This window comes from Patella vulgata, chromosome 1 (genome assembly GCF_932274485.2).
Source record: "Patella vulgata chromosome 1, xgPatVulg1.2, whole genome shotgun sequence".
Taxonomy (NCBI): Eukaryota; Metazoa; Mollusca; class Gastropoda; family Patellidae; genus Patella; species Patella vulgata.
The window spans coordinates 31,167,381-31,311,559 of NC_065879.2; the positions used below are offsets into that span (position 1 = coordinate 31,167,381).

Below are 144,179 nucleotides of genomic sequence, written 5' to 3' on the forward strand. Positions count from 1 at the left end.
AATACAAAATGCTTAACCTCAATGTCAAGATGAATCCCATTCTAGAACTGAGAACGTAGTGCGCCCATTCTCTAAATTCTATCTGTGGGGGTTTCTTTTACGTGCACGCCAATATGTACAAGGGTAGACTAGGCATCACTTATCTTGTCTTTTTAGGAGAGGAGGGGTGGGGTGTCTTGCTTACTCTTCTTCTCAAAAACGGTATGGTAAAAATATAATTAACTGTTGATAAACATCTTGTTATTTCTTGGCTTAGCTAGTTTTAAATGAGCATAGACATAAAGCAATGAATGGATGAAGGGGGTGTGGATGCAAATTAAATCGCAATATTCTTTACACAGTTTACTTTTTTGTAGTATTTGAAATATCTTTAAGTACCCTTCCTTGTTGTTTTGGAAGTTATAAGATAACTATTGTTTTATTTTATTACCTTTAAAGGGCGTATGGCTCTATCTTGGTTCTAAAAGCACATTAATGTAATGTGAATATATGTAAAGGGATTTATATTCAATTTTTGAGAAAAAAAATATTGTAATTTCTAATCAATTATGTTCGGTGAAATCCGTGAACAGTTCAAATTGAACGGTAGTCGTTTACGCCTGGTTAGTGCATTCTACAGCTTTTTAAAAAAAAAAATATTATTTTGTCGTTTTGAATCAGCCTTTACCAATTACTTCCACATTGTGTTGTAGGGCATGTTTTTATTTGTTCATTACGTGTCTTAAATATTGGATATTTGGATATTGGGATTCTATACGGCAAGATAACAACATGGTTCAATTTTATTTCAATAATTCGCTTGCGCGTAGGGGTCTTTAGCAGTGGGAGGAAACCCGAAGACCCGGAGAAAACCCACGTGGCTGGACAGGCGACCCTACTCCTTGTCACGTACAACCGAGGAATCGAAACCATGTCAGATGACTCAATGACAGACCTTATGATACAGCGCACACGTGCTAACCATTCGGCCATTCAACCACCCGTGATATTGAATTATACTAGGGTTGTTTTTTTTTTTTTGAAGTAATTAAAAAATGGGTCATGACGCCCCACAATATACCGGCACACAGTTTTCGACCCCTGATCAATGTATATTTATCAGTAATGTGACATGTTACTTTTGGGTCCAATAAAAGTGTTGGATTCTGTTTTCTGGATTGTTATCTACCGAGATTTATCAGGTTAAAAAAAAGCAAGTGATAGCTAGTTGTATAATTTGAGTATTTCTAAGGCCAACTGCCCTCGTACTGCCCCCCCCCCCTCCCTCCTAGTGAAGTTAAAATAATCAATGTGCGGGGACATGATTGGTTTTTGTGGGGGGGGGGGGGGCGGACCCCATGCTAACCCGAGGGAGTGATCAAAGGCCATAACTCTGTCAGTAATTATCAGAAATTGTTGAAAATAAATAGGATTCTTCGTCTTATGACATTAAACACTGTGTATAAATTTAAAGTCAATCGGTCGGACATTAGCCTCTAGGTCGTGTCGTCTCATGACCTCAAACAATGTGATAACGGGCCATAACTCTCGCAGAAATTATCGGAAATCCGTGAAAATGAATAGGCTTCTTCGTCTCATCACCTTAAACACTGCGTATAAATTTAAAGTCAATTGGATATTAACTTTAGCCTCTAGAGCGTCCACAAGATTTTTTTTATATTTTCTGAAAAAATGCAAATAGCACAACTTTAATTTAAATAGTGGATTATGTCCCGTCTTCATTATCCTAGTTGATGCAGAAAAAAGGCCGTTAACGCTCATTTTATTCCATGTTTGATAATTACATCTGTTTATTTAAAGTAGCTAAGTTTCTAAATCAGTATCATCCAAAGTCTTCCATATTGAAAAGACGAATTATTTGTCAATTTAAATCAACATTGATGTTGTAGTCTTACAGGGAAAAGACAAAATAAACATTTAACCATTGGTACACGATTCGTGTACCATAATGCATTTCAGTGCCATTTGTAACAAGGGACTTGAAGAACGAGGCTAGACACATTCCACAAGTCATGTCAAACGGTGACGTCATATTCTTATCCGGAGAGCATGCATCATAAATAATACCGGTGTAGACTGGAGTACCCAGACGCTATCGATTGAGACTTCTGACGTATTTAGCCGAACATAACTGATTTGAAATTAGAGTAAAAACGGAAACGATTGAATGAAAATCAGTTTATATACATTCATATTAAATTATTATATGCATTGCGACCCATTTGTGTCCATGTCTAGGTCCCAGATATTAGCGATTTAGCTCCTTTAAACATTGTGTATAAATTTAAAGTCAATCGGATATTCACTTTAGCCTCTAGAGCGTCCACGAGCAATTGTGGACGCGGGACCGACGGGCGGACGGACTGGGGCGACAACAATATACGACCACATTTCAACGTGGGCGTATAGAAATTACATCGCCGTAGTTGAGATTTAGGGCACTTTTCGGTTGGTTTAGATACAAACTGACGTAAAACAAATGAAACTGGGTTTAACGACCTGCTTTTCTGCACCAACTAGACTAATGAAGATAGGTGGCATACGCCCATGAGCAAAAATTTGCCCGAATAGCGTTGTTTTCGCCTATTCCCCTCGATACCTCTGGTCGTTCCCGGTGTTGGCTGAGAAAGTTTTCCGACTTGGTATCCCATTGTCAATGGTGCAGGAAGGAGGGCCCGGCAAAAAACAGCATCGAGTCGTTCGGATGAGACGAACACTCAATGTCCCGTGTATATGTTGGCGTGCACATAAACTAGCGATTGGCGGTTGAAAATCAAAATAAGTGAGTTTGGCTACGTCACTGTGATAGATAATACAAAGTGCAGATAAGAAAAAAAATGAGAACTTGGTAGAAGCATAATGACACTGATGAATGATGAGGCGGCGTACGGTTTACTATTTTATGTGCCTTTCGGGGGCCCTTTTCTTTCAGTTTTATTCTTGGAGTTTTAAAAATATAATTCGAATCGGAGATGATAGTGTTTCTATGTTGAATTATGAAATTGGATGACGCGGTTGATTTCTATAGTAACCAACAGGGAGCTTATAATTTTATACATTTTGTAACACGTTGGTTAACTTTCGTGTTGTCAAAAGATACATAATTAATACTTATTGTTACAATAATTCTAGACAATACGCTTGAAGCATGATTCAGAACTATTTGGCGGTGGTCCTATTCTGGCTCTGTCTTAATAAGGCATCTATAGAAAGGGTCGATTTTATGGTCAATTGTCACAAAATATCAGAAATTTTTTTGATACATATAAAAAGAACGTCTGGTTTGTATAAGAATAACTCTGAAAAAATGTCGATTTATAAACTCAACCGGGCTTACGAAGACTGTGGTTGGAATAAGATAATTTCCAGAGTACCATTACACTAAAAACACATTGATTTTTGTTGGACCAGGCCTCATTGACGCTACAAGGAATACATAATCTTCAGTAAAACTTTGTTAACAATATTAAAGAGTCCACAAGTGCCTGTACTATATGTAGGATAAAGCACGAGACTGAGGTTATACCGGGGAAAGAAAGACTCAAGAAAATAACCCGAGAAACAGAAAACCGAGGTCGGTAGGCCGAGGTTTTTTTCTTCAGTCTTTCTTCCCCAGCATAACCGAAATCGAGGACTTTATCTTGCTTATAAACCGTCTATGTTTATGTTTAGATGTACGTAAAATGAGAATATCCCAGAATTCCCGTAAGAAAAACCTTATATCATGTTTTCTTATGGAAAAAAAACCCTACTCTGGAAGAATAACCCGATACAGGTTTAAAGAAAAACTTTCAGAAGAATAACCCCAAATTCCTCTCAGACAGCAGGTTATTCCGGGCATAGAATATACCCCAAACATTAAAGAGATTTACCGTTATAGGTTTATAAGTACAGTTATAAACCGTCGTTCAGTAGATAAGATAATACAATTTACTCATCTCGTTACTCCTTCAAGTTTTTTAAAGGGCCGTTGAGACTATTTATACGTCCACAATTTTAGTCCGATTTAGATGTAACTTAAAATGTGTTAAGGATCAAAGTTCGATTTTGGTACGCATAAGAACTTCAATTCTAGAGTTATAGTCCCGGCTTTTATTACGCAAAATGTGAAATATATATTTTGGAAATCCTCCGGAGGCCATAATTGTCTGATTCAGATGAAACTTAACAAATATTTTAAGGATCAAAATAATATCTTGAATGTGTTCGATTTTGCATCAAAACTCAACTTCTTGTTTAACTTTGAATTATTTAGGAATTCCACAGTAGACTGGAGAATATTAAGGTTTTATAATCAACATGTATATTTTGATCATTGGTCCCACTTTGGGCTAGTTCCCTAAAACTACATAATAGTCTTGAACAATTAGGACACTAAAAACTGAACCTTTTTCAGCATGTGTACTTGTATGACAGACTAAATTATAACGTTAAATCTTGAATCAGTTTTAACCGACTTGTTTTTGGACAAGTGAGATGAGCCCTGTTGATTTTCCCTGTTCTCTGTCCATCTCTTGCAAAATGTGGGCATATTTTGCATGGCAAACACTTGGATTTTTGTTGGTTTCTTGAGAGTAAACCCAAACTATTTCCCTTAAATAAGGCACTAATAAAAGATTATGAACAGAAATGGTTGCAAAGTAAAGTGAATACATGTATATAAACATATACAATCTAATTGCACATGCGGGATGCCTGATGTATCTGTATATCAATGTAAAGAAATATTGTTTACAAATGGCCCTTTAAATCTTCAGATTATATCAATAAACATTCCACACCAAGTTCATTAAGTGCTAGAGTGTACTACTGTCCACTCTACAATATAGGTCTAATCAGTAAGTCAATATTAGTCTATGGAACAATCTCAAAATAATTCTATCCAGAACTTTGACCTGTTCACAGCATTTCATAAATTCAGACCTACATGTATGGTTCTAATAACCTGATGAATACTTGTATCTGCTTTGAATCCATTGATAATGTACAATCTTCGCGACACCATGAATGAGGCCATGAGTGAAGGTTACGGCAACATGCATCCACATTAAATAAGGGCATTTAAAAATAACCAACACACTCATTTTTAATGCCCAGTTCCAATTTAGTCATCGATGGAATCCAAGAATTATATCTGGCAGTGGCTGCAGTGGCTCTGTCACAATTCATGTCCTTTTAACAACTGAACTTGTGTCCAATGCAATTTTAAAATGTTCAAACACAAAACAACTGCATAATGTCTAAAGCAATTTTTATATTTTGTTGGAATTCTTTATAACATGTACATGTTTATAAATAGTGTCAGGTATCACTATGGATACTATATCAAACAATAAATTATTATTATATGAATTTTTTTCTTTTTTTTAAATGCCTGCAGATTAATTATGTATTTTGGTTATATCTATAAATATTTAGATTTATTAACAGGATTAAGAAATCAGTTTCTACATCTTGACATATTAGAGGTTTATATATAGACTTATTATACAGTACACCTATGCAACTTTAGGTGTATATATTAATCAGTTTACAATTATCAAACTTATCATCCAAGTAATCTCCTGTTTGTAGTGTTTAAATATTAAACTTTATTAGAAAAATAATACATATTCCTAAAATGTTTAAATGTGCCATATGAATGAGAAGTGAAAAATAGGATATGTTTTAAATGAGATTATTTTATAATAAACATGTACATGTTCATATCATATCTTTACAATTGACTGGTGGAAACAAAAAATATACATTAAACATACATTATACAAGAGCTACATCTGCATATTGCAGGTCTTTTCTTAGGCCTGAAATGTTATACAAATATAACATACCAGTGCCCTGGTTACCATAATGTGCACATCTTGTCAAAACTACAAACAGTGATAACTTGGCTCAGAATGAAGTAATTTGAATGAAAAGTTCAATATTTTCATTTTATATTATCTATTTTTGAGCTATTATAGCAAGAATGGCCAGCTCTTTATCTACATGTAAATCTTACATAATGTATCTTTAACCTTGATAAATTCATTAATTAATACCATGTAGTTTCATCTGAGGTAAAAAGGTAGAGATTATTCTGTAGGTATTGGTAAAATAGTTAATCAAAGAATATGTTCCTTAAAGTCAATTAAAATCATAATATTGGATTACTTAATATTATTCAAAACAATATCATTAAGAATATGTAACAGTAAAATTTTCATTTATATCTATAAATTCTTGTTTAAAATTGTTATTTAAATAAAGATACAAATATTTTGTGTGTTTTCTTCTCCTCTGCATGTAAGGGGTTGGGTGGCTGAGTGGTTCAACAGATGTACTGAAGATCAAAAAGTGTGTACATACAAATAACGTGAATACAACCACCCACTTGTCAGTATTTGGTACATGTTATGGCCTTTCTCCCAGTACTCAGATTTCATCTAAAGACCCCTGCCTACAAGTGCTGAGTGGTGGTTATAAATATAAATCACTTCCTCCCACAAATATATATGTATGTACATCATATTCATTAATATCCACTGGGTTTTTTTATTACCAAAGAAATTTATTTCAATTAAAATTAGAATTGTTCATACTAGATATCATGATATCTATGTACAACCGTTTGAATTGAACACCCATTAACAAATATGCAAGATAAATTCCTCAATGTGAAGATGCAAGAAATGAAAACCACAGAGTAATAGAATTGAATCCCATCTATTTATACTGAAGGCACCAGCTTCTTTCTCCATTCAATACAAAGATAGAGCACCAACATGATTACAAACAAAAAACAATCATTCATAAAACACAAATTCCCTTTTAGGCATTGTTTAAGAAGTGGTTATTTTTACAATAAGAGTTATATACCATTTCCATATATTACACAGTGTTTATACATTTATAAATACAATGTATATATATATATTGGTATACTTATCACTGTAAACAATCCCAGTACGAATACCATACATAAAATATTGTCAGTTCCACCTATACACATATGTACAGGTTAATAAATAGGTTTTTTTACAGGTCCAATATAAAAATCACCACAATAATCCACTCACTAGAGTATGTTAATGCATATGTTTTGAGTATAGAAAAATAGATCTATCTTATATACAATATTATCCACTGGATAAGTTCCCACGTAGGTACATAATGTACAATTTATACACAGTTGATCCCACATATAAGGTCTGTTGTTTCTTAACACAGGGTAGATATTGGGTTTTTTTTCACAGCTGAGTAAAACACTATCACATTCCTGTGACAAATTTCTATGTGCTATGAAATAACCCAAAAGATATCTGCTACACAAAAGATTATCACATTTTATAAGTTTAAATTTGGTTACCATTAAACGACCATTAACCGTCCCTTGCAATATTTACATGGTAAAAAGTTCCGTTCCATAAATGATGCTTTTTCAACTAAGTTTGAATGTCCAATTTCTGACAATAAATGTAGAATTCTATGTGCTGTCTGATCTTCTTCTTGTGCTTTGTTGTTAGATTTATTAGATTGACTGTCAGATGTAGGAGTTGAAGGGGCGGGGCTAGGTTGTTGGGTGGGAGTGACATCACCGTTCTCAGCTCCTCCCACTATTTGTTCTACCTCGCTATCACTATCATCTTCAGAACTTGTATAATCAGGCCAATCAACTGAAAAAAATTTCATATAGATGTGTATAGGAAAAGTCAAGGATCAGTTTTTATAAATATAAATATAATTCTAAGCATGTCTTGTTTCTATTTAAAGCTATCCTATTTTTATTAAGATGTGCTTATATTTGTCATGATAGTTAGCCTGGAAAAATTATCTGACAGAGCATCATGATAGTTATCCTGGAAAAATTATCTGACAGAGCATCACTGCCCATAAACTTAGAGTAAAGTTGTTTTTTATAATCAAAATCATAAATATTTTATTTCTATTATTTAATCATTACATCTCTGTTTTAAGACAATAGAATATAGAACTGCTAAGTAAGAAACAAAACTAAAATGAACTGACCTCCTCCATCACCATTAGGTACTCCATTTTGATGATGATGATGATGGTGATGATGATGTTTATGAGCTAAATGTGGCTGTATATCATTTTCAGTAGATTTTTGTAATATAGATTCTTCATTATAACTGTGTAACATGTTACGTTCACCTAATAGTTGCATTACTAACGCTTGTAGTTGACCCAGTTTACCCTGTAAATAAAACAAAATGGCTGGCTATAGGTACGGTAATACATATTGAAATGGGGTTTAATGTCCTAATGTTCTGCTCCTACTGGGCTAATGAAGATGAGTATATGTCATGCAATGTGCTATGAGGGAAAATTTGCCCAGACAGCAGAGCTATGGTCTACTCTAATATCGAATTCCAACTGTCGAGGATTCTTTTAGATGCACGCCAATGTGTACACAGGTCCTCAGATTTTTCGTCGCATCCGAACGACTATACGTTATCCCATGCCAGACCCTTCATCCTACACCACTGACAAGGGGGGAAACTACGCCAGAAAATCCTGATAAACTTCCGTGGTCGATGCATGGATCGAACACGGGACCTCCAGGTTAGCGAGCCAACACCCTACCCACAGAGCCACCGTGGCTCCCATACAGTAATACAACAATATTGAATATACAACCGTAATGTTATAAATCAATAATCAAAATTCATTGAGAAAAACTATTTTCATGTCTCAACTATAGACCACAAGGATAGGATAACTGCTGCTAATTTATTATAAGAAATAATTACTGTTTGTGGTGACCATCAAAAGTAACATTTGGTAATGACTACAGATCTAATAACAGCTGAGTTTGATTTATATAAGGGTGGGTATAAAAAGCTAAGTGTTATTTACAACATATATAGATAATAAAATATAGTATACCTGTAATTCTTCTCTATCTCTAGCTAAATGTCCAATATAATCATTCTTCTGACTTTCTCTCTGTTGTAATAAAGCTCGTTGATGATGATATAATGATATATATTCACCTATAGTATCAGATTCACCTTGTAATTGTGTTACTAAATGTTCTAACTGATCAGCTTTATCAGATAAATCAGCTTTATCTTTCATTACTCTAGTATACTTATCCTGTAATAGCAAAAGATAATATAGTACATACATTAAGTTCCATTTTACAGTAAAACAACAATAGTTGTAATTGACTAATATTCAGAATTATATCCTTATTTCATTTAGTCATTACTGTCATTTTACTCAGCATAAGATTTAACATATTCAGAATAGCTACTGTTCGGTCAACTGCCTTAAGCTTATGACATAATCAGTTGACAATAAATGTATTGGCATCATTGGAGCAGTGGCATTTTCATTGGTTGTTAGCATTACACAACACTTGTAAACAGAAACTTACTTGAATCATGGTCATGGCAGTTTTTAACTGTTCAAACTCGACTCTACCAACTCGATTATTATCAGCATCGTCTTGATCTAAAAAAAATAATACACAAACGTTAAAATGTCTCCATTTCTTTGTTAAACTCGTTGGAAGAGGGGGAGGGGTGTGTGTGTGTGTGTGTGTGTGTGTGGGGGGGGGGGGGGGGAAAGGGACTATCCCAATTTGAACAGAGTCTCAATAATAAAAATCTGTGTACATATGAAATGAAATGAAATGCCAAAATATAGAGGAATGGTGTATTTACCTTGTCTCAAAATTTCAGCTCAAAATATCAAGTCGTTTGGATGTGAACGTCAAAACCGCTTATCCAGACCCGTAACCCTTTTAAGATTTCGGGTTAATTTTTCATTGGGTGTCCAGATAATCGACTGCCATTCTTTTAGAGATCTATACAATGCATGACCTATGTGCGTACTTAATAACGAAAGGTAAATTTCACCTGTAGCTTACATAGATGATAGAACTATGATCAGTAACACTCAACATAGGATATTATATAAAAGTTATAATTACTGTTGGATAGAACTTGTTCTTGTAAATCAGCTACTCTAACACTAAGTTTATCAGATAATTCTCTCTGTTCTTTAAGATTTGATACCAATATACCTCTCTCATCTTCTAGCTGTTTTATTGTAGTTGATAGAGATTCCAACTGTAGAAAAAAAAACAGTACAAAAATCAGTGTATTCACTACCATCATAAAGTCATACCAATGTTTTAATCTGGTAATAATGGAATAATGGTCAGTAATAGATACAAGAATCTCCCAACCAAATATAATACCTGCATTGCATGTGCAGTAAATAAATGTTTAAAGATTCTGAATCAATTGTTAAGATTGGCATTAAAATGGTTGGTGATCTAAACTTAAAGTAAACATTTCATTCTGCAAAGCTCACAGGAAATTTTTTTCATCTCCTAAAATCTGCACACTACTCTCTGGAATTCTTATACATACCACTTGATCTCTTTTATTCTCTGATTCCCCTTCATTATTATCATTGTTAGGTATTTCAGCAGCTTTAATTAACATAGCACGTAATTCACTACTCTGTGTTGTTAAAGCATCAACCATATCCTACAAAATATCATGTAATCATAAGCATTTAGTATTTATAACAAAGCCAATTTTTTTCGTTACATAATTTTAATTCTTTAACAAAGTTACATTTTAATAAATCTTCCATCAAATTTCGTTGGATCAATATGTATGAGATAAATACTGTCTGGATAGATCACTAACTGTTGTGGGACTGTTAACATACTGCCAGTGGTAAACACAGGACCATGATAGCATCCTTAAGCTATAACTGTACTAATAATTTATAAATGAGCTCGATTTCTATGTTGCAATGTTATAAGAGGTCATCAGGGTCTTTAATGTCATTTTCTTGTGACTTCTGATCAGGATCCAGAACTAATTAAAATTTGAGGAAATCTTTTTTTTATCAAGTTAAATATTTAACTTTTTCCTACCTGTGAAGCTCGTAATTCATTCTGTAATGTATCAACTAACTGTGCCTGAGCTTCATAATGTTGTAACCTGTCATTTATCTGTTCTTGTTGATATTCATCTATACGATTTGTTTTCGACATATTACGTAATTCATTCAATTCACTATCTTTACGTGCAACCTGTACACATTAAATAAATCATACTTATATATGAATAAGTTATCAGTATAAACATTAATTATGTACAAAATCAAATTATGAAAGGAAAGTAAAATAATGATACAAGAAACAAGAAAAGCTTGCTTGGCATTGCAATATACAGAATGTATCATTATTATCAAATTGACAAGTGGATATCTAAACTAATATTAGTGTGATGATTAAATTACGTATTGGAATTTTCTCAATTTCAAATTGAATGAAAGCTCTATTTTATAGTAGAACAATGTCCATGAATGACTACAGCTTACAGTATACTCCAGTCACATTTTTTTTAACGGTTATGTATATACACTGCTAGTTGTCAGACAAAATGACTGAATATTGCTTACCTGTTGTTTTATTTCTGTAAGTTCATCTTCTTGTCGACCTAATTTAGCCATTACATCTTGATGTTGATGTTCTCCAGACTGTAGTTTGGTTAATAATTCCATATTATCATTTGTCTAGAAAAACAAATATCAAGAAATTTGATAATTTAGAGAAAATTAATCCACAAGCAGGATTTTAGGGGACAAACCATAATCCTTTTTAACTCACTTATTCAATTACAGTAAAGCTCTTCTGCAGTACTTTGTAACTGGATGACAGCACAGTGGAATAGTAATAACATACCATTTTAACAAAACAGCTCTGTAATTCTGCCAGTTGATTTTTAAGGTCTTTATTCTGGGTTAAAGCTCGACTTAATGCAGTTTTATCACTTTGTATACTTTCCAATAATTGAGCTTTATCTCCAGCTTCTTCACCTAATGTATTAACTGTTGTCTCTAATTCATTTATTCTTTCTTCTTTCTCTTCTAAAAACCTACAATTAAAATCAATGAAAAACTTCAATAACCACTACAAAAATATTGAGAAAACCATCTGACCACTACTCCATGTATAGCATACACATAACCAAAAAACTACAACAAAGTTATGTAAACAATTCTAATTCAGAAATGGTATCATATCCTACCCCTGACACACACATGACACCCATTAGTGCTGGGAGTTACGGTAGCTCTACAACTATGTGACAGGGTCATGATTTGAATCCGGTGTTGGCAAAGAAAGTTGCCTGGTTTCTCCCCCGTCAGCGGTGAACGATGGCGGGCCTGGTAAGGAAAAGAGTCTGGTCATTTTGATGGGATCCAAAAATACACAAAGGAGGTGCAGTGTATATACTTAGCACTTTAATAATTCACTAACAGTTGAAAATCGAAACAAGTAGGCCATACGTGGTGTTTAGACCAAATTGTCATTATGGGACATGCCTGCCTTCATTAGCCTGACTGTAGTACAATAACCCTTATTTCAAATTAACCATTTCATTTTAGTTAGTAAAATATATAATAAGTCATTGATAGAGTTCTAGGCACTTACCGACTAAGCTGAGCATTATCACGTATCTGTGCTTCATGTCTAGATATCAATTCCTGGTATTCAGTTTTTAATCTAGATATTTCGTCTTTATATTCTGTATTATCTACTTCTGTATGGGTGGGTGGAACATCAATATTTTCTATAAAAATAAACATCAAACAAACTTTATACAGGATTAATTTCTGTTTCAAATTTACAGAACTCATCAAAGCATCTATTATTTCAACATGAAAATGAAGAGTTATTAAATGGGATAAGCTTATATGAATTTAAATTAAATGGGTTTTAATTTCTTAAAATAACTAGAGACCACTTTCATTTGTGCTAAAAATGAAATTGTTGAATTTATAGTCGACACAAGTAAACCAAAAATTCAACTAAAACTAGTAAAAAAATCTGTCACTAATTGATGTATCACATCTGATCAAACTAACTGAATACTTTATTTTGATATATGATGGGTATTATTTTATAAACAATGGTTTTGTAGAACAGTGACCCAGGTATCATTAAATCTGGTATATTTAGCCGTTATTTCTTTCAATATCAAATAAGACTCTTAAAAATCATCTAATATCGCCCCAAATCGTCTAATTTGTGCTTGCTTAAAGCTGACCGTTTAATTTGAACATTTTATTTCCCCGCACACTGTTTGAAAATAATGTCCTGATTAATCATTATACATCAATAATCAATTGGGTTGTTTATTTTTTAAAATTAGATGATTTTAGACAATTTTACAAATTATCAAACAAAGAGTTGATATTGAATGGATGTGGAATAAATTAGGGGCTAAATATGCAAAATTAAGTAATACCCAGGTTACAGTGAAGACTGCTGTTCTGTTTTGAAAACAGTGTGGATTTCAATTATTTACCTAATTTTTGTTGTAATTCATGTACAGCACATTCTAATTCATGTTGTCTGGCTAATAACTTATTTCTTTCTTCTGATAGACTTGTAACCTACAACAATAAATAAATCTATTTTTATGAAATAATGAAATTAACAACAGAAAATTGTATCAAACTAAAAAGGGTAAAATTTTTTGGGTTTCTTTTTTTTTTTTTGACATATCAATACAAAGTTAAGACAACATGCAGGGAATGCATTCACACTTTGCTATTCAAAAGATTTCCCAAAGACCAATTCAAAAGGTCACAGCAGCTAACAATTCACAACTAACTTCATTACAATGGAAGAACAAGAATGTGGGTATCTTTACGTGGACCAGTGACCATGAATAGACTAGTTAAAAGTAGTTTTTTGCAAGTTACCTGTTTATGCTGATCTTCAGCTTGTCTTTGAATTTGACTAACATATTGTTGATATTGATAAGATATCTGTTCTTTTTCTTCACTCATTTTCTGGAATGTTTCATCATACTGAAATCATAGATAAAAAAACATTTTTATAAAACTAAATCAATATATGCCAATAATAAAATATAGAATAATCAACTTTGAAGGACAATTTATTATAAGTCAAAGTCTATAAATACAAATTCATCTCTAGGTTTGACTTTAAAAAATACAGATCTAACCAGCTGTGACATACTGAACAACTGGTGTTTATATTAAACATACTTGTTGTATTTTCATTAATAGATCTCCTTTTTCCTGTTGTAACTCGGCTAAAATCTGTACAGTTTCTTCTGAATTTTCATTTTCATTGGAAAGCTGAAATAAATGTTAACATTAAACTTTCAGTATTTCATATAAACAATTAACAGTTGATAAATCTCATCATAAAAAATTATTTTCAAAATATTTCTATGTGTAGCTGTCGTACCTGTTTAGCATATAATTCAGCCATTTCTAACTTTTTCTTCAGATTGGATACAGACTGATCTAACCCGGAACACTCGGACACCTGGAATATATAAAGCAAGTAGGTACTTACTATGGTAATCTCGGCTATTACATCAAAACATTCACAGAGATACAATGATCACACCAAAAAAACATTTTCATCCATCATATATTAACACCTCAATATTCAAAACACAAAGGTCTTCAGTGATTTATAATATCACTGTGAACTATCAATTAGAGATATAACTAAAAAAATAACAAGAGTATAGCTGCTGGATCAGAGCTGATGCAGATTGAGAGAGTAGACTAGAATAGATAAATCAAAAATACCAGTTCAATAGTAGTACAAAACTGATTTTAAGTGAAATAGAACAGTGGTTTATTCCTAATGTTTTGGCCTATACAATCTTTTATCAAATGATAACAATTTATAACATAATATAAAATTAACAGAGAATCATTACCTTGGCTGTTAATTTTTCCTTTAATTCTGAGAGTTGCTCTTGATATTCTTCCTTTGATTTACTGTAAGGTAAAATAATATAGATAGACACTTTACTATTTTGTGTGTATATGATAGCCATAATTTAATTAAAAAGGAAAATGTTTATGGAAATACAATTTACATCCATTTGTAAACAATTTGTTATGCCATCCTATGTTTTATGTTATTGCAAGTAGCATGTCAAATTTTTGAAACAACAGACATCAGCCAATTAAAATACACAATCACATGGACTTATTGTAATGTACTTACTTAGCTTTGTAAAGTTCCAATTTTAATCGGTCTACTTCTTTAGCTGTTTCTCTACTTAACTATAAAATAAATCAATAAATATTATATTGTTTGACATGTAAATACCACTGGAACATATGTATCAAACTGTCTTTGTAGGGTATAAATGAAATTAAATGAAATGGGGTTTAACATCCTACTGTTCTGCTCCTATACTGGGCTAATGAAGACGGGCATACACCATACAGTGGGCTATGAGAGAAATCTTGCCTGGGCCGCGGCACTATGGCCTACTCTTATATCGAATTCCAACTGGAAAGGGATGTTTTACGTGCACACCAATGTATACAGCTGTCCTTATCAGGCCCTCCGTCCTGCACCACTGACAAGGGGAAACCACACTCTAAAATCCTGATGAACTTCCTCAGCAAAAGAAGGGATCGAAAACACGATTTCCAGGCTAGCGAGCCAGTGTCTTACCCACTGAGCCACCGTGGCTCCTTTGTAAGGTATAAGTAGAGTTATTATTATCTCCATAGGCTGTCATTTTGATAGACACTTTTCAAATCTTATTTTATTAGAACAATGACACAAATAAAGAGTTTTGAGAGAATAAAGAAACCCATTTGAAGAAAAACTATTTGTACAATTTTTGTTCTGAAATAAAAGATAAATTTGTCCTAGTGGGAATAATATAAATATTGAATACAATCCAACAACTGGACATGACCTAGCATTGCTGATCAAACTGTCCAGTCAAATATTTACTCTGTTTAAACATATTAACCAACCTTTTCATGCTGTTGACTAGACTGTGTTGACGAGTTGACATTTTTCTCTAAATCAGATACTCTTTGTCTAGAGGCTTTTAATCTTCCACTTATCTCTTCTAGTTCCTCTAAAGATAAAATATTTCAATATCAACAAGTGATGACTCCAATAATATAAGATAGTTGAGAGAAGAAAGGTGAGAGTTGAATAAATGGATGAATGAAATTGAGTTCTATGGGTCTGTTGGCAAAGGTGAGAGAAAAAAGGTGAGATGAATGAAATGGAGTTTTAAGACACAGTGGGCAAAGATGAGAGAGAAAGAAGGAAGGTGAGAGATGAATGAAATGGAGTTTTAGGACACTGTGGGCAAAGGTGAGAGAGAGATGAGAAAGGTGAGAGAAGATAGGAAATGGCAATTAATATCCACTCAAGTAACTCAACATAGTCATTTCCAGAAAAACTAATGAACTGACAACAGAACTAAGACCAACCCCTAAAAGCTACAATATTAACTAAGGCCAAGATGTTAAATAGATCTGTTATTTTCTGATCATCAGAGTACTTACGTAATCTTTGTTCCGAGATACGATGAGATTGACCAAGCTGAGATTGTAGTTCAGTTTTTTCAGCTACAAGTATACCTATTGTTTGTATATGAACCTACAAGTAAAAATAAACATGTTTAATTTAATTCAATGAAAGAAAATTATGTGGTATGTGTGCCTAAATATCATGATCTGTAATAGATTTTAAAAAAAAAACTTCTCAAAATTTGTGCAAACATACAGAATCATACATGTATGTTTATCTGTTTGGAAAAAAACAACCCTGCACTGACACAGACAAGTCAAGTTTGTCTCTTCTGGCTTTTAAGCATTAGGTAGCAACAGAAAGTTCATCACTTCAGAGGTAAGAATATGTCCAGAAACTATGGCGGTATATTAGATTCAAAATGCTAACTTCTATTCATGTAATTTCTAACTTTTTTTCATGTAATTTCTAAAACAAGACAATGTATAATCCAACTTCTTTATTTGTCCATTGTAAACTTTAATTCTATTTCATCTTATTTCTATTATTTAGCCGTAAAACATCTTCTTCATTGTACATGTAGCTTTACATGTTAATCAACAACGTCGAACAAATTTAGAATTTTGGTATTTCTACCCAGCAACCATCATTATGACGTTGTTTAGTGTCGCCAAACCATTCAACCTGACGAAGAGCGGGTCGTTTGTATTAACTTAATTGTCCCGATCATGTGCTTAATTGCCAAATTGAGCACATGGTGGTGACACTAAATGACGTCATAATGATGGTTGCTAGGTAAAGTATCAAAATTCTAAATTTGTTTGACGTTAAAAATTAAATGAACAGAATTTAAAAATTAGACGATAGCACGTTAGAATTTTGAATCTAATATACCGCCATAAGAAACGGCTGATGGGAGCCTAATAAAATTGTAAAAATTATCTTTCACTTAATGTTACTTCAAATCAAGTCACTTTTGAATCAAAACCTACCTGTAACTGTTCTCTAAGTGAACCCACATCTTTTTTATGTTTTTCATCAAAACCATTTCTCTCCTGATCTAGTTGATTTTGTATATTCTGCGCATATAATTTCTGTATTGGAAGAAAATTTTTTTTTAAATCATAAATAAAGTAATCAAAGTCTCAAGCATTTAAAATTATAGAGCAGTTTTAGTTTTTAAACAACATAAAACATCAGAATCTATCAATATTAACCAGGACTATTTTAATAATATGAATGGGCATGGATCTTGATATTTTGTTTACACAATAACATTGACCGAGCAAAATTCGAAGTCTTGAAAGGCTGTGCTTACGGTTTGTTGTAATTGTGTGTTTAATTGTTCATTAGCTTGGGAATGTTTTTCTAATAAAGCTGCTAATTCTTGATTTCTTTTCTGAAAAAAAAAGTTGTTAATTAAACACTATCTAGATAATACTTCAAGTTGTTGATCAACCTTTCAAACAATATCTTATATCAACTATAGATAATCTCCAGACTTCGATGACACACAAAAAGATCTTATCCAACACTCAGGTTGTGCTGGCTTATTTATATCATCTGCAGAATATGCTGAACATAGCAAGACTTTCAATTTGTCATATCTTTGAAGATACTTAACCGAACGAAACAATTACTACATCGATATTCATTGAACAATATTGTATTTTGCAAGCGATTCAAAATATCTTAAATGATGATCATCAGCTTTAATGTATGTGTGTATGTATATGTATATATGTATGTTCGCCCATCACACTTCGTTGCCGCACTCCATCCCCACATACATGTATGTGGTATTAAATTAACTAGCATGACCCTGTGAATGTTTTAGACAATCAAATTTTGTCCCAGGCGAATCACACTTCGTCGCCATGCTCCACTTCCACATATGTGGTATCAAATTAACCAGCATGATCCTGTGAACGTTTTGAATCTAGGAAAAAAAGTCACAGGTAAAAAAGTCACAGTAAAAAAAACACAGTAAAAAAAACACAGGTAAAAAAGTCACAACTTATATATATTGTATTGTAGGGTGAGTATATCTTTGATCTTTTAAGTTATTTGTCTTTGACAGTCGAGGCTGTCGTCGCCCAGGATGCCATCGGAAATCCACCTGTCAGGAAGGTCAAGAAGAAGTTTGTAAAGATGCAGACAAATGTGCTATAATGTATTAAAATGTCAGATGTGCTGATATGCCATATGTGCTAATATGTCAAATGTGCTATGATATCAAAATATGCTGATTTCTAAAGACTAAAACAGTCTGGTTACATCTGTGTAATGAACATATGTGTAATGAAAGGTTAAATATGTGTTATTGTTTATATTGTTATTGAATTTGAATTTGAGATGTAATAAAAAAAACTATGACTTTTTTTCCGGTGTTTTTTTTACCTAGGCAAATTTGTGACTTTTTTACTGTGACTTTTTTTCCTGTGACTTTTTTCCCGCGCACCAGGGTTTTAGGCCATTGAAGTTTGGCTCAGACGAATCATGTTTCGTCGCCGTGCTCGATTTCCACATATGTGGTATCAAATTAACAACCATGACCCTGTGAATGTTTAGGCCATTGAATTTGGGCCCCATTCGAAACCAGGTATCTTGCTAGTGAAAAATATACACTGGTTTTGCTCAGTTTTCATAACTCATCCTTCAACATGAATAACACATTCGTTAACAATTTATATCTACAGAGATATATTTATAAACTAAAGTAAAAGAATTACCTCCAGTTCAGCTATACTGGTATTATTTACATCATCACCATTCATATAAACCTGTGACTAATAAAAATATTCATAATTCTATTTATTCAATGCTATAAAACATGGCTTTAATCATAATGATGAAATTAATACAATAGGAGCAGCTCATAGATTTGATGTTCTCTTTTTATATTTAAAAATCAATGTATGTCTTTCACAGTTCTATTTTTAATGAGTGACATAAATTACTCCAAACAATTTCATGCTGTAAAAATTTCAACTTCAAAATTTTTTCCATTTATCTCCAGTATTGAATGATCACTTGGATCATTAATTACAGCTGTTGATCATCAACAACACCTAATTTTTCAATACCTAATCCATGAAAAATGTGTGAGAAATGGGGTTTAACATCCACTCTACACAAACTAGGTCTTTAGCAGCAGGAGGAAACCGAGAAACCCAGAGAAATCCCATGATGGTAGACAGACAATCCTACTTCTCGGCATGTACAAGTGTGGTATCGAAACAATGCCACTTGACTTAATGATAGAGCTTAAAGCGGAAATTGCAAATTTTTAAGTTATATTTTTAAAATTTATTAAAATAAGGCCTGAAAATAAATGGTTTCCATAAACAGTCCTACCTTGTTAAAGAATAATCCTATTAATTCTATAATTCACTATTGCCAGCTGAGAAATTGGCAAAAATATCATTTTCCTCTTCATTTTCAAACGTTTGAAAAAAGCTACTCCATGGTGGAGAATAGAAAACAAGGGAGGTAATTGTGTTATTATTTCCTGTGTAAATGGGTTTTAAGTGTGAGAATGACACCTATGATCGTATAATTGTGAGTTGACAACCTATTGAGGAAAAGACATAGAAATAATTACATTTTGACTTTCTTAGAAAATTTGCAATTTCCGCTTTAAGATCACTCAATCCCCCACCCCCATTCAAAGATTTAGTTAGGAAATAATGTACTCAATTAACAAGAAAACAATTAAAATATCCATGGTAGATAATCTCCTGGCTTAGATTGAATAATATTAAAAGAAGCATATGAATTCTTTTTTAGCTCACAGGTAAAATTGCTTGTTTATACTGGTTGAAGAAACAACCTTAAACCAAAACGGCCCAAAATGGTCAAAACAGAAAATAGCTTTGGTTAAAACTTCCCTAAATATTTTTTATGAATCCAATATATTTACAAAATCTTTTACACAATTTGAAGAAAGTCAATTTTGTACATTTTTGTTTGTTGGATTGACCATATCCTGTTTGTATCCTCTGCAAAATACTGTGAAATTTTCGCCATAACTTTGTAAATGGTGAACAGAATCAAACCATTATTCCACTGATAATTAATTTAAAGAATCAACATTCACATTATTGCAGTTTGTAACGGATACAAAACCTTGCAGTGGCATAAAAATGTATAAGACCTACCTCCGTTAACAAGCCATTAATTTGTTGAGAGAGCTGATGTAGACTCTCTGTTGAAGCAGTTGTTCTAAAATAAAATAATACCATAATAATATATCTATAAATTCTACACTTATTACACAAATGAAATAACAATAAATATGAATTTATTTGGTACTGCACATGTTTATATTCTGTTATCAAATTTGACATAATAATCAATAAAAGTATAATGAAAGTATATCTGATGAATAATTCATGCATACTACTTCATAATTCATGCATAATTAATCATGTACACGTATATACAATTTAAAAGGATAATTTTATCGTCTGAAACTGAATTTGGTCAATTATTAGAGTTTGAAGTTCTACAAGGTTTCTTGTTCTTATTTTCATAAATATTAAATTCTTTTAATAACTAAACAAAAATCAACCTAAAATAAATATTACTGCACACATCTCTATATCTACACAGCACAAATTGTTATATATTCTTCTGTTATTGGATTATGATAATGTTTTACAATTTATTCTATTTTCGTTTGTTCCGATTCACCTTTGGACTTGTGTGAAAAGTAATTACAGTGTACACGACAAATTCCATACACAAAACTAGCAGTTGTTTAATACTTAGCTATAAATAAGCATACACCATGATTGTTTGCCAGCTGGACAAAAATGCATTTTCACTGTATAGCAATCAAAGTTATTTCAGAATGCACACTTTTATAACAGAGATGTTTGTTTTGGGCTACATTTGTCATAGGCCACCAAGTTTAGAAAGTAAATCATGTCTAATCTTCACATATTGTAAACAAAATATATTATTCCCATTTACAGTTAATTGTATCCAAAAAAAAACCCAACATATGTTCGCATCAGATAAAACATTTAAGAACCCCACTTCTTAAATATTTTGTCTACTAAAACAGTGTTTGTTTACATTTAACAAAGGTTAAACAAAGGATATTATTTCAAAGTATTTAATGTAACAAAGCTTAATATATATCCTGATTTAGTATGATTAAGTGATGATTATTGACAACAAGTTACTCTGATAGACACAAGCTTATTCCCACTTTAAAGAAGTATAACTTTGTCAATATCAGGTCTTTGGATATTCACGATGACCTAACAATCTGACTGCAAAATAATCCTTTGTGTGCGTGCACTAACCTTAAAGGGGCATTATGGAAGATTAGATAAAGAGCTGACAGTTCTCACTATAATAGCTAACCAGCGGTTGCCAGGCGAGATACGCCCACAATTTTCCAAGCTTAAAACAAAAGTGTTTTTTCGTACAATCAGGGGCCATAATCCAGAAAGTTATGGTCTGAAGTGTGCAAATATTGAAAGCGACTGAGATCTTTGGGATATAAAGATATACTAAGTAGTAAGTTTCATCAAAATTGGATAAAAATTGTGACCTCTAGAGTGTCCACCTTTGTGTTTACATACTTTTACACAATTTGCATACAAGCGGCCATTTTGTCAGGCAGTTGAGTTTCAATTTTTCTGAAATTTGAATTCAACCTTCATTATGGTGTGTATATAAACGTTTTTTAAAATCGGAAAAAAATTGTGACCTCTAGAGAATCCACAAGCTAAATAACATGATTTTTCGTACAATCAGGGGCCATAATCCAGGCAGTTTTCGTCTGATATATGCAAATATCGAAAGGAACCAAGATCTTTGGGATATAAACATACATTTTGTCAGGCAGTTTTGGTCCGATTTTCACAAAATTCGAACTCAACCATCAATAACATGATTTTTCATACAATCAGGATCCATAATCCAGGCAGTTACAGTCTGCTATGCGCGAATATCGAAAGGAACCAAGATCTTTGGGATGTAAACATACATTTTGTCTGGCAGTTTTGGTCCGATTTTCACAAAATTCAAACTCAACCCATCAATAGGGTGTAATGGTGATAAGTTGAAACGTTTTTTTAAATCAGATAAACATTGTGACCTCTAGAGGGTCCACAAGTTAAAAATGCGATTTTTCCTACAATCAAGGGACATAATTAAGGGTGTTACAATCTGATATGCTCGAATATCAAAAGAAACCAAGTTTCATCAAAATTATATCAAAATTGTGACCTCTAGAGGGTCCACAACCTTGATATACTAAATTTTTACTGTCCGACAGTTTTGGTCCGATTTTCACCATATATTATGGTGATATAATCAAACGTTTTTATAAATAGGATAATAATTATGACCTCTAGAAGGACCACAAGCTAAAACCGCGATTTTTCGTACAATCAGGGGCCATAAGTCAGGAGGTTACAATCCGATATGAGCAAATATCGAAAGGATCCATGATCTTCGGGTTATTAACATGCATATCAAGTTTCATCAAAATCGGATGAAAATTGTGACATCTAGAGTGTCCACAAGCTAAAAATGTGATTTTTCATATAATCAGGGGGCCATAATCCATGAAGTTATGGTCCGATACATGCAAATATTGAAAGGATCGGAGATCTTTGGGAGATAGACCTATATTTCAAGTTTAGTCAAAATCAGATAAAAATTGTGACCTGTAGGGTGTCCACAAACAAATTGTGGACGGGCGGACGGACAGGGGTGACGACAATATACATCCACATAAAAATTCAAGAGTTCTACAGATGAAAATGATATCAATTTAGACTAGCAATCCGGTGACTAAAACACTGTTGATAACACATTGTGAACAACGCTTTACTCTATCTGTAAGGCAATGAGTGCATGAACATGCAAGCAAGAGTGCATATCTCATCATATCTCAAAGGGGGGGGGGGGGGACAGTATGCACTGACATACAAATTGCAAAATAGTGGTCGAATATATAAGAATCAATTTATCTATTGAGTTCTATTTGTCTACTCAATAGAAATACAAGCCGACTTTCACATAAATATACAATTTGTGAGTAATAGGCAACCTAATCATAATCAAGTGAAGTTTTCTATAAAGTATAACAAAGAGCCAAAATACTGAATTATAGGCAAAGATTAATTCTGTTGAAAAGTCAACATAATTAGCAAATAGAAGATCGATCATGAATGGAGTAACATGAAGAAAAACAATAAAAAGAAAAATAGCAACTACAACTGATTAGTAATCAACTAGCATTTAATACTCAACTAAATATAATAAACCTATACTATCAAACAGAAAATTATTGTGCTCAAAATAAAGATTTATATTTTGGAAACATTAGATCTTTTAACACTTAATTTCTACAAATTATCTGATCAAAATATTCAATATTACTTTGTGATGTTCGCATTTTCCATTAAATATTTAAGCAACTCTTCACAAATATTTCTATGCACAATATTTTTCATTTTGACAATAAAACGTGTGTCAATAGTGTGTACCTGGTTGGATCGAACCAATCAAACTGATTGGAGTCTGTGGATACACTATAAGCAAAACAAATAAATCTATGAACTGAGAATAGCAAAATAATTACATTCAACACACTGATAGCTTTATTGTAAGCAAGTTTTAATCTGAAACAAACTAGCATTTCTGAACAATTCAAAAACAGTTGCACGGCAATTTTACAATGGGAATGCGTTTGCTTAATAATAGGTCTGTAATAATCAACAGTGAGGATGTTAGAGTCAACCTAAAATACCATGAGTCTAAACCCTGATTTGGGTCAGATAGAGTACTGAGGATATTCAAGACTGGATTGTAAAACGTGAAAAAGTGTACAAATTGATAATATTATCTATCTATATATATATTTGTGACTGTCGTTTGTCTGTCTGTCTGTCCGTTCGGGGTTGGCGGCTACACTAGGTCTGCCCCGAGTCTGAAATTTGGGGTATAGGGGTAGCTCGGACCGGGAGTAACATAGGCCAGGTGGCGTTAGTCTACAACTTCTGGTTTCGGAGTTATGACCCCCGAGCGAAGCCGGGTATCCTGCTAGTTAATATATATAACAAGATCCCTTGCCACCTGAATTTAAAGAAATGTATTAGTCTTGAGGTAAAGTTCTAGCTCTCGAATTGATGCTATTGTAATTTGTCAATTGGATGACTAAAATACTTTACCTTGATAGATCTTTAACGCTAGTTGTGGATTGATTTATCTTTATTCCACTTGAATCAGGAAGTTTAGATTGGGCAGCTGTCTGACTCCTATTTTTCTTTAACAAAAATAAAAACATTTGATTTAATTAAACGATCATCATTGATTCTATTTACCATGTCTGATTGTTTGAAAATCAAAATATAGAATTGTTTAGAAGATGAAAAGCAATGAATTTATCAGTGACAATATACCTTAACCTGCTATTAACAATTCAACTATATTACGCCACTTTTTAGTGCAAGAATGTACAGCTTTTTTGCTCAATAATCATTAATCTTTGGCAAAAGTATTCAGAATAATTATTTAGGAATATTTGTCAATATTCATACAATCTGAAACCAGCCTACAGAAGAACCCAACACTTTTAAAAGGTCTGTTTAAAGTTTACAAATAAAACGTAAACCTACCTCCTCAGACTGCGCGTTCACTAGATCGGCTTTGGTATTTGATGTTCTGTTTTCTTTATTTGTTTTTTTTTCAGAACTGCTCTTCTGTTGGAATTGTTTTAACTGGAACAAATATAATACAAGTTACCTTCAAATGGTAATTTGAACTTGTTCTGTTTGAACATAGCCAAATTCTAATCGATATAAACCAATCAAAAATGTTAATCACTTTTATAATCTTGTCACAAAATCTGTCATTTAGTTTTTGTATTAATGAACAATGTACAATGGCTTTTAAACCTAACTTTTAGTGACTAAAGGAAGTGAAATCAAACTTAAACTCAAGCACATGCAGTCATTATAATAATACTATAAAATGAAATGGGGTTTAACGTCCTACTGTTCTGCTCCGACTGGGCTAATGAAGATGGGCATATGCCATACAGTGTACTAGGAGAGAAATTTTGCCCGGGCAGCGGCACTATGGCCTACTCTTAAATCGAATTCCAACTGCCAAGGGATCTTTTACGTGCATGCCAATGTATACACGGGGCCTCGGTTTTTCGTCCCACCTGAACAACTAGACAACTGTCCTTGCCAGTTCCTCCGTCCTGCACCACCGACAAGAGGACGGTAACCATATTTTCACACTATTTGCGTACCAGGGGCAGCCATTTTTTTAAACAACCGATTGGCGATGAGTAAAACTTATTTAATCCATACAATTAACGTGTGTACAAGTCAATTAGTCGCAGACAACAAAACCAGTAGGTGTGGACTACAGAACGAAAACCTTGTGGCTGACTTCACCAATGGTTTTGGACGACTTAACTGTGTCTGAGGACGTGTTTGCATATGGACGAGTTAACTATTCAACTGTACGAATGAGAGCAAACTTCTATGTCATGCCTTATCTTACAATGAACCATGAAAAATTGTGAAACTATCTTAAAATGTGAAACGTTGAAAATATGTCAAAAATGTTAAAATGTGAAAAAAAACATTAAAAAAAAATGTGAAAACCGACCAGGTGCACGAACATAACTCATGCTTAAAAGCCGCAAATGGCATGTTTATAATGTGAGATCAGAGCTTAGGATGATTCCATAATGAATGTTTTGTTAGTTTTATAATACGAATGTGCATAAAGCCTCAACCTTCTTCTTAGCTGCGGCTATTTTCTCCTTCTTCGTGCTGTCTGCCATTTTCGACCCATGACATGCGCACGCAACATGACACGCAAGCTAACAGAATCGGTACAAATCATCTAGCTGTATCTGATTGGATAAAAATATTAAAAAAAGTTGCACGGATCTGATATTCTGACATAAAATGGTGCAGATACAGTTTCAACTTAAAACTTGAGCGATACTTGCCTTAATATTCAGTAATACACCCCGAACTTAATTGGGGCAGGTTTATCAGATTGCGTTTTTATCGCTTATCTTCTAAAGACTGGATAGATCTAGACAAATTGTTTCTACTTGATTCGGACGAAGAAAAAACAAACCAGCGCGCCATCGACGCATGTAACTCGCCTTAAACATTAAAACAAGTGCCCACAAATAAATGGGGATTAACCATATATTCGGATCAAAGACACATAAAAGTAACTTGAAAACAAAACATGTTATAAAACAGTAGTGATTATCATTGATTTCATATGAATGCATTTTATTTCTAAAAACACAAGAAACCAAATTTTAACTTTAAGGCAAGATCATTAATTGAATGTAGCATATATAGCATAACCTAATCAAGTACGGCTCGTTAAATGGCGGGGGTTGTAAACAAACTGAATACTGATTTTTTAGTTATAAACTGAATTACATTCTTGTACCAGGTATATATACTGACAATAGTTTTAATATGTAACAGGCATTGCCTGATTATTGGTAAATTTAAAACCTTCATTCATAATTAATTTTCTCAAGTGATACAAAAAATATTAAATGATTTAGTTTTTATTGAGATCTAAATTTTATACATTAAATGATTAATTTTGTTTTTAAAAAAAGAACAAAAAAGTGTGAGAATTATTTTCATTGACGTAATAAATATGTGACGTCATTGATTAGACGCGTCATAGAAATAGTTCTATGAGGCACGTAATCTCGCTTGGGGGAGATTTGGTGGATAGAATTATTTTTGTTAGTTACGTGATCTCGCTTGGGCGAGATTTGGTAAGTTGACATGCGCATTGCCTGTTTTGCCCAGTGTATCCGGTTCCGGCTGAATTTTTTTTTAATCAACAGTTTGTGGGTGACATTTTCAATTACGCTCCTGTGTTACCGGAAAAGAGCTTTGCTCAAGCACCGCGCCTTGCGCGGTGCTTTAGAGCTTCGCTCTATATTACAGTCGGTAGACACACATAGGGGCCTACTCCGCAAGTGTTTCGTTTGATTAGACCTTATCCCACTCAAACACTGCTGTAACGAAAGCAAATTTCTGTTCCAAATTATGACTGGTCATGATCAGTAGTCCGATTAACATCCAATATCTAACTGCTTAACAGTATCATTCGAGTTAAAACTGAGCTCCAGATATGAATCCATGACCACTCAGACCAAAAATACCACTCGGATCAAGAATGCTCAGACGAATTGATAGACCACTCGGACCAAACAAAAAGAGCACTCGGACCAAACAGAAAGACTACTCGGACCAAGTGTTTTAATAGATAAATAATTGTGTTTGTTTTAATAAATTGTGTTTGTTTTAATATGACTACTCAGACCAATAATAAATTGTTGTTTTTTAATAAATTGTGTTTGTTTTAATATGACTACTCGGACCAATAATAAATTGTTGTTTTAATAAATTGTGTTTGTTTTAATATGAAAATTTTAAGTGTTATGTACTTATGTATTTTATTTCTTAAATGAATAAGTGAAGCTATATAATGAACCATGAAGCGGTCCTTTGGGTTGATCCAAGTAGCAAATATAAATATTGGTTCGAGTGGTTTTCCAACATAAATTGATTGGTCCAAGTGGTCTTCCAACATAAATTGATTGGTCCGAGTGGTCTTTTAGGTTGGTTCGAGTGGTCTCTGTTTTGGTCCGACTGGTCTTTTTTGTGGTCTTTGGTCCTAGTGGTCCGGGTACCATAGCAGAATATTGCAGAAAAACTAATTGCGTGACAAACGAGGCTATCAAAACAGCAAACAATGTAAAGAATACTGCTTGGAGACGGACGATACATTCACCGTTTTAGGGAAGACTCCAGATTAAACGAAGGACTTTCATATCATGTTGCTGTACTTATGAGAGATTTGATTGAACGGGAAGAATAGACACACCGATACACCTCATCAAAATCTCAAGTATCAGAGAAGTCAGTCCAGCTTCAGAAATATTGTAGTCACACAAAGACATATCATTCATGCCCAACTGACTTTAATGACATTTCTACGTCCAACTCACTACAAACGCTGACTCACTACGTCTACGAATGCACTCGTTGGTTGAGTCATCCACACAACATTGGTTGACTCGCTTATGTTAGGGATACAGATATACGTTGGTTGAGTCGTCCACATCACATTGTTTATGTTAGGGACACAGGTAGTAGTGCAAGTATATAGTATAGCAAGGTTGTGGACCCTCTAGAGTCCACAATTTTGAACTGTTTTGATTAAACTTTAAAGTTTTTACCCATTTTGATAAAACTTAAGATATATGTTTACATCCCAAAGATCTTCGTTCCTTTCTATATTCGTGCATATTAGACTGTAATTTCCTCATTATGGTCCCCGATTGTACGAAAAATCACGTTTTTAGCTTATGGTCCCTCCAGTGGTCAAAATTTTGATGCGATTATAAAAACAAATCAAATATATCCCCATTACACCCTAATGATGTGGGTGGGGTGGGGTGGGGTGGATGGCTGAATGCTTAGCACGTGCACGCTGTATCATAAGGTCTGTCCTTGGTTGTAAGTGACAAAGGATAGGGTCGCCTGTCCAACCTCGTGTGTTTTCTCCGTGCAAGCGAATTATTGAAATAAAATTAAACCATGTATTAGTCCCAAAATGACTTAGTTTCTGTTGAGTGGATGTTAAACCTCTCTCTCTCTCTCTCTCTCTCTCTCTCTCTCTCTCTCTCTCTCTCTCTCCCTCCGGTTTCCTCCCACTGCTAAAGACCCCTACGTGCAAGCGAATTATTGAAATAAAATTAAAAACCATGTTAGTCCCGAAATGACCTAGTTTGTGTCGAGTGGACTTAAACCCCATTTCTCTCTCTCTCTCTCTCTCTCTCTCTCTCTCTCTCTCTCTCTCTTTGATGAAACTTAAAATATGTGTTCATATCCCAAGGATCTTGGTTCCTTTCATTATTCGAGCGTACGAAAAAATTGGGTTTTAGCTTGTGAGCCCTCTAGAGATCACAATTTGTATCCGATTTAAAAAAAACGCTTATATATCTATATCACCGTTATACCATAATTTCGTGAAAATCTGATCGAAGCTGCCCGACAGAATGGATGTTCCACATACGCAAATAGTGTAAAAGTATGTAATACCAAAGTTGTGTTCCCTCTAGAGGTTACAATTTTTATCAGATTTTTATGAAACTTAAAATATGTTTATATCCCAAAGATCTGGGTTACTTTCACTACTTGCGTGTGGATTATGCCCTCCAATCGTTTTTTTGGCCTGTTTTTCATCCATGGCAACCGCTTGTTGCACTTTAAATGGTTATAACGTATTAAATGCAACATGACCATTAGCTGCTGTGGGTGCATGTTTAATTGCTTGGCAACCATGTTTCATAAAGAGATCACAATTTTTATAAATGATTTAAATCGTGATTTGAATGTTGTTAGTTCATCTTTATTTAGATACCCATGTTATTATCAATGTTTCTTTTATAGAAAAATGAGTGGCACTGATCTGTTCACATTCAACACTTTTGGAAAACGGCCAATGAAAGAGCAAGTAACACCTCACAAATTATCGGTATTAATTTTAGTGCATAAGTATCAAACACTAAGATTACCTACAATTTTACATGAGGGTTTAATGGATGATTCTTTAGAAGAGATAGTATTCACTGAAAATGAAAAGAGAGACTTTATGACCACCATTTTAGATTTATTACAGGTAATGTAAGAAAGAAAATGGTTTACACAATTACTTTTAGTCTATTGATAATGTGACATGTTAAACTTTGCATAAGTCGGATCTAAGTAGACTGACCAATTTTATCTGAGTTAAGTGAAGATCCAAGTTAGCGAAAGACCCAAATTCTATCTTAGCTCGATTGGAAATGAACTGCAAGAGCCGGATAATAATTGATTCAAAGGCACATTTCAAGCTTTTGTGCGTATGTGCGAGTAGATAATTTCCATTTTGGTGCGAGTAGATAAGTTCCGTTTTGGTGCGAGTAGACAACCGTGAGTTTCGAATTTTTCGTGAAAATTCTATTATGGCGTCGCGTCAAATAGGCTGATTTCAGTCAACATGATAGAGGAAAGTGTTTTAGGGCTCTGTGCATGGAATACCTAATCGCGTTTTAGACAAGTCAAAATCTGAAAATACTGCTGGTTCAACTTAAGCGAAGGAAAAAAGCCAGAATCAGATCAAATGGACCGAACATTTTGATCCAAGTTCAGCAAAGATCCGACTTACGCGCAGAAATGTAATAAGAAAAACGTTCAGGATCAAAGGGTCCAAACGATTTTATCCGAGTTGAGCGAAGAGATCTGACTTATACAAATCGGACTTAGGCGAGGTTTACTGTAATTCCCCTGTATGAGTAATTGAACATTTCAGAAGTAGTGAGTAGCATTAATTTCACATATCATGTAATAAAATGTTATATTATTATATTTCAATTACTTTTCAATTTCTTCTGTGTATACAAAATTAAAATTGACTATTTACCATTAAGATGAATCAGAGTAACCATATATAAGACTTCTACATGTACATTATATTACTTTGTGCCACTGAGCTCTGATCAAGATACTATACAAGTTTGTCTTGAGAAGACTACCATATTGAAATTGACAAACTTTTTGGATTAAGAAAAAAGTGAAACAAATTGAAATATTTAAGAAGAAACCAGTGGTGTCAATTTAACCCAGATTGATTGATTGGAAAAATTAGTAACAATTCTCTCTTAAAATCGAATAATTTATGTAAATTAGTTTGACGGGAGCCATGGTGGCTCAGTGCTCAAGACATTGGCTCTCTAACCTGTAGGTCCCGTGTTCAATCGCTGTGTTGACTGAGAAAGTTCATTGGGATTTTCCTGCTTGGTTTCCCCCTTGTCAGTAGTGCAGGACGGAAGGCCTGGGCTGGCAAGGGAAGTGTATAGTCATTCAGATGGGACAGAAAATACGAGTTGGCCGTAGGGCTGCTGTCCGGGCAAAATTTTCCTCATAGTACACTGCATGGCATAGGCAGCGTCCTCATTAGCCCAGTTGAAGCAGAACAAGACAGAGGGCTTGGTAAGGGACAAAATTTCCCTCATAGCACACTATAGGGTGAATGCCCATCTTCATTAGCTCAGTCGAAGCAGAACATTAAGATGTTAAACCCCATTTTCTTTCATTTCATATCAGTTTGACTGTAAGTTAACTGTAACCTTTTTCTCCTGTCTGAGGTCCGGTGTACATATTGGCGTGCACGTTAAAGATCCCTTGGCAGTTGGAATTCGATATAAGAGTAGGCCGTTGGGCCGCTGCCCGGGCAAAATTTCTGTCATAGCACACTGTATGGCGTATGCCCGTCTACATTAGCCCAGTTTAGAAGCAGAACAGTAGGACGTTAAACTCCATTTCATTTCATTTTTCTCCTGTAGTATTTGCACAATATATCATGTTATTTTCAGAGTTCAGATATTGAGTTAAAAGAACTTCGAGCAAAGTTACATGGTGTAGTAAAGCCGGTTGTTTTAGATTTTTTCTTTGATAAGTAAGTATTTTATTGTCATGTTATGTAGATATACAGTAACATACTATTTTTTTTTTAGTAATAATCAAATATTACATTCCATCTTTTAGAGGTCAGAATAAAAGATAACTCTAAAGCTTCATGTTTTTGAGATTTGTTTTTTAAAACCTGTTTTGATTGTTCAGCTGCCAGTAGTCATAATGATGAACTCTTACATACAATAGCACATTTGTTTTATGCAAAGTTATTTCCCCTGTCACATAAACCTTGTAAACTGAGACTCTCTGCAGTTCATAAGTTTTATTTATCCACCATTTTTCCTGATTGGTTATTTTTTCAGATTAAAAGAGATACATGATGATGGCTTACAACCCATAATGAAATTTTTTCATGATATAAATGGTTTAGTATATCAAGACTCAGAGAGCAAACCCTTTATTAGTAAATATAGTGTTTTAGGTAGGTTTTACTAAGATGTTTGATATAGTGTGAATGAAAATTACTTGCTTAAATTTGAGCAAATTTTTAGTCAATATTAGAAAATATTTATTTGTGGTATAACTAATGATAATATGTGTAGTTTTAGTATATGTATACACTATACACCGTTCTAGATTTAATAGTCTCTCTTAGGGCTTACATTGTCTGTGCTTTTGTCTTGTACCCGTGTTTGTCGTGTGGATGTTTTTATGTATGGTGTGGTCCTCCTGCCATGACTATTTAAGACTTGAACATTTAAAAATTTAAAACTTATATAGTTCTCTTATCTAATATTGTTATTCCTATTTGACAGGTTTTTTCTTTCGACGAATGATATTGGCTTTCAATAAACTTTCATTCAGTCAAGTGACAGAATTGTGGGCAAAGATTAAATATTATTATGAACTGTGTTTTCCTAATAATGAACCAGAAGCTGATTTAGGAAAATCTTTAACAGATTCTGTAATGAGTTTATCAGGAACAGGTGGTCCATTAACTAAAAGTTGTTTAGCTCAATCATTTGAAGGACTACAGATTAGTGAGTGAGTACATTTATAAAGAAGATTTATTTGTCAGGACAAAATTCTTTCCTCACATTTAACCTGTAACAATAGTAAATAGCTTTATGTTAGTCTTAAGAATCACCTAGATATTTAAAGCTTTGAAAGGTACTTGTCACAAGTTTTGGTTGGTTTATTTTGATTTATGGACATGTGTAAAGTGGTGTACCCCGATTTCCACAGGACGATTTATCCAATTATACCTCATACCACCAAGTACTAATTAAATATTATCAAATACCACCACATACTACCTGATTATTGTTGAATTATACCAAACAAATATGATGTTAATCTGTGAAATCACTCAAAATTTTACGATAAACTGGAAGAGTCTATAGTATCAGTACCTTGTAGCTCAAGTGTCTGAAAGACTAGACAAATATTACCAAAAATCTCCTAATTCTATCCCAGTAATACAAAATCCAACCGCAAATTACCTTACTGTTAACCAAAACTGATAGAATTCTTCAATATCAATGAGTTAATTCATTTTAAAAGTGTAAACATTTGAAATATCTATTTATAGTATCAGTGATAAATGGAACAGCTGAACATTGAATGGATAATTTATTTCCGCAAACAGACATATTTTTATCTCATTTGTTTTTGATATTAGCTCATTATTTTACAGAAATGGATTGATATTTGATAGTATGGGTTAATATTTGTAAGTATGGGGGGGGGGGGGATCAGTGGAGATAATTGGAATAGCAAGACAATGACAATCACATTAATTTGTTGTATATTATCTACATTTTTTGCCATGAATCAACTCAATTTTTTTTTTTATAAAATTGTAAGTTTTATGTTAGTTTTTCACAATATTGAGGTAGTATGTGGTAGTATTTAATTAGTATTGGGTAAATTGCCCCCCCCCTCCCCAATTGACTAAGAAAATCCCTCCGGGGGCCTGGCAAGGAACAAGATCCAGTTGTTTCTGTGCACATAAAAAATAACCCTTGGCAGTTGGAAGGGAATCTCAGATGTCCTGGCAAAATTTAAATATACCTAGCATGCCATTCTTCATTAGATTTAAACAATCCATGTAAAACATACAGATTTATGGTATACTTTTATAAACTTATGATCCCTAGTGTGAATTAAATTTTGAGTTTAATTTTTTATTTAAATAGGAATACAGTAGGTGGATTCTACTCCCAGAAACAAGCTGAATATTTTATAGCTCAACAGGTACATGTTTTTATTGATCTTACACAGATTATCAGTGGTTGCCAGTTTTAAATCCATCAACTAGCAGGCTGCTTTAAAAGAACATGAAACTACAAAAATACAAAATGATTTTTATACCAGTAAATACCTGTATCAGTAATACTAGGGCAAACAAAATAAATAGCACATTAAAGTTTAAATCTTAAGCAACTTTTGTGTATTGAAACTTCCGATAAGTAGCTTAGGCAGCTAATAAATTATTATTACTGAGTCTTATTTTCCTATAAGGGTGTGGCATTTAGAACTGACAAACTGATAAATTTCTCATTTTTGATACAAACAAGGAAATGATTATCGGTATAAAAATTATGAAGAAAGCAAAATAAATTGTTTTCCATTTTAAGGTCCCATGTTCATACTAAATACCACTTAAACAGTGCATAATCTGTTACAAAATTGGTGGTTTACCCTTGTCAGTGGTGCAGGACGGAGGGCCTGACAAGGACAGCTGTCTAGTCATTCGGATGGCACGGAAAACCGAGATCCTGTGTACACATGGGTGTGCACGTTAAAGATCCCTTGGCAGTTTGAATTCGATATTCAAGAAAGCCGTAGCGCCGCTGTCCAGACAAAATTTCCCTCAGCACACTGCATGGCGTATGCCCATCTTCATTAGCCCAGTCAGAGCAGAACAGTAGGACTTTAAAACCCTTTTCATTTCATTTCTTTTGTTATAAAATTGTGTTTATATATTTTGATTTATATTCAGGCATCCTTGCTTCATCATAATGAGAGTAAAGCTTTATCCCCAAGAAAATTACAAGATAAAATAACAGTTATATTAAAAGCGAATAAAGATCTGGCAGAAGCAGTAAGTTATACGTGTTCTATATTAAAAATATTTTATTTAATTAAATAGTAAACAAAATAAATCTATATTTCATTATTGAAAAAAAATATTCATTAAAGGAGCCGTTCCAGATATATATTAGCAAATAAAACTGGTTAATTGAGAGTGAAAGACACTTGTAAAACTGTATTCTGAAGATCTGATACTTTTTTATGGACATACATATTGTTATTTTCAATGTAGAATTGGTCATAAGTCCCCATATTCCACGATGTGTGAGTGCCTGGTTATCTGTCTAATTACTGAAATAGTGTTCTTATTTCAATAAAATTGTGAAGTCACTCATACAACTGAAGGATGAAATTTCTGAAATGAATTACATAGCCCTGTTATTCAGATCTAGCATCATTTTTGATCGACTCACTGTTTTCATTTGAAATTTTTGGACATGGTAAATAGACTTTAATGTCACATTTTGGCAGTAGTGTGGGCTGAAGGTCTGTTTTCAAATTACTGATATATTGCGAGGAAAGTGGTGTAGTATTATAGTGTACAATGTAACAATACTTTTTTTCAGCACTTCCTGAGTTATCTGAACAGTTTAAGAGTAAAAGAATATTGTACAGCTATACATAATTTATACCATTATTATGATCGTAATGCTAAAATATCATCAACAAGTACTACAGCTAAAGATAAAGAAGATTTAAGTATACGTTATGCAGCTCTTAATGTGGCTGCTTTACATTTTAGATTTGGTCATCAGTAAGTCCAAGTTTTTCTACTTATTTGTATTTACTTTTCTATGCTCTAGTTCTGTAAATCAAAACCTGCAATCTGTTTTACAGACCTAATGCGACATCCGTCTTTTATCTCTGTCCAAGATGACTGACCTTTAAAAGGTCAGACCGCTGTAGTTCTAAGGGTGACGTCACATCACAATGTTTACCAACAAAACAAGGTGGCATCGATAACGCCAAAAAAGATTACTTCTGTGGCTTGTTTTGTTGTTTTAAAACAAACACGAGCAGGTCAATCATATTAGACGGTAAAAAATGTACTACTGAAAGAATTCAGAGTAAACAAACAGAAAAAAACGTCAAATTGATGGTCACACGTGCGTTGTTTACATCAAACGTAGTAATATGAACTGGTACGGGCAGAATTATATCGTTTTACCCATTTTACGCCTCCGCGTACTATTTTCTGTACCTATTTACACTAAATATGGAATATTTTTTATCAAGATATAAATCAAACAACTTTATTTATTTTTCTAATACTAAAAAAAAAATGTTTCAGAATTTAATATGTCGAAAGAAAAAAGTTAATATTTTGTAGTCATTAAGTCGCATCGATGTCATCCTTATCAGTGATTGTAGCGGCCAAGCGAATATTCACTGCGGATCAGTGTGCAAAACCTGTAGTTCTATGAATAACCTATAGTTCTATAATTAATCTATAGTTATATAAATAAAAAAACACATAGGTAGTTCTAAATTGTTTCAATGGCATTTAGTAATTGAACTGGAATATACAGGTCACAATTACTGCTTATTACTGAGGTATGCTTGATAATGACTAAAGAAAACCTAGTCAAAACATCACTCAGTGATAAGCAGTAGGTAATTGTATTCCATAGAATTCGACCTGTATATTACAATCAAGACCTGTAGTTCTATAAATCAAGAATCAGGGTTCTATAAGTCAAGACCCTATTTTTGTCCCCGCCTTTCAAAGAAAGCAGGGAACTATTAAAATGGGTCTGTCTGTCTGTCCGTCACACTCCTTCAAACTTGGTGTAGGTGTTTATTAATAAGTAAATGCCTTAATGGAGTTTGAAGATGAACATTTTCTGCTTATGGTAAGCAGAGATAAGCAATTTGATTGGTTGAACCTTTGGGACACGATAACTTAAGTTCTAATTAAGTGAGAGTGATGAAACTTGGTGTATAGTTTCATTACATCAATACCTTGACTAAGTTTGATAATGAGCATTTTATGATCAGGGTAAGCATAGCGATAACCAGTTTGATTGGTCAAGACTTTGGAACATAACAACTCTGCTTTTAATTGAGTTACAATGTTTAAACTTGATGTATATGTTCATTAGGTGAATGTTTTGACTGAGTTCAATGATTAACATTTCCACCTAAAGCTAAGCAGAGCTAAGAAATTTCATTGGTTGATGCTTTGGGATAAGATAACTTTGATTCTAACTGATGGAGAGGGATGAAACTTGTGTATAGTTTCACTACCAGGTACTTTTATTGTGAGCATTTTATGCTTAGACTTAGTATAGATAATCTGTTTGATTGTTCAATACTGTGCAATTATTCAATATGTGTCATCTATTTATTTATGGATTTCGGTGGTGGACATCAGCCTCACTGTTGACTTGTTTCCTAATTGGTACAGCCATGAATCTTACTCATCTATCACGGTCACTCCAATGTAAGAACATGGTATGTTAATTTTGATTTATATGCAAATGAATATATATTCTTTGTTAAATAATAGTGCTTACACTATTCAAACAGATTTTTTTAGACATGAAAATGTGGACATATATTGTCATTGCCCTTGTCCGTCCATTTGTCTATCAGTCCGTCCGTCCACAATTTGTTTGTGGACACTACACAGGTCACAATTTTGATGAAACTTGAAATATAGGTTTATATCCCAAAGATCTCGGATCCTTTCGATATTGGCATGTATCAGACCATAACTTCATCATGGATTATGGCCCCTGATTGACACTATAGAGGTCACAATTTTTATCCGATTTTGATGGAACTTGATATGCATGTTTATAACCCAAAGATCTTGGTTCTTTTCAATATTTGGGCATAACAGATTGTAACTTCCTGGATTATGGCCCCTGATTGTTCGAAAAATCATATTTTTAGCTTGTAGACCCTCTAGAAGTCACAATTTTTATATCACTGTTACACCATAATTCCGTAAAAATCGGATTGAAACTGCCCGACAGAAGTATGTAATACCAAGTTGTGGTGTGGACCTCTAAGAGGTCACAATTTTTATCTGATTTTGATAAGACTTAAAATATGTTTATATTCCTGTAAATATGCACACATATCGAACTATAACTTCCTGTTCTCGTCCATCTCTGGCAAGAGGTGGGCACATCTTGCATGGCAACCGCTTGTTTATGGTTGACGGGGTTATCTATACAGCAGATCGATTAGGAATATTAATTCTTTTAGTATAAAGTCTTTGGGAATATGTATCTAATAGTGTTGTTGTTTTATCATTTTTTTCCCCCATTGTCTATTATTACAGTGGGGAAGCCATGGCATCTTTAATAGAATCGATACATAAAGCTCAAGAAGTTAATGACCACGTCTGCTTACAACATGCTCTGGTAAAGATTGAATTTATTTTCTTATATGTTCATTTATATATGTGGATTTAGACATGACCACATGTTTGTCTATACTCTGAATATATATTAGTTTATAATGGGTACAATGAAATAAAAACTTAATACAATCAAACTGTTGCTAATCACTGCTCTAGACCATGTGTTAGCCATTAGTGAAGCATATAGAGTGAACATATTTAGGATATGTGAAATTTAAGATACAAAAATATTTCACAGGCTGAGTAATTAATTTTAGTTAAAGAGTTTGTATGCTGTTAACAAAATGTATTCAGGTAACTTCTAGAAAATACAAAATATCCTCACAAAAAAAGACCTATAGTTAAAGGTGTGTCATGCCAAATCTTGGATTTTCACCTCCTAATAGATATGTCAATACTGATACCATTTCAAAGCCCTAAGCCAGGAAAATAAATGTGTGTCTGTCATATGAATTAACAAATAGAGCGAATGCTTAATAACTGGGTGACATAATAACTTTAAAGGTCTAACACCTCCTTCTACCATATATCCAGTAGACGTGGTACAAGGGTTAATCAGCGAACTGGATGTATGAGATGTGTTGTTGACGTTTGGGAAAGTAGGACGAGGGGAAATGTGTAGGGAGTGAAGTGCTGTAAAGGGATAGTTAGATGTATTATGAATGGTTAGAGTAACTGTGGTGTTACGGTGAAATACTATGCCGCCACCGTAACACCACAGCTTTATGATTTGTTAGACAGGAGTGATGTAATGGGTGTCAACAACTGGGTATGCTGGTACCGTCGCAACGTAGCCGTGAAATATATATTGTGGGGGGGAAGGGCGGAAACGGAAAAATATACAATGTTGACAGTATGTGCCAGGCATGAGGCTGCGCAGACCGAGCGGCAGCTCGATAGGGAGTGTGTGGGAGGGTCACCCTCATAAAATTTTTTTTTTTTAAATTTCAGTTTTCTGTAAGCAGTGAAAACACTATTTTGGCATTGTTTGCGGGGTTAAACCTAAAAATCACATTAATACACCTATTGCACGATATTGTGAAACTAGCTGACGAAGACAGCTCGGGCGGCGATTGTTCGACTCGGGGCTGCTCTGTCAGTATCTAACAAACGCATTTAGTTCGCGTACAACTTTTAAAAACCGAATGTCCGTATGGTATTTCTCACATAATTGGTTATCGCAAAACCAGAGTAAACTGAAAGCGAGTAATCTCGACTCAAACCTATAGTCTATAGCCTACTTACTACACTCGTCACTAGGCTTCCTATATTATTGTTTGTGGACGGTTTACTACTCAGTGATAAGCCTGCGCCGCAAAAAGAGGTCTCGCCTTTTATTATTAGTATAATGACTTCCTCATGTGCGGCAGGTTAGTTTGCTTCTAAAAACACTGTTTTCCGTTCCCAAAAATACAAAAGTAATTTTCTACCAGATGACCATGGTTCTTTTCACCGAGACTAGATAATTTCTCTCGGTGTAAGGATATAGCTATGGATAACTTCATACAAGGTCAATAAATCCGCGGTCACTTCGGGTCACACTGTTGAGAAAATAAACCGATGGGTTTGTTTAGTAGCAAATCGAGCGTGAATCAACTGAGTTTGTACTGAAAAATTTTTGAGTGATATGTATGAACTGTCTTCACACATTCGGTTTATAATTAGCGATACACAGGTACAGTGGCAAGTGTTGTACTTAACAGACTGTTTACCTCCGAACTACCTCCGCACGAAATCCCCGATTTGGGTACTTGTTAAAAGAAAAAGAAATAGTACCTGTGCGCATGCCAGTAAAAAAAAAACTAAGAGTTCGCGCATAAAAATGCCCGAACGTACCAGGCGCCAGGTCATCCAGCATAATGGTGGGATATCACTGCATAATGATTTACTGAATGTTACCCATATTAGCAAAATAAATTGACTATTGTTTCTTTAAGAAATAAATTATGACTAAGCAACTAGCCAATAAAGTAATCATTTGTATTGAATGTTTATTTATATAACAGGCATGGTTACAACGTTTTGGACAACAGGGTGTAGCTGCCATGGCACATTTAATAGAAAAATCTATCACCAGAAGTGAAGACTTGTCTCTACCGGTAAATATCAATCATTTATTCAAATTCACTTGGTTGTAGAACATTCTACCTGGAGTAAATAGTGAAACAGGTAAAAATTGTGGAAATCATATGATAAAAACTGAATAACTGAATGGTAACCGAATTGATATTGAATTTTAGGACTTTGATCGCAAACACTGATTAGAACTAATCATTTTTTTTATATTGTTGTCGCCCCTGTCCGTTCGGTCGTCCACAATTTGTTTGTGGACACTCTACAGGTCACAATTCTTATCCAATTTTGACGAAACTTGAAATATAGTTTATCTCCAAAAGATCTCTGTTGTTCCTTTCGATACTGGCATGCATCAGATCAAAATTTTATGGATTATTGCCCCTGATTTTACGAAAAATCAGGTTTTTAACTTGTTGACACTCTAAAAGTCACAATTTTCATCTGATTTTGATGAAACTTGAAATGCATGTTTATAACCCAAAGATCTTGGTTCCTTTCGATATTTGTGCATATCAGATCGTAACTCACTGAATTATGGCCCTTGATTGTCCGAAAAATCGCATTTTTAACTTGTGGTCCCTCTAGAGGTCACAATTTTTATCCGATTTTAAAAAACGTTTAAATATATCACTGTTACACCCTAATGACGGTTGAATTCGGATTTCGTGAAAATAGTGTAAAAGTATGTAAAACCAAGGTTGTGGATCCTCTAGATGTCACAATTTTTATCCGATTTTGATGAAACTTACAATGTATCTTTATATTCCAAATATCCCAGTCCATTTCGATATTCACGCATTTCAGACCATAACTTCCTGGATTATGGCCCCTGATTGTATGAAAAAATCTCTTTTTTTTTTTACCTTGTTCTCTATCCATCTCTTGTAAAATGTGGCCGTATCTTTCCTGGCAACCGCCGGTTTTAATAACTATTCATTATATGTTTTGTATTCTTCGAAGTTTAAATAGTTAGGCAACTTACTAATTAATGAGTATTTTAGGGTATTATACGAAAGTACTACATAAAGTCTTTGAAAATCTTGTAAAACGAAACTTTGAACTATAAAAACGAAACGAAATAGGATCTGTGTTTTAACCAGATTGTTCTAGACCAAACAGTCTACCAAAATTCTATGTCACAAAATCAGAGGAAATAATTATTAGTCTTAATCCTATACCATGCAAGTTGTGAGTTCCCTCCCCTAATTGTATACCTGGCAATAGGCAGCTTCTTATGCCTATCCTTGTGGATTTTTCCTGGAACAGTGACAATGGAGTAAATATTGAAATACTAGCAGGATACCCGGCTTCGCTCGGGGGTCATAACTCCGAAACCGGAAGTGGAAGACTAACACCACCTGGCCTATGTTACCGCCCGGTCCGAGCTACCCCTATACCCCAAATTTCAGACTCGGGGCAGTCCTAGTGTGTAGCCGCCAACCCCGAACAGATCCGGCTTCGCTCAGGGGTCATAACTCCGAAACCGGAAGTGGTAGACTAACGCCACCTGGCCTATGTTACTCCCCGGTCCGAGCTACCCGTATACCACAAATTTCAGACTCGGGGCAGACCTAGTGTAGCCGCCAACCCCGAACAGACAGACAGACAGACAAACGACAGTCACAAATATTAGTATATAGATTGGATAATTAAACATGCCCAAACTTAAAAAGGGAATATTTTCACTAACTGCCATAGCTGTAATCCTTGAGTGGCATTTAGCGATTGAGTACATTGAAAAACACAACACAATTTATATGGAAAACAATCACTGGTTTATAACAATATAGCACAATGTTTCGACAAGTATTCTCTTATCATTTTCAAGTACATAGCAGGGTTTGATTTCATCGCAGTTCAACTGATTCCATGTCACTTGATTGTCTTTCTGTGAAATCCAAATATTCCATTCTCACAATCAAGCAAATCTTACTGTATAGTTGTATAATAGAATTATTTATTTGCAGTATTTAACATCACTGGGTGTTCAAGTATTAGCAAGACATAATGCATTTGTCTTTGAAAAACCAGCAAGGTAAAGTGTTTATTTTATTGAATATTATTGATGTGTTAAATAATAAAAGTCATAAAAGACACCTAGTTTGTTTCTTTATGTTGCCGTTTATATTACAACAAGACTTTCAAGAATTTGATCCTAGCTTATAATTAGGTCCTATGTATGAATTCTGTAATACATGTAAAATCCCTTCTTCAAAGAGGAATAACCGGAAATGTTGCTGCCCTTCAGTCATCCTCAGTATCCCCAAAAGTCTCAGTCTGTTCCACTCCAATATACCCTGGACTAATCCGTAGGTTATTCATGTACTCAAATTATCTGCTCTGGCCTTGATCGTAGCTTGAGTCTGTGAACCAATTAAAAAACAGTTTACAAACCAGTCTTACAACGACTATTTAGCCTCATTATTTACTTTCACAACCACATGAGATTTACTTCCCTTCGCCAAATTCCTTTGCAATTAACGATTTATGTGATTGGTAAAAAGAAGTATCACAATCATCAAGGGCAGATAACTTGAATGTGTTCCCCACCCCCTACCCCCCATGGATTAACACCAAGGTATAGTGGAGTAGAACAGAATGAGACCACTTGGGAAACCGAGGATGGCCTTCAGTATTCTCTCCCTAGCACATACTGCATGTATAAATTTAGCAAATACAAATGACCATATGTTAGTGTCAAGACAACCAAAGTATTATATTGAGTAGTTGTTAAACCCTACCTGCTTTTTACACTTATATATTTCAGTGTATTTGAATATTTAGAATATAGTGATATACTCAACTGTCAGAATTTTTTAACTGGTATGATACAAGTTAGTTATACACAGAAATCAGCTTTATGGCATTTATTTGGAAAAAGGTAAATACATGTATAATTCATGATGAATTTTGTGACTATCTATCAAAAGATAATGATCATATGTATTGAAATTACACAATGTATGTTGCATAACTGTTAGCAAGCTAGGTCTGTAACTACACAGTCCCATGGTCAATCCTCATTTTAACTGTGTGCCTAATCCGTGTTTCCTTTAATAAGATGCTTTATGTAGTCCTGTCCACCCAGCAGTAAATGGATACTGATATGTAAATTTAATGTAGCAAGAAAAACACAGTCTGTTCTGTGACTAGGGTGATGAAATTTAAGTCATTGAATGACTGCAAGAGTGATGCGTAAGGCTTTAAAAATATTTTTTAATGTGGATTTTGCCTAATGTTGTAGATCATGTGTAATACTTGTATAATGTTTTATATTATAGTGAATTATCATCAATGTCAAGTTTATTGGTGTTAAATTTAGACACAATAGAAAGTGGTGTATCTGATAATACAGAACTTAGTTGTATAGCTTTATGTAATCTAGCAGAAAAACATGCTGAAAGGGTATGTATAGGTCTATAAATCATCAACCTAGCTCATTATAGTCACATATCTTTTTAATTATCAACAATTTTTTATTTTAACCTCAAAAGTTATTCCCCTTTGTTACAAAATTTTGGTTTCACCTTAGCGGCTTAAATTGTGATCTAATCTTTTTGAAATTTTTACAGTTGTTTAGCTCTTAAATGTTTATACGAGAAGTTGTCAGATAATAATATTTCTGGGGGTCGGCTTATTTAAAAAAAAAAACATTCTATCACAATTTGATACCTTAATTTTAGGGCCAGTATCAAATTGCTACAGATTTATTGAATCATGCTAAACTTCGTTTTCCCGTGGATTGTGTGGACAGTCATCATTGGATGAAGAGTGAACAACAAATTAATTTTGATAGAATGTTGAATAATAGGAAATGGAACTTGGTGGAGCAAGCGGTCATTAATCTTAGAGTAGTTGCAGAAGATGAGTCTAACCTTAGGTAAGGTAGACTTTACTGTATCAGCCATAATATTTACAAGTTATGAGAATTTTCTGACTTATTTTAAACTTTAAATTAGAAATTCTTTATTTATGTTATCTATATTTGAATCCATTACCGGTGTAATAAACATATGATAAATGTTCTGTTAAAAACTTTTAATACCAAATAAAGCTTGCAAAATAACACATTCAGAGATGTTCAAAGATAAAATTTATGCCTTTAATTATAGTCCCAGAAATATATTATTTTTAGGAATGCTATATATTTATGTGAGAAAGGAGAAGCAACCCCAGCTTTTAACCAACTACAAAAATTACTAGAGAATATGAAAGATACAACTGATGGAAAGGAATTAGATTTCCAGTGTAGGTCAGTATGTGTGTTTTTATAGCGGTCACCATCAGTCGTTTCTAATCCTTCAACATATTAAGAGTGTAAAATAACTTTAGTCAGATGCTTGTATCCATTTAAACACAAAAATAATGTGGTCTTGTCATAAGTATGCAACTATTATTGTGACTGTCATGCTTAAGGATTAGAATTTTTCACAGATATTAATTTTAAATAGTGTTTTATTCAGATCCATGTGTTTTATACTGTCACATGTGTGTGAAAGGAAACTCTCTATCTTTATTACTCAAAATGCTAGAAAAACTACAACATTAGGGAGACTACAGTGATATTCAATATACCAATACATGTATAATGACAATAGGATATTTTATTAAATCTTATTAATCTTTTATTTAATTTGTGTTGAATGTGTTTCAGGGTGTTATTAGCTATGTCTAGATTATATATTAATACTGGTAATCATACAACAGCTATAACACATGTATTAGATTGTATTAGTAAAGCTAGAAGTCATCACATGAATTATTTTATAGCTATAGCATCAGTACAGTTAGCTTTTATACAGGTTTGTTCTTTTGTTTATTAGTAATCAATACAGTTATATATAAATGACCATTAATAGACAATGTGATTCGATGTCCTTAATGATATATTGTTTATATCTGTCATACAACAGTTTATATTTCAGTATCATGAACAATTTATATTTTAGTATCAATTTATAGTTCGATATCATATGACCAATTTATATTTCAGTATCATAGCAATCTGTATTGCAGTATCATATGAACAATGTGTATTTCAGTATCATATGAACAATTTATATTTCAGTATCATATGAACAATTTGTATTTCATTATAACAATCTGTATTTCATTATCATATGAACAATTTGTATTTCAGTATCATATGAAGTTACCAGAACAAGCATTAGGTTTATTAGAGAGGAATATGTTACCTGTATTAACTAATGGTAGTATATATGATCAAGCTAGAACATTATATTGTTATGCAAGAGTACAGGTAGCCTGTGCTAGACAATCACAACAAGACAAGAAATCAGGTAATTACTATTTTTATTTAATCTGGGATTTTTATTAGAACCCCAAATTTTGAATTAAATGTATATTTTTATTTGCCTGCAATTTATAGTGTTGATTTGTATTCTTGCACCTAAAATGACAAACAGCAAAGTTAAGATGTTAAAATTACTTTGTTACCACTTGACCAGACCAATGATTATTGAGCCCGTCATTAGGATGGAAAACAAAATTTAGGTCCAGTTTACACCATGCAAGGAATCAATAAAAAAAACAGTATTATATAAAATTATATTTCTCAAAAATAACCAAGTCATTTTGACAAGTTATTTAACCCCATGCATTTCATTTATTAATTCATCAATAACAAATCAAAACTTTTAAAATATTACAACTGGTTTAATAACATTTAGAAAATCCTTGTTTATATTTGATAATTTCAGCTCTTCTATCAGCCGTTTCTGTGATGAATCTAGTTATAGAACTATTTAAAAAAGTGGAGGCTCATCATCGAGTGAAGGATGGTGTATATTATCAAGCTAGATTATATAATGATTTAGGTTATACAGCTGAACGTAATAAATGTGCTCACGAGTTTAAACAATTAGATCAACAACATCCTACATTAAATCAGACCTCAGTTAATGCATTTTAATACAATTATTAGTTGATTTGTGATCGGAGATATTCTGCACCATTTAAAGACCTTAACTCTGTAGGATAGAATTGTGTTCATATTGTACACACAAGTACAAAATGTTACCATGGATGGGTAACTCTAGCAGTTTAATACATCAACACAAACAGGATGTTTGGTACATGTATATGGCCACAGATCACTAATGATTTCCCCATTGACTTTAATGTTTATTAAAATTCTGGCTCTTAGACCGGCTCTGAGTTTTTTCCTTATTTTCATTGGGTAGAACGCTTTCTACCACAGATGAAGCACATGTGAGGTTAATCATGAAAACTTAAGATACACAAACTGGAAGTAAAGACCATTAAACATGCAATTTTCCTTCCTACATTTCAAACTAACCAACCTCTCGACTCTCGTATCCTTCCGCCTCAAAATCATGAATATTTACCAAAATCTGGCAGAAAATGTATTTTCCAACCCATTTCTTCGATTCCACACCAAAAAGTCAACAAACTTCGCCATGCAAAAGGGGGAAAAAGTGAAAGAGAGAGAAAAACTAAAAATAACTTTTGCCCTTCCTTCGTGGGTGAGGTTGACGTGGGTGAGGTTGACGGCTTAGGAATATTTGGTGAGCTGTGTCCATGTTACAGTTTGTGTATGCTTGACATATGAAGCCATCTTGAAAGTTGAGCCAGAGTAAAGTTTAAAGATAACTATGTTATTCAACAATAATACAGAGGTATGCCTGCTCTAATATGATGTAAACGTAAACTGTTCCTGCTGCATGCGTGAAGGACAATGCTAGAAAAGAATATGTTATCATTATATAGACATTAATATTAATGAAATGAAATTTGGTTTAATATCCTACTTTTCTGCACTGACTGAGCTAATGTTGACTAGTTAAGTCAAACTTGTTATTGTTATTGTTGAAAAATGTCAAGAGGACCTGCCGTGAAGTATAAGTGATGTATGAACAATTTGGTTGCTAGTGCTTTAATATAAAGATAAATAAAGATAAGACAAAACTAATTACTGTGTGAACTTCTCATATAATAAACACCAGGGCCCTGTTTCTCGAAATCTTAACTAAAGATAAAATCCAATTTTAGTAAATACTTCAATTTTGATTGGCTAAGCACTAAAATCAATCTAATATTATCCAAACAAATTGCTAAAATTTAGATTTTATCTTTGTTAAAATTTCATGAAACAGGCCCCAGGTGACATGATTAAAACCCCTCAGAATAGTCAACAGTTGATTTTTTATAATTTTTCCGACAATTACTGTCGGAGTTACTGTTAAAATAATCTGAGTACATATTAATGTGGATTAAGCTGTGAGAAATATTAATATTTTCCGAAAAATGCTAATTGTGCAACCTGGCCCCAGAGTTCACAAAACATTCTCAGACTTAAATTAATAATTTACTCAAAATTGTTCACCTTATTTTATCTAAAATATAGCCCTTTATAAAACCCTTGTTCTTTTAATGTATCAAATACAGCAATAAGAAACTATGTGCAAAGTTTTGTGTTTCTGGATCAAACATATTTCTCATAAACAGTGATTGGAAGTTGAGTAAATTCTCAAGTCTGAAAATGCTTTGTGAACTTGGGACCAGACTTTGAATTATTAATTGTGAAATAATGAAGTTGAGTACATTTTAGGGTGAATTAAGCCATGATAAGTTAGATATTGTTTGAAAAATGCATGATGAGGATCAACAACTTTACCTACTGGTTATCTGCAGTAAATATTTCTAGTTTTGACAATGAAAAGCTCATAAATTATAAACTGATCTTTCTTTAATAGAATAAAAGCAAAACCTGAAGTCAATGATCGTCATTTGCATTTTTCGGACAAAGTCTGCTCAGTCGAATATGAGAGAAATTTTGTCTCTTACCAGGCCTTCCTTCACCACTGACAAGCATAACCACCCCGGAAAACCCTGATGATTGATTCAAGGGGTGTGGTTTCAATTCCCCTGTTGTACGTAACAAGATTTCAAACAAAAAATACAAAGAAGGATGACCAGCATTGTTTGACCAGTTTATTTGAAATTGCTTCTGACGTGAATTGTACAATCTATACAATTATGATAAAAATTTTATTCTTTAAAAAAAATCTTTCACCAGTGAATAAAATGAGACATGACACTCCTCACTTGGACTGGACAATATTTTAGAAGAATAAGTATAAAAAGTGCAACAAAATATATTTATATCATGATTATGACCATAAGTCAAAAAAGGATATCTCCCGAAAAGATAATATCATTAGGGTAATTTTATGTCTGTGTCAACTTATAACATTTATTTAGCAAATATGACAAGTGAACTGAATGTGTCACAACAACAGATGTCAACAAATATGATTGTCAGAAGTTCATATTACAAACAAATTGAATCTGCATTGTTAGAATTCACCCCACAAAATGATATCATTTCTGTGAGTATGTTATTCACCAACAAAGTTGTCTTACCTTTCAGTTGGAATGCTGGATAGCAAGACTTGCATGGAAAAATAACACAACTTATTGGAGGCTGGTTTACAATACACTGCTAAATTAAAATTATACTTCAAAATGATCACATATTATCTTTTTGCAGTGTTTTTAAAATATTGTCCATTCCCAGTGGTTATTGTATTATTTACAATGACAGCATGACATAGATACAAACAAACAATGATAAAACATATTACAAGATCCTATTATTTTTTTGATCAACATTTACGACACACAGAATATTTTCAACAATGATTATAAATAACAACATTGAACGGTAATTATTATTACTATTTACTATATACATGTTTACATCATTCTTTGTTTATTTACATAATTACATTGTTTACTACAAAATCTTTTTATATATCTACAAGTGTTCAATATCTACAAGAAGTACACAGTGTTCAATATCTGTGACTATTATGTACAGAGGTATATTTTGATTTATAAGTAGCACTATACTTACATAAATATACCACTAAATTTCATATTCACCTAAATTTGGTTAAACATTACAATATTATTACATGTGCAGATAGGAGTCCAGTCCTCTACACTTCTTGCAAGACTGGCCATACAAACATATATTCTCACATGAGTGAAGATATAATATCCATACAAAGCTAATCTATATCTTCAGCATTTATAATATAATCAGGGCCAGATTAAGGCATAGGCTTTATGTCCACAATCAGCTGCTTTTCTTCCAGAGATGAAGTAAAATAAAAAAAATTATTTCATTTGTCAATGTTGAATAAAAGTATAAGTACTCTAATTTATCTATTTAATATATATATATATATATATATCTATATATATATATATATCTACAAGATAGATAGCAAGTATATTATGGCAAAAATAAACACTGTACACTATGCCAGGGGTGGTCAATGTGTATAAATATAGATTCGTAACACAAATGTCCTGGGAGACTATAAATTTAATTTGACTCTGTGTACAATTCTCTTAACTACTTAAAATTGGTGGTCATCATTAATGTTGTTGTATATAATGTTCATTCATTTTTTATAATTGCTTGATAAAGACCACAAATCCTAGGCGAAATGTGGCACAGTAATTGAATGCCATAGAATTGAGTCCTGTGTATTTCTGGCAATTACTAAATGCCACTGAAACAGTTTATCAAACATGAAGAGTAAAATGGTAAACACCATTTTACAAACCATAATTTTTTCTAGAAATACTGGCACTTAAGTTTTTAAGTATATAGGTCAAGTGAAATGTTAAAAATAAAATAATTTACAATCAGTACATGTTAGGAAATTGTCTATAATACATATATTTACATAATATAATAGTACTTTTTTTTAATATAGAAATATCAACACCTTTATTTGTAAAGGTTTTTATAAATGTACAAGGTTATGAGTAACTGAATATATTATTTCTAATATTTTTATGTCAAGACAAAAGCTGCACCAATGGTCATTGTCCAATATTTTAGTTTCTAAATTCTACTTCTCACAAAAAAATTCATATATTTACAACAAAACTACACAGTCAACAGCTGACTTGGTTTCTGTCAAATGAAAATATATGTATCCTCAATTCAATTAAATTATAATCTTTATAATATTTCAATTTGGTTGGCCTACACAACAAGAAGATGCACAATATTTTCCTACACAGGCAAGATGAACAGTTAGACCAGACTCGGAGGTGATCATGAAAAATATGTTGAAAATCAATAGGGTTCCTCTCTGCGATGAAAAAGACATACGGATTTTTGTAGCATGTGACTGAGAAACAGATAGACAGGGCTGATGACAATATACAAATACATTAAAATGTGGGTGTATAAAAATTAGACTTTTATGAGACTAATGTAATAACTTTGTTAAATAATTTTTGCCATCTCAATTTAGAAATTATATTCATACACGATTTTGAATTTAAAAGAATCATTTAAACAATAGGAATATTACCACCACACAAACATAATATCAATTAAAACACAAACATGACCGAGAGTTCAAATTTGGACTAGTGTTGAAAATTTAGGTTGTCAAATGACAAACTATTTTGAAAATGTTGGATTTATACTAGATAAAGGTTAAGAAAATAGGAAGTTAATATGAAAGACATTTTTTCCAAAGAAAACAACCTGCAGGTGACTAATGGCAGTTTTCATTTCTGCAGTGTTGTCTGTTTTGACACAGTAAACACAGTTAACCCTCTAAACCCTAGATTTAGGAATAACATATCCCTGGAACTCTTTAATTGTTTTATTTACGAAACATTACTTAAAGTGTAATTCATATGAACCTGACATTTAATGTTTGATACAGAAATGTGGCTACAATATATGTTTCCGCTTCCTTTTGGAGCAATTTTGAGACGAACAACTTCTGTTTGAAACCAAAAATTAAAGTAAAATATTAATGTTTAAAACCACTCAATTAAATCAAAATACATCATGAAATAAATGTACCTCGTCATTATTAATATTGTTTTCTTTTACAGTAGTTTCTATTTGGCATGTGTTCAATTTTGGCTTTAGCTACAACTGCATTGCAATTACTAAAGATACAAATTATTCAAGAAATACAAACATGGTACAATTTCAAAAATTGGGAGTTTATAAGAAAATATTGCAAAAAATCATTCTAGAATCAATCAACAAAAAATAATAACAATAACAAATTATCACAGTTGAAATATTATAGCTCATCTTTTTTATTCTCTGCTTCTTGAGAGCTTGGTGGATTTCTTGTGTAGTTTTCTGTTGGTGAAGAATCGGCTTTATTGTCTGCATAGTTGTTATTTTCTAAGTTGTCTTTATTTGAATACTCATTTACAACAATATTATCATTAGAATTGTCATTAAGAGGATTAAATACTTGAGCCGTTTCGGATTTTTCTTCAGATTGAAATTGTTCACTGGGATTTTCCTGAGATACTTGATTGGCTGGTTGAAGATTTAACTCTTTACCAAGCACACTTTCAACAAATTCGTCAATGGTTTTCTTTAACAGTGGGTCATTAATTAGTTTCCCATTTCTGACTAAATTGTCATCTAAAATTTTTAAAACACCATTTTCATCCACTATTGCTCCATGTTTTTTGCCTGACTCCTCATCTGGAGGAACAAGTTTCACGTAAGGTTTTTCTCCTTTATCACTTTTTGCCTGTGAATCAGAATCTTCCAGATTCTTTTTATCTAGATCATATTTTCCTGTCCTAATGGCTTCGATGTCTCTGGCTGTTTTTTGAAAAATCAATTCAGCGGCTAGTTTCTCAATCATTTCAGTTGCTTTTGAATCTACATGAGCAAAATTAAAATAGGCTGATTCCAGGAATCTGGCAATGGCTATGAGGTATTCAGGTTGATCGCTTAATTTGGGAAAGTTTGTTCTTTCTTGTAAGATTTGAACAAGGTCGACATATATTTGATTTAATTGTGGTTTGGATTTCTTTTCATCACTTGATTTCTTCTGGTTCAGATTAAAAGTGAGTTGTTTGGAACCATCAGGTAAAATATCTAACTGTAAGACACCATCATCTCGTTCTTTAGAATCTATAGTAGGCTCATTAGGACTAGTAGAAACGTGTACTTTCATATGAATTTTCTTGGACCCTGCAAAAAATAAATATAATATTTCACACAATTCACCTAATCCTTGTTTTTTTATTTTTTTATTTTGCTCTGCCATCTTGATATATGGATCATTGTGTTTACCATAATTTAAATTGATTACCAATTTCAGATATAATCATTTCTGAAACCAGTTTATTAAATTAAAATCAATTTAATTTTTGATAACTACACCTTCAGAGGATAATTTATATGTCTAAAAAGAGTAATAAAGATGGCAGTGTGAGAGGGAGGTCCAAACTTTGTCATGGTACAATTTTATTCAAGAATTCAATTCTGTGAAGCGGTCTTAAGCAGTGGGAGGAAACTGGAGAAAACCCACAAGGTTAGGTAGGTGACCCTCCTTTGAGTCATTGTTACATGCAAGTGTGGAATTGATACCAAAGTGCACACCCTAGACCATTTGGTCATCCAACCCAGCCTCCTTGACTGATGAAGCTTTAATTAATAACAAGAGTAAAATAACAATAAATGAAAATGGCCGATCAGATAATTTATGATTATGAATAACATGGTATAAAATAGTCTAATCCTCTACTAATTCCATATCAAACAATAAAAGAGCCAGACTTGACTTTGATTAACAATGCTTATCGATTATTTTATGTGAATAGAAATGAAACTCATCTCTGGGATTCAATCAACGAATTACATTTCTAGATAAAGTAAGAGATACTTCATTTTCTTTAGTAATACAACTGATTATATTACATTTGACCATATTGTATTATTACCTGTCTTTATAGAGAAGATATGTTGTTCATCTGAAGAATCAAGACCATCAGTTTTAATACTGGGATCAGATGGTACTGGTTGTCCAGTGTCAGCATCATACTGATGTGTAGGATCATAAACATTAGGAGTAACTGTGATAGATCCTGGTCCCTCAGGACTTTTTACATTTGTTTCTCCAGGCAAAAAGGAATCTATAATAAATTGTAACTATTAATTTCAAAACAATCCATATGTAAATGTTAGTATAGATGCATATAAGATTATAATCTTCTTTATGAAATATTTCCAGATGAAGGGAAAATATGATCGCAAAACATGTGTGCATGACCAACAAGACTATTCTAAAGAACATTTTTTTCAAGGAACCAGATTTACATGTACTTAGTGCTAAAGGATTAAAGAAACCTAATTGTCCCACCTGACTATAACAATAAATAATGTAATTAATCATTTATAAAGGTTACCTTGTGATTTTGGATATTTAGTAAGTAAAACTTGTAAATCAGGGAATGTTTGTAACGCTGTTAGGATATCATGACCTTCTTTATGAAATAAGAAGACCATTGGTATAGTTATATCTTCTCTGCCGTCACCAGACATAGCAAATAAAGCTTGTACTTCACCACTTGTACCTTCATTATGATCTATAATAAACGAAACAACTTGTGATAAAAATAAAAACAGTGCATAAAATGTCTTACTCAGTACTTTAACATTATGGGAGATTAGATAAAGAGCTGGCAGTTCTCACTATATAGTTAAAAACTAGATAATGTAAAGGCTATTTGCTAAAAATTTCAGTCAAATTGATCCACTCTGAACAAAGATCTTAGCGATTGAATTTTGGATCTAGCCTCGATCATCATTACTAAAGTCGGTACAATAAAAAATATAGTCTTGATTATCCATTGTTAGATTTAATTATCAATGAGCGTTAAGCAGCAGATATGATTCTAATCCAGAAATTATCACAGGCTAGCAATGACATTGAGAGTTGATTATGGTCTGGATAAATTAATTAATGTCTAATTAATAATTTAGATAACATTTCAGGCCTAAAGAAAGAGGTGCAATTGTTTAAGTTACCATTTCCCGATATTTTTGATTTTTTTAAATTCTCAATTTTTCCCCTAAGAAATAGGATTCAAAATTCAAATAAGCCTTATAAATTTTAGTTTCATTTTGTAATTTATGATTACTTTAAATACAATAAGTAGGCCTACGCCCTACAGCTATTTTAAGAAAACAGTACTTTTTGAAGTAATTTAAAAATTTTGCTGTATTCATCAATATACAATAATTTAACTCATAATAATTGTGTTACTTACCTAAAACTATTCCACCAATTGCACCAGCATGCATTAAATTCCTGGCTTTATCAACAAACATACAATCTCCTCTCTCTATTATAACAATTTTACCACCTAAATCATCTATATTATTAAATGCTGTACATGCTTTGATAGGATCAGCTACACCTAATTTACCTTGTACCTGTTGTATTACAATATAATATAAATCATAATATAAATGATCCTTACATGGTGGTCACTTATTTGGATATAGCACAAACACATGAAAGAAAAAAAAATCACTTAAAATTAACTTAAAAATCAAACCATGACCAACCATTTTCATGATTTTCAAATGTGAACTCACATTTACCAGTGTGTAATAAAAGAGACTGTGTAATATTCCTAGGAGAGGACGTACATCATACATTACATTGTCAATAAAAATAATAGTATATGACAGTCTCATAATTAATAGTATTTGACACGATAATTATGTCCTGTTTACTTTCATTTTATTCAACTTTTACTTTCACTTTGCCTCTTTGTATAGTTATATAGATCTAAATTTACTTACTGGAGGTAATGCTTTCAGATCATAACCAAACTGTGCTGGTCCAGCTTTATAATAAACACTACCATAATACGGTTGACTAACCATCTGTACATACATAGGATCATGTTGAGCTTCAGGTTTCTGTTTTTTAGACAATTCTATCATTTCCTGCATAAATCTCATACCATCTTCAGCATCCTCTGGTGTAGCAGCCTTTAAAAATATAATAAAATCAAAAGCATACCAGGATAAAATCTTTTCACCATTTAGCTAATATTGAAATAAAGCTTATATATCAAATGAAAGTAACAAGGGTGGTTTACTGACACAAAATACACTCAGTTGTGGTCCATCACAGAGGATAAAATATTCTCTCTTCATCGGAATTGAGCAAATAATATGGAATTTTTATAAATAAAAAAAGATTCGAAGAACAATGATAATAAACTAGAATTACTAAAAGATAAAGATTGTCAATAAAGATGATGATTACTATGCAGCAATTAATTTTAAAGATTCATTATTAACTTTTCTCACTAATGTGAATGGAACCCAGATTGAGGACATGGTAAGACTACAATTTCTAAAAATATTAAAATAAGGGTACATAAAAATATCAGACCTCAGATGCTGTATGTAATAATTGAACTCTACCATCACTCATAGTAGCTATTCTAATACCCATCTGATTTAACTGTTCCAACTGTTCTTTATTACCAGCTATAAACTCTATAGCTTTTAAACGCTGAGAATTTCTACAACATAAATAATCAATAAATAAATTCATATTACTGTATTTAACCTGCGATCCTGCATGGAAGTCAAGGAATATCAAGGTTCAAATTAGCATATAGTTTTTCTCAGTAAAATGTAACCACGTCATTCATATTTTTGGTTATTTCTGTTTGAAACAGAAAATACAGATATTTATAACATCAAAAGAAGGTAATTCCAACAGAGGAAGTAACTTAATGTTCAAGTTTTGTGCTCATTTGGCAATTTTTTTTTATTCGACCAAAGATTGACTTTTTAAAACTAAAGATTAAGATAATCCAATGAATCAGTCCCTGATATTGCTACAAAACCTTTGTGTACACAACATTTGAGCAAACAACAATTTGAGAGAAACAATAAACATTTCTTTAAAGTCGATTTATGTCCATCAGATGTTTAAACAATCATTAAAAATCACAAACCAAAATGTTATGAATTTAAGAAAAAACAAAAACAAATGTAATTTGTGACAAGTAAATCTATTTACCTATTAGGTTTGGGACTGACTCTATTGACTAAATCTTTCATAGGATGACGTAAATCATGAGCAAAGTTAGAACCACCGGCTGATGTAATGTGAAAATTAGGACAAGTATTGTGATCCTCTGCTTCTTCATCAAATGGTGTAGATTTATAACAGTCTGTTGTAGGATTAGACTGTATATCTTTTAATTTACTATAAGCTTCTCTATCAATCTAAAATAAACAATATTTTATTACAATAACATCAGATACTTACAAGTCAAGTGTTTAAAATTAAACCTAAGCAAATCAAGAAAATTAGATGTTGATTTCACTATGCTGCACACCATGTATAGATAAAAATGAAATCAAATATTGTCGAAATCATTTCTGTCTATTCTGTTTTTTAAAATGTGGTTGTATACAGCACTCGTATCACTATTGATGTTGAAAAAAACATAATAATAATCAGAGTTTTTATAACTGTTCAACTACTTGGACCGAGGATTTTCATCATTGGCTTGTTGCGGCCTCAGAAACTTGTGCCATAACCTTTTTCCGACATCGTTATGTTAACCGTTATCCTTTTTTCTCCTGAACAGCTAGATGGATTTCTACTGAGGTTTTAATTTTGCATCATGTAAGTCATGAAAAAACATCCGCCTTCCCCCATCATTTGAGTATGTTGTATATCTGTATACAATATTTTATGATATTATCTTACATGGTACAGAGAGATGACACCAACACAGAAGCTTGGTGAAGATTGAACAACTCAACGGATCAAACGCAATAAAATAAATGAATTTCTCATAGTAATAATAAACTTGCCTTTAATTGTACTTGTGAAGAATTGAATACTGATAATGTTAATGGTAGAATGTGAGCTTCTGTTGTAAATACATAATCATCAACTTCTAATACATGATCAGATTTCTCAGAGAATAGTAAATATAAATATTTAAATGTTTCAGCTAAAACATATGAGTCCATCCTGAAATAAAGATCAAATACATCTCAACATTTTATTTAACACATCATTTTAAAATAACACATTTTTCATCATCAAAATAAATCAAATTAGCCATTATTTTGAAAACAAATGTGTTCATGTTATATGTGGAGAAATATCTGTATAAAAGAGCATCAGAAATGTTTCCTTTTAGTTTTGAAACAAACTTAAAATAAACGAAACAAATTACATATACCGTAATGTATGACTTTATCTAATTCAAACAGGCAAACATTTGATATCTAATGATGATACTTTTTTGTACGAATAAAAACCTGGCAGACATATTTTAATAAACTTACTGATCTTCATGTGTGCCTGAGGTAACATCTTTTAAAGCAGCAAAACCACATGGTACTCTAGCATGTTCATTTAAATTCTCTATAACTTTTTTACCAGCTTCTAAATAATATGGATCACCTGTAGCCTATAGAGATAATTAATATGGATATATTAAATAAAGTTCTCTTCAATTGAACATATTACAATGTACAAGGCAATACCTAAAGCATGAGCAGATAGCTTGGAACTCTTATAAAGGACTGCAATCTGTTGTGTCAGATTGTTAAAAATTGAAGCTCTTAAATCTATCTAGTAGTCAAGATGAAGCATTATTTGGTCTGTTCAGCAGCTTTTCCAACCTACCTTTCTTCCAATTTCACTAAATCAGTTCTCCAGGCACATTGAAAAATTTCAAAATCAATTGCTTTAAATTAAAGTACTACAGATGATTAAAACAAAGTGGTGTCCATATTATTATTCATGGTAAATAGTTTTGCATACAGAAATGCCTTACCTTATATAAAAAATATGTTGATTCCACAAATTCAGGTCGTAATGGATGATGACCCCAATGTATTCTAAAATCTGTTGTGAAAGCCTGAAAAATGTGTTACAAGATATAAAATGACTTGGTTTTTGTAAGTCAATTAGTTGTTCTTGAAAACATTTACAAAAATAAAACAGTAACATTCCTGGTAATTTTCATGTATATCATTATTCAAACAAATGCAGAGACTGAGGGCAGTAATCACACAATGTCTATCTATTATAATTTTTATCTAGCATTCTAGAATGTAGAATCCCAAATATAACATACCTCTGGTAAGAAATTATGTCTTTGTACAATCTGGTATAACATTTCATGTGTTTCTACAGCTGGATCCAAATCACCTTTTAAGACTTGTAAACCTGGCCAGAATGCTAACAGAGCATCCATAAAGTTTTTAGATGGTGATTGTGGTTTATGCATGTGAACATCTACTAGTAAGGGACCTTGACTTATATATTTCATAACAGCTGTATAATGCTGAAAAATTGCATAATAAAAAAATTATAATATAATATGTGGGCAAATTAAATATTATCTTTAAATACTGACTTCAATACAAGGTATATTTTGTTAGCAGGAGTGCTTGACCTGTCCATGTCTTAAAAGTAAACATAAATTAACTACAAAGAATTTCTTTGTAACAAAAATCCCAAATAAACTGTGCTAATGTGTATATAAATGTTTAAAGGAAGATAACTCTTCCATTACCTATTATCTCCCCTTAGACCACAAAAGACATTTTGATAATCTGGCGGATAGTTGATCAAACAATCTGAAATTGAATTTCTTGCGGCGCCGCATGTGCCAATTGAATACTATCTCATCCATCCAATCACCACAGCTTGTGCCAATTGAATACTATCTCATTCAATCACCACAGCTTGTGCAAATTGAATACTATCTCATCCAATCACTACAGCTTAACCATTTTATTGTCTCACACTTCTGATCACCCCACATCTATTTTGGGGGCAGGCTGAACTGTGACAGGAATCAATTCTATATCGTTCAATTGCAATTCAGAACATTTTTACATCATGATCACAGCAGATTTATTATAAATGTACCAACTTTTCCTTTTACAAAATTAGTCACTTTGTTACCACTTAAGAAAGAGTATGTTTACAGCCAAAGGACTCAAGACTCACCTTATTAAATCTATCCAAATAACTTTCATCTCCTAATAATATATAAGCTTTTAATACATATTCATAGTAGGAATCTATCCCTGCACCAACACCACTCTCTGTTAAAAATAGAACAAGCTTTTTATAAAGATAGGTTGCCAGGCAACAAAACATACGCCCACAGCAGCTAAATCGTCCAAGCGGTCGTCAAGGGTTGTCGCATATTTATTCCTTTGTAGGTAATTGAGGGCCTTTACAAGACAGTTCCATACAGATGAGATTATAAATTTTGTCGTTTGAGGGTTTACAAGGTTCTACAAACTGAAACAAGGGTCTCAACTTGTTGAAATTTGACAGGCTTTTTCGTTTTACTAATTAAATAATGAATATAAATTTCATACAGATCACATTTGTCATTCAAACGTTCACAATCGCCATAACTCTAGAAATTATTGACGGAAATTGCTGAAATTCAATAGACCTGTTTCACAAATTTAAATGATGCATATGAATTTCATACATATCGGATGATAACTATCATCAATTGAGCATTAACAAGGTTTAACAAAATGAAACAAGAGCAATAACACTAGAAGTAATTATTGTAAATTGCTGAAATTCAATAGGCTTCTTCGTTTCAGTAACCTTAATAATGCAGAAAGATCGGATGACAACTTTTGATGTTAGAGCGTTCACAAGGATCAATAAAGTGAAACAAGGGCCATAACTCTAGAAGTAATAAACAGGAATTGCTGAAATTCAATAGGCTTCTCCGTTTCACTAATCTAAATAATGCATATAAATTTCACAAAGATCGAATGATAACTTTTGGCGTTGGAGCGTTCACGAGGATCAATAAAGTGAAACAAGGGCCATAACTCTAGACGTAATAAACGGGAATTGCTGAAATTCAATAGGTTTCTTCGTTTCAGCAATCTAAGTAATGCATATAAATTTCAGAAAGACCGGATGATAACTTTTGACGTGAGAGCGTTCTAAAGGATCAATAAAGTGAAACAAGGGCCATAACTCTAGATGTAATAAACGGAAATTGCTGAAATACAATAGGCTTCTTCGTTTCAGTAATCTAAATAATGCATATAAATTTCAGAAAGATCGGATGATAACTTTTGACATTAGAGCGTTCACAAGGATCAATAAAGTGAAACAAGGGCCATAACTCTAGACGTAATAAACGGAAATTGCCGAAATTCAATAGGCTTCTTCGTTTCAGTAATCTAAATGATGCATATAAATTTCACAAAGATCGAACGATAACTTTTGTCATTAGAGCGTTCACAAGGTTCAATAAAGTGAAACAAGGGCCATAACTCTAGACGTAATAAACGGAAATTGCTGAAATTCAATAGGCTTCTTCGTTTCACTAATTTAAATAATGCATGTAAATTTCAGAAAGATCGGATGATAACTTTTGGCGTTAGAGCGTTCACAAGAAATTGTGGACGACGGACCGACGGACGGACGGGGGCGACGGCAATATATGTCCACATTTCAATGTGGGCGTATAAAAAACTGAACAATCATAGCTTAATTTGTAATTAATTGTAAGTTTTGATGTGGATTATTTACATCCTGATATACTATGTAATTTCTGTGCTTAAACAACGTAAGTGCATTATGACAACCAAATATGGACTATTGTATACAAAAAACAGTTTGCATTTCTGAACAGCTATAGATTATAAAAATATATTTTAAAATACTGTTACATGATAAAACAGTCAAAATATGGATGATTACCTCTTCTGATCCAGTCACCATTGTGAATATTGATAACAGTACCCATTAAATCTGTACTTCTATGTCTTTGATGCCACAAATAATCCATAGCTTTTCGTGCCTTCTCCTGAAAAATTTACATAATTGTATTTAACAAAATGATTTTGATAGAAAACAATAGAGTAGATTTGTCCTAACCTACATCATTGTTAGATATAATTTCCAGGATCATGATTAGAACAGATTTTCAACACAATCATAGGAAAATTATCAAAACAGTCCTCTTGGCTTTTTCTCTTTCAAAAAACTTTGTTAAACAAAAAAAAACCAGGTTTGGTTCAGCACTAGAATAAAAGAAGATTTACCTCAAACTGTGGATCCCCAGTCAAACGACTTAAAGCAGCAAATTCTAATATCATAGTACCAGCACATGCTGTACATGTATCTTTGACATTTGCTGATAAATATGTAGTAATACCATGTTTTAAATTGATCTGCAATAAACAAAGTTCTCAATGTAATTAACTCATCAGTTAATTAATAACTGGTGGTTATCTTTATTAATGTTATTAATGTTCTAAACTAAATGTAAACAACTTGGTTAAACAAGTGGTTACCTTTTTTAATGTTCTAAATGTAAACAATTCGGTTAAAGTTACCATTTCATATTTTCTAAGAAAGTCAAAACATAATTATTTCTATGTCTTTTGCTCAATAAGTTGTCAACTCACTATTATACGATCATAGGTGTCATTCTCACACTTAAAACTCATTTACACAAGAAATAATAACACAATTACCTCCCAATTACCTCCCTTGTTTTCTATTCTCCACCATGGAGTAGCTATCCTCAAACGTTTGAATTTGAAGAGGAAAATGATATTTTTGCCAATTTCTCAACTGGCAATAGTGAATTATAGGATTAATAGGATTATTCTTTAACAAGGTAGGACTGTTTATAGATACCATCTATTTTAAGGCTTTATTTTAATAAATTTTAAAAATATAACGTAAAAATATGAAATTGCAACTTTAAACAAGCGATTATCTTTTCAATGTTCATTCAGTTAAACAAGTTGTTATCTTTATTAATGTTCTGAATGTAAAACAGCTCAGTTTATTAAGTGGTTATCTTTATTAATGCTCTAAATATAAACAAGTCAATTAAACAAGCGGTTATCTTTATTTTAGGACAAACATTCAAATTACAGGAGATGTTGCCTTAATTATGAGAAATCTAAAACTAAAATATGAGCAGTATTCTTATATCTTTGACTATATACTATCTATGGCTCATCAAATGGTCCCAGATAGAAGCAGGCTTATTGTGTCCCAAAGTCTCAACATAAAATTGTTTATCTCTGCTCGGTCTAACCAAGAAAATTCTGATCATTGAACCCGGTCAAAACATTCGCCAAGTTTGTACATTCTAGCTCAATTAGAATCAGAGTTATTGTGGCCTAAAGGGACAGACGGACGAACCTATTTTAATACTAAAAGTCCCATACTTTATTTTACACAAAAGACAAGGGAAAGTTAGAAATGATAAAGTTTTGTACACTACAAGAAACACTCAAATATAACTTATTCCCTCTAACTGAGATACATTGTTACTGGTTACTATAGTAATTCTATTAAAAGTTATTCTAACAATGGTATATATACATACCCTAGGATATGGCATACCCGTAGTTGTGTTAAATGCAGGAAGAAGTCTCAATCCTACTTCTCTTGCCATTTCTAATAATTCACCATCATACCACTCTACAGCTTTTTTACGTCGTTTAAATGATGTTGCAGCAACATGGCCACCTAATAAACCCCTGGCAAAAATACAAATATAATATAAAACCTCATTTAGATTATCAAAGAATAAGATCATATCTTGAAATCCAGAGAAAATTTCAGTGGTTGCCTATTTCTCAGTCTATTATTCCATAAACCGCTAAGGCATATAGGCCTATTTGCAATCTCACTTTATCATGATATTTCAAGTTTTCTCAGAACTATCTTTCTCTAGAAATGACATAATTATTGATCACCTACCCCAAAACTCTGATATTGGTTTCAAATACTGATACAATAACATCTGCATCAAATTTAGTATTAGCAATCACCAACTGCACAGCTTGTTCAAAATCTTCCAATTTTCCTAATATCTGAAATTGTACATTTTGAAAGCAGTTTAGAAATTTAAGTCTGACAAATCAATTATCATTATTTTTCGTTTATTTAATATAAATAGTTGTCTTCTTTTATTAGGTGTTTCAATAAATACTAATCCAATATTGTTTATAGAAGGGTTTAATAAATATTAATACAATATTGTTTCACAGAAAGGAGGGAAATGACACAGCAGTTAGCAAGCTAGATCAGTAACCACACAGTTACATATATGCCCAATCCTCCCTCTAGCTGGATGTTGAATAATTGTGTCCTTGAATAAGACACTACAGTCTACATCACTGTATTCCAAGTCAACATGTCATGTATCAACGAGTAAATAGGTTTCAGGAGGACAGCCCATGGTAAATTTAATGCAACAGAAATATTCTGCATGATACAAATAAATGAACTCTAAAGTATTTGTTGTTTCCAGAGATCAGGTGTATTGAAATGGAATGTATGTCACCAAGTAACTCCCTGATGAAGGCAACATGTAATATAGGTTGCTAGTAGTTCTATACTTTTGTCATTATTTTACTCTTGTCTGAATCAATGCTATTTCTGACTAAAGAATACCAATATCTAAAGTCTGTTCAATCAGTTCTTTATACTACAGTGTTCTGCAAAGTTGCCAGGAAAAATAAAACTAGACAGGAAGTAATTATTGACTTTTAATAGTTCAATAAGCATGACGTACAATCTTTCATGTCAAACAATTGTATATTTAAAGTATAAATACATGTAACTTACTGCTAAGGAATCTAAGCTGTCAATCAGAGAGAGGGTAAAACTGAAAAAATATATTTTAAAGATTTGTATAAAAATTAATTTATCAATCAGGCTGCTTTTTTTTCATTCATAAAATCTTTCATTCAAAATTTCAGTGGTGGAGCAAATTTTTAACCTGCGGTTGCCAGGCAAGAGATGGATATAGAACAAGCTAAAAACAAAAGCGATTTTGTACAACCAGGGGCCATAATCCAGCAAGTTATGGTCTGAAAGGCGCGAATATCGAAATGGACTGGGATATTTGGAATATAAAGATACATTTTAAGTTTCGTCAAAATCGGATAAAATTTTTACCTCTAGAGAGTCAACAACCTTCGTATTACATACTTTTACACAATTTACGTACAAAGAGCAGCCATTTTGATGGGCAGTTTCATTTCAATTTTCCCGAAATTCAAATGGTGATATATTTAAACGTTTTTTAAAATCAGATAATAATTTGTCACCTCTAGATAATCCACAAGCTAAAAATGCGATTTTTTGAACAATCAGGGGCCATAATCCAGGAAGTTCCATTTGGATCATTGTGATATAAACATAAATTTAAAGATTCATCAAAATCGGATAAAAATTGTGGATTCTAGAAGGTCCACAACCTCGATATACCATATTTTTACACTATTTACGTACGAGGGGCGGCCATTTTGTCTGGCAGTTTTGGTCCGATTTTCACGAAATTCGGACTCAATCAACCTTACAGTGTAATAGTGATATATTCGAACATTTTTCAAATTTTGTCAAATGGATAGCAATTGTGACCTGTGGATGGATGGATGGACAGGGGGCGACGGCATAATACGTTCACATGAAAATGTGGGCGTATGAAAACAAATTAATATCAAGGAAATAACATTGTGCTCACACTTTAACCTCAATTATAAAATTATGCAGTTATAAATTATACATGTAGTATTACACACCTATCATATATTAAAACTGTAATCATGATTTCATCTGTTAAAGATGTATTATGTAAAAGCTAATTCTGCCTATTGCAGGTCTTTATTTTGGCTTCAAATTCAAATGTTATATAAATTTTAATATTTAGACATTTATTCACATGACAAGCCTATAATCAACCCTCTAGACCATTGAATGGCGAGATTTAAAAATTTAATGATAAAATGCATAAGTACAATAGCTATAATAATAAACAATCTACACTAATAACTCATTAACTATTTGTGAACTATTGTAGCAAGAATGGCCAGCTCTTCATCCATCCAAATCATACATAATATATCTTTAACAGTATCTATCTATTCCCTGAAGCCAACTAGCAGATCAATATAAATCTGGGTTAATGGCAATTTTTATTGTACAATCAGAAAGCCTGAATTTAGTCAGGGCATTTAAGATTAAAGAATTGATCTCTTTTTATCTGGAATAAAATCAAATGGTACAACTTACTTTCCAAGGCTATCATCAACATCTCCTCGGTTTGGATGTGTGCCACGGAATCGACCTTTACAACTCAGGGGCATTAATTCATCAGCTGGAAATGCATAATTCTGAAGAAAGAAAAAATTTATTATTTAATTAGAATCTATTGTAGCTATTGTTTTGTTATTTTTGTGGGAAGAAATATTTGAATTTAAACTATTTCATCAACTGTCAACACATTAACCCTAAATAATGATGTTCAAAAAGAAACAACTCAATTGAGGACTCGGAATCTATTTTAATGTCTAAAGTCATTTGAATGATATACAAGTTTACACTTACCATATATGATTTGTATGCATGGTCAAACATTTCCAAAACCTGATTTCTGAAATAATAAAATCATGAAACATTAAAGTACTGGTAGCAATATTGTTTTTAATTCATAGAGAAACCAACACTACCCATTTCTTGTATACACTTAAAAAATATTATGGTCATATACAATTTTTTAAAGTCCCTATGAGTCATTTGCATTTTTCAGCTTCATTCCTGACAAGATGCACGATGAAAGAAAAACATGTGGATACGACTAAAAAGCATCACTCAGTACACTTAATTATAATTTATAATTAATATGAATACTATACTAATGTCGTGTGGACGATTTAACGAGCGTATTTTGATATTTGTGGACGACTTATCTAGACTGTTCTTGTAGACAATTAATATGTATCATTGTTTTCAATAAGTGACGTTATTATAGAGATAAACAAGATTATTATTCGATAATATTATAAAATGTATGTAAGTATCCTGAGCTTAAACTCCTAAATATTCAACAATTAGAATGATTAAATTTAATGGCTCATTTGTACTTGTCTTGTAGTGTGAAATAATCTAAATGGACTAAGTAATGTCTAATGTACATGTAATATAGGTCTGATCTAAACTAGTTACTTTAGTTACCTAAATTGTATCGACTCTGCTCGCTACTTTAACTAAATCTAAACTAACCATAATAAAATATAGTTCGCAGTCTATTAATTTGAGGCCTATGTACTAGGTGAGGTAAAATGTGTATACAGATCTAAAGCTGACCATAATGAAAGAACTGATCATATGCTATAGATCCTGTAGAGAAATATTGTAGACCCTAGCCTACTCACTTCAGTTCTCTTTTCTCGTATGCTGTCATCGCCACAGTGCTGTCAAAAATGACAACAACAACCACCAGCACAACAACAATTTCTGATACACGGTGAGAATCCATTTTAGAACTTAATCAGGTTTTCGTAAATGTATGCCTCAGCCCTGAATTATAATGGAAGACGGCTTGAATCCTGAACTTTTCTCTTGAAACTGATTGTTTTCTTTAAGATACTGCCATGTTGTCAAACCTGTATTCTCGCGAGATAGTACGTGGCATATGTATTCTCGATCAAAAGGTCATTTTTGATTGTATAAAATGTCGCACATTTTTAAATCAGTGAGGCTTGTGGATCTTGACGAAACCGCATGCTAGAAAGCTACTTCCTGTTTTCGTCAAAAGTAATTTTTGGCTTCGATTAACATAGTATGAATTAAAGGTTAACCTAGCAGAAAAATGTCCTTTCATTTACGCGTTTTCCAGCATAATTTTCGGAAATTTAGCCGATTACGATCTGTTGCATACAGTATAGAATGCGGTGGTAATAAATCAGACAGTGTCTCGAAAGAAACAGAGGCGCAGGTAAAGTTTATTTTCAACTTTGAGTTGACTTTGTCCTTTTAACCTGGCTGGTGCCGTCTTATAATATCATTGGACATTTATTAAATGTTTTTCTTTCTTGTCACCTCGGAGATCGCCATTGCCCTGAATGACAATTGATGATTTTTATTGTGACAGATATATCATACGTAAGCTATTCAGATTTGGGAGTGACATTAGAAACGCTGGCCTAGTACTAGTAGTACGTTGACCCGGCTACTTTTGAGGGTGCCAGTGAAGTCGTCCACAAGCAAAGTCGTCCACAGTGAAGTCGTCCACACCCATTGGTGGAGTCGTCCACAAGGCATTGGTGATGTCGTCCACAAGGCATTGGTGATGTCGTCCACAACTATTGGTGATGTCGTCCACAACTAAGAATAAGACTCGTACACAATTTACTCGTACTCAAAACGCTGATGTTATTGTTTGTTTTGTTAGTTTTTTGTTCACCGATGTTTTTGCAATGAAGTATACTACAGTCACGGAAAGGGGTGGTAACTATGTGCTTGGCCGTCACAAACCGGGTTTGTCCGGTCAGGGGATGACATCAAGCAGTTACCTCTGCTGTACTGCTTGATGTCTAAACGTCGGACACAGGATTATACAAAGGTAAATTACTTACTTACTAGTCAAATACTTCATATAGTCAAATATTGAATAATGATATTAAATAATTAGGGTTTCACACTGGGACATCGAAAATTGGTGTGTATTTTTATAACCAATTAGAACCAACAACGACGTCGAGGGATGGCATCGGAGAATCAACCACAAGGCCGCGAGAAATAACCTTCAATTTTATCTTCTAATCAAACTGTTACACGATGAATCTAAAACGGCAGAACTACAACAACGACTGGTTTTGGAGAATAAATTAAAGAGGCGACAAAGGAAGAAATTTGAGGGGAAAAAAGTATATCAGGGCTTTTAAAGGACGTGAGTCGTTTGGTAGCAGTATAGGAAGTCATTTGTGCATGGGGCTTGTTATATTAATGAAATTGTTATATTAATGAACTTGTTTATGAATTTGTTATTTATTGAATTTGTTATATTAATGAATATTTATTGAATTTGTTATTTATTGAATTTGTTATATTAATGAATATTTATTGAATTTGTTAAAAAAATTTATGAATATGTTATTTATTGAATAAAATGATTTACTTTGTTGTTTATTTGCCGGGAGAAAGGGTGACCACGCAGAAAAATTATACTAATTGAAAATACATTATGTGTCCCGAAAGTAAACTAAGTCGTGTGGACGACTCCATCAACGTATTACTATATCCAGAAATTATGCTAAGTCGTGTGGACGACTCCACCAACGTATTACTATATCCAGAAATTATAGTTTTGCATGGAGAAAGGGTGACCACGCAGAAAAACTATACTAATTAAAAATACATTATGTGTCCCGAAAGTCGTGTGGACGACTCCACCAACGTATTACTATATCCAGAAATTATACTAAGTCGTGTGGACGACTCCACCAACGAGTGTGGACGACTCCACCAACGGGTGTGGACGACTTAACCAGATTTTTCGTGTGGAGGACTTTGCTTGTGGACGACTTGACTGGCATTCACTTTTGACTTCCACTACTATACCTAACCCTAAGTAGCAGGATCAACGTACTGCGCCGAAACGCTAAGCGGGATGACCGAATGGTTAGCGCATAGGCACAATATCATAAGGCCTGTCATTGAGTCAACTGACATGGTTTTGATTCCCCAGTTGTACATGACAAAGAGTAGGGTCGCCTGTCCAGCTTCGTTGGTTTTCTCCAGGGCTCCAGTTTCCTCCCACTGCTAAAGACTGCTACGCACAAGCGAATTATTAAAATAAAATTGAAACATGTTAGTCCCAAAATGACCTAGTGTGTGTCAAATGGACGCTAAACTCCATTTCTCTCTCTCTCTATCTCTAGAAATGCTAGACTGAATAAACCTGGAATTTTGGAGGGGTAGTAATTCTCCTAAAATTCATAAAGTGTTTATAACACCAGGAAATTTTCTGCCAGATGTCAATTTTCACATGTAATTAATCACGTGACCAATGACCCCTAAGTCAACCGGTGTAGTGCACAAGCCGACAGCAGAGTCAAATGCTGGATAGCGAGACTTGTGTGGAGAATGATTAAACCCAGGGACCCCATTTTTCTGTCTCTTTGTAATCTGAAGATGAACATAAATTTTATCATCCAAAGATATGAATATTTTATTCTTTTTCAGGATGGATTGTCATGTAAGCTAGGAAAGATTTGGCCAGAGGAAAATTTAGCTGAAAATCTGCCAGTTATCCAGATTACCAAGCCTCAAACTAGTTTGGCTATTCAAACATTAACTGCCACCCAATCTTTACCAGGTCATTATAATGACCATACTAATGAGAAGTGTCTCGTTCCACTTAATAAATCGGATATAGAAAGGTTATTGCGTGGTGCTGTGTTATCTAATTCTGAAAAAATAGATAGTAAGCATCGTCTTCTTGATTGTATAAAACCTTACAGCTACACCACAGATGATATTTATATTGTATCTCCATCTACAAACTCTTCTGTTCATAAAGTAGATTACAACATGTTGAGTGATTCAATTATCACCAAAGAAAATATATCGGTAACATTTAAGGATCAAGACAATTTTTCTAAATATTTTGCTATGAACGATATCAAATCAGACAATTCGATTCTTTCAAATGATAATATACTGTTGTGTTCTGCTGGTCAAACAAAAGGTGAGAAGAATTTGAATGCGACAAAAGGTACATCTCTCCCAAGTGTTGAACAATTAGAAAAAATGAAAGAAGCATTAACTATAGAGGTAAGCTGTAGACCTGTTGAATAAAATGTTGGTTTTTTTCTTCAGATTTTGATGTTTCAAATGAAGTATGGACATTATGAACTGGTTGCAAGAAACAACCCTGCTGAGAACATACTTTGCCTACATTTTAATGAGTTAAGCCATACATTTAAATGTAGCTCTTCAATATATTATTGCTCCATACCAAATAACTGTATGTACATACATGTACCCAAGTTTTAATTTCTTGATTTTACTTGTTCAGGTACAAAACTTTTTTAAGCACAAACTTGACTATGGCCTATTACATCCAAATGTCATTCTGGAAAACAACTTTTGGGGAAAGGAAGAAATTTCTGAGTGAGTTTTGAAATACTATATCTACAAATTTATATTTGTGAAACATAGAAATATGTGATTTATGAATTAAAAATGGGATGTAAGGCTGTGTCATGTATACACATTTCTTATCCCATTATTTATATTAGAGTGTAGCAAAGAAACCCATTGACTCTCCCTGATGTTTTTTTCTCAAAAAGATGGATGAATTAACTAACATGGACATTGGACACCTATTATTGCCAAAGTAACTTAATTGGGGAACGACTTAATAAAATATTGAATAAGATAGTTTGTTTTCATTTTAAGTGAAGCCTGTATCACTACAGTACAGACCTGTACAGTGGAGTGGATGCTTACGGCTAGCCCCCATATCCATTGTCTTGTGTAATTGTTTTTGTAGTGGTGCAATCCCTCTGCACTTAATAATAATATAGTGTTACCCATTTTCAATTTCAGGGGAATCAATCGGTATGCTATCCAGATGTTAAAATTTAGGGGGATTTCCCACTGTGTATTTAATACAGTAGTTATGCAGGTTTTAAGCATAAGTTCTAATCGTGAGAATGGTACCATTACATTAAAATGGCGAGTTCGTGGTTTGCCTCAGTTATATATTTTCTATTTTTGGAGATATACTCCTTGGACTTATCGTAAAAATCTTGAAAATGATATGAGGTAAGTATATTGACCGTATATCAAATAATTAATAGGTTTAAGCTGAAAGTGTATTTGCTGATTGTGGCTGCTATGGCATCTTGCTTTGTTTCAGTAATTATGATGTATTTCAACTTCAAAACTAAATATCTCAGCCCGTTTGTAAAATTATTGCACAAGTCACATACATCAATTGACATACAATTTTTTAAGAATCATAAACTAGCAGAAAAATAGTTCCTTTCAATGTTTTATTTTTTTAGGTGGCATGATGGAATTTCGGTATTTACACTGAAGTCAGATGGTTTGATTCATAAACATAGAATTGACAGGGTGTGTAAATTATATATTTATGACATGTTTCCTAAATGTTACATGCTGATAGTGAGGATAACAGTGAAATCACCTCATTCCTATTCTTTTATTCTAAAACAACACTACACTAACCCTTGACGGATCAAATTTGATGAAGAGGCAGAAATGTTGCTGTCCTGGCAAAATTCTTCTCACTAGCATTGCACATGTGACCATAGAAAAAATAAATGTATGTTAATCTTAAAGTATGGTTTTGACCGGTACTGAATGTTACTCCCTAGTCCTACACACTTAATTGCCATATCAAGGCATAGTTTTTGTGTATGCTTGCATTCTATTAGCCATAAAGGTTTTTACTACTTTCTGTTTAATTAAATGCAATGACATCCTGTTGTAAGATCTCAGACCTATAGTCTGCTAATCTGATTTAAATGTTACAACCCATCACTCTATTTTCTTTTACAGGTACAAGTTGATGAAGAACCACTGGCAGTGAAAAAGAAATCATTAGCTACTAAACTAGCTCTTCTGGTTGGACTAGCTCCTAAACCAAGTGTAAATGATTTTACTTCTTTATTCATGAAAAAGTCCAATTTTAATCCAAAATAATATATTACCCTGACAAAAGAATATTAGTCTTACGTAGGAGTGCTATATATATATAGAAGGGGGCAGAAAATTGCTATTAAATTTTGGGGAAGTTGTGTGATGCAAATTGTTTAAGAGTAAGCCAAAATTTGATAAAATTATTTGGGGGGACACAGATCCCCTACCCCCTCACTATACCTACAATTACCTCAATGCTTTGAAGCTATGTAATATCCAGGTAGGCTAGATAATGTGAATGTGTGTTGAAGAAAGACTGATTATTCATTGTTATTCATCAAAATCATGATGTCATTCAAAAGATATGGGACTAATATGATACAAAAATAATCTGAAATTTAAAAATAAGGCTATTTGTGATAAACTTAATGATAAATCAGGGATTCAAGTTTATTTATTCAATAAAGAAATGTTGGGATCAAAGAAGATGTCTGTCTCCCACGTCCTGTCAATGTGGTCACACAATATCCTGATGAATCATATATTTGGTGACAACAATGACACAGCAGTAAGACACTCTATGTCTTGATTTGTATTCCAGTCTACACAATTGTATTTTAATTGAGTACCAAGTGGATATTACAGTTAATATAGTATACAAAAATCTAAAGTATGACTGTGTCAGAACTGGTCCCTGTGGGAAATTCAGAACATCGCAATACATTCTGTACCCTAAGTGCAGCACAGTACCAATGAAAAGTACATGTATAGAGCAATGCTCAGGGTTGGTATGAACAAGGTTAGAAATGATGTTAAAATTACATTACTTTTTATAACTCGTGCATCATTTAAAGAAAGTGGATTTAGATTGAAAATGATTCCAGAATTATCTATTACTGGTACTAATGGATGTTAAATTGATTTTTATTAAATTTATGCATAATTCTTTAAAATAACTCAGAAGTCAGGTTAGAATTTCGCCATAAATTTAAATTAATTATGTATGAAAGTTTTAAGACATTGATGTGGGCTTAAACTTAAAGTGAAATTAATTCTGTGACTAGTGTAAAAAAATATGTGCGATGGATAAAAAGATATTTGACTCATCACATCTCCGTGAAATAAGCATACATGTCTCTCAATATTTAAAATCCTTAAATATAACTATTAAAGATACATTATGGGAGAGTAGATAAAGTGCTGGCAGTTCCCACTATAATTGTTAAAAACTAGATAACGTTAAGGGAATTTGATGAAAATTTCAGTCAAATTGATCTCCTCTTAACCAAGATTTTAGCGACTGAATTTTTGGCCTTGCCTCGATCATCATTACTAAAGTCGGTACGATAAAAAACATAGTCTCGATTATCCACTTCATGATTAAATCATAAATGGAAGTCGAACAGCAAATCGGAACCTAATCCAATAAACATCGCAGGGTAGCGATGACATCGAGAGTTGATTATGGTCTGGATAAGTTAATTAATGTCTAAATAATAATTTAAATAACATTTCAGGCCTAAAGAAAGACCTGCAATAGGCAGATTTAGCTCTTGCATAATGTATGTTTAATTAAATGATGTTTGTAGATATATTGATATTATAATACAGCAATGATATTTACTTTAATATTATATTTTGAAACTGTTTAACTATTCTATCATCACCCATGTAAAGTTGGTGGATGGCAACATTGTCCTTTATGGAAGTTTAGTTTATTCAGGACACTTAATCATGAGAAAAAAAAACATTTGTTTAATACAGGGAAAGCTGATTTCTGAAGGTAAAATGATAGTCATAATTCTTGCACAGCAATAAATGAATAGGCTTAAAGGGATCTTTCATTAGTTTACAAATAACAGTTAAACCGACACGTTGCTAAAACTCAATTACGCTGGGTTTCCCTTTTCTAGATCTATTACATGCATTTAAAATAGATAAAATCATTTCTGAAAGGCATGCTGCCAAGCAATTTCTTTCGCAATTTGAAAATAAGCATTTAAATTATGTGAATTGTATAGTCTTTAATCTAGCTGTTCACCAGTTATAAAACAACCCAAAATACAATTGCATTATAAATGTGACGGGGGACAACAAGTCATTTGTATCCTTTTGCATTAAATATGAAAAGATTGAGTGATTTAAATCTCTTGATTACATTTGCTCATTGTTAATAAACTCTAATTATTGTATAATTATAGTTGTAATATATGCACTGTAGAAATTTCTGATTGCTGTGTACCATATCAAGATTATAATTATTATTAGTCCCCTACCAGGTGATTGTGAGATGGTGATCAAGGTTTGAAACTTTGTATTCAATATATATGTCTGTCTAAAACTGTCTGGACATCTTTCCCAATTGTGCAAAGATCTTGAGCTGAAATTTGATCCATAAATGAAGTTTGGGTGGATCTTTAGCTGCAATTTAAATTCATAGTAGGCCTGTTGGTGGAAATGTGTGACCTACTTTAATAGGTATTATGTCTTGCACCTTGTTAATAGTACCTTGTTTTAAAAATTTTATGGAGACCGGTAGGGGACATAAAGCAGAAATCTCAGATTGCTTGTTTCACAAACATATTATATAAACATTTTACTTTGTTAAGTAGATAGTGTACACTGTACAGTATATCCAGAATTTTGTTTTTGTATTTTGTCACACTTGACATAATAAAACATAGTGTTTTGATTTATTGTTTGTGGGGAGGGAGGGTGATGACCCATATAGCCTGTTGATCACAGATCTTTCATCTTTATAATTAGTGAGTTCAGTCTCTGAGAAGGAATTAGTCCCCCCTGTGTATCCTAGCGGGCATTCTATGTTCTCCAATTTCTTCCCACTGCTAAAAACTCCTGATAAGATTCTAAGGGGATATACCATATGTTTGTCACATGATTTAGTTGACAGTGAATTCATTTGAAATGAGCCTGTGGTGTAACCTGGGGTGGGGTAAATTCTCGGATATCTTCCAACTGCTAACAAACCCTGATATAAGGATATTTGTCACATGCATGGGCGTCACACATGGGGGGGTCGACCCCCCCCCCCCCAATTGTTTTTCTGGGGGATCTGAATATACTTGGACCCCCCCCCCCCCCCCAAAAAAAAATAATTTACATAGTAGGCCCTAACTCCTATTTATTTTTTACAACAATAATTAGGATTAGTTAAGATTCTATCTGTATAAAACCTGTACATATCCCAATATGGTTTATACTGCTAAAATAAAACACAGAGATAATCATCCTGGAAACATGTGTGAAGTGAAAAGTAACTGCATGTGTTCCATAAAATTGTCATTTGCGGCCCCCCCCAATATATATTTCACGGCTACGCCTCTGGTCACATGATCTAGTTTGCATCAAACGACAAACTGTTTGACCATGTCAGCTTCAAATTTAGGGCTATAACTTAATTGCTCTATTGTGATTGGTCTGAAAATCGCTCTTAATGCACATTGTCAAATTACAACAGAAAATATTAATTTAGCCCTGAAGGTGTTCAAACCGTATACCTGAACAGATTCTTGCTTGTTGCAGAACAAGCTGATGTGTTCAAAAACTTTTCCAGAGGAGTGTGACCCGAGAGGAGCTGCTTCTAGGTCTAATACTCTCACTGTAGATTATAAGGCCTGTATATGCAAGTCATGGGTTCAGTGCAGTGACAAAATTAACGGCATGCTTGCTTTGTGTAATGTTTTGGAAAAAAAAACCATTATGATTTCAAAGCGGTTTTCAACAATGTTGTCAGATTCTGATCTTCATAATCGTATAGCCTACTGTGCAACCACTGTCAAAGAAATGGAAGTGCAAAAGGAAAACACGAGTTATTCTTCTATAAACCTGACTGAAGTTATAGCTTGTTACTTCAGTCAGTTTTATAGAAGGATAACTCGTGTTTTTCTTTAGCTTTTTTCACTTCCATTTCTTGAAATCTTCGTTATGCATCTATCGTAGCAATGATCTCTGTTAAAATTACTTTGGGACCATACCCTATCAGATGAAAAAGGAATCAAAGTTGTCTCTCATATTTGAAATAAACATATGTCTATCAGGGTCACTAGGGGGTGTTCTGAAGTGCAAAAACCAGGTGATATTCTCTTCTGAGGGGTACTTTTTTATAGGTCAATTGTGGCACCATGCTCATGAACACAGAATTTTGTCCGCCATACTTGAAACAAATCAGTCTTCTACCGGGATTTCGTAATGTGTTCAGCTTGGAACCGTTTCTGGTGTAGGAACCCAGGGGATTTTTGGTTCTGAAGTGGTGTTTTATTTACTTTGGGGCCATACCCATCAGCTGAAACAGGAATCAAAGTTGTCTGTAAACATTTGAAATAAACATGTCTATTGGGGTCACTAGGGGGCGTTTTGAAGTACAGAAACCAGATGATATTCTCTTCTGGAGGGCATTTACTTTATATAAATATAGGTCAATTGTGGCACCATTCTCACGAAAGAAGAATTTTTTCCGCCATACTTGAAACAAATCGATCTTCTACTAGTTCTACCGGGATTTTGTGATGTGTTCAGCTTGGAACCTGTTCTGGAGTCAGGGAATTATTTGTTGTGTTGTTGTAAGTGTTTAACGTCCGCTTCCACCGAAGGTGATATCGCAGACAAGTTGTCTTTTTTTTTAATTTTCATTATCTTAGCGCACGCGCAGGGGTCTTTCCTGTGGGAGGAAACTGGAGTACCCGGAGTAAACCCACGAGGTTGAGAAGGCGCCCCTATCTCCAAGCCACATACGCTCACACCAGGGATCGAAACCACAACCGCAAGCCAGAGGTGACCGGCCAGCTAGAGGTCGAAGCGTGACACTCTAGACCACTAGGCCATCCTAACCCCCCGGGAATTATTTGTTCTGACGTTGTGTTTTATTTACTTTGGGACCATACCCTATTAGCTGAAAAAGGAATCTTAAAGTTGTCCGTCATATTATTTTGAAATAAACCTACGTACTCGGGTCACTGGGGGGCGTTCTGAAGCCAGAAGCCAGGGGATTTTTTTGTTCTGAAGGGCACTTTTCAAGTTTGAAAGTGAACATATTGTAGCAAAGATTAACTTTGTCCGCAAAAATTTGAATTACATCGACTTTTCCCGCGATTTCGGGGACGTAGGCTACAGCCCCTAACCCCAGCGGATGTGCAACTGAAGAATTCCCATTCTGATAGGCATAGTGCCAATTTTGTCCGCGAGTTTAGGAACAACGGTCAGCTAGCTCCCCTATTTTATACTAGCAAGGAGTAAACCAACAGACAGCCAACTACGTCGAACCTTATCATAAAACTGGTGGATCTAATAATATCTGACACGGCTAAACGGTCGAACACGCGCCATCCGAGAGATTAGGTCTTTAAACACTACTAGCTAATAATGGGAAGCCGATATAATCAGATACATTCACTGCTTTTAATTTTTAAATAGTTGATTAGAGCAGGTGATATAGGCTAATCAATCAAGCACATCGAATAAGTTTACCGTTGCTAAGTGATCATAACAACATGGCTGATTAAGCCAACACGTGTCATTGCTATTTTTGTCAACAATAATAGTAAGAGTTCATTTGGAGTTGAAAGGAGAGGTAGCCTATATTGTATAGAGCGATTTTCTACATTTACTTTACCTGTTTATGTTGGTGATAAAATAAGGTGAGTAATATGTTTCATGTAATTTGAAATATGTGTTTCTAACCACATCTATTAGCTAATCCTTGGATAAAATGTGAAAATTTAATATTTTGTTTACAGAATCAAATCTTATAAGGCTGTACATATCAAGCACTTTTTATTGTTGAGGATATTTCTGTTCAGTCTTGAGGCAGGGTATGCTTATGTTTTCTAAAACAACTTTATGCCACTTCTCAATTATTGAGTTCATTGAAATTTATGTCATTTTGTTTCTGTCTTGGTTTTAAGGTCTAGTTAAAGTCTAACAACTCAATATCATGCAAAGTCTTCGACATTGAAAACACGATTTATTTGTCAATTTAAATCAACATTAATTGATGTTGTGATCTTACCGGGAAAAGATGGGCTTCTGATATCCAATAACAAGAGACTCGAAGAACGAGGCTAGACCTATTCCACAGGCCATGTCGAACGGTGATGCAATATTCTTATCTGGAGAGGATGTGCAATAAATACTAGTTGTGTAGACAAGAATAACCAGACGCTAGAGATTGTCATTCAATTGTGATTTCTGGTGTATGTTGCCAAACATAACTGATTTGAAATAAAAATGGAAACGATTTTATAAATCAGTTTATATACATTCATGTTACATCATTATATGCGATGCGACCCATTTGTGTCAATTTCTAGGTCCCAAATATTAGCGATTTAGCTCCTTTAAGTTTCAATATCTGGCAATATCTTTTTAAGACCTGTTCAAGAAAATACCGATAACTGGGTAACCTACCTACTAAATGTGTTTTTTTTTTTAAATATTACTGAACAATCAGTGGTAGGCCTACATTTTAATTGTAATACACCGTTACTCTTAAATAGTATTATAATAGATCTATTAGTCATTATATACATGTATACTCAAGGATAGTCAAGAGGGCAGTACCGCCCTTATTTATTCTGTAGAGTTGCTGTATATATATATCTGTTGAATAATAGAGATGCAGTAAGCTCTGAAATATTTTAGAGAGATACTTAACAGTGAAGTAGTCTATGCAGAATTTCTGAAAGAGTGTACAACATTTTTAAATTAGGCTTCTGAAATTGGTATTAATTTGTTTTTGTGGTGTTAAATACTTCCAAATTAGCCACATAGTTTCTGTAATTGATTCATATTGTTTTGTTCTGGCTTTTCGCAAACATAACAAGTAGGACCTACAGACAACATATATAAGTTTAAACATGTCTTGCAGTCACTAAAACACAAGCCCACCAACAGCATTACAAGTGAGGGGTGCAGGGTGGGCCCCCTTTAAAGAAATTATGGAGTTGAACATATATATAAAAAAAATTGTTTACATTTAGTATTGATTTATTAATCCTTTAGAGACATTTAGTTACTAGACAGAGCAATAAACTATAACACATGCTTGATTATAGAAAAATAATTATGGTAGGTCTACTAATTTATTTTGCTGAGTTTTCAAGTACAGTAACTTTAATGTGCTTGAGTATATATTGAGAGAATACACTCGAAACATCACTAAAATCAGTTATTAATTGTTCTTCCATAAGTATTTGTTATAGTTTGGTTAATTATTGATAGTCTGTCATTGTGCATGTCTGGCAAAACTAATTTAATGCTTCATATTTTTAATTATGTTAACTTGTTCCTTCCAGAAATTAAAAGTAGGCATATAAAACAAAATGGCTGCAACAGAGGTGCAAGAAATGAAAGATATGGCCATTGACCGTGAGAAATTAACAGGTACAAATAAAGTCTCACCACTTGAAGAATCGGGCGAGAGTCTACCTGGAGCAGTAAATCAGGGCTTTGAAGGACAGTTAACTGATATATCTAATACGGCTGGATTAGAATTAAACAATAGTGAATTACCTCCCCTAACTTACGTTGATTTTATGCCTCGATGTATTGGCCAATCATTAGATGGGAAAGAACCAGAATTTGCATCATATAGGTAAGAACACAGGTGTAGAATTTAATTATTTTCCCTAATAATGCTAAATCTTACAATAAATGGTGCTTTGTCATAATTTTGTAGAATCTGTGGAAGTATGAGAAAAAATGGTAGATCTTGGGCCAATCCTTAGACATACATCAAAAAGTTTATAATTAATTCATCATGACAAGGATTGTTAAGAAAATATTGGATCAGTAAATAATTTATATACTAGTACTTGACCAATACCATATGTGTGACATTGATTTTCTGAAAATGGGGAGTGATGGTGGCTAAGTGAGTAAGACACTCGTTCGCTGGCCTGGAGATCGGCTGTTTGATCCCTGCATTGGCCGAAAAGTTCACCCAGATTTTCAGGTGTGATTCCCCCTTGTCAGTTATGCAGGCCGGAGGGCCTGACAAGGACAGCTATCTAGTCGTTCTGATGGTACAAAAAATAAGGCCCCGTGTACACATTTGCGTGCACGTAAAAGATCCCTTGACAGTTGGAATTCAATATAAGAGTGGGCCGTAGTGTCACTGTCCAGGCGAAATTTCCCTCATAGCACACTGTATGGTGTATGCCCGTTTTCATTATCCCAGTTAAACCTAATGGACGTTAGGACATTAAACCCCATTTCATTTCATTTTATTTCTGAAAATGACCTATTGTTTAAACATTTTACACTTAATCTATGGCAATAATTCATCTAAATAGCTTTATTTATTTAAATATGATTTTAATTCAACTACCTGTTAATGTTCTTGTGGCTATTCACATTATTGTGAACATTGCATGGGTCAGGGGGTTTTCTTTTTCAATGTGCTCAGATTATTCTAAAAAAAAGTGAGAAATGGTACTCAGAGCTCTCAGAAGAGAATGAATAAGTTTTGTATTCTTCTTTATAATTTATGAACTCTTCTTTATAATTTATGAACTCTTCTTTTATATTTGCAGAACTGTTATGGAACAAGTGAACCAATGGTTAATATCAATGCCACAATATAAAATATTCAAAGTTGAGACAATAGATAGGAAACTACTGGGTGAAATGAAGTTAGATTTAGATTCAACTTTACAGCATGAATCTAGCCATGGCCAAAATATGTATGTTAGAGGTATCAGGTATGTTATTAATCTTTTATTAGTCCAATAAGAATTAAACATTTGTTTCTCATCTCCATCTAGTAAGGACATGGCTGTCAGGTTTTGGTACTCTTGGAAATTTTATGATAATGTGAAACTGGCAAAATTTATATAATTTGGATAGGAAACATTACATAATTGGTTCAACTGGTCCATCACGCTACATTGTTTATTTAGATTACCATAATATGAAAATATAGTTTTGTGGAATCATTCCTGTAGTAATGATGGGCCGATGTTATGATGAATATATACAGAAAATGGATCATGTGACCATACTGTAAACTTATTGTCTAGAACTCTTCAAAAATATAATATCATTTCCTAGAATCTCTTCAAAAATATAATATCATTTCATAGTAACTATTCAAAAATATAATATCATTTAATAGTAGCTATTTAAAAATATAATATAATATAGAAACTATTCAGAAATATAATATCATTTGATAGTAACTATTCAAAAATATAATATCATTTCCTAGTAACTATTTAAAAATATTATATCATTTGATAGAAACTATTCAAAAATATAATATCCATTCATAGTAACTGTTTAACATTTTTTAAAACTTTTTATTAGCAAACTGGATGTGACATTCTATTTATTTTTATTGTAGAATATGGATTTTCCCTAATCCAAATCCAAGTGATGAGGTACAACAGATTAGTTATATTAGTATTTTACCTGATGTCTCTGAGGGTAACTCAGCAGATGTCTCTCTAGCTTTATCTGCTAACTATCGTATGAGAGCTGAACATCCTGTTCCTGCCTATGATACTCTTAAAATAACAATAGAAAAACTTAATAGACAATTACAGCACAGACCCCTTGCAGGTAATATTAAAACATAATTGGAAATATTAAATCACAAATGTCTAATAAGAATTATATCTGTGATTAATCTATGCAAGAGATAAAACAAAAAAAAAGAATAAACCATTACCTGGTAACAGAAGCCTACATGACCATAGACTAGTGTCATATACTTTCAAAGCATCTTGTCTAGAAATTGATAAAATTCAGATAAATTCCATTTGAATTCTGACGGTGAGTATCGGTGAGTATCAATCATTTCTATCTATATTGTCTTTGGTTTAATTTAATACCACAAATTTAGTCTAGACAAAATACCGCTAAATTTGTATACAATTTCGAAGGTCATACTGAGCTTCTTGGGATTGGTTGAGAGGAAAAATGGTCGTGTATTTGCTTGATACTGTTAGATTGAGACAATATCCCCATTAATCATTATGTGAGCTGTATTTGGGTTTGAAATATTAGCTGAAATTAATTGAATTAATGCCTTTCATTTTAGGAAAAATATTAAACATTGAAACATTCTCAGTAAAAGTAGTAGAAGGTGTTGGTAATGAGAAACCTGACACAGAATCATCATGTTGGATAGATAGTAATAGATCTAGTAGATTGTTTCTGTATGCTCTACGTGTTTATTATATTACTGGTCAACAACAGTTTGAAACAATAGGTGAGTTAATTAAAGGAAGTTAATGCCTTGTTCATTAATTCATAGGGCTTAACACCCGGACAAATGTTTACAAGGAAACTTGGCAGTCCTGCTTGATAGGCTAGGTAAGCGGAAACAGGTAGACGAAGAAGGAAACTTGTTGCCTTCATTCCCTTGATTAGATATTAATGTACTATCCAGGTCCATTCGTTATGTGCTGCTTTTGATATATCATTTATCAATATTTATACATTCAGTAGACCCAATATCAAGTGTAGCTTAATATATAATGGAGCACCTTGGTATAAATCCACTTTTCTTGATAACTACCACGCAGATTTTAAATTTTAAAATTCATTATAAATTGAATATTTAACTTGAATATTAATTTGAATTTATATGATGCATTATTTCGAAGCTCTGTACCTTTGAAATGTGGTTTGAAAAGATTAAGCTGAAGTTGGTTTGTTTACTAATTTCAGTTTAATTTTTGACTTACTGTTTTGACATTGGAACACAAAGTCATCTCCGCACTGACTTTATCTATATACATAAAGATTCCAATCCCATAAAACATATAAAAGCCAATCAAATTGACACAATTTTTTTTTTTATTACTCGAGTCAAAGTGTCTAGTCATTATGTGACATCCCTTCGTGAAAACGCAAAGTACATTTTAAAATTAATTTGACATTGAGTTTAATCTGATGGATTTAAGACTCCACTTAAAGTCAAGTAGAAAAAAACACATTGGGCTTACCACTGGTATATACACATAATATATTTATGAATGAAGTTCATTGATAACTGGGGGATCACGTGGCTAAGTGGGTAAGACGCCGGCTCACTAGCCTGGAGGTCGGGTGTTCGATCCCTGCATTGGCTGAGAAAGTTCATCCAGATTTTCCAGCGAGGTTTCCCCTTGTCAGTGATGCAGGACGGAGGGACTGACAAGGACATCTGTCTAGTCGATCGGATGGGACGTAAAACCGAGGTCCCGTGTACACATTGGCGTGCATGTAAAAGATCCATTGGCAGTTGGAATTCGATATAAGAGTAGGTCGTAGCGCCGCTGCCTGGGCAAAATTTCCCTCATAGCACACTGTATGGCGTATGCCCGTCTTCATTAGCCCAGTTTAGGAGCAAAACAGTAGGACGTTAAACCCCATTTCATTTCATTGATAACTGATCAGAAGTTTACAGGCTTATTGAATTAAAAATTTTAATTGACCTATTAGCCATCATTAATTGATACTTTTTGTTGAAGGTTATCATGATGAAGTACCAGATATTGTACAAACATCAGAAGGTTTAGGGGTGAAGGTCAAATATGCACCATTTACACAAGTTGTTAGTAGAACAGCTAGATGGATACAGGAACAAACAGTAAGTTCAGTTTATTAATCCTCTTGGAATATTAGGCCACAAAAACAATGATGAAGCTGAGAACCCCAGACCAATAAAACATGATGTTTGTACTAAAGTGTTTAGTCACATTCAATGTCTATATGTCTTTGAAAAAAATACAAAATAAAATTTGTTTAAAGATACATTATTCAACAGCTAAATTTGCCTATTGCCGGTCTTTCTTTAGGCCTGAAATGTTATATAAATTATTAATTAGACATTTATTAACATGCCAAGAACTTTCGATGCCATTCTGGTTACGATAATAAATAATCAATGCACAAATCTTATCAAAACTACAAACAGTGATAACTTGGCTCAGAATAAAGTAATTTAAATGAAATTTTCAATATATTCATTTTGCATTATCATTTTTGAACTATTATAGCAATAATGGCCAGCTCTTTATCTAAATCTTACATAATGTACCTTTTAAAAAAAAACTCTGCCATTGGGATATAATTTCTGATAGACTGGTTTTAAATGACCTTATATATTCTATTGATAAGAACATGAATCTGTGGCACTATGAAATTATTGCTCGATGTGGGGTGTAAATTAACTAAATGGGTGTATTTTACAATCTTATATATATAGTTTGTTACATTATTTTTACAGAATGTACAAGTTGTCAATCTTCAATCAATTAATATCCCAACAGAAAAACGATATGGAGGTAAGAATACATCCATATAAACTTTATATAGGATTACCTGAACACTTTGTAACATGTCAATACAAAAGAACAACAAAATAATTTGTCAACTATTTGAAATCCTCAAGTTGTTACCTATTGTTAATTCAAGGACCAGTAATTCTATCATATATTTTGTTTAAATAGAGACTAGAGTTCTCAGAGTTTATCTTCATCCGGTCTACTGAGCCAAATTTAAAGGAGCTAAATCGCTAATATTTGGGACCTAGAAATTGACCCATATAATAATATAATCTGATTGTATATAAACTTATTTACATTCAATTGTTTCCGTTTTGACCCTTAATTACAAATCAGTTATGTCCAGTGAAATACGGCATAAGTCTCAACCGAATGCCAATTTCTAGCGTCTGGTTATTCCATTCTATTGTGCATGCTTCTCCAGATAAGATATGGCGTCACCGTTTGACATGAGTTGTTGAATATGTCTAGCCTCTTTCTTTCTGGCCACTTATTACAAATGACACTGAAACGCACTATGGTGCACGATTCGTGTACCAATGGTAAAATGTTTATTTTGTCTTAAATATTGGATATCAGAAGCCTACCTCTTCCCAGTAAGATAACAACATCAATGTTGATTTGAATTGACAAATAATTTGTGTTTTCAACGTGTAAGACTTTGGATGATATTGAGTTAGAGACTTAGCTTAGCTACTTTAACACTGGTCGCACAGACCAAAGCATCGATTTATTTTCCATCAATAATGACAGACAATCTTTCATATTGTTACAATGGTTATGTGTTCTTTTATGTGTAGGGTCACCTGCCTAACTTCATTGGTTTTCTCTGGGTTCTCCAGTTTCCTCCCTCTTCTAAAGACCCCTGTGCACAAGTTAATTATTGAAATGAAATTTTACCTTAATTTAGTCCCAAAATGTCCTGGTTTGATTTGAGTAGAGGTTAAACCACATTTCTATTTATCTCTATGTCTATGTTCTTTTTTCAGGTCAAATTAACTTTAAGTCTAATATCTCTGGGTATGGGGAATTACCATTGAGTGATTCTCAGTTTGTTAAAATTCTAAGAACATTTTACGTCACAAAACAAAAAAGTAAAAATGACGAAGTTATGCCATCAGTTAATTTAACTACACGATTGTTTGTACCTATAAGACGAGGACCAAAAGAATTTGAAGCGTTTTCTAAAACTATGCAAAGAGCAATTGCTTGGTTACAAGTGACAAGTAAGTTGGATTTATGCTTTTATTTACTTTATAACTTCAGAAAATAGATTGATTATATGTTATGGATATTGTAGATTAAGCCATATACATTATATTATATTTATTATAGAATGCCCTCTATATGGTATGGAGACTGTAAATTATGTTATACATTATATTTAATATTTATTATGCAAGTAGAATGCCCTCTGTATGGTACGAAGACTGTAGATTATGTTATATATTATATTTACTATAGAATCTCCTCTATATGGAATGGAAACTGTAGATTATGTTATATGTCATATTTATTATAGAATGCCCTCTATATGGTACGGAAACTGTAGATTATGTTATATATTATATTTATTATAGAATCCCTCTATATGGTATGGAAACTAGATTATGTTATATATACTATTCAAAAAAAGTAGGGGATATTTGATTTTTAAGTGTTATTAAAGTCACCTAATGAAACTGACGAAGAAACAAATGACAAAATGAAATGAAGTTCACATTCATCAATTTATTCCAAATGATCGTTAGACTAAGTAAGGCACAGACTGACCATTATAAGGGTAAAATGATACCCGGGGTCAAACAGCAAAGTTACCACAGCATCACAACCAAGTCAGTAACGGGTAAATCCTCCTCTGTTTGCCAAACAAGCATTGATCCGACGTGGCATACTCCTAATGAGACGTCTAAGGTCATTTTGGTCCAGATTGTCCCATTCCTGTTGCAACGCAGCAGCAAGTTCTTGGACATTGGCAGGACGTTGTTGACGTTGACGTAACCTCTGTCCAAGCATGTCCCAGACATGCTCGATGGGGGAGAGGTCGGGACTCAGTGCTGGCCAAGGTAATGTGGTGATGTTCTGTTGTTGGAGGTAACCTGTAACGATCCTGGCCCTGTGACATCTTGCGTTGTCATCCTGGAAGATGAAACGGCGGCCATGACGTCGTGCGAACGGCACAACATGGACTGCCAAGATGTTGTCCCGGTAGAACTGGCCTGTAACACGCCCTGCAACAACATGTAAAGCCGTTCTTCCAGCAACAGTGATGCCTCCCCACACCATAACAGAACCACCCCCAAATCGATCATGTCTGATGACGTTAACGTCTTGGAAGCGCTCGTTTCGACGACGCCACACCCTCCTACGTCTGAAAACATCACATTGCTCCAGCGTCGATTATCCCAGTGTTGACGATCCCTACACCAACGACGTCTTGCCTGAATGTGATGATCTCTCAAACAAGGGATCACGCGAGGATGTCGGGCGCGAAGGTGACCCCTATGCAGTCGATTCCGAATCGTCTGGCCACTCACTCTCACACCAGTGTCTGTTTGAAGACGAGCGCTGATCTGATTTGCTATGATGACACGATTTCTCAAGGCCAAGGTACGGATAAATCGATCCTGGGCTTGAGTTGTCGCCCTTGGTCGACCTGAGCGTGATCTGTCCTGTACAGATTGTGTATCACGGTATCTGGACCATAGCCTGCTTATGACAGACTGAGAAACATTCATCGTCCGCGCCACAACCGCCTGTGTTGTGCCGATCTGTAGCATGCCAAGGGCACGTAACCTTTCATTTTGGGTAAGCCGACGCATATCAAAATTTGTTTTCTGGTCACTAAAACAATTAAACTGATGTTTCCACCCTGGAATTCAATGCCACAATGACTGTAACATTCAAAGTCAGAGTCGTGCAAATCTTGGGTTGGACCCCCATGATGATCCCAAGCATCACCTGCATTCCATGCGGTAGCTATTGGTGCGTTTGGGCGTCACATGTAACTGGAAATGTTTCTTCTGTTAGGTTCTATAGTGACTTTTTTCGTAGTCATTTGCATATTTTAGTATTATGCCCCCAAAATCAAATATCCCCTACTTTTTTTGAATAGTATATTAAAATTATTTTAGAATCCCTCTATATGGTATTGAAAATGTAGATTGTGTTATATTTATTATAGAATGCCCTCTATATGGTATGGAGAATGTAGATTATGTTATATATTATATTTATTATAGAATGCCCTCTATATGGTATGGAGAATGTAGATTATGTTATATATTATATTTATTATAGAATGCCCTCTATATGGTATGGAGACTGTAGATTATGTTGTAAGTCCTGATAGTACTGGTAATGGTGTAAATGAAGACAAAGTAGATCTACATATAAATAAACATACAGGACGTTATCATCTAACATGTATAAGGTAAATGAGTATTTTATTCATTAGATAAAATGTCATAGATCCATTTTACTAAGATGGTAATTTTGATTATGTAAAAAGTTAAATAATAATGTAACCCAGTGTAATAAACTAGTCATTTTACCAAAACATCAACATTATAGTCAACTCCTTGTTTTCATCCATTTTTTGGTGAAAAGTCAAGAGCAATTTAATTTGTTAGTTGTGAAAGTACTGAATGATTTATTTCTAGTTGTTCTGGAACCTTACAATATCTTTGTTCAGGAAACCCTTGTTTATAACATAGTCGTAGTTAGTGAATTGAGCATGTTATAGTGAAGCACATGCATAGCTCCATTTTTGTGCTTGAAAACATGTATCTAGGTATATCTTGTTATTTTTTTAAAGTATTCCTTGTTTGATTTTGCAGGTTATATTTTTCGGATAAGTTTGAGGAACCACCGGTGGATATTTTACCATCTGTAGCTGAAGATGAAGCTGGTTGGGGTTGTGTGATATCTTAAACTCTCCATTATCATTACATCATCGTTTCATATCATTAGTAAATACATGTAAACAGAATCTCAACAGTTGAAATCCGAAGTACTTTGGATGCCACAAATTTAAAAATTGAAATTTAGGGAATACCTGTACACTACACGACTTGCTCTTACAAAATTTGTCTGTTGAACAGTTTAATATCTGTTACAGTTTTTTAATGAGCAAAGGGTAGATTTTTATTTCTAACCATTTTGGCACAGTGTGAAGTAGGACTTCTCTGTTATTTGAAGTTTGTAACACTTGACACATCAAACCCTTAATATGTATGGTTTAATGGTCGAGAGCGTGACATTAAGTTATATATTGATACTGCATTAGCCGAGTGTTGTTTCAATATATTACGCAATGTCTTTAGCTCGAGACCATTAAACAAATTAGAATACAGATACTATCCCGCACATGCTTTTCAATGAAATACGTCACGCGAGTCCAATATTTCATCTAGTATAGATAATGTACGATTGGCAAGTTGCCCGTACATTATTGGAAATAATGGTACGCCGTCGCCAAGTCGCCAACATCAAAGGATGACGTCACATCTGTATGTTAAGTATATATAACATAATACAAAATTATTGTATTTACAAATATTATTACAGAGTGAAATGAAAGTTTCTTTAATTTGTAGAACTACATCATTTTATAGGGATGCTTAACTAGTTACTACTGAAACTTGATCCTCAAAATATCATTATTCATAATAATAAACAACAAATCTTCACATTTTGATTTATTACTAGACAATTGCAATATTTCTACTTAAAATTAGCAATAAATATTGATAATTTGTACCATGTGCAAGGTAGATATATGGTAAGGTCACATGTCTGCAGAACCGTAAAAGAATGGTGGATAATGTGGTTTGAAAGTTCAGAATGTTTTATTTATGAAAATGTAGAGTTCAGTAAACAAAAATGTATGAATTAATATTACCTGTGATTTTTACTCACTGCTTATAAAATTAACCCTTTAAAGTGCAGTGTAAATATACATGAATTAATACTACCTGTGATTTTTATACCTTATTTATAAACTTAACCCTTTAAAGTTCAGTAAAAAAAACAATATTAAATATTAACTGTGATTTTTACTGTGATTTATTGATATAATTGTTTTATATTGTTGCATTAGTGATTGTTTATAATACAATGTAATAAATGGTATTGTCTGTCACCTGTAGTTGTATATAACACACCAGTACTCCTACACAAATGTTTAGGGTGGGGCAAGGTGTGGTAGCTCATTTATCAAATACTAAAATCCAGAAATCGAGTCAATTTAGCAGATTATACATGTAGACTTGATTATCTGCCAATTATCTTAAAAACTCTATATACTATCTGCTAGTTTGAAAATAATCCTACAAGAAATCGGATCTGTACAGTGTTCAGAGGAAATTGTCGTGGGAAATAAAATGGGGTTTAACGACCTACTGTTCTGGTCCGACTGGGCTAATGAAGACAGGCATAAACCACACAGTGTGCTATGAGGGAAATTTTGCCAGGACAGCTGCACTACAGTCTACTCTTATATCGAATTCCAACTGCCAAGGGATCTTTCACATGCATGCCACGTTTTTCGTCCCATCCGAACAACTAGACAGATGTCCTTGTCAGGCCCTCTGTCCTGCATCACTGACAAGGGGAAACTTTCTCGGCCAACACCGGGATCGAAATTGTGGTGGCTCCAAAGTTGTGGTGACATATACATTCCCATCAAATGTTGGCAAATGAAATGAAATGGGGTTTAACGTCCTACTGTTCTGCTCCGAACTTGGCTAATGAAGACGGGCATACGCCATACAGTGTGCTATGAGGGAAATTTTGCCCGGACAGCGGCACTACGACCTACTCTTATATCGAATTCCAACTGTCAAGGGATCTTTTACGTGCACGCCAATATGTACATGTGACCTCGGTTTTTGGTCCCTTCCAAACGACTAGATAGCTGTCCTTGTCAGGTCCTGCATCACTGACAAAGGGGAATTAAAGACAAACACCTCTAGGTCAATATAATATTTTATTTAATATTGGCTGAAATTGCAATTCATAAGTGACCAGTTGGACCCTGACTTGTCTTCATTAGCCCAGTAGGTTCAGAAAAGTAGGACGTTAAACCCCATCTCATTCTTGGATGCAGACGTTTGATTTCAGACTCTTTATTGCACCATTGTATTATCTTTTAATAGTAAAGGTTTTATACACTTTCTACAAATCCAGAAAAATAACCCTCATAATATAGAACAGGATGAAGATCCATCTTTTAATTTCCAGTCTTTAACTGGTGGGAGTGACAAGGGTGATGGTTCCTGATAAACTGTAGGAAAATATAACCTGAAAAAATAATCCAATTAACACTACAGATTCAAACTCTTTGAGGAAACTGAATTTTCTTCTATTCATAATTTTATAAACAATATACAAATCATCATGTGGGTCACTATTATATTAAGCAGCTCAAAATACAGAGGATCATAAAATTGGAGTTGAGGACTGGCAAGGAAAAGCCATCAATTGTTGGGATGGGACGAAAAAACGAGGCCCCAGGGGTAGACGTCTAATATCCACCGACATTGGAAATGAAAATAAGAGTGGGCGGTAGCGTCCCAGTCAAACACTTTGCATATTAAGGAAACTGACTGGGTATATATGCCCGTCTTTATTAGCCATTTTATTTTATTGCAACATGTAAATTAAATGTGAGTAATCATAGTAGTTAGACAGCCACGCCCTATTCCTCTCACTATATACACACATATCACCCCACCCTTTCACCTGTAATGAATATACCTAAGTAAATCTTACCTGATTGTTGTAAGCCAGTATTTGGCTGATGTTTGAGGTATTTTATTATAAGATCTATCAACATCGACACCAGTATGATAATTACTGTTATATAAATAATGTACAGTTTCTACATTCATAATAGGTAATCCTGTAAATACAAAACAGCATAAGTCAAGTTTATATACACTGCTATTTATCTATAACATGTACTTAAGTTTAATACTTTAGCTATGTATATTTTTTGAGCAACAGTGGATTTGTGAGTTATGGTGCTAGCTCATTTACAGGAGGTCCAGGTTTCGATTCTGGTGTTGGTCGAGAAAGTTTCCTGGGAGTTTCTAGCCTGGTTTCCCCTTTTAAGTTGTGAAGGGCGATGGTGTCTCGCAATGAAAATCTTCAAGTCATTCGGATGGCACAGAAAAGGAGGTCCTGGGTTTACAATTAGCAGCAGGTATGAGATCTTCGGACAGATGGGGATCGAAGTAAGAGTAAAATTTCCCAGATCTGGATATCATCAATCTGGGGTTATACCAAAATACATTAGGCGTTAAACACCATTCCATTTATACTTCCAAACTAGATGTTATATAGTGGTCCAGTCTGATATCACTTTTATAGAACTGAAGTAACACCCACACTGGAAAGACATTTAATATCTCGTCGATACTTTATTAGGTTTATTTTTAGAATAATGTATGGCGAATATCATGGTTGTATGTGCAATGCGAGTGGTAGAATTTTTCAAGGGCAGTGGGATCTCCACAAATTCCAACTGCAACGGGATCGTTTATGTGTAGGGACTACTATTGGACCGCGATTTTTCTTACAATCCGAACCGCTCGACACACCACATTCCTAGCAAGACCCACAAGTACCAGCCCTGATAAGTGAAAACCTGGATTTAATATACCAAAGTTTCTCATCTTCTTGGCCCAAGCTATACGCGAGTCTAGCTAACATGCTGCCCCCTCCCTCCCCCTTTAATCATTTAGTTCAATCAAAAACATTTCAGTTACCTGTTAGATTTAAGTAAGCTTCCACTCTTTTCATGGTTTCACTCATTGTCTCAAAGCTCTTGATTCCAGTTCGTACAGGTTCAAACAGGCGTGACGTCAGCATCGTGCTGGTATATGACATATTTATATTCGGGCAGTAGAAAATACGTATAAACCGAAGATACTTTGAGTCTATCATTGCCGAATTAAACTCATCTGTCGAATCAGAATCCACTTGAGTGTTACCTGTAAAAGACGGCAAATTCAAGGAATATTTAAACTAGACGGGGTGGCCAAGTGGTCTAACGCGTATTGTTTTAGATCATAAGGTCTCTCCTCGATCTGGACAGATGTTCTGGTTTCGTTCTTAAGGCTATCTTACACTCCGCCGTACGTGTTTTGACAGGCACGGGTCGTAGGGTTTGGCAGCTCGCAGGCCAACCGCAAGAAACCGGGTGAAAATTTTGTATGCGCAGTTCCAAAAGCGCTGCGATCTTCCACGGTGCTAAAGCAGTGGCGGCGCCGGGGGGGGGGGGGGGGGCATTTGCCCCCCATTAATCTGGTTTGCCCTCTGTTTGCCCCCCCCCCCCAATAATTTTAGAAAATAAAAAAAAGTATTTGTGATACGTTTCGGTAATCATTACCGTCTACGGTGAATAAATCACACATCCCCACTCAGTCATAAACTTGCATGTTGTAGAGCATTTCCGACAGTCTATTTTTCAAAATTTTCTTGGCGAGGTCCCCAATGGACTCGCTACTTTGGCGCTCATAAGGGGAATTCGTTAAGGTTCGCATGTCCGTTCGTTTGACATTTTGTTCTCTAGTCGGATAAACTAGTGATCAGGCGACGAACGGTGTCTGGGCAGATCTATTTATCTCGACGATCGGTGCCTGACAGAATACCGTAAGACAGCATTTGCGGCAGCTTATTTTTCAAAATTTTCTGGGGGAGGACTCCCTACTTTGACGCTCGTGAGTGGGCTTCGTCGTGATTCGCAAGTCCGTTCGTTTGACACTTTACCTCATCGATCAGTGCCTGAAATACTGCCAGTCTGCATTTCCGGCAACCTGTTTTTCAAAATTTTCTGGGGGAGGCCCCCTGCCCCTAGTTGAAGCTCGTGCCTTTGCCCCCTTAACCCTGGACTTTACCCCAGCCTTGCCCCTCCAATCACCGACGGCTGGCGCCGCCACTGTGCCAAAGAGCCCTGTAGACTGTCCGTAGTAGCACGTATACGGCGGGTTGTGAGCTAGGCTTTATGTTTGTAGGTGACATTAAAGGGGTTTTACATACACGTTTTTCTTTGTTGCTTTCGTAGGTTGGTGCCGGGTTGTCAGCCAATCGGCCTTAAAAACAAATATTATTGGCCCATTAATGCAAGGGAGAGCGTTTAATGTGCCGAACAATCCCTCGTCTGGACTGGCCCAGTCGGGGTAGAAAAGTAGGATAATAAACCAAATTTCATTCCATTTCTCTAACAGTTCAAAGAAGGCATGTGGCATTTCACAGAATTGATGAAATGGAATGAAATGAAATGAAATAAAATGGGGTTTAACGTCCTACTGTTCTGCTCCTAACCTGGGCTAATGAAGACGGGCATACGCCATACAGTGTGCTATGAGGGAAATTTTGCCCGGTCAGCGGCACTATCGCCTACTCTTATATCGAAATCCAACTGCCAAGGGATCTGTTACGTGCATTCCAATGTATACACGGGACCTCGGTTTTTCGTATCATCCGAAGGACTAGACAACTGTCCTTGTCAGCTGTCCTTGTCCTGCATCACTGACAAGGGGGAACCACGCCGGAAAATCTGGATGAACTTTCTCGGCCAATGCAGGGATCGAACACCCGATGAACATTTATGGAAGTTATTTGACATGTAATATAACTTACCAAAGGCTTCATGTACTACAGCATCACGTGTATCAAGATTTAATATCTGTATTCCCTGTAATTTAACATGTTCATAAATTATCATTCAAAATACTCTTTTTGATTTCGAATACAAGTTAAATAAACGGAATAGTGAGGATTTGGCCATCAGCAACCGTATTCCATGTGTTTAGATAGCTCGTCTTGTATCTGCATGGAACCAATGTGGCTCGCTACCTATGGTGCTAGCTCATTAAAATAGGGCCAAGGAGTCTATTAACTACACGTCAACGTGTACAACGGACCTCAGGTTTTCGTACCATCCAGACGACTATATATACGCTAGTTCTAACAAAACCCCCTGCACCACCGACAAGGGGAATCAAAGCTGGGGATTTTCAAGGAACTTTCTTGGCCGATACCTGAATCAAACCGCGCGGATTTAAGGACGGGGGCGGGGGCGATTGTGGATAGCGCCCTGGAACAGCGCCCCCCCCCCCACCTGATAATATCAACTAGTACTTGAATGAATTTGTTTAACCTGACGGCGAACGCGAATGCGGCCGAATTTTTGTTTGCACGTAAACGGCGGAGGTTGCCACCAGAACGAATTCTGGGAACAGTTCGCGCGAACGTTTTTTATAGGTCAAATAAGGTCAAAAGGCATACGTGGTCAAAATGATTCAATTGCGCCAGTGTCATCTCCGAATTAGCGCGGATATTCGTCGTGGTCAGTGGTTGCATTCGTGTTCGCCTTCCAACTCAGTATAAATGGACCATAGGTATTTGTGTCTCTTGTTACCGGTGTCGCGATTTAACTGTGTCCCAGTTGGGCTCGGGTACTTTCGCGCCAGATTCAACGGTTTCAAGCTTTTACTTAATGCCGAAAACTGATTTATCATGTTGCTCCATTAACATCGCCATTCGTAGAGTATTTGTTATTTAACTTTTCTTTTTAGCCGATGATAATGATTCCCTGGCGGAATCGAACCAGTTCCATTTGATTTAAGACTTGAGTGTTCTTTTCTTTACTATGCACAGGGGGGCCGCCAAGAAACTCAGATAGCAACTGACGGAGTCTACGGTCCAACTGTCTGCCTTGTCGGTGATTCTGTGCGGCAAATAGCCAACAGCGGGCGCATAGAAAGTCCGACAGCAGTGGGCTCCGATAGACCACGACTGAGGAGGGCGCATAGAAACACAGACAGATTCCAATACCCTATGGCACCCGAGACCGACGGACGATTTTTCTGTAGGGAAAAAACCCACCTCTAGTGGTTCGATAGGCATTACTCAACATGTGCGAATACGTTTTTTTTTTAGGATTTGGACGAATTTCGCGGCACATTGAGAGTGTTCAGGCCTCGGGTGAACCCATTTGAAGACTTTAAGGATGAACATTTTTTTTCGTAAATACAGATTTTCCTGGCCAATATTCGGAGAGCTGTTACAAGACCACAACTGTTACTGGGAGGGCGCATTAATTTTGAGATGTTTGATTTAGTGTTGAATGTTGAAATTGTCTTCGCGATTATGCACATCGAGATCCAGGAAATCTATAAATGGCCAAGTTTGAGGACCCTGGTACCGTGAGCCAGTGCACTTTGGCAGACTGTTGTAGTTTCTACTATCGGTCGCTCAACTGTGGTCTGTGCAGCCAACTAACCTGACTCCGACAGACTATCGTCCCAGGATGCCACCGCCCTCATAATATTATTTTAGTTTACCAAATACTTACTGACTGGCACTTTAACCAGGATTGAGTTTTTTTCAGAACCTCTTGAAAATGTTCAAATTTGGCCGGTTTACTTAATTCACTGGGATATATCATTTCTGGTTTTACTTCATGCATGTCTTGTAGAAAACAATAGTTGACATTATGTAAATTCGAATTAATATAAAACAATAACTTATATAAACTTTGAATGGCATTAAGCGATTGAATATAATATACCACAACACAGTTCCATGGATAACAATCAGTAAATTATATACACACAACGTTTCGTTTGATGACTGAAAAGATTGTCAATAGTGATCTGGGACAAGTGAACTGCAGTAATGGAATTGCGCTTAATGTCTTCGACGACCAGCATTGATAAGTGGAGGAGGACTGCAACACACATAAACCAGTGGTTGCCAGGCAAGATACGCCCACATCTTGCAAGAGATGGACAGAGAAAAAGCTAAACAAAAACTTGATTTTTTTGTACAGCCTGAGGCCATAATCAAGTTACGGCTCGATAAGCATGAATATTGACAGGAACCAAAATCTTTTCAATATAAACATATATTTTAAGTTTCATCTAGATGGAATAAAAAATGTGACTTCTAGAGGGGCCACAACTTTTAGACTATTTGAATAACAAGGAACGACCATTTTGTCCGGCAGTTTCGGTCAGATTTTTATGAAATTCAAAGTCAACCTTCACTGAGGTGCAACGGTGATATATGTAAACAGTTTTTAAAATTGAATCCAAATTGTGACTTCTAGAGGGCCCACAAGCTAAAAATGTGAGTTTTCGAACAATCAGGGGCCATAATCCAGGAAGTTACGTTCCAATATGCGTGATTATCGGATCAAAATTGTGACCTTTAGAGGCTCCACAACCTTGATATACATGTGGGGCGACCATTTTGTCCGGAACTTTTGGTCCGATTATCACGAAATTCAAACTCAACCAACATTTCGGTGTAATATTCGAACGTTTTTTCTTTAAATCGGATAATAATTGTGACCTCTAGAGGGACCACATGCTAAAAACGCAATTTTTCGTACAATTATAAGGGGTCATAATTCAGGAAGTTATGATCCGACATGCGCAAATATCGAAAGGAAGGAACCAAGATCTTGGGTCATAAACATGTATTGCAAGTTTCATCAAAATTGTGACCTCTAGAGTGCCCACAAGCTAAAACCCCCATTTTTCGTACAATCAGGGGGCATAACCAATGAAGTATCAATCCGATACATGCCAATATCGAAAGGTGCCGAGATCTTTTGGAGATAAGCCTGTATTTCAAATTTTGGCAAAATCGGATAAGAATTGTGACCTGTAGAGTGTCCACAAGCAAATTGTGGACGGACGGACGCGGGCGACGGCATAATAAATCCACACGAAAATGTGGGCGTATATATAAAAAAAACAAAAAACAATAAATATTATTTCTTACAGATCTCCTGATTGGCTGGTTGACCATGGACGTAAAATATTCTCATTATATGAACATATCTTTTAGAAGTGGTAGCACCTTTCTCGGACCAGCTGGTAACTTCCGGATCAATATCAATACTTCCAAAACCTTCAGCTATTTTGTTTTTTCGAGTTTCAATGCTGAGTATACTTCCTAAATTAGCAGAAGTTTACAAAATATGTTTTAGTTAGAAAGGACATAGGCGTACGGGCTCGATGAATGTTAGGGGGAGGGGGGGGGGCAGAATCTGAGATGCCCGAAAAAATTTGGAGTTACTGACAGCGTCCCCCCTCCCCCGTTACACGAATATTCCAGCAAGTGAATACAGAACTTTAAAGTGGTCTAATATAGCCTAACTTAGGTGAGTGACTTGAATTCCCATCAACCAATTTACAGTCCGCGGAGAGGGTTTCATAGGGTGAAAATTTAACTGTCGCAAACGCATTTTCCTGCTATTCCAGCACGTGAATACAGCAACTTCAATGCGGTCCACTATAGACTACCTAAGGTGGCTGACCTGAATCTCAACCAATTAATCAATCGTCGCAAGTAATTTGGCTGGAATAGCAAGCGAAATCCAACTGTATGCCGATTTCAATTCCAACCATCCAATCATACTTTTGGAGCTGCATTTACAAATAATAATCGATGCTCGAAAAATGTCGCACAGAGTTGAGTGGCTCCAAACAAAATGTTTTAATTCATAGCCAATTCAGGACAAATTTGTTTTATTCCAGAACGTGAATACAGCAACTTCAATGCGGTCCACTATAGACTACCTAAGGTGGCTGACCTGAATCCCAACCAATTAATCAATCGTCGCAAGTAATTTGGCTGGAATAGCAAGCGAAATCCAACTGTATGCCGATTTCAATTCCAACCATCCCATCATACTTTTGGAGCTGCATTTACAAATAATAATCGATGCTCGAAAAATGTCGCACAGAGTTGAGTGGCTCCAAACAAAATGTTTTAATTCATAGCCAATTCAGGACAAATTTGTTTTATTCAATTAAAAAAAGTAAAATTAGTGTTTTATTGTATTTCGGGCACTTTATTTTGCCAACTAGAAGAAATAATAATATTTGTTTTCACTTTACCCGTCTGCCCGAAAAGTCACATTGCCCGAAAGTTGGAATTCAATTGCTGTCCGGGCGTATGCCTGTCTTCATTAGTCCAGTTGGTGCACAAATGTAGAATTGCATTGTTGGATAAACCAAGAAAGCAGGTGTTGTAGAACAGAAGGGTCAAAGCGCAATAGTTTAATCTTATGGCCCAAGATTGAATATTTTTGCAATTAGCGTTCAGTATGTATCAGTTTATCCCGGTAACACTTTGTAAGAACAGATGCTATTCTAAGTCCTGAATGTACTGGTTTGCTTTGCTTACCTGGAAGTGGCGTTACTTTGAACTTGTTGTTAATTCTTTCTAAAGTTTTCGCCAATCCCTCATAAGTGATAATCGACTGCAATCGAAGATTAGCACGACCTATCGTACCCGGCGCCATGACAAAAGACCCACCAATTGCCATCCCACCGCCCATAAAACCAGCCCTATATGAGACCGGTATTTCTTTTTTTTCAGGAACAACATTGTAAACACCCAGTTGTTGTACTGCACAATCCGAGTCTTTGTTTTTAGTTAACCATAGTCTGCAAATTAAAAAAAGGCATATTTGGTGATGTTTTTCAATGCCATAGGAAGACATTTTGTCGGGCTAAAGGATATTTTACGTGCACTACAAATCTGTATTACGTACCCCAGTTTTTCATATCTTTCTAATGACTAAGAGCAAACTGTCTTGTTTACCCCACAAATCACTTTTATTTATAAAACAATTCACCTTGAAATCAATGTTATTGTAGCATTAACCTACTTAAGCATACATTATGCAAGAGCTAAATCTGCCTATTGTAGGTCTTTCTTTAGGCCTGAAATGTTTTCTAAATTATTAACTAGACATTAATTAACTAATCCAGGCCATAATCAACTCTCGATGGCATCGGATTTCTCCGATATTAAATAGATTAGAACAGATCAGCCATATTTTGATTTAAGCTAAAAATGGAGGAGCGAGACTTAGCTTCCAACAACCAGTACGGTTGTTGAAATTATTGCACACGTCTTGTCAAACATTCAAAGGCTAATATCTTCGCTTGATTGACAAAAGATAACTCCACCCACATATTCTCGATTATCAAGTATCATTCTCAATGGCAGGCCTTTCATCGACAGTCACCGGTAGTGACGTCAGTGACTAACAGTAAACTTCCGCTTGGCCAGCCATGTATTGATTTAATTTTAAATGGACGACTGTTTAAATCCAAACTGTATCCAAACCATCCGAGTGTCTACAGCTTGTCATGTAAATAAAGGTCTAATTAATAATTTTTTTAACATCTGAAACCTAAATAAAGACTCGCAATAGGCAGATTTAGCTCTTGCATAATGTATTAGGAGCGGGACATGGTACGAACAGCTTCGCATATATGTATGGTTAGACGAGAGGCTTCAAACAGTCTTTGTGGCCAAGTCCTCATTCACTAATAAAAATAATCAATAGCCTACCTTTTTAAATTTACAAATTTTTCAAACTATGGTATGGTCAACTTCATAAAAATACAAAACATTCCACAATTCAGTTAAAGTAGGATCTTAATTACCGACTGACCTTAATCCTATTACGTATGCTATAAAACCATAAGTTGGTTCGTGTAATAAGGTCGAGTCGAGATATATTGTCGGTCCTTTCTCTACTTTTCTCTCCACGGTTTCGCATTTCCACACTCTAATACCAGGGTTACATTGTAACCATGCGTTAGCATCTTTCAAAACTTCACTGAAATATAAAACAAACACAACATGGAGACAGTAGGCCTATACATTAAACTTAATTTATCTCCATTTTGGGCGTAGGCTACTTTGGCTCTTAACCGCCTCTAAAGGCCTATTTTGGGGTCAGAATGGAGGTAGGGGTCGTATGGTGTGGACTCTTCATAATTATATTTAAATGACTGATAATTTGGGCCTTACCTGAAAGATTGGAACTTTGGAGGTATTTTGTTTTCAACAGCACCAGGTACCAGGCACTTTGGTAAAATGTCAATATAGGCTAACGGGGGTAACTCTTGTTCATTTTTACAAACAGACGACTGATATTGACCCATTGCTTCTTCGTAGGATGGTGGTGGTGTTGCCGATTCTCCATTCTGGATATGCTCAGGTAGAACGGGATATGGTGGCTTCTCCATGTTCTAACATATAGAAATGATGTTATTTTCGACAATACTGAGACCACAACCAGCAAATTCGCGTGTGAAGACCTTTTTATATGCCGAACCATCTCCATAACGTAAATTGTTAATTACAACATACCTTAAAGCCGTCACTATATTATCCCACGTCATACTAAACTTGGGCTGCCTGTCTACACTTAGCTCCTAATTTTAAGTCCTAATTCGACAATTTTGAAAAGTATTTATTGTTCTTCCATCTAACGAAATTTTAGTCTTTGTGTATATGCCAGATGTGAACCGGAGTAGAACCGCATTACAAAATAGTATACTGAGTTTTGGAATGGCGGCCATTTAGGACAGAGATTTATTATCAAAGTATGAAGTAGATGGATCTCTGTGTGCAGAATGATCCCACTATTGTACTGTAGAATCACACTGTTGTGATGTGGAAGTAATCTGAATGAACCTTGTTAGCGGGAAAAGCGGCTATAGGAAAGCCCACTTTTCGTGCTACATTTCGGTTTCTGCATTCAAGATTAAAGACGAATGGCTTTATACCTTGACGGTGCGAAGAGAGGTCCGTATTAATCCAGGCTGCATCTTGTTTGTGTATTCCATGTATCTGGGTTATGTATGGTGGCTGATTGGTATCATGTCGTAATGTCGTGATGTCGCCTTTCATAACGCGACAACCCGACAACCCGACATCACGACATTTCTACCCGACATTACGACAACCCGAAACCACGACATTTTTACCCGACATCACGACATTTTTACCCGACATTACGACATAATGGGGTGGGGGTAGGGGTATGGCCTTTATGAAAGGCGACATCACGACATTACGACATGATACCAATCAGCCACCATAGTTATAAAAGATAGCCCTGGTACTGAAATTGAATTAATCTCTGTTCATTCTATGTTAAACAAAGTTGTGGGGTTGTGTGTAAAAAATCATGTGCTCAACTGCGCTTAATGACATTCTACACCTCGAAGGTGGGTCGTGGAAATTCAAGTTAGGGATTCCATCAAACAGAATCAGAATGACACGGAAGGCACATATAACATCAACTGGCTTACAAATAACCATAATCCTTTAAGCCTTTGGTGTGTTAAATACAAGGCGGGCTATAGCTTACCTACACTAGTAACACTACACATTCAAAACCTCATGCAAAAGCTTTGTTTATTAGCGATATCGCATGTTACTCACTGGTTGTTCTGTGCACACATTTACAAGAATCTCCAACCGACAGTAAAAGCTTCCCGAAAAGTGTATTGGCTTACATTATTATCCTGGAATACAAACATACAATCGACTATGTATATTAAATATACTATATTACCTATTTAAATCCAACTATAGTTGTAAACTGACAATCCATAACCGTATAGGGTAAACATTACATTGATCTGTGTTAAATTTCTATATTAAACTGCTGTAGTGTGGTTGCCCATGGAAACCTATAAACAGATCTTGTTTAACATAGAATGAACAGAGATTAATTCAATTTCAATACCAGGGCTATCTTTCATAACTATGGTGGCTGATTTATGGTGGCTGATTGGTATCATGTCGTAATGTCGCCTTTCATAAAGGCCATACCCCTACCCCCACCCCATTTTCAACAACTCCTCGGCTAATGACCGATCTCACAAGATCTCACAATTCTGAGCTCTTTTCAGATTTCTATTTTTTTTCATGAAAATATTTGGTGCCCTCCCGCCCCCCCCCCCCCCCCCGCCTTGTACGCCTATGGTGAGTGTGAATCTACTTCCACTAGATCAACCATTTTCTTAATTGCCAGTTTTTTGTTATGAATATCATCGTGGCCGCTTATAACATTGATCATGGAAGTCGACAACTCGACAACCCGACATCACGACAACCCGACATCACGACAACCCGACACCACGACATTTTTACCCGACATCACGACATTTTTTAGTGTCGTAATGTCGGGTAAAAATGTGATGTCGGGTAGAAATGTCGTGATGTCGGGTAGAAATGTCGTTATGAAAGGCGACATCACGACATTACGACTATGGTGGCTGATTGGTATCATGTCGTAATGTCGTGATATCGCCTTTCATAACGCGACAACTCGACAACCCGACATTTCTACCCGACAACACGACAACCCGACATCACGACATTTCTACCCGACATCACGACATTTTTACCCGACATTACGACACTAAAAATGTCGTGATGTCGGGTAAAAATGTCGTGGTGTCGGGTTGTCGGGTTGTCGTGATGTCGGGTTGTCGGGTTGTCGTGATGTCGGGTTGTCGCGTTATATCTTGACCATGTTGTACATCTCTATATTCGTTTAAAAAAACAACTTAAAACACATTTATTTAATCAGGCTTTTAACTGACTGTGTATACAATCGTTAACATGTTCATAATCTTGTTGTTTATTTATGATTTTCCTAAGGCTAAGCAGAGATAAGCAATTTGATTGGTCGATGTTTTGGGACACAATAACCTTGATTCTAGCTAATTCTGAGTTTGATCATGAGAGAGAGAGAGAGAGAGAGAGAGGGGTTTAACGTCCACTCGACACAAACTAGGTCATTTCGGGACTAACATATGGTTCAATTTTATTTCAATAATTCGCTTGCGCGTAGGGGTCTTCAGCAGTCGGAAGAAACCGGGGGACCCGGGGAAAACCCACGAGGTTAGACAGACGACCCTACTCTTTGTCATGTACAAGCTTGGGGTGGAAACCACACCACTTGACTCAATGACAGACACACAGACAAGGGCGGCTTCATAATATGTTCACATTATGAAATGAAATGGGGTTTAACGTCCCACTGTTCTGCTCCGACTGAGCTAATGAAGACGGTTCACATTATGAATGTGGACGTATACAAATGGATACGAATGCGACTCAAACTGCACTGTGAGTGTCATAGGCGTACGTGGCCGATCTTGTTTGGGGGGCCAGCATATTTTCCCGTCCGATGGCGGGGTCTGGGGGGCCTCCCCCATAAAATTTTGAAAACCAGACGGCCGTAGACGCGATTTCCAGGCATTTCGAATACTTTCTAGTAATTTGGAGTGGGTAGTAAATTATGTCAGTTGCAGCATAAAAACTGGTAAAAGTCATCTTTAAAATACAAGCTCTATTACTACGAAAACAAAGAACAAGTCGAACGATTTACTTTTGCCACATTTTTCATTTTATGAGACTTCACATTTTTTTATCAGGGAAGGCATAAACAGAGAGTTTATACTGCTTTTCAGATCACTTCTATCACTGGGCTCGTCCGGTGCATGGAGTTGGATGCCAGTATACAGGAACACAGTCAAGAACTGAGAAAGGCCATGTGTACGTGCTAGTTCTATTCAGATGGCGTACGTGTTCATCATTGACTGGACTGCTTTCTTTCCGCTTCCATATTATTAAAAATATTCAAAACCCGACAGACGGCGCAACGCTTCCCGACAAACTGAGCATTCATTCCCGACAAGACCATAGCCTTCCCCGACAAGGCCATACCCCTACCCCCACCCCATTTTCAACAACTCCTCGGCTAATGACCGATCCCACAAGATCTCACAATTCTGAGCTCTTTTCAGATTTCTATTTTTTTTCATGAAAATATTTGGTGCCCTCCCGCCCCCACCCCCGCCTCGTACGCCTATGGTGAGTGTGAATCTACTTCCACTCGATCAACCATTTTCTTAATTGCCAGTTTTTTGTTATGAATATCATCGTGGCCGCTTATAACATTGATCATGGAAGTCGACAACTCGACAACCCGACACCACGATCTTTTTACCCGACATCACGACATTTTTACCCGACATCACGACATTTTTAGTGTCGTGATGTCGGGTAGAAATGTCGTGATGTCGGGTTGTCGTGTCGTCGGGTAGAAATGTCGTGATGTCGGGTTGTCGAGTTGTCGCGTTATGAAAGGCGACATCACGACATTACGACTATAGTGGCTGATTGGTATCATATCGTAATGTCGCCTTTCATAACGCGACAACCCGACAACCCGACATCACGACATTTCTACCCGACATTACGACAACCCGACAACCCGACATTACGACATTTTTACTCGACATTACGACATTTTTGTCGGGTTGTCGTAATGTCGGGTAGAAATGTCGTGATGTCGGGTTGTCGCGTTATGAAAGGCGACATCACGACATGACGACATGATACCAATCAGCCACCATACATAACCCAGATACATGGAATACACAAACAAGATGCAGCCTGGATTAATACGGACCTCTCTTCACACCGTCAAGGTATAAAGCCATTCGTCTTTAATCTTGAATGCAGAAACCGAAATGTAGCACGAAAAGTGGGCTTTCCTATAGCCGCTTTTCCCGCTAACAAGGTTCATTCAGATTACTTCCACATCACAACAGCGTGATTCTACAGTACAATAGTGGGATCATTCTGCACACAGAGATCCATCTACTTCATACTTTGATAATAAATCTCTGTCCTAAATGGCCGCCATTCCAAAACTTAGTATACTATTTTGTAATGCGGTTCTACTCCGGTTCACATCTGGCATATACACAAAGACTAAAATTTCGTTAGATGGAAGAACAATAAATACTTTTCAAAATTGTCGAATTAGGACTTAAAATTAGGAGCTAAGTGTAGACAGGCAGCCCAAGTTTAGTATGACGTGGGATAATATAGTGACGGCTTTAAGGTATGTTGTAATTAACAATTTACGTTATGGAGATGGTTCGGCATATAAAAAGGTCTTCACACGCGAATTTGCTGGTTGTGGTCTCAGTATTGTCGAAAATAACATCATTTCTATACGTTAGAACATGGAGAAGCCACCATATCCCGTTCTACCTGAGCATATCCAGAATGGAGAATCGGCAACACCACCACCATCCTACGAAGAAGCAATGGGTCAATATCAGTCGTCTGTTTGTAAAAATGAACAAGAGTTACCCCCGTTAGCCTATATTGACATTTTACCAAAGTGCCTGGTACCTGGTGCTGTTGAAAACAAAATACCTCCAAAGTTCCAATCTTTCAGGTAAGGCCCAAATTATCAGTCATTTAAATATAATTATGAAGAGTCCGCACCACACGACCCCTACCTCCCCTCCATTCTGACCCAAAATAGGCCTTTAGAGGCGGTTAAGAGCCAAAGTAGCCTACGCCTAAAATGGAGACAAGTTAAGTTTATGAATAGGCCCACTGTCTCCATGTTGTGTTTGTTTTATATTTCAGTGAAGTTTTGAAAGATGCTAACGCATGGTTACAATGTAACCCTGGTATTAGAGTGTGGAAATGCGAAACCGTGGAGAGAAAAGTAGAGAAAGGGCCGACAATATATCTCGATTCGACCTTATTACATGAGCCAACTTATGGTTTTATAGCATACGTAATAGGATTAAGGTCAGTCGGTAATTAAGATCCAACTTTAACTGAATTGTGGACTGTTTTGTATTTTTATGAAGTTGACCATACCATCGTTTGAAAAATTTCTAAATTTAAAAAGGTATTGATTATTTTTTTTAGTGAATGAGGATTTGGCCACAAAGACTGTTCGTAGCCTCTCGTCTAACCATACATATGCCAAGCTGATCGTCCCATGTCCCGCTCCTAATACATTATGCAAGAGCTAAATCTGCCTATTGCAAGTCTTTATTTAGGCTTCAGGTGTTATAGAAATTATTAATTAGACCTTTATTTACATGACAAGCTCAAAATCAACTCAGTAGACCATCGAATGGCTTGGATACAGTTTGGATTTAAACAGTCGTCCATTTAAAATTAAATCAATACATGGCTGACCAAGCTGAAGTTTACCGTTAGTCACTGGCGTCACTACCGGTGACTGCCGATGAAAGGCCTGCCATTGATAATGATACTTGATAATCGAGAATATGTGGGTGGAGTTATCTTCTGTCAATCAAACGATCGACAATTCTCGTAGACGGTGCGGAGACAGTTGATGCCTCACTCGGAAAACTGCGGAAGATTCCGTTACTCTACATCTAGATGTAGGGTACTGGAATCTGCTGAGGTTTGCCGAGTGTTGATGCCTATTTCTAGTCCAAACTCCCAACGGTGACAACTCCGTTCAGAATAAATTAATTTGACTGAAATTTTCAATATTTTCATCATCTATTTTTGAATTATTATAGCAAGAATGGCCAACTCTTTATTAAACTTTTTAAATGTATGAAAATATTTACCCCAAAAATATGGTAAATTATTAAGGAGGTTAATGCTTCCATAACATTGATTTCAAGGTGAATTGTTTTATAAATAAAAGTGGTTTAAGAAAAACTTGTAACGCATGGTGTGAATCTACTTCCACTTGATCAACCATTTTCTTAATTGCCAGTTTTTTGTTATGAATATCATCGTGGCCGCTTATAACATTGATCATGGAAGTCGACAACTCGACAACCCGACACCACGACATTTTTACCCGACATCACGACATTTTTAGTGTCGTAATGTCGGGTAAAAATGTCGTGATGTCGGGTAGAAATGTCGTGATGTCGGGTTGTCGTGTTGTCGGGTAGAAATGTCGTGATGTCGGGTTGTCGGGTTGTCGCGTACATTGTAGGCCTACGTTTAAAAAATAAGATCAGATCTCCAAATAATAGGGCCTATTTAAAATGGCGTGGGCCTAATTAATTTCGGGTGAGGGCCTATGTTGATTCCCGTTAGGCCTAAACCCCACCCCCTAACATTCATTGTCTATGCGTTTTTAATATAATATAATTCGGTTGTTGGGATGGCTGAACAGCACCGGGTAATCAGATATGACAGGTTCGGGACGCTTTGTGGGCGTCGCTAACAATATTCAAACACTAAACTTATAAATAAAAGAAAGTTTACCGTACAAAAATTAAGCTCCTTTATAATTCTCAGTAAAGTAAAAATCTATTAACACTCTCACTAAAGTTCTTAATTCTTACTGTTGCAATAACAGGGATTGATATAATTCAGATCATATCAATTAAGTAAAAATCTCCTACTAAAATTCCTAATTTTTACTGTTGCAATAACAGTGATTGACATAAAAATCAGATCAATTTGCTTCACGCACAGGCAAACTATATTGACTGTCTTTAAACGACAAAGGACTGGTAAGCTCAGACTTGGGAAACATTCTAAAATCATAAAAGAACCCTCGCCTCAACTACGGAAACCTAATACAAAATTGTTAATATATATTTCCTACATTTTGACACTAAAAATCTACAAACATATTAAAGGAGATAATTAATATTTAAGGAAAACTGTATTTGAACAATAATTAATAAAAAATAGAGTTATGTCCCCTAGATTTACATGGAATATGAAAGGAAAGCATTAAAATATGAATAAAATTCGGCAAGTCATAGGCACATCAAAAATAATGATAGGCACGCGTTCAGAATACTAATTTGCAATAATAAAACACAAAAACATGAGTCAAAGATATTCTGTCGATGCCTGCCAATATCCACCTTTCACTACTATGAATGCCCATATATATATATAAAGACAAAGAATTAAAGGGACGGCACACCAAACACATTAAACAAATATGGACAAATTAGATAAAGAAATCTACATTACATAAATATTATAAACCAAATAACAAGAAAATGGTGATAAAGGGGGTCGATCTCGAAACATGGGCAGAGTTAGATATAGGGCCAGAAAATAACGGAAACTTATGATTATAGAAACCCTACTCAGGCTACACTACCCACGCCTCCGAGAATCGATCGTCCTCGATCGCACATGACAAGAATAATGCTGAATATTCCAAAAGGTGAAAGATTAAAGTCCGTATCTTTATCACACGAAACAATCCATCGCGAGCACTGTTTTCTGAATAATCATCAGGAACAAAACAAGTTATTGTGTCCTTCACAATTTTTAAACATATCACAATCACAACTTAAAAATAATCACAAAGTCATAAAGTATCTCCAAACATCTATTTCATGGCTTCCTCGCGCAGTTTCTTCTCTTCTGTAGCTTCTAGAGGAGGAGGTGGTGTCAAATCACTTGGCAAAAAAAAACCACTGTAACAAATTGTAATGTGTCGTCAGTCGTCAAATCTCTTTGGAGGACGAATGACTCTTGTTCGGGTTCTCCTACAAGGGCTTTCGCTAGCAATAGGATCATCAATCTGATTGTCAGAAAGGAAACTATCGGGTAAAATTTGCAAATCATCATCTACTCTTGACTCATTAATTCCAACCAGATCAGAGTTACTGAAATCGAACTCTGGCGAAATAGGTTTTCTCTCATCAACAGGTTTTAGTTTATTGTGATGAACTATCATCCGTCGTCCTTTCTCGCAATGTTCCACAACATAAACTAAATCAGACAATTTCCGCTTTACACGATATGGTCCTGTACAGAATTGCTGTAACTTATGTGAAATCCCCACACGCTTCCTGGGAATTAAAACCCATACGCTTGATCCAATTTCAAAGTCATTCTGGAGACTATGTTGATCATATCGTTTTTTAGCTCGACGGGCGCTACCTTCAAGATTTTCTCTGCACGACTGATAGACAGCATCTAATCGCCTGATTAAATCATTCACCCACTCTATGTGAGTGAATAAACTCCCAGGTGGTCTTCCGGCGACAAGATTTACAGGAAGATTTACTTCTCTTCCCAGCATTAGCTTGTTAGGAGAGAAACCCGAGTAATCATGCTCACTCGATCTGTAGGCTAAGCAGACAATATCAAGATAGACATCCCAGTCTCGCTGGAATTCTTCAACATAATGAGATAACATGGCTTGTAGGGTACGGTTGTACCGCTCCACCTGTCCGTCGGACGCAGGATAGTATGGTGTTGTCCTAGTTTTTGTAGTTCCCAATAACCGGCAAAGTTCCGAAAACAACTCCGACTCAAATTGAGCCCCCTGGTCGGAGTGGATACTGCCTGGAATACCGAATCTCAAAACTATAGAAAGCAGCGCTGCAGCCACTCTATCAGCTTTCATATTAGAAGAAGCAATGGCTTCTACCCACTTAGTAAAATAATCTTGAATAACGATCACATATTTATTCCCACTGAATGTCTCCGGATGGGCCCATAATGTCAATCGCGACACGTTCCATGGGATATCCACTAGAAGAGGCTAAAAGCGGAGCTTGAGGTCTTTTACTGGGTGGTTTCCTTCTAGCACAAGAATCGCAGGTATTCACCAAATGTCTGACATCTTCTCGAAGCCCAGGCCAATAGTAAAACTGGCTGATCTTAGAGTGCGTTTTATCAGCTCCCAAATGAGCACCAGTAACTTCATCATGGCACCTCTTCAAAACTAATTCTCTTAAAGATCTCGGTATAATAATCTTATTGATTTCAGAACCATAAGAAAGTGAAACCCATTTCCGGACCAAAGTATCATCGACAGTAGCCAGCAGCTTCCACTGGGACCAAAGAGCTTTCGTTTCAGGACTTTTACCAGAAACTTTATCCCATGAAGGTCTCTGGGTCTGAAGCCAATCTCGAATTTCAGATAAAACTGGGTCTTCTTTCTGAGCCTTAACAACATCACTATTATCAGGAATAAATTGCAGAACATTAACCGTTCTGGAGTCTTCGACCTCTGGTTCAAAACAATGACATCTTCTACAGTGTTTCCAGGACAAGCCATCAGCGTTACCATGGTGTTTACCCTGCCTATGGACAATTTCAAAGTTAAACTCAGATATCACCTGCAACCAGCGGGCTAATTGTCCTTGCGGGTCTTTAAACCTCATTATCCAGCATAACGAAGCATGGTCTGTCCGGAGAATGGACTTTCGTCCGTAAAGATAGGGTCTAAAGTGCTGTAGGAACACGACAACAGCTAACAGCTCCTTCCGTGTTGTACAGTAGTTCCTTTGACTCCTTCCCAAAGACTTACTGGCGTAACTTACTACTCGTTCATAACCATCCTCATCAAGCTGAGATAATACACCACCTAAACCAACATCGCTGGCATCGGTATCTAAGATGAACTCCTTATTTGGGTTAGGATGCAATAAGACTGGAGCAGTTGTCAGACTGAATTTCAAACTCCGAAACGCTTCTTCGCATTGAGTAATCCAGAAAAATTCAGCACCCTTGTCTGTCAATCTGTGAAGAGGTTCGGCTATTTGAGAAAACTCCTTCACGAATCTACGATAGTAGGAGCACAGCCCCAAAAAGCTCCGGACCTCAGTTACACATTGGGGCGTTGGCCAATCTGAGACTGCGGACACCTTGGATGGATCTGTACTAACACCATCTCTAGTAATTTTGTAACCCAAATACAAAACTTCAGATTTGAATAGCTGACACTTTTTAGGTTTAAGTTTTAAACCAGCCATTCTAATCCTCTCTAAAACTTCACCTAGTCGGGAAACATGCTCTTCAAACGTAGCAGAAAATACTATAATATCGTCCAAATAAATTAAACATGTCTGCCAATGAAGTCCTGATAGTGTATTCTCCATGAGCCTCTCGAAAGTTGCGGGGCTGTTTGAAAGGCCCATGGGCATGACCTTGAACTGGAAAATTCCGAATGGAGTAGCGAAAGCAGTCTTCGGACGATCCTTCTCAGCTACTTCTACCTGGAAGAATCCAGACATAAGGTCAAGGCATGAGAACCACAAATTTCCAGACAGACACTCGATGCATCCCGGATAGTTACCATATTTAACTTCCGGTAATCCACACAGAAGCGACTTTCACCACTCTTCTTTTTCACAAGAACGATTGGAGAAGACCAAGGCCCCGTCGCAGGCACAATAATGTCCCTCCTGGTCATCTCTATGAGATGCTTCCTAACGTCATCTCTGGCAGCAAAAGGCAATCTCCGGGGAGGCAACCGTACCGGTTGAGCATCACCAGTGTTAATAATGTGCTCCGCCAAATGAGTTCTTCCGACATCATCTTCATCTCTGGCAAATGCAGAGATATTCCTGGTTAAAAGTGTTTCTGCGTCTCTGATTTGACTTTCCGTCAAGGAATCTTTACATGATGACAACAACCCTTCAACAAGAGAATCAATAATATCGGAATCCGCTTTAGTACTCATCTTCTCCTCAGGAGAAATCTCTGAAACCTCCTGTAATAAAGCAACCGTGGTACCCTTGCTCAGACTGATTATCTCTGGGGAAGGATTAAAAAGTCTAACTGGAACAGATCTCTGTGCGTCAGGTTTAACAATGCTGCGTCCAACCATTGGATAATTGCTAGGCGGATTCTTAATTGGTTCAACTAGGCGATCACCAAAGCTCACTATCCCATCGGTCTTAGCATTAATTATCTGCTCACAATTAGGTAATAAAGCAATATCTTCATTCACATTAATTCGACAAACTCCCAAACCTCCCTTAAAATCACATCTAAAAGAGCTTCCATTCATATAAATCTCAGCTTTAGACACATTAATTATGATATCTTGGGATTTAGCAAAGTCCAAACCAAGAATAGCTGAAGTAGGCATTTCAACTACTGCAAAAGGAAACTGTAGCCTAACCCCATCGATATCTAAATTCATAGTTGCCCTACCTTTAACAGATAGAGGTGAGCCGTCAGCTTGGGTCACCCTGCAGTTAACTGGATGTAACTCCGGCTTATTCTCTAAAGACTCATAATGTTCAGTGGATATCATTGATAAACTAGCAGCGGTATCAACCAAAAATTCAATTTCTTTACCTTCACATAAACCAGGCAAATACAACCCAGAAGCTCTAGAATCAGCTATACTAATATGCCGTGTGTTTCGTTCAACTGGCATAGACTGGGTCGGAGATGATTGTTGAGACCTTTTTGGTCCTTCAGGCATGACAGGCCTTGGACTGCGCCTCGATGGACATGACGATGCGTAATGTCCTAATTCAAGACAATTGAAACATGTAACATGAGAAAAATCTGGTTTTCTACTCAGCAATCGTTCTCTCTCCTTCTCAAAATTATTCTTATCCTCAGACCACCTTTTCTCACCCTCCCGTAATCTGTTCTTTAAATCTACAATCTATTTTTCTAACTTCATTACCAATGCTTTGGTGGAATCATCGGATTCTTCCTTCTTTGTTGAATTGACAGATGTGACGTTAGCAGATCTATGCTTGCCTTCGGAACGCTTAATGGCTTCCAGTTCCATCGCATAATGGACAGCAGTGTTTAGATCTCTCGGTCTCGACTGGCAAATTAACATCCTCATGTTGGTGTCTCCGAAATACTGGACAAAGTGATCCTTAGCTAACTCTTCCTTCAATGCATCACTGCCTGCTGGATACGCTTGATTAACCAATCGTCTAATACCATGAGCAAAATCAGATAAGGATTCACTAGGCTTCCTCCTCCTTTCTCGCAGTTGGACTTTATTCCATTCTGCAAGTTCGGGAGGCTCAAATTTCTGATTTAATGCTGCAACAAGACGGTTAAAATCCTTTATAACAGCAGGTCTCATAAAACTGAAAATATCACTGGCTTTACCTGTCAAACTTATTGCCAGATACTTAGCCTTCTCTGAATCACTCCAATTATTAATATCAGAAGTTACTTCAAACTGAATAAGATAATCCTGTAGTCTACCTTCTCCATTGAACTTAGGAGGCATAGCCACAGGCTTGTTTCTCCTGGGGTATGGATCAAATAGCGTGTTTTTATGCATAGACACACTATGAACACTATTATCTAAAGGTCTACTAGTTGTTGTAGTAGAGTAATGAGCAGGTGTTTGTTGAATGCCAGGAACCCCGTAATATCCATTCGAAATGTTTGCACTAGGAAGATCATTATAACATCTAGCTCCCCTCTCCACCGGGTTACTCAATCTCACTTGTGAATCAAATATATTTTCTTGAGCATGACTACTAGTAATCAGCGAGTTTGACTGTCTCCTAGACATTCCATACGCTGCAGGTAACAATGGTGTAGATGTGATCTGCGACTCCGTAACAACAGGATCAGCTGACTGCATATACAGCCTCCGATTTGTACTATCACCTACCACATCCCTACTGGAGAAAAGTGATGGTGTGTTCTCGCCAGAAAATGTATCAGGAACATAATTACTACTGCTTGAAGGATTTGCAGACGCGGTATTTTTCGCTGCATCCCTTCTCTCGGCAATCACCTGTTCAAGTCTACTAATATCTGCATTAAAAGAACGCTGAAATTCTTCAACTGCTCTAATCAGCTCCTCAGTACTCAAACTGCTACTCATTCTTTCCGCATTAAAATAAACTCCGTTCAGCAACGAATCTGAAATAAATCTGTATTAAGGATGCTTTTTTTCAGCAATCCCACTCCAGCCATCAATTTAGAAAACTATCTCTCTCTATCTTAGTGTTACCCGCTCACTAGACAGGATAGCTTCCAAATAAAAATATACTAAAATATCTCCAAAACAGCTTTATTTATACATCAAACATGAAAATAATGTAATTCGGTTGTTGGGATGGCTGAACAGCACCGGGTAATCAGATATGACAGGTTCGGGACGCTTTGTGGGCATCGCTAACAATATTCAAAAACTAAACTTATAAATAAAATAAAATTTACCGTACAAGAATTAAGCTCCTTTATAATTCTCAGTAAAGTAAAAATCTATTAACACTCTCACTAAAGTTCTTAATTCTTACTGTTGCATTAACAGGGATTGATATAATTCAGATCATATCAAGTAAGTAAAAATCTCCTACTAAAATTCCTAATTTTTACTGTTGCAATAACAGGGATTGACATAATAATCAGATCAATTCGCTTCACGCACAGGCAAACTATATTGACTGTCTTTAAACGACAAAGGACTGGTAAGCTCAGACTTGGGAAACATTCTAAAATCATAAAAGAACCCTCGCCTCAACTACGGAAACCTAATACAAAATTGTTAATATATATTTCCTACATTTTGACACTAAAAATCTACAAACATATTAAAGGAGATAATTAATATTTAAGGAAAACTGTATTTGAACAATAATTAATAAAAATAGAGTTATGTCCCCTAGATTTACATGGAATATGAAAGGAAAGCATTAAAATATGAATAAAATTCGGCAAGTCATAGGCACATCAAAAATAATGATAGGCACGCGTTCAGAATACTAATTTGTAATAATAAAACACAAAAACATGAGTCAAAGATATTCTGTCGATGCCTGCCAATATCTATCTTTCACTACTATGAATGCCCATATATATATATATATAAAGACAAAGGATTAAAGGGACGGCACACCAAACACATTAAACAAATATGGACAAATTAGATAACGAAATCCACATAACATAAATATTATAAACCAAATAACAAGAAAATGGTGATAAAGGGGGTCGATCTCGAATCATGGGCAGAGTTAGATATAGGGCCAGAAAATAACGGAAACTTATGATTATAGAAACCCTACTCAGGCTACAATACTTATGGTGAAAATAAGCTAAATTACACCATGTTAGTGCACTTCCGGTTTAACGTAACAGAACGAGACCGAAGAAAGGCCTAGATAGATGTAAACTATCTAAAGCATCTAAAATGACAGTTAGCCGTCCAATTGTATGATAACCAGTACTATACATCTATGATTTATGGTAATTAATACATGTTTTGATAATAAATATATCTACAATCTATACAATAATGTTTTCATTGATAATATAAATAATTCGTAAGTTCCAAACATCCCGATTTGATCTCTAACAACTACGGTACGGTAACAAAACTTGACCGTACTTTAGTGAATGTTTAAACTCAGTGATTAAGAAGTTGGCTTACTAACCAGCAGTTCTCGGGTTCGCAATAGGTGTTAGCCAATAAAGTTCTTCGAAGATTTCCCGGCGCGGCTCCCCTTTTCAGGACCTTGCAAGGACAGCGTCGAGTCGTTCTGGTGGGACGAAAAAACGAGGTACACAAAATTTCCTTCATTGTACATTGTATGGCGTATGCTCGCTTTCATTAGCCTTGTCGGTGCAAAACAGTAGAACGTTAAACCGCATTTCATTCCATTTCTATATCTGAAGTTATTACTAACAGCTCCGGTACGTGTGGGGGTTGGATGGCCGAATGGTTAGCACGTGCACAGTAGCACACTGTATCATAAGGTCTGTCATTGAGTGAACTGCCGTTGTTTCGATTGCCCAGTTGTACGTGCCAAGGAGTAGGGTCGCCTGTTCAACCGCGTGGGTTTTCTCCGGCTCCACCGGTTTCCCCCCATTGCTAAAGACCCTACGCGAAAGCAAATTATTAAAATAAAATGAAACCATATGTTAGTCCCAAAATGACCTAGTTTGTTTCGAGTTGACGTTACCCCCCCCCTCTCCCCTTTCCCCCTCTCTCTCTCTCCCCGCTACGTGTGTGTTATATTCAATATTGATCTTATTGTAACAGAATGTTTTATACATCGGCTCTGGACACATAATGATCATAAATATGTATGACAGCCTATTTTTAGAAGAGGTTCCTTGACAGGAGCATATCAGTGGTGCTTGTTGAATAGATTTCATTTTTCCGTGGTTAAAGCTACAGGTACAAAGCAGTGTAACATAGTAAGTTCTTAATATATATGGTACTTCTATACACATTTAAATATAATACACTTCGAGTATAATAGGTTTGTTGTCAGGAACATATATACAAATTATTATACGGTACACAGCCATACAATACTCGTACGGTGTAGACTACTAGACTGGGCTAAAAGGCCAACTTCATAGGTAGATGTCTTCACGTCGATATCACAGCCAGTCTGCTTCCCACACCTTTTCTCTGATTTTAAGGGTCTTATTTTATATACACATAACATATCGTATGAACAAATCAATATACGCTTTGTAGTCAAAGTTACTAGATATTTGTTCGGTATGGCATACCTGTATTATGTAATTGAGTTTATCGTCTATCAATTAAGCATGGCTATTACTGCTTTGTAGCAGCAGTAATTATGTATGACCTGTACATATAAAATTACAGATCTCGTTAATGTTCTATATACGGTACTTAAACGTATTAAGAATCTATATAAATCAATGCAAATTCAAATTCTCCAGATCTGTTTTGTGCTGTCCAGTTCTTCAAGTACAGGCCATCCACCGCATTGTAGGCAAGGTAATGATCTACAATTATATTAAAAACATGTTGTACGGTTATAAATTTATGTTTATTACGACATTACGGTGTTGGTTATTGGCTGACAGACGTTTTGTTTTAAACTCAGAGTACGCTGTTACCTGCCAATGGAGCGGAATTCACGACATAATTCGGGGAAAATCCCTTCTAGTGAACAACATTTCTTTGCAAGAAAATCTGTATCATTCTGAACATCAATGCCGTGAATTATTAAACATACATTATTCAAGAGCTAAATCTGTCTATTGCAGGTCTTTCTTTAGGCCTAAAATGTTAGCTAAATTATTAATTAGACATTAATTAACCTATCCAGACCATAATCAACTCTAGATGGCATCGCTAGCCTGCGATCTTAAGTGGATTGTGATCCGATTTACTGCATTACTTTCCTTCTCGATTAAACGATTAAATGGATAATCGAGACTATGCTGTTTAACGTACTGACTTTAGTAATGATGACCGAGGCTAGGCAGAAATTTCGTTTGCTTAGTTCTCGGTTCATAGTGGATCAATTTGAATGAAATTTTCAGCAAATTGCCTCTACGTTATCTAGTTTTTAATTATTATAGTGAGAACTGCCAACTCGTTATCGAATCTCCCATAATGTATATTTAAGTAAGATAGTTTGCACAAAACCTTTAGCTGGGAAAATGAACTCTTGCGTACGCTTCATTTCAAAATTTTATGTTAACTTACTTTTTCTCTTTACTGACTGGAAATAGTTGATATCATTAGCTTCTTTGGACTCGGTGCGAAAAAAGAACCGTTCATCAACTTTGACTCTTTCTGCTGCATCCTCAATTGGCTGCATCTTTAAAAAAAATATGGAAGAGAATTTATCAAACTCCTTATACGCCCATAAGCAGTTCTAAAAAAATCCCGCTTAAAGATACATTCCCGGGTACAAACTGGGTGATTTGATGATATATTTGGACTAAAAACATATTCAAACTAATTAATTTATCATAATTTTGCTTCAAATCCTTCTCAAAACATTGCAATTGTCAGGGAATAGCCTGCTATAAAAAATCGATCAAAAGAGGTCATGTTTGTGTCACGTGACACAATGGGTGCGAGCTCGGAGGAGAATTCATTGCATACACAAGACAATGTTGCCTTTATCGCTGATTATTTATTACAAATATCGAAGCCTAATTAAATTCTCGGATTATCCAATGTCCGCGTCTTTTTCCGTGATTTTTACAAGTGTTGTACGTCTAACTCTTCATTAAGTTTATCAACATGTAAACCAAGCGCTCAATCTCCACGTGCAACCTTCGACGTCACGCGTGCAGACACTCCTAATCGTCGGGCTGTCGATTAGGGAAACCCGTACATTTTTGTCCTGTATGTGCTCCATGAGTGTTTTTCAGGGAATCTATTATTTTTCTAGTAAGATTGGATATTTCTACTTTCCATATATACCAAAATTGCCATACTTTTATTGGAAATAACCACCCGATAAATACTTTTCTGGGAACGTAGCTTGACTATGACAATTTTGCATTTTTAACCACGATATGCTGTCTTAATATGACAACGCTTCGGCTCCATATTAGTATAAGACTTAGGTTTTATAAGATGGTAATTTTATTTAGTTCACGTATAATAGCAAGTGCAGGGACGAGGGCGTCACTACACACAAACAGTTACACAAGAAAAACCTACGGACAGGGCGCAATATACACCCACGCCTCAAAGAACAAACATGCCTATCAGATCAAGCCAATGAATCCGTGGGGTAGCCGTAAGCGTCCACTGCATTATGAAGACCTGGCCTGTAGTGATACAAGCTTCACTCAAAATAAAAAAACCCAATGGCTTCTTTTTTGTTTTACTATAAATATCACCTTTTAGTTTAACTAAATATCATTTGTGCTTGATAACGATAAGAGAATACTTGTCAAAACGTCGTACTATACTTATAAACCAGTGATTGTATTTCCATATAAACTGTGTTGTGTTTTAATGTGTTCAATCGCTAAATGCCACTCAAGGATTATAAAAAAAAACCTAATTAACAATAAGGGAAGTAACTCAAGAAAAGGGTGGGGGGATATTTCCCAAACGTTGTATATATAATACTGGTGTGAGTGACGATTCGCTGTGAGCTACAAGAAATCCCAGTAGTGTTTTATATCACGTTATGAGACACTGCTGTCCTTAACTCAGACCGATTTCAAATACAGAGGGTTATGGGTCTAGACTGTGTTACACCAGGGTTACCCCATGCTAGCCCCTGTGATTAAAACTACTCCGTCTTAACAATATACCCACGCCTGTAAATGGATGGCCGGAAGCACACAGGTAACGACAATATTGCGTATTTTGAATGTTGGAATATAAACTATATTTAAACGATTCTTAAAGATGCGTTATGCATAATTGAGATAGAGAGCTGATCGTTTTTGCTATAATAATTCAACAATAGATAATGCAAAATGAATATTACTTCATTTTGAGCGAAGTTATGAATATTTGAAGTTTTAACTAGAAACAGCGTAAATAGTGTCGATTGTAAAATACCGTTGCTGCGATCATTAAGTCTCGGTTTTCCATTTTAACATTATCCAATCCAATTAATATATCCGTCATCCCATGTTCTAGAGAGATGATTACGGGATTGCCATGTGAACAACTATCTAAATAATAATTTATAGAACATTAGAAGCCAGAAAAAAACTGTGTTAGGCAGATTTAGCCCTTACATAATGATTCTTTAAATGCATTTTAACAGGACGTGTGCATATTTCAACAGTAGACTTACCGATTCAAATTGAATACTTTTATTACCCCTACATTGGCGTAGAAAGGTTTTATGTGATACATCCTGGATACAGCCCATATATTGATATTTTTCATCTACAGGGCCCACCTGGTATTCTGTATATAAGAACTTGACTGAAAATGGCGACAATCAAAAATTAAAATTAGTGTCCAATTAAAGTGACATTGAGCTTATAGTGCCTTCAGTTGAATAACTTTGTGTTTCCATGAAAACAAAACTGACTTGAGTTATATTCCGGATCATATCTCTTACTAGCATAATCACTGACAAGAACTGACAATGCAGCGAAATTAATAATAAATTGGTGATAGATAGAACAGACATGTAACCCATTCACAAAATCAGTTCAATTGACTGAATATTACGGAAGATATGTGGTTTGTAAGAGCCCGTGCATATCTCAACAAATGAAATTAAATGGGGTTTAACGTTCTAACTTTTCTGCATCGACTTCGCTATTGAAGACAATGGCCGAGACGGACATGCGCCATACCGTGTGCTATGTGGGAACTTTATTTGCCCGAACAGCAGCGTTATGGCATACTTTTAAGGCGTGCACGGGACCTCGCTTTTTTGTCTCATCCGAACGACTAGACGCTGTCCTTGTCAGACCCTCATTGTTGCACCAATGAAAATGTGTCATAAATGTGTCATAAATACATGCAGGGATATTTCTGAAAATGAGCAAACTACGACTTACAAAAACGGTTCTTTTCGCCGTCAATTTCATCCATGCTAATCGCCTTTCCATCGTATTTCAAATACTTTAGATGACTATAGCAACAAAGTCGTATAATTCTGGCTGGTATTTTTTTATTATATTCAAATGAACGTTCCGTGATAAAAAACTTCAAAATGTCTGTAATAGTAGTAATATAGATTGTACAAACAATTATATCTTATTTGTTTTAAAAGATGCCTACCGTTCCAACATTGACAAAACCTTTAAAAAATCACCTTCATTACTCAATATAGCAGTATCAAGTTTCTCAAAGTTTCTGTATGGATATTTTAACGAAGGGCGATAACTTCGTCAATAATTGCAAAACATCGGTCAAGAATTCCCATTAACGTCGCACATTTTGCACATTACAAAACTTTTACCAAGGTTACACGGGTGCAATGATAAACAATAAGTGACATAAAATTTATACCGTAGCTAGTCTTTATAACATGTAACGCTGCGTCAATGTTATTTAGATGTCAAGGGATGTTTTGATGTCAAGCTGTATCAATTTCACACCGTAAGCGATGGGTTGCAGACGTGTGCGTGTCTACACCAATTTGGTGTTTTTTGTTAAATATCTCTATATTCGGCGTTAATCTCATTAGTTCCAAAATATAAGTTATTTGTAGCATGTTTTATCAATAGCTGATCTTTACAGCAAGGGTTTGGAACGGGGATGAGTCCGGAATGGAAAGTCGCGGAATGCTGCATATTGATAAGGGTCATATCGTGCTATTGGTGGCTACACAGCTTCATCTTAAATTTGGGGATCACGGTGGCTAAGTGGGTAAGATGTGGATTCAGTGATGCAGGACGGAGGGCCTGACAAGGACAGCTGTCTAGTCGTTCGGATGGGACAAAAAACCGAGGTCCCGTGTACACATGCCTTGACAATTGGAATTCGATATAAGAGTAGGCCGTAGAGCCGCTGTCCGGGCAAAATTTCCCTCATAGCACACTGTATGGCGTACGCCCGTCTTCATTAGCCCAGTTCGGAGCAAAACCCAATTCATTTCGTTTCATCCTAAATTTGAAAAAACATGTTAAATAATGTAACCCATTTCGCGTTCGCGAAACGGTGTGTTGAGTATCGATATGTTTCATGCATCCATAACCCCAATTCTTCAATTCTTCAAACCAAATTTCAAAACATTCGGTTAAGAACTATAACCTCTATCGCGTTTACAAGGGGTGGTCATCACACGACCACAATGCACCACACCGAATTTGAAAACAATTGGTTAAAAGTTATAGCCTATATCATGTTTACAAGGTTTTCAGAAAGGGAAGATAACTCCTTGGTGGAATATCAACAGGCCTCATCCTCATCAATGAAAAACGGTGGTCTCTATCGCATTCACTGGGGTCTTTGTAGTGGGAGAATTACACCGGAACGGAAAGTAGTGGAATGCCGAATATAGCGTGTACAAGGTTTTCGAAAAAAGGGGGCAAAGCACTGATATGAAAGGTCGCAGAATGCTCAATATCGATAGGTTCCGTCCTCTCATGACCACAGTAACTCACAACAAATTTGAAAAGCCGCTATCTCGTTCACAAGCCAAATGTTGACTGACGGACAGGGGCGACAACTATACGTGTAGGCGTATACAAAGTATTTGTAAATCTCACGGAATATATAAAATTACAATTACATACTAAGTATTTTTGACCATTTTGGGCAATCTTCTTCATACTGTGTGGCTTGACTGGTGAAAGTTATGAACTCGGTGATTCCGCTCTCCACTCTCTTTACTTCTATAACCTGAAGATAAAGACTAAAATTACTTATGTGATTATTGCAATCCTCTATATGGTATCCTATATTTTTTGTTAAATTTTACAACATATAAAGCATTGCAATACTTTAAGCTATAAACCTGTTATCTGTATAGTGCGTAGCTTGTGTTATGAAGGAATAATGACAAAACAGTGTATGTATGTCACCAGCTAGCCTCCACATAACCTTCTTCCCAACAGATTGGAATTAATGCCAAACTATACATTCTTCTGAAAAGCCGTCAATCCATGAAGTCCAATCAACTAAAGCGAATATATGACCAAATCTCTCTACTATCAAGTTTCTACCGACAATCAAAGCTAAGAACCATGATGATTATATCAGTAAAATGTATACACATATAAGCTCCAGTTTGGCCAATCTTATGCGGGAAGAAAACATTGAGATATGTGCAATGAATATGGATCTTCGTCAAATAATTAGTATGAATTATTGTGCTGATCGTCCTTTGAACTGCACATAATCAAATCTAAAACGTTTTTAATGATCGTGATAGGAATTCAAAATTGAATAAATCAGTATGGAAAACAGATAATGTGATTAAAAGTTGTACAAACCAATGTTGATTGTTCTTTATAAAAATCTTCAATCTCTCTGTTAAAGTGCTTCACTAGTTCAGTGTGTGAGAAGCTGATTGTACTGTTTACAGATATTACTTCATCATCTTTTCTAAAACTAAAATACCATGATTAAAGTCCACAGTCTACCAAGACAAAGATCTTTAAGGATAGGAAGACCTTTTCTTTGTTTTTGTTTTGTTTATTTTAGATCTGATTGCTATCATGGTAAAGGAAAAGGTTGGTGTTCATATGGTTAAACAGATAAATCTTTGTCATGGTTTATCCATAACAACAATTTGATGGGTCTGTAAGTTTCACGGGAGTCACGGTGGCTAAGTGAGTAAGGCGCTGGCTCGCTAGCCTGGAGATCGCGGGTTCGCTTCCGGTGTTGACCGAGATAGTTTATCTGGATTTGCCGGCGTGGTTTCCTCTTGTCAGTGATGCAGGACGGATGGCCACTACAAGGACATCCGTCTAGTCGTTCGGATGGGATGAAACAGTTAGAATTCGATATAAGAGTAGGCCTTAGCGCCGCTGTCCGGGAAAAATGTCCCCCAATAGCACACTGTATAGCGTATGCCCGTCTCAATTAGCCCGGTCGCAGCAGAAAAGTAGGACATTACATCTCATTTCATTTCATTTTGTAAGTTTCAGCGGTAACATTTACAACAATTGGGATGTGTAACTAATTATATAATACATTTCAAATGTGTGTCATTTGATAATGAACATGTAAATTTGGGGTAATTTAATAATGCTGAAAGTTGTTTGAGCAACTTTTGCCGTCTATTAAAAATATTTTTGAAATGTGTTTAAACAAGCCTATCACATATTATGACAAATTGGTGGATATACGAATCTTGACCTTCAATACTGTTTCTGTGTTACTTTGTATGTTTGTGTTTAAAAGGGGAGATTTACCATTTTTCCAGTCTGACCTTTTTTCTATGCAGGACGGGGGGTGAATGGCTGAATGGTTAGCGTGTGTGCGCTGTATCATAGTCTGTCATTGAGTCAACTGGCGTGGTTTCGATTTCTCGGTTGTACGTGACAAGAAGTAGGGTCGCCTGTCCAGCCCCCGTGGGTTTTCTCTGAGTCCTCCGGTTTCCTCCCACTGCTAAAGACCCCTACGCGCAAGCGAATTATTGAGATAAAATTAAACCATATGATAATCCCGAAATGACCTAGTTTGTGTCGAGTGGACGTTAAACCCCATCTCGCCTGTCCAGCCCCCGTGGGTTTTCTCCGAGTCCTCCGGTTTCCTCCCACTGCTAAAGACCCCTACGCGCAAGCGAATTATTGAGATAAAATTAAACCATATGATAATCCCGAAATGACCTAGTTTGTGTCGAGTGGACGTTAAACCCCATCTCTCTCTCTCTGTGCAGGACTTTTGATAACCCGGACGGCTAAGTGGGAATCAAGAACCTAGAGGGGTCGTCTCGGCCAACTGTGGGATCCGAACCACATAACCAAACAATAAATACAATCCAACTTATGCAAACGGGGTGGTAATTTGGTCGAGAAGCAATTGGGCATCCATAGATGTAACTTAACTCTGTGCAAACATACAGGAAATGTCATTCACATAATATATTTAAGAAGTAAAAAAAAAAATGTATTATGTAATAAAAGGAAAAACAACATTCATGACGCATTGATTAGCTTTTACGAAAACGATAGCACAGTTATTATTACCGGTACTATATTTGTCTTAGAGAGATAAAGATGGTCGTACGAAATCGATTTAAATAATATTGTGAGCAAAATGCTTTTTTTTTTATATTCATGGTCCCGATCTCTATAAATAAGTTACATTATAGCATTTGCGTACGCTGGGGGTTTATTTAAGGATGTATCATGTACTAAATAATCTCTGCATGTACAATATTCTATAATGTGATAGATATACTCACTATTTTCTGAAGTTTTCACACTTTATCTTACTTATGATGTGTTTGTTTGTATTAAGGGTCGTTAGTTCAAATAAACAGTATTTCCTTCTAGCTTTAGGTTCAGCAGAGGAATCTGGCTCATCTGATTCTTCGTCCGCTTCTACCAAGATTTCGGACGCTTCGGTATTACAACATGCTCCGGTCTGTGAAATTGTCAAGGAATCAATTTCTTTATAGAGTATCTCGGACTCGTTATTTGAACACATAGCCCCCTCTGGACAGGGCTGACCATTTGTTCGCCCATTGGCCATTCTGGTCGAGGAATTAGTTTCACAGCTATTGGAATGAGACATATTGACGAGAAGCACTGTAACTAGGATTCTTCACCAGTAAATTAGTAAATCAGATGAAGTTGTTCAACATGTATGTTTATACCCAATAAACATCTCTTATCATCACTATCTGGCTTAACAAAACTAGAACAAATAGATTAAATTAAATAAATAATATCACTTTGAGTACGAAATTAAATGCAGTTAGTTAATATACATGTGTGGGGGTTTCTTAGGTGATAAGCGATGAGATAAACTTTGACTTAACCTTATTTTTGCCTATATATAGAAATGGCTTATATTATCGGCTCTATATTACATTAAACTTCAAGTGCAGTACGCACAATACTGGATCTTCAATGAGTCATGCACCCACCGCTCGAGTGCAAATCGACAACACCCCATCCTGTTACATATGTAATGTCATATATATAAGAAAATCCTAAACTTAGAATTCAATCGTTGGCCAACTTATTGCATGAGTGTCCAGTACTATTTACTACAATGACTATATTAAAATTGTCTGTGTCCCATCTCAGACAAAGGATTGACAGATTTCACATGCAATCTAATTAATTGACCATTAAACAAAAAAAGGTATACGTGTGTCGATTACCGATTTAGGATTACTGTTATACTTTTCTGCTATAACCAAGCTAATGAAGAAGGTATGCGCAATGGACATGAAGTGTTCGGAACGACATTTTGCGAGCATAACGGCGTTTAGGCCTCGTCATTGAATTCTACCTGTCAACAGTTTGTTTTACGAGCACCCTAACGTGTACATGCGACCTTGTTTGTTTTCGTCCAGTCCGAAAGACGAGAAGTCGTTCCCCAGGAACTTCTGCCTACACTACTGACAACTGTAAACCAGACCAGCCACGAAAATCCCGTGGAACTTCCCTGGATCGAACCCTTGTCCCCTGATTATTGAGCAGGGTAACATTTTATCTATATTTTCACAAAGTATTTCAAAAATATTTTTTTTCTGTCATTTAAATTATTGACCCGAAACCCAAAAGGAATTTTCATTTGTTCATTGTTGTATGCAGCAAAAACGAGTGCACAGTGTAAAAAGTACTAAAGTATTTAGCCTATGATTAATAAAAATGAAGTTATTGGATGAAAAAAAAAATCTCCTGGATTCTCCAGTTTTTTCATATCTGGTCTCCTGTTTTTTCATACCTGGGGGTTGACACGTCTGCACTGACGATATTTTGCAATAGCTGTTCTGAATAGATCGGAAATCTTATTTCGTTCACATTCATTTTGTGTCTTGTTATAAGTTAAGTGCCGACGAGTCCCGATTTGTATTTCGAGCCTCTTATTATCAACCAGCGTCCAGCCGGTTTTCTCCGTGCTTCTAGCTGTCATGTCGCCATTGTTGTCCACAAACTTTTCAGTCTGTCTTTAACTGTCAAAATGTTGTATTAAATTAACTGACTAGCTTTAGTCATTGCAAGGGCGAGATAGATCCACTCTCCAGGTACTATTCTAGATCAATTGTATTGCGTGTTATTCAGTGTTCTTAGAATTATGTGTCAGTTTCAACGAGTGACCATACAGCGTGTGTTCGCCCCGCGTGTTTGCCGTCTGCCAGGACATTATTAAAAATGGTTATTTACATTTTGATGTTATTTCAGACTATTATAAAATACAGAAATGACTTTTAGGGATTAATATTCAATGCCTCTAAAATAATGACTTTTCTGTGTATTTACCAAAGTTTATTATCATTGTTATTTGTTTACATTTGTCATAGATCCATGCTTTTGTTAGATGTCATGCAGCCACTTGTCAGTGGATTGGCGTTCTAGTCTAGACCTTTAAAGGAACATTGTCATATTTTGTCATAGTCTTATCCTTTAAAGGGACATTGCATACAACTGTCATATTTCGTCATAGTCTAACCTTTAAAGGGACATTTATGTCAAAACTTGTCATAATCAGTTCTAGTCCTTATTGTCCTTAACTTTTGTCTTTTCAGAATGAACGATATATAATGAACGAACGATATATGTGAATGACATATATGAATGGCATAATTATGAATGATAAATGGTATATGATACAATATGAATGATATGATTGACTATATGAATAAACGTCTACATGTCTTAAAGTCTAAATATATGTCGTCATTAACGGAAGATCATTGAGCCCTTGAATAGCTACACAACGCGAGTAGTCACAACAGCTTCTGGAGAATACAGTCGACGTCTCGGCGAAGTTCAAACTCTTTGTGTTACCTGCGTAGTGGTTAATATGACAGAGCCAGTCATTAATAACGTCAATACTACAGGAATGGATACTCCATTGCCAAATGACACTCCATTTCCAAACTCAGACTCTGATTCACAGGAAGAAAGCTCGTCAAAGCTCAATGCTGCTCGTCAACACAGAAAACAGTTACGTGGAAAGTTTACGCGTTCAATCACACGGATTCAAACCTACATCAGAAAAGGTGAAGGAGACGCCAGAAAATTAAAGAGAGAGCTCAAAGAAATCAGGAAAGAGTATGAAAAATGTTCCGTTGCTAATGGTGAAATTATAGAATATTGTGATGAATCCGAGAAAGGAAGATTAGAACAGTGGGAGGAAGACCTCACGAATGACTTTTATGCTATTGAAGATCTGCTCTCAGAACACATAAAAACTTTGTCCAGAAGTGATCAGTCAGTTCAGAGTGTAACGTCCACACCCAAGTCAAAGTCAGAGCAAACGTCAAAGCCAGAGCAACCTGCGCATACATTGCAGTCCGTCTCACAGTCAGTTCAGCGCACCAACACGATACAGCCAGCCAAACATATGTCAATATTGAACTTGCAGCCAGATGAACACACGTCAACATTAGAGTCTAGTCAACAGAATACACCAACGTTGTCTTATCAGTCGAAACCTAGGGTGAAAAAATCATTTGATAGTTGGATAGATGAGTTGAAAGAGTTTGAAGAAACTGTCCATAGTCAAAGAAAAGAAGAAATCTCAATTGCCGATGCTCTTCTTAGATTGGAATCGAATCGCGATATTCCATTCTCAAAATCAATATCTTTGATGGTAATCCTCTTGAGTATGTAGAGTTCATACAACGGTTCAGAGCACACATACATGATAAGCCACATCTTACAGATGAAGTCAGGATGGGACAACTTAAGAGTCATCTCTCAGCGGGAGTCAACAAAACTTGGTCAGGTTTGGGATCGTCCGGAAGTATGTACGCGACTGCTTTAAAGACTTTGAAAGCTGAATATGGTTCACCTAGTCGAATAGCCGGAGCATACGTAACCAAGCTCACCAATGGTCCAAAGATAGCTGAGAAAAATGCCCTGAAAGAACTTTCAATTGATGTAATCAATGCTATCGCCAGTCTAACTCAGCTGAATTATTTTTCTGATATCAATGCCAGTGACAATCTCAGGAAAATTGTTGAACGAATGCCAAACTACATGATTGATCAGTGGAAGACTAAAGTTGCTTTAATATCAGAACATCAGGTGAAACTCCGTCAGTCACGCACATAGACACATTTCTCAGATCCAAAGTTAGAGCCGAATTCGATCCTGATTTTGGTGATGTCAAGAAAACTAATGCCTTCAACAAGCCTGCCTACTTACCTTATAAGCGATCTGTCAATGCAGCACCCAGTCATGCTCAAAATGGTCAAAGATCGTCATCCAAGAATTGTTCTTTTTGTCAAAAGGAACATTATCTGTCACAGTGTGAAAGGTTCAGAAATTTAGATAATAAAGCCAAATTCACGCATGTCACGTCAGAACGCTTATGTTTCTCTTGTCTTTCTAGAGGACACAATATCTTTAAGTGCCGAAGCAAACAACGATGTAATGAAAATGGTTGTCAACGATACCATCACAAACTCTTACACTCAGATACTCCAGTCAGCAGTGTGTTAGACAAACGTGCAATGTTACCAGTCGTCCGAATCCGGTTTAAAGCGCCTAATGGAAAAACTTTGTATGGCAATGCATTAATAGACAGTGGTGCCGGTACAACCGTCATAAGAAAAGCCTTCGCCAAAGCTTTGGGTCTCCAAGGGAAGATCGAATCTATTGACATTTCTGTCGTTGGGGGGAGACAACTCTCTCAGAAGTATAGTCGTCGGGTAAACTTTAAAATATCTGCACTAAATGGAGTTGAGGAATTCAACATTCAAGCACACGAGATTGATTACACCATAATGGATGTCCCTGCACTTGATAAGCAATGGCTCAAGTCTTTTAATTATTTAACAGACATAAACTTCAGTCAGGAAGAAGGCCCTGTAGATCTCATCCTTGGAGTACAGTATACACACCTTCATGCGGATTCAGAATATCGCCAAGGACTACCGTACGAACCTTTAGCCAAACATTCTCTACTAGGATGGTACGTCATCGGTTCCGATAATAAAACAATGTTCAGTCAACGCTATATGCCAGTTCCAAGAGTCAATAAACTTGGAAAAGTTCTATGAATTTGAAACGATGGGAGTTCGTGCAGCCAATTGTCAATGTCCGAAGATACAGATATCAGATAGGACTTCCATGGAAATCAGACGCTAATTTACTGCCTGACAATTACAAACTTGCCGAAAAACGACTCTTGTCATTAGAAAGCAGCCTTTCGAAAGACCCTGTCAAGTCAGAACTTTATTGTCAAGTCATGAAAGATTATATTACAAATGAATGGGCTGTCAAACTAAGTCTAGAAGAAGTCAGTCAACCGATTAAGCTTGTTTACTATTTGCCCCACTTTGGAGTCTACCGTCCGGATAAAGCCAGTACACCTCTTGGAATTGTGTTCGACCCAGCTTGTCAGTTCCAGGGTACGTCTTTGAACCAGTTCTTATTGAAAGGTCCATGTCTCATTGGTAATCTCTTTGGAGTCCTTATTTGGTTCAGAGAAGAACCAGTAGCCATAGTCGGAGATATCTCAAAAATGTTTCTTCAAGTTCGTCTAAGGGAAGAAGACAGCCAAGTTCACTGGTTCTTATGGAGAAATATGGATACAACCAGAGATCCAGATATCTATCGTCTCTTGAGGGTCACATTTGGAGATAAGTCGTCACCTGATATGGCCTCTTACGTCATGAACAAGATTGCCATGGTCCATCAAAACGAGTATCCTGAAGCAGCCGCAATTCTTCAAAGAGACCGATATATGGATGATCTTATTCACTCATGCAGTAGTCAAGATGAAGCCATCAAACGAATGAATGATCTCGATAAACTCTTAATAGAAACCGGAAAGTTTAAGATTAAGGAATGGTATTGTTCAGCTAGTTCAGTCAAATCTAGTCAGTCAGTCAACGAAGTCAGTCTGGATGGTGAGGATGATCTTAAAACGCTAGGCTTAGGCTGGAATCCTGTCATGGATATACTCAAGTTCGCAGTCAAGTCAGTCAACGTCTCAGTATTTACCAAGAGAATCGTTCTGTCAAAAATGTCAAGTCTATTTGATCCTTTGGGATTAGCCTCTCCAATAACCATTAAAATGCGCATGGCTATGCAGGAGATTTGGAGACATACGGAGTTACAGTGGGATGATCATCTCTCTAGCGACTTCAATCAACTATGGTCAATTTTGTTTGATGAAATGTTTCGTCTGAACAACTTGTCTTATCCTAGATGCCTAAAACCAGTCAACGCTTATGGTCAGCCTGAATTGCACACGTTCTGTGATGCTAGTTTGAAAGCATTTGGAGCCGTGATTTATATAGTATGGACAACGTCTAATGGTCGAGAAGTCCAGCTCGTAACGTCTAAGGCCAAAGTATCACCTTTACGTCAGTCTACAATTCCAAGACTGGAATTGATGGCAGTTCTAGTCGGTTCTCGTCTTACCAAAACAGTCATAGATGAATTACGTACTAAGCCAGTTTTGGTCAACATTTGGTCAGATTCACACATCGTCTTAAACTGGATACAGTCAGAGTCTATCAACATGAAACCATTTGTCGGTGTCAGAGTCACAGAAATCCAGTCATTGTGGGAATTGTCACAGTTCAAGTATTTGCCCACAGATCTTAATCCTGCGGATGATCTTAGTCGTGGTCTCACGATTGACAGAATGACAGAGAGATGGATGTCAGGTCCAGAGTCAGAATGGCCTGTCCAGTCAAATATGTCAATAACAATAGAAGATGACAACGAATTAAAAAGGGTGAAACCTTTATTCCCTGTAGTCAAGTCTTCATCAACACAACCTATAATTGATCCCGTCAAATATTCCAGCTATTTTAAATTACTTAGAATAACGTCATATGTCTACAGATTCATTAATAATTTAAAAGCATTGGTCAATTCTCGTCGATCAAAGTCTTATTGCCAAGAGATCATCACATCACTAAATTGATCATCTTAGAAGTTCATCAGAAAGTGAAACACGCTGGTGTAGAAAGAACCTTAGCTGAAGTTCGTCGTAAATTTTGGATAGCTCATGGTCGTCAAGTCGTCAAATCTATCGTCAAATCTTGTGTCATCTGTAGAAAGCTCAGACAGTCACCCTGTGAAACTCTCATGGCGGACTTTCCACCAGAAAGACTAAAACCATTATCACCACCATTCACAACAACCGGAGTCGATTTATTTGGTCCATTTATGCTAAAGTACGGTCGTAACAAATCAATCAAAGCCTGGGGACCAATCTTCACTTGTTCAACAACTAGAGCCATACATCTAGAAATCGTCCAAGACTTGTCAACACCTTCGTTCCTGTTCGCTCTTCGTCGTTTTGCATCACAACATGGATGGCCCCAAACCATTATCTCAGATAATGGGTCAAACTTTACAGGAGCCGAGAAAGAATTATCTAAGTTATTCCAAGAAGGAAGACAAAATATTGAAGAATTTGTCGTAGTTCATAAAATCATTTGGAAATTCATAACCCCTCTTAGTCCACATCAGGGAGGCTTTTATGAAAGTCTTATTAAGCAAGTTAAAAAGAATCTACAAGTCATCATCGGTCAGCAAATCTTGTCATGGAATGAGATGTCAACAGTCTTTGCTGAAATCAAGGTTTTCATCAATAGTCGTCCTCTAGGATATTTGTCAGATGATCCAAATGATCCACAGCCACTAACTCCAAATCATTTATTAGGTCGTGCAACTACAGATGTTCCGTCCGGTCCTTTTGAAGAAACAAAGAACTTAAAGCGATTTCTTTTTGTCCAGTCATTAGTGTCAAATTTTTGGAAGCGATTCATAAGTGAATATATTCCCACGCTTATGCGACGGTCAAAGTGGTTGTCTATAGGTCGCCAATTACAGAAGGATGACATTGTGCTATTACTGGATAATTCATGTGCTCATCTGTCCAGGAAAAGATGGAATTGTTCGTAATGTTCTTGTGAAAACTAAAAACTCAAGAGTACAAGCGCTCTATTCAGAAATGTGTTTTAATACTGGAATCAGTCGACAAGTCATGTGTGCCCCCCCGAGGGTTGTTCTGAATAGATCGGAAATCTTATTTCGTTTACATTCATTTTGTGTTTTATTTTTAGTTAAGTGCCGACGAGTCCCGATTTGTATTTCGAGCCTCTTATTATCAACCAATCAGCGTCCAGCCGGTTTTCTCCGTGCTTCTAGCTGTCATGTCGCCATTGTTGTCCACAAACTTTTCAGTCTGTCTTTAACTGTCCAAATGTTGTATTAAATTAACTGACTAGCTTTAGTCATTGCAAGGGCGAGATAGATCCACTCTCCAGGTACTATTCTAGATCAATTGTATTGCGTGTTATTCAGTGTTCTTAGAATTATGTGTCAGTTTCAACGAGTGACCATACAGCGTGTGTTCGCCCCGCGTGTTTGCCGTCTGCCAGGACATTATTAAAAATGGTTATTTACATTTTGATGTTATTTCAGACTATTATAAAATACAGAAATGACTTTTAGGGATTAATATTCAATGCCTCTAAAATAATGACTTTTCTGTGTATTTACCAAAGTTTATTATCATTGTTATTTGTTTACATTTGTCATAGATCCATGCTTTTGTTACAAAAAAATGTAGATGTCATGCAGCCACTTGTCAGTGGATTGGCGTTCTAGTCTAGGCCTTTAAAGGAACATTGTCATATTTTGTCATAGTCTTATCCTTTAAAGGGACATTGCATACAACTGTCATATTTCGTCATAGTCTAACCTTTAAAGGGACATTTATGTCATAACTTGTCATAATCAGTTCTAGTCCTTATTGTCCTTAACTTTTGTCTTTTCAGAATGAACAATATATAATGAACGAACGATATATGTGAATGACATATATGAATGGCATAATTATGAATGATAAATGGTATATGATACAATATGAATGATATGATTGACTATATGAATAAATGTCTACATGTCTTAAAGTCTAAATATATGTCGTCATTAACGGAAGATCATTGAGCCCTTGAAGAGTAGTCACAACAATAGCATGGCAAGCTTTATAAACTTATCTGTATTTGTGAAGTTGACCCATATTTATGACACAGCCTGCTTGTGGATTATTCTTAAAATGGTGGTCTGGAATGCCATTTTCTTTTCTTTTTTATGTTGATTTAATTGAAATGAAATGAAATGAAATGTTGTTTAATGGCACGTCAGCTCCAACCGGACTATATTGCGCCAAACATATGGTGAATATTACAAGACAGGCTAAATTATATCACAGAAAAACATTATATGCATAAATAAAAACAATATCACAGTTAGTAAAATTAAGAATAAAATACAACTTTTATACATATAAATATTAAATACAAAAATGAAATGATATATATATATATATATATATATATATACAATTAAAATTTATGATAAAATCCTGTCTAGATTTAATTGAAAGTCGATATCTAATTTATACTATTCAAAAAAAGTAGGGGATATTTGATTTTGGGGGCATAATACTAAAATATGCAAATGACTACGAAAAAAGTCACTATAGAACCTAACAGAAGAAACATTTCCAGTTACATGTGACGCCCAAACGCACCAATAGCTACCGCATGGAATGCAGGTGATGCTTGGGATCATCATGGGGGTCCAACCCAAGATTTGCACGACTCTGACTTTGAATGTTACAGTCATTGTGGCATTGAATTCCAGGGTGGAAACATCAGTTTAATTGTTTTAGTGACCAGAAAACAAATTTTGATATGCGTCGGCTTACCCAAAATGAAAGGTTACGTGCCCTTGGCATGCTACAGATCGGCACAACACAGGCGGTTGTGGCGCGGACGATGAATGTTTCTCAGTCTGTCATAAGCAGGCTATGGTCCAGATACCGTGATACACAATCTGTACAGGACAGACCACGCTCAGGTCGACCAAGGGCGACAACTCAAGCCCAGGATCGATTTATCCGTACCTTGGCCTTGAGAAATCGTGTCATCACAGCAAATCAGATCAGCGCTCGTCTTCAAATAGACACTGGTGTGAGAGTGAGTGGCCAGACGATTCGGAATCGACTGCATAGGGGTCACCTTTGCGCCCGACGTCCTCGCGTGATCCCTTGTTTGAGAGATCATCACATTCAGGCAAGACGTCGTTGGTGTAGGGATCGTCAACACTGGGATAATCGACGCTGGAGCAATGTGATGTTTTCAGATGAGTCAAGGTTCACTGTTGATTTTTTGGACAGACGTAGGAGGGTGTGGCGTCGTCGAAACGAGCGCTTCCAAGACATTAACGTCATCAGACATGATCGATTTGGGGGTGGTTCTGTTATGGTGTGGGGAGGCATCACTGTTGCTGGAAGAACGGCTTTACATGTTGTTGCAGGGCGTGTTACAGGCCAGTACTACCGGGCCAACATCTTGGCAGTCCATGTTGTGCCGTTCGCACGACGTCATGGCCGCCGTTTCATCTTCCAGGATGACAACGCAAGATGTCACAGGGCCAGGATCGTTACAGGTTACCTCCAACAACAGAACATCACCACATTACCTTGGCCAGCACTGAGTCCCGACCTCTCCCCCATCGAGCATGTCTGGGACATGCTTGGACAGAGGTTACGTCAACGTCAACAACGTCCTGCCAATGTCCAAGAACTTGCTGCTGCGTTGCAACAGGAATGGGACAATCTGGACCAAAATGACCTTAGACGTCTCATTAGGAGTATGCCACGTCGGATCAATGCTTGTTTGGCAAACAGAGGAGGATTTACCCGTTACTGACTTGGTTGTGATGCTGTGGTAACTTTGCTGTTTGACCCCTGGTATCATTTTACCCTTATAATGGTCAGTCTGTGCCTTACTTAGTCTAACGATCATTTGGAATAAATCGATGAATGTGAACTTCATTTCATTTTGTCATTTGTTTCTTCGTCAGTTTCATTAGGTGACTTTAATAACAATTAAAAATCAAATATCCCCTACTTTTTTTGAATAGTATATATAAAGTCAATGATAAACGGCAATATTACATTCAGTAATTTGCGATTCCGAAAACATGTACGAGAGTTTAGGTATGCCACCGGGTTTGTGAGTGGTGCAGTTTTGCTTCTAAATTAATATGACACCCGCCTTACCTTGCTTGCTGTGAACTATATCACCCGGATATAAACCAGTATATGCCATTGTTTCAAATTATCAAGGGAAATTGATAAATCGAATTTCATCAATCCATGCACAATTCCCTAGTAACAAGCATGTCAAATTTCATGTCGATCTTACTTGAATTGCCGGAGCCTTAATCGTCGAAGAGCGTTGCTCCCAAGAACAAGAAGAACAGCATGATGAAAAGCGCGTGTGGCCAAGTTCCTGGTGGAAATGGAACACAAGCAAATTTAACATGTTCAAATGTAATATTATACCCTTAACTCCTGTGAAAAAATAAATAAACCGTTTGAAAATTTTCATCAAAACTGTTAAAGTTTACCTTCAATAAATCTAAGAAGATATCACCAAATTTCCCGTTGTCTATTAATAGTGAATACAATATCCGACGTTTTGAAAGAAAATTTTTGTTGATCTCCTTCACAGAAATACCACTATGACGGATGATAATGCTTGTTAACATCAAAATATTTCTCCACGAGGTTATATAACCCTTGAGGTTAACGTTGTCCTAATAAATATGCACTACGTGGTCAATAAACAACATGCTGTTATGAATGGGTTATTTTTAGAAATAGGAAACTTCCAAGTGTGTTATCTTACAACTATGGTGGCTGATTGGTATCATGTCGTGATGTCGCCTTTCATAACGCGACATCACGACATTTCTACCCGACATCACGACATTTCTACCCGACATCAAGACATTTTTACCCGACATTACGACACTAAAAATGTCGTGATGTCGGGTAAAAATGTCGTGATGTCGGGTAAAAATGTGGTGTTGTCGAGTTGTCGACTTCCATGATCAATGTTGTAAGCGGCCACGATGATATTCATAACAAAAAACTGGCAATTAAGAAAATGGTTGATCAAGTGGAAGTAGATTCACACTCACCATAGGCGTACAACCCGACATCACGACAACCCGACACCACGACATTTTTACCCGACATCACGACATTTTTACCCGACATTACGACATTTTTAGTGTCGTAATGTCGGGTAAAAATGTTGTGATGTCGGGTAGAAATGTCGGGTTATCGGGTTGTCGCGTTATGAAAGGCGACATCACGACATGATACCAATCAGCCACCATAGTTATGAAAGATAGCCCTGGTATTGAAATTGAATTAATCTCTGTTCATTCTATGTTAAACAAAGTTGTGGGGTTGTGTGTAAAAAATCACGTGCTCAACTGCGCATAATGACATTCTACACCTCGAAGGTGGGTCGTGGAAATTCAAGTTAGGGATTCCATCAAACAGAATCAGAATGACACGGACGGCATGGTGGTATATTGGAGTTACCTCCCATCTTCCTGTTGGAACAGTTAAATTAAAAAGTGGGATTTTTTTTCTCACCATATATCGCAAAGAAAAAAAAATGACAGTAACGCCTACAAATAATCACAAATAAGGGGGTGGCGAATAGTTGAAAACAACCAGACTAAATTTGAATAATTCGTTTCATCTTTCATTGCCTATCAGTTTGTGGGACTAAATATAATTCGACATTTTAACCATATGCATTTAAATGCATTATTTTCCGATCGATTTTTATTGCGAAGTTTGGCAAACATAATGAAATGGGGTTTAACAGATCATTAACAAATTACTAAGTATGTTCTAGACTAACATAATTTTTACTTCTGTGGTCACGTGGGGAAGATGTAATTTTGCCAAGACATTGAAATCCGGCAATAGTTTCTTTGCCAGTCCCACAAGCACTTTCGTTGACACACTGTAATATGTGTGGAAGTAAAAACTATAAGTGATATCAACTTTACACCTCTACCAACTAAAAGTGCTACATCCAACAAGTGTTACCGATATTCATGACTACGGAAGACCCGAATAGGTGTAATTGTAGACGTTACAGGGTGTTTTGGATGAGCTACACCTCTACGAGGTGTAATTATTATTAGGTAAACATTCACAAAGCTGTATCAATTTTACACCGTAAGCTGTGTTGCGAAAGTTTTTATTTTCCATTTGGGTGTTTTTGTCAAATATCTCTACATTTGGCGTTAATCGGACTAGTGCCCCAAACTTGTTTTTTTAGCGTGTTTTGCATTTTAAGAATTTGAATGTTTCAAAATATTATCGTGTTTTATATTTTAATTATTTTTTTTTTAACATCTCAAGTATACATCTCAAGAGAGAGAGAGAAATGGGGTTTAACTTCTACGCGACACAAACTAGTTCATTTCGGGACTAACACATGGTTCAATTTTATTTCAATAATTCGCTTGCGCGTAGGGGTATTTAGCAGTGGGAGGAAACCGGAGGGCCCGGAGAAAACCCACGAGGTTGGGACAGGCGACCCTACTCCTTGTCACGTACAACCGGGGAATCGAAACCCCGCCAGCTGATTCAATGACAAACCGTATGATACAGCGCGCACGTGCTAACAATTCGGCCATTTACCCCCACGTATATTTTTAATGGTGTCTAATTGCTGAACATGAGTTAAAATTGAATCATTTTGGTGGCTATTTGCGTATTAATTTTAAAGGTTTTATATAAGCATCAGTTCATTTGGCAGACGATCTTTGTGATGTGGCTCAAAAAGTCATTTACTTGAAAATAAAAAACACACAGCGCAGCCATTTAACAGTTTTACACCTGTTCTGGTGTAATAATGAATAAGAAAATGTAAATGATAAAATTCCTGTATTTAGGTGTAATGCTCAATCCACACCCATAAGTGTAAACTATTGTTTTTCAGTTTTGAATTTTTAGGAATTTGATATTTTTATGTCTGTCGTGCATGTAAAAATGATCGGTCAAATATGATGTCTAAACTGGTCGCCCAATAGCCCCGGTCTCCACATTACATAGTACAATGCACAATAACATTTATGGTGATCACTATGATGGCTAATTTCGGACTGAAGAATAAAATGTATAATTTAATTTTTGTCCGAAATGGTTACCAAAAGTAAATATGGTGCAATTATTTCAAGAAACGTATATTTTTATCTGACTGCTATCCAGAAATTTAGGCGTGAAATGCTTTGCAGTTAAATCTATAATCGACTGCAAGGAAGATGCAATTATGCGATAAGATACTGGCAAATGAATTTCGAGATAATACCATTGTGCAAAACCGTGACATTATTGTTCGAATGCCCTTAAAGCTTTCCATACTACATGAAGTCAGACCATTAATGGAAAGGTGTTCAGAAATGCATATTTCATCAGCTTTCTTTTATATAAAAGGAAACAGATATTAATTATAGAATTAAACAGGTATTCATGGAAATTACACATCGCTTTTATTATTGATAATGCTATAAAAGATGGATGTCTCTGGAGATATGCCGGATAGGAAAAAACCCGAAAAATAATATACAAACAATAATAGGCAAACCTGGATATCAAAAGGCTGTCATTATATTTAAGATTAAAACATTTCTAGAATATATTCAGCGCTAGACAGCCGCTTATACTAATGTTACTATTCATGTCCTTTATGTTCTTACATCTTAACGTTAAAATATTAACGAAAAATTAAAATGCAGTTGTTATGATAAGGAGGTAATTTAAGCATATAAAGTCCATGCTTTTAAAAGAACAAAAATCAAGGAATTGCTATTATTTTGATGCTTTTAAGGTAAAGTGCATGGAACAATAAAGACAGTGAATAACGGTACATATTATATTTTATTCATGAAAGAACCCCCTTTCCATTAAAACAGATACGTCATTTAAGATTGTTGTCGAATTGACCGGTCATTATCATTGTCTATTGATAGGGTCAAGGTGTTCTTCTTCAGAAATTGTTACTACCCTTTTACGTCATGAAAAATAACACCCGATTCAGAATGACTTTAGTAATTAAATGAATTTTTTAAAAAGATACAATATGCAAGATTTAGATAATGCAAAATGAATAAATTGAAAATTTCATTCAAATTACTTTATTCTGAGCCAAGTTATCAATTGTAGTTTTGACAAGATGTTTGCATTGATTGTTTATTATCGTACCAACGGTACTGGAATATTTGAGTCTTAGCATCGCTGTTCTATTTTTAAGCTAAATCATTAAATGGCAAAACCGTTTTAATCTAGTTAAAAATTCGAAAATCCGATGGCATCGAGAGTTGATTATGGTCTTGCCATGTTAATAAATGTCTAATTGGTGATTTGTATAACATTTAAGGCCTACAGATAGAGCTGCAACAGGCAAATTTAGCTCTTGAATAATGTATCTTTAATAACCGATATACACCCAATTTAAAACGGAAGGTTCTAGTCGGTACTTGAGATGACTAGTTTGTTGTGACTATATCCTATTTTGGATTCTGTATTAACGATCGGTAAATACTGTCATTATCTACGAAAGAATAATAATAATGGCTGCTGTGGCCGCATGTTTCGTTGGCTGGCAGCCTATCTTTTTCTTGTTCATTGAAATCTTAGGCGCAGTTTCACAAAACATCTTACGGTGAAAACTTTGCGTAACTTTGTCGTAAAGTAAACTTGCGAAAAATTCGCGTTTCACTTTAAACTTTTTAACTTACGAAAATCGTAACTTGTACCGTAAAGTCGACAACTTTCACCCTTTCGTGACAAATGTCATAACTACGCTCTAAAACACACAGATAGAATGTTACAGTATAGGCTATATTATGTATAAGCGAATACAGATTTTACTTCACCAATGTTTATTCTTCGATCAGGGCCCGCGACAGCCCCACCCCACCTCCGGGCCCTGGGACAAGCAACCCCCACTGGGTTCGAAAAGTTTTGAAAGATACCTGGTGTCTAACGTCATTTTGGCATATCTGGGGTAACTGGAGGTCATTTTGCTAAAACACAGAAACTGAGATTTAACACATACATGTACTACGTTTTAGTTTTACTGATGTAATAATAATCAGATGAATGCGATTTTGACAGGAAAATGCAAGCAAGCAAACAAATCGAAAATTTGTTCATCACATAAACTATACCACACTGATCAGCAGTGAATATTCGCTAGGCCGCTACAATCACTGATAAGGATAGCATCGATGCGGCTTGATGAGCCCCAAATATTAACTTTTTTCCTCCGACAAATTAAATTCTACAAGATTTTTTTAAGTATTAGAAAAATAAATAAAGACCTTTGAAGTGTGTGAAGGTAAAAAATATTTCCTATTTAGTGTAAATGGGTATGTAAAACGAGTAAAAGGCGCCATTCTGCCCGGACCAGTAACGTCCTATGTTTACAATACACCCGTGATGTGACGTTATAGGTTAAACAGTGTAAGAAAACTTTTCGCAATAGCTCTGTGAAACAAATTAAAACTATTCGTTTATTGTTTCCAATACCGAAAATGCCATAGTTTCTCCCGGAGATATTAGTGACGAATCACGGTTGGAAAAAGGCCCGCAATTGGCAAAAATATCGAAATTCTTCAGCACCTAAGAAAATGAAATAAAATGAAATGAAATGAAATGAAATGGGGTTTAACGTCCTACTGTTCTGCTCCGCACTACGGCCTACTCTTATATCGAATTCAAACTGTCAAGGGATCTTTTACGTGCACGCCAATGTGTACACGGGACCTCGGTTTTTCGTCCCATCCGAACGACTAGACAGCTGTCCTTGTCAGGCCCTCCGTCCTGCATCACTGATAAGGAGGAACCACCCCGGAAAATCTGGATGAACTTTCTCGGCCAATGCAGGGATCGAACACCCGAACTCCAGACTAGCGAGCCAGCGTATTACCCACTTAGCCACATGATCCCCTTCAGCACCTAAGGAAAAGAAGACGGAGGTAAAAGTTTGGCTTTCAGTTTCGTTTTTAAAAATAGAATACCATTCAGCCTAGCTAGAGCAATCGATAACCGCTTGCATAATCACTGGCGCGTTCGTAGCGTTCTATAGACAGGGCCGGATTAGGCCCCGATTACCAACCGGGGCCCATATCAGCTGACGGTGACGAGAGCTTCAAACGGGACGTGGATGGGTCGGGGCCACAAGGCGCAAAGGACCGGGCATGTGTCTTATAGTTTTTAATTCACCAATTTTTCCAAAAAAAGTGGACTCTCAGAATCCAATTCTAAAAATGAAATGAATTGAAATAGGGGTTAAAGTCCTACTGTTCTGCTCCGACTGGACAGGCATACGCCATGCATTGTGCCATGAGGGGAATTTTGCCCGGACAGCGGCGCTATGGCCTACTCTTATATCGAATTCCAACCGCCAAGGGATATTTTACGTGCACGACAATATGTACACGGGACCTCGGTTTTTCGCACCCCCCGAACGGTTAGACAGCTGTCCTTACCGGTGTGTTTTTGGACCAGAAACTGGTCGCTAACCGCTACTTCTTCTTGGGGTGACGCTCTTTGAAAAAGCCTACGGTCCCGATGACATGAAAATTGGCATGCTTGTTCTTTGAACAATTCTGCATCGATTTGGTGAATTAGAGTTTTGAATTTCATCCAATAACATTGTCTGGTTTTTTTCTATTGATACCAACAATTTTTTTTTTAAAACATTACTCGGCATACTTCCGGGCCACTGGACATGTGTTCCAACTGCCCCTCCCCTCTCTGATGACATGCAGTTCCCTGTTTAGGTAAAATTTACAAAATTTGAGACTGGTGTAGATTTCATAAATGATATGAATAGTCTAATGGTTAAATCCCGGGGAAACCAACATTTACTTTACACCGTAGTGTTGAATTCATCACTAAATTTTCCTTTCAGAGTTATATAATTAGGCCAACGCCCCCCCCCCAGCCTTTTTAGGTTGGCTCCATTTCAGCATTTGACAGACTGACAGACGACGTATGCCACTATCACGCGCTATGACGTAGAAAACAAAAGGCATAAATTCGCATTTTATTCAATTGGCAGTAAAATCTTTGCGCATATCTAAGGAATATGGCATTTTTACCGTTAGGGTTTACAAAGTTAGGGATAAAATCAAACATAACGGCTTTAAATTCAGACCGTGAGAATGTTTACGGAGGTATGAATGAAGTGACACAATATTCGTGAGGTATTTACGAAAAGCGTTAGTAGAAAGAGTGTGTGAATAATTTTCCTCATAAGTATTGCACAAATCAGGCCACTGCAGACCAACTAAAAATGTACATAATATAGCTTAGTCTGTCACTGGGATAATGACATTCATTCACTATAGACCTAAAGTTCCTATACGTGTACTTTTAAAAAAGAGATCAACCAGATTTAAGACGGAAAGTTTATATAAAGTATGTGATATAGGACTGCCTATGTAGCTTAAACTATTGCATTGACTATACATTATATTATAAAGTGATAGATTGGTCATGTCACCATTATGTTACAAGCGACCCAGAGTTAACCAAATAAACTTAATAGTCGCTTGATTAGACGACCTCGGGACAACCAAACTTAATTTGAAAGCCAGAAATGTGTATCATGTGTGTTTCGTCACCGAATTAGCCGTCTAACCTCGATTGTCAGGTCTCTGACACTAACCTCGTTATCAAGTCCTACAATCAATTGGTTAATAACTTTGATGCCGCGCGTGTAGTCCGCGTGAAAATGCTTATGAACTTTTCCAGCATCGGTGGCTTCCGGCGCGTAAATCTCAATCGTGGTCATATCTCACAGAGCCGAATCTCCGAGGACTCCTAAAATACCCAAGCTCCTGGAATTAGCAATCAAACGTAATTAGAAGAATGGCAGCGCTGGTATTTGCGAGCCTTGCTTTAATTCTCCCGTATTCACCAGAGTAAAGACTGACAGGGCGTCTGGTTTGATCTGTATTTAATAACTTGATTGGTCCAGGTTTCATGGCAGGCATATGTCCTATTGGAGACCAACTGACTATTCTCTAGGTAGTTTATTAATATAACAGGATTGATTAATGAGTAAATCTTGACTTCTTATGGTAATCAGGTAGCATTGGTCACAATATTCATCAACTTGATAAATAACTACTCTATAGGATTGGAATATCCCGTGGAAAACTGTAACGTTAACTAAAAACGCAATAGGCGTACATCTGTTATTATAGGGATATTGTGGCGTGCGATTTGCCACGGAACGAGTGATGGGTGTTATAGATATTGTCACATCCAATGCCAATAAAAAACAGTATTTTGAAAATAGTAGGCCCCTCTTTGGTTATTTAAAACTATATTTCGACAGAAGCCCATATTTGCCCTTTTGTTCAATATTAGCATTCCAACCGCCAATACAATCGATGCCTGCGCTGGATATAGTATTTATAAAATATACACGAATATAGGTGTGATGGATAGATATATCATGTAACTCATTAAAAAACGGACTGAGCGTGAAGGAAAATAATGCGGAATGTCTCCACTAATCATCTATTTTCCAAATAGCATGATACAATCACAAACAACGACCAATATATGAAATGTGGTTACTGATATCAAGCAATATATATCTTTATGGATCCTCCAAATATGAAGAGTATTACAATACACTGAATATAATAATAATAATAATAATAATAGTAATCACATAATATAATATAACACCCCCCCCCCCCCGCCACACACACACACACACACACACAAAAAGTTTAAGAGTTAAATTTATAGATTAGCACTGTCTAACGAATCACATTTATATACTGAATGATATCATACCAATCATTTACAGACTAGGAATATAAATAATACTGTTTTTTTTTTCAGAACGTCGACGTTACACAGAGAGAGAGAGAGAGAGAGAGAGAGAGAGAGCATTTTCACCAGGAATTTATAGGGTGGGGCTCTAAGTTCTGATGGATTTCACTGAATAATCGCTTTTCGTCATCCTTCTTAAATTGTTGTAACCATTTTCTTGTTTCTATCACAGATTTTGAGAAGGTTTTGTAAACCGTTCGAAGTTAGGCTAGCAATAGCTATATTGTCAGCCTGCGTCGGGCAGGACATCGAAATATCAAGAACATGGGCACCATATCTCGACTCAGAGATACAATTCAATAGACTGTTGATATATAAAAAAAACCTTTGCAGATAGCACCACTCCTTGTGGTACTCCCCTTTGAAGAATAAGACTCCTTGAATAATTATCATTAAGGCGAACACAACTTGTCATAATGTATATATGTTATCAGCAACGGACCAAAGTGACGGATCTATGTGAATCTCGTGGAGATTTGGGGGCATCCCATTGTGCCAGACCGAATCAAACGCTTTGGTACTGTCCACGAAAGCGATGTGTAGCTTGTTTGACCTTTCCAGATGATGGTAGATGGTTTCCTGCAAGTTAAATGACGCATGGATGTACGACTATCCTTCTTGGTAAGCCACTTGTGTATTTGGAAAATCTGCTAAATTTGTTTTGATAAAAATGACCTTAGTTCAGCCACCTTAGAGGCCACGGATTCGAAAAACGCACTATTATATCTATCATCATCTTTATTTTTGAACACGGACTC

General features: G+C 35.5%; 7 protein-coding genes across 14 annotated transcripts; 3 read left to right on the forward strand and 4 right to left on the reverse strand.

The window, feature by feature from the left end:
• Positions 1 to 6,529: 6,529 nt before the first annotated feature.
• LOC126808804 (golgin subfamily A member 2) lies at positions 6,530 to 26,188 on the reverse strand. Of its 4 annotated transcripts, none has more exons than XM_050533771.2 (26): positions 26,103 to 26,188; positions 24,967 to 25,068; positions 24,520 to 24,599; positions 23,836 to 23,880; positions 20,482 to 20,545; positions 19,054 to 19,110; positions 17,640 to 17,720; positions 17,314 to 17,415; positions 16,357 to 16,450; positions 15,811 to 15,917; positions 15,041 to 15,099; positions 14,748 to 14,808; positions 14,261 to 14,341; positions 14,056 to 14,148; positions 13,747 to 13,854; positions 13,347 to 13,434; positions 12,470 to 12,608; positions 11,717 to 11,909; positions 11,434 to 11,547; positions 10,904 to 11,062; positions 10,386 to 10,505; positions 9,941 to 10,079; positions 9,383 to 9,459; positions 8,890 to 9,099; positions 8,008 to 8,197; positions 6,530 to 7,655 (listed from the first exon to the last, which is right to left on the reverse strand). In XM_050533771.2, the coding sequence occupies exons 1-26, from the start codon at positions 26,148 to 26,150 to the stop codon at positions 7,351 to 7,353; spliced, it is 2,916 nt and encodes a 971-aa protein (XP_050389728.2). In that variant the 5' UTR covers positions 26,151 to 26,188; the 3' UTR covers positions 6,530 to 7,350. The 4 variants fall into 4 exon arrangements, with proteins under 4 accessions (XP_050389728.2, XP_050389727.2, XP_050389730.2 ...); XM_050533770.2 differs by having other exon boundaries at positions 24,520 to 24,614; XM_050533773.2 differs by lacking the exon at positions 23,836 to 23,880.
• Positions 26,176 to 47,479, forward strand: LOC126808805 (anaphase-promoting complex subunit 5). 2 transcript variants are annotated; one of them, XM_050533774.2, is made up of 18 exons: positions 26,176 to 26,788; positions 29,818 to 30,046; positions 31,782 to 31,864; positions 32,184 to 32,302; positions 32,637 to 32,865; positions 34,020 to 34,077; positions 34,826 to 34,927; positions 35,484 to 35,671; positions 38,210 to 38,291; positions 40,297 to 40,389; positions 42,334 to 42,401; positions 43,134 to 43,247; positions 43,648 to 43,771; positions 44,050 to 44,246; positions 44,502 to 44,618; positions 45,021 to 45,168; positions 45,507 to 45,666; positions 46,087 to 47,479. In XM_050533774.2, the coding sequence occupies exons 2-18, from the start codon at positions 29,822 to 29,824 to the stop codon at positions 46,296 to 46,298; spliced, it is 2,319 nt and encodes a 772-aa protein (XP_050389731.2). In that variant the 5' UTR covers positions 26,176 to 26,788; positions 29,818 to 29,821; the 3' UTR covers positions 46,299 to 47,479. The 2 variants fall into 2 exon arrangements, with proteins under 2 accessions (XP_050389731.2, XP_050389733.2); XM_050533776.2 differs by lacking the exons at positions 26,176 to 26,788; positions 29,818 to 30,046; positions 31,782 to 31,864; ... (3 more) ...; positions 34,826 to 34,927; positions 35,484 to 35,671 and adding an exon at positions 36,537 to 37,371 and having other exon boundaries at positions 46,087 to 47,471.
• Positions 47,480 to 48,323: 844 nt separating this feature from the next.
• LOC126808803 (ER degradation-enhancing alpha-mannosidase-like protein 3) lies at positions 48,324 to 66,693 on the reverse strand. The gene is made up of 20 exons (XM_050533769.2): positions 66,456 to 66,693; positions 65,629 to 65,674; positions 65,314 to 65,414; positions 63,865 to 63,904; positions 62,995 to 63,107; positions 62,618 to 62,771; positions 61,314 to 61,442; positions 60,970 to 61,075; positions 59,230 to 59,327; positions 58,349 to 58,558; positions 58,046 to 58,129; positions 57,552 to 57,676; positions 57,069 to 57,231; positions 56,263 to 56,471; positions 55,624 to 55,756; positions 55,023 to 55,214; positions 54,482 to 54,647; positions 53,618 to 53,797; positions 53,153 to 53,344; positions 48,324 to 52,400 (listed from the first exon to the last, which is right to left on the reverse strand). Exons 1-20 carry the CDS (start codon positions 66,557 to 66,559, stop codon positions 51,484 to 51,486), a joined length of 3,462 nt encoding a protein of 1,153 aa, XP_050389726.2. The 5' UTR covers positions 66,560 to 66,693; the 3' UTR covers positions 48,324 to 51,483.
• Positions 66,694 to 66,791: 98 nt separating this feature from the next.
• On the forward strand, positions 66,792 to 85,372 carry LOC126810668 (uncharacterized). The gene is made up of 14 exons (XM_050535851.2): positions 66,792 to 67,018; positions 69,268 to 69,858; positions 70,103 to 70,197; positions 70,636 to 70,854; positions 71,097 to 71,166; positions 71,614 to 71,703; positions 79,005 to 79,303; positions 80,244 to 80,411; positions 81,053 to 81,270; positions 81,752 to 81,922; positions 83,169 to 83,287; positions 83,927 to 83,984; positions 84,974 to 85,210; positions 85,320 to 85,372. The coding sequence occupies exons 7-14, from the start codon at positions 79,032 to 79,034 to the stop codon at positions 85,370 to 85,372; spliced, it is 1,296 nt and encodes a 431-aa protein (XP_050391808.1). The 5' UTR covers positions 66,792 to 67,018; positions 69,268 to 69,858; positions 70,103 to 70,197; positions 70,636 to 70,854; positions 71,097 to 71,166; positions 71,614 to 71,703; positions 79,005 to 79,031.
• A 3,299-nt stretch (positions 85,373 to 88,671) lies between these two features.
• Positions 88,672 to 101,505, reverse strand: LOC126826892 (uncharacterized). 2 transcript variants are annotated; one of them, XM_050556007.2, is made up of 10 exons: positions 101,395 to 101,505; positions 99,840 to 100,060; positions 99,478 to 99,645; positions 98,196 to 98,458; positions 96,786 to 96,959; positions 95,350 to 95,465; positions 93,633 to 93,687; positions 91,757 to 91,981; positions 90,759 to 90,888; positions 89,949 to 90,287 (listed from the first exon to the last, which is right to left on the reverse strand). In XM_050556007.2, exons 2-10 carry the CDS (start codon positions 100,055 to 100,057, stop codon positions 90,185 to 90,187), a joined length of 1,452 nt encoding a protein of 483 aa, XP_050411964.1. In that variant the 5' UTR covers positions 100,058 to 100,060; positions 101,395 to 101,505; the 3' UTR covers positions 89,949 to 90,184. The 2 variants fall into 2 exon arrangements, with proteins under 2 accessions (XP_050411989.1, XP_050411964.1); XM_050556032.2 differs by lacking the exons at positions 99,478 to 99,645; positions 99,840 to 100,060; positions 101,395 to 101,505 and adding an exon at positions 99,375 to 99,465 and having other exon boundaries at positions 88,672 to 90,287.
• A 14,049-nt stretch (positions 101,506 to 115,554) lies between these two features.
• Positions 115,555 to 135,296, reverse strand: LOC126825383 (uncharacterized). Of its 3 annotated transcripts, none has more exons than XM_050554998.2 (8): positions 135,093 to 135,296; positions 123,923 to 124,377; positions 122,004 to 122,121; positions 121,305 to 121,410; positions 119,622 to 119,780; positions 118,901 to 119,034; positions 116,830 to 116,944; positions 115,555 to 116,120 (listed from the first exon to the last, which is right to left on the reverse strand). In XM_050554998.2, the coding sequence occupies exons 2-8, from the start codon at positions 124,252 to 124,254 to the stop codon at positions 116,014 to 116,016; spliced, it is 1,071 nt and encodes a 356-aa protein (XP_050410955.2). In that variant the 5' UTR covers positions 124,255 to 124,377; positions 135,093 to 135,296; the 3' UTR covers positions 115,555 to 116,013. The 3 variants fall into 3 exon arrangements, with proteins under 3 accessions (XP_050410955.2, XP_050410964.2, XP_050410975.2); XM_050555007.2 differs by lacking the exon at positions 135,093 to 135,296 and adding an exon at positions 124,502 to 125,285; XM_050555018.2 differs by lacking the exon at positions 119,622 to 119,780.
• On the forward strand, positions 125,369 to 132,916 carry LOC126825406 (uncharacterized). The gene is made up of 2 exons (XM_050555073.2): positions 125,369 to 125,719; positions 126,221 to 132,916. The coding sequence occupies exon 2, from the start codon at positions 128,701 to 128,703 to the stop codon at positions 130,582 to 130,584; it is 1,884 nt and encodes a 627-aa protein (XP_050411030.2). The 5' UTR covers positions 125,369 to 125,719; positions 126,221 to 128,700; the 3' UTR covers positions 130,585 to 132,916.
• Positions 135,297 to 144,179: the final 8,883 nt, after the last annotated feature.

Excerpts from the sequence above, each read along its gene's own strand:
- LOC126825383 (XM_050554998.2), bottom strand. The coding sequence starts at position 124,254 with ATGTCTCATTCCAATAGCTGTGAAACTAATTCCTCGACCAGAATGGCC. Across the intron at positions 119,035-119,621 it reads CGGCGAAAAGAACCGTTTTT|TCAAGTTCTTATATACAGAA; the intron begins GTAAGTCGTAGT and ends CGCCATTTTCAG. Across the intron at positions 116,945-118,900 it reads AAAGTATTCAATTTGAATCG|ATGCAGCCAATTGAGGATGC; the intron begins GTAAGTCTACTG and ends TTTTTTTTAAAG.
- LOC126808805 (XM_050533774.2), top strand. The coding sequence starts at position 29,822 with ATGAGTGGCACTGATCTGTTCACATTCAACACTTTTGGAAAACGGCCA. Across the intron at positions 42,402-43,133 it reads GTCTTTGAAAAACCAGCAAG|TGTATTTGAATATTTAGAAT; the intron begins GTAAAGTGTTTA and ends TATATATTTCAG. Across the intron at positions 44,247-44,501 it reads GAAGATGAGTCTAACCTTAG|GAATGCTATATATTTATGTG; the intron begins GTAAGGTAGACT and ends TATTATTTTTAG.
- LOC126826892 (XM_050556007.2), bottom strand. The coding sequence starts at position 100,057 with ATGGAGAAGCCACCATATCCCGTTCTACCTGAGCATATCCAGAATGGA. Across the intron at positions 99,646-99,839 it reads CCAAAGTTCCAATCTTTCAG|TGAAGTTTTGAAAGATGCTA; the intron begins GTAAGGCCCAAA and ends TTTATATTTCAG. Across the intron at positions 90,288-90,758 it reads TACTGGCTTACAACAATCAG|GTTATATTTTCCTACAGTTT; the intron begins GTAAGATTTACT and ends TTATTTTTTCAG.
- LOC126810668 (XM_050535851.2), top strand. The coding sequence starts at position 79,032 with ATGGCTGCAACAGAGGTGCAAGAAATGAAAGATATGGCCATTGACCGT. Across the intron at positions 80,412-81,052 it reads ATGTATGTTAGAGGTATCAG|AATATGGATTTTCCCTAATC; the intron begins GTATGTTATTAA and ends TTTTTATTGTAG. Across the intron at positions 83,985-84,973 it reads AACAGAAAAACGATATGGAG|GTCAAATTAACTTTAAGTCT; the intron begins GTAAGAATACAT and ends TTCTTTTTTCAG.
- LOC126808803 (XM_050533769.2), bottom strand. The coding sequence starts at position 66,559 with ATGGATTCTCACCGTGTATCAGAAATTGTTGTTGTGCTGGTGGTTGTT. Across the intron at positions 56,472-57,068 it reads CTTCACAAGTACAATTAAAG|ATTGATAGAGAAGCTTATAG; the intron begins GCAAGTTTATTA and ends TGTTTATTTTAG. Across the intron at positions 52,401-53,152 it reads TATCTTCTCTATAAAGACAG|GGTCCAAGAAAATTCATATG; the intron begins GTAATAATACAA and ends TATTTTTTGCAG.
- LOC126808804 (XM_050533770.2), bottom strand. The coding sequence starts at position 26,150 with ATGGCAGACAGCACGAAGAAGGAGAAAATAGCCGCAGCTAAGAAGAAG. Across the intron at positions 14,809-15,040 it reads TTGGAACTTTACAAAGCTAA|TAAATCAAAGGAAGAATATC; the intron begins GTAAGTACATTA and ends TTTACCTTACAG. Across the intron at positions 11,063-11,433 it reads TTACAGAAATAAAACAACAG|GTTGCACGTAAAGATAGTGA; the intron begins GTAAGCAATATT and ends TAATGTGTACAG.
- LOC126825406 (XM_050555073.2), top strand. The coding sequence starts at position 128,701 with ATGAATTTGAAACGATGGGAGTTCGTGCAGCCAATTGTCAATGTCCGA.